The following is a 110,484-nucleotide window of genomic DNA, read 5'->3' on the forward strand; positions in this document are numbered from 1 at the left end:
CCTGAGTACTCGCCGCGACATTTCGCTTCTTTGCCTTTTTCACAAATACGTGTACAGCAACGTACCTTTCCCACTTAATCTTCATGTTCCTTCCATTCCTTCACGCAGAATGCATAAACACTTCAGTTTCACGCGGTTATATGGGTCAACTGATGCGTTCAACTCATCTGCTGTGCCTCGCGCTATACGTTTGTGGAGTGGTCTTCCAGATAACATCGCATCAGACAAAAATTTGTTCCGTCAATTGCTGCTTACTCTCTTTTCGCATGAGATCTTACCAATGTTTTGCACATTTTTTTTGCAATGTCCTGCACCCCTCGTATGTACCTCTAAAAATGTACTTGAAGACCACAGCAACCTGTCGTCTCTGTACCACAGGTCCACAGCACGTGCTTTGTTGTGTTTTTTTTTTAGTGGCGAACTTTGTGCCCGATTATGAATGTTGTATACTGAAAATGTTTTTTGCGTGTGCGCATAGGTTCTGCGTTATTTCGTATGATTTTTCGTTTGTGTATATTGCAGACTGTAGTAACTCATTGGTGCGCGTCGCGTACGTATAGTAGAGCTATCTTTGGTTGCTTTTTCCATCTACTACCCCAATTGTATTCGGTTCACTTTGCCATTCTTGTGCGTATATTTCGTGTTTGCACTATGCAATCGACTTTTCTTTTTTCTTGTTATCGTCTTTCGATTTAAACTTATATTGCCAACCTCGTCGCCATCAGTTCTGCTATATTATGTAAAGAGTGAAATAATTCTGTATGATCTGTTACTTCTCACCTTTGTACACCGCTTACTCACTGCCCTGTAAAGGGTCGTCTAAGGTATTTTGAATAAATAAATAAACATGAAAGCCATCCAAACCGCACTCTCCCACAATGAGAAAACGTTTGACAATTGTGACAAGTGTGTGGCGCCCCCCTTCCCTGATATTCGTTGGCCGCTAAGTTCAGTGGCCCCACCAGGCTCGGTGGGCAACATTGTGTGTGGCCGGGCAATAAACACCGCCGGGCTGGCCGGGCACGGCTGCTCGGGGGTCAGTCACCGTCACCACCAGCACGCTGCATGTCGTCTCTCGGCAGGAGGGTGCCCCTACCCTCCCAGGTTCACGAACGCGGGTCTAAATCGTGACAACAATATAAGCCAAAGGCTCGCTAAAGTAGAAAAAGATGGTGCCGCCGTAGGAACAATTAAACCAGACGTCCAGGTCATTCGTTCCATCGCTGTTTATAGGAACAAATAACGGAACTAACCTGCAGTCTTGACAATTCAAACTATACCTGCCGTGGTGGCTCAGTGGCTAAGGCGTTGCGCTGCTGAGCACGAGGTCGCGGGTTCGATTTCCGGCCGCGGCTGCCGCTTTTCTGATGGAGGAGAAAAGCAAAAACGCCCGTGTGTACGAGATTTCGGCGCACGTTAAAGATCCCCAGGTGGTCAAAATTAATCCGGAGCCCTCCGCTACGGCGCGCATCATCGCCTACGTTGTGTCGGCGCGTTAAACTCTAAAACGAATCAACCATTCAAACTAGCGCTGGGTGTCCATTAAAAATTTTAATCCGATTAATCGATAGGCTTTAATCGGTTAATCGGTTGCGTTAGTTGACAAAGAAAATGATACAAATAATATTTTACAATGATTACAAAAATATAATAATAAATATTGTCAATATGCCCCTAGGCCTGTTCGCAGCTTTTTGTAGTGGTTTGATGGAAGAGAAAAGGAAAGGAAGTGTGGTAGGGATATTATTGAGCTCGGCAGGGAGCTCAACTGCATACAACCCGGCGTGGGGGAAGGGGAGTAGAGGGGGTATGAAAGGATAGAACAGAAAGAGAGAAGAATAACAACAGGGCCAAGTCAGGCTAGCAAATCACAGACATCCCCGATGAGCTGAGCAGATCATCATCTTGGCGCTGATGCTGGCGGGACGCTTATCACCGCATTCATCACTCGCACTATTTATAGGATCAGGAACATTGGCACGCTTCGTAACTGCAGGGGGCTTCGATTAATCGTGGTTTACTTACGCCATTGTTGGTTCATTAAGGGTAAAAGGGTGGGAATGCCCGCTCGCCGTTTTTTGTACAGTGTATATTTGTATTCAGAATATCCATCTTCCCGTCTGTCTTAAATATCAGCTTGCGGTTTTAATCACTATTATCTCTGAGCAACGCCTCATGGCTCGCGCGCAAGCTGCTGCGCTAGCTCGCGGCTACCTGGACTAAGAAAGCCATCTACTTTTATGTCCAATAAACGTTTTCCGATCCAATAAAAAAAAAAAAAAACTCTGTCTCTGCTTGCATCGTTTTCTGTCGTGAAATAAGGCAGGTTATTCGAGCGCAAATATGAACCTCAACATGCTTGCGCACAATTTACCATGACACCCTTGTTTCATTTTGATCACGTAAACCGATTAAAAAAATTAATCGCGACTAAAGCATTAATCGATTAATCGGAAGGTTAATCGATCAATCGCCCACCCCTAATTCAAACTATCGAGCCCGACGAAACAACATTATACGTTATGAACACACCGATTCCGAACGCGAAAACTGGGCCTAGTCCGAGAGATAATCATAAATCACTGCAAGAATACCCTCAATATAATGCTCTACCCGCGCGAGTATCGAACGCGCGCACCGACTGGATCCCCTTCCAACCTAGCAACAACAGGCCGATCCCTGTAACGTTCACGCATTTTAAATGTAAAGACCGTATTCTTGCTATCGCAGATAAACTGAAAAATACTGCGTACAGCTTATCGCAAGATCACTCCCCCTCCACCCGTCTGATACACAAGCAGTTGATTGCACTTGGCAAAGCCCATTCCCGACCCTATAAGCTTTCATACAGAAGATTAATGATCGATGAGGTCCCCTACACTTTTCATCCGACTACGAAAACAGCGGTCCACGTTCCCCGTAGCTGTCTACTGAAACCCCTGCTCAGTCCAATGTTGACGCTCTTTCACTAATTTATACAAAAATTAAGCCTATTGCCCAAACCCGGTGCCCTGCACGGACTGATTCAAGCAAGTGACTGTATCTTACTCGTATTAACCGAAACTTGACTTAGTACATATATCTAGACTCTTAATTGCTTCCTCGGTTCAATGACTTCGATATTTTCCGTTGCGATAGCAAATACAAGGGGGAGGGGAGGGTGATGGAGAAATGTTAATTTCCGCTCACCACAGTTTACAATGCTGGGTTGTAGACATCCCTTCAAGTCTTGAAATAATCTTTATTCAATGCAAAGCTGCCATTTCACCCGTTACCATTGGCGTCTGCTACAGTCCCCCTGATTCCGACCCCTCTTTCGTTGGCGAGTTTCACGATGCTCTACAACTAGCAACTTTAGCCTCAGATTACGCCCCTCTCCTCCTTCTTAGTGATTCTAACTTTCCTGTGATAACTTGGGCTGACCTAGCATTACGATGTTGAAGCAGAACACTGAAAGCGACATTATAGATACTTCCCTTACTTTCTACTCATCCGAAATTAGCTGCCCCACACGAACGACTCCTGATTCTTGCAGCCCACAAGATTTATTTCTAACGCCCCAACCGAACAGGTAGGTGGTTTCTGTTTTTCGTTACGTTGACGATTTCCTGGCATTTTTTTTTAAAAAAGCGAGCCACCAACACATATGACGGACGACACCATTGCTGATGTATAAAGTGTTTTTAAGTGACATGGTAAATGATTAACCTTCACACACGAACTAACAAAAGATAACCGAATTCAGTGTTTAGACATTGTTATAACATTGTGTGACAACCATGCGTGCTGAAAATACAAGCCAAGGATCCAAAAAGAATTGGCGCCATACGATTCAGCACATTCAAAAACAATGAAGCGTGCTATAGCCACTCAGTGTATCATGTCGGATTTAAAGAAATTACGCCCACAGAAATTTCAAGAAAGCTTCCAAGTGCAGATTGCAAGGTTACAGCAAGCTGGATTCCCGTAGGCAGTATTAAACAAGATAAGAACTGAAAACGCCAGCATTTCCAACGGAAGAGAACGTAAAAAAAAAAAAAACAAGCAGTTGTGCCGTATGTCACAAGGCGTACCATAACATTAAGTATACCATAACATTATGTTATGTACCATAACATAACAGTTCATGAAAAGATAAAGCGTGGAAGTGGCGTTTTCGGCAGCCGTCAAGTTTGCAGGGATGTGTTCGCGCATTGAAAGGGGTAACAATAGGCGGCAAGGGTGCGGAAAGAAGCACAGAAATTTCTACGTTGATTGCTACGTCGGAAGAGCGTACCAGATTACACTTTCATGCGGCAAAGTCTACGTCGGGCAGACTGGTAGATGTGTGAATGTGAAATTGCGCGAACACGAACTTCTATTAGGAACCACGCAATCGGACATCTCCCTAATCACTGCTCGACGTGCACGTGTAAGCCACCCCGTAAGCCACTCTTCAAGCAAGTTAAGATATTGTGTAGGTGCAAGGGCAACAGAGCAAGAGAGATTCGCGAGGATTACCATTAGAGGAAAAGGGGGAATGACTGGGTCAGCGATGCGGCAGTTGCCCTCCACAACAGTGAGATTATGTTTATCGAAGAGGGCTTGGGAAAATTATCACTACAAGTTGTAGATTTGTTTTTGTTTTTTTTTTCGCGTGTGTACAATGACATGCCAATATTTTTTTATGTGCGTTTCTGCGTGAAACGACAGTTGCAAGTCTGCGCCTTTCCTTGTGTATATATCTCTGTGTGACGTCTTCCTGAGCGCTGTTTACACCTTTTGACCAACCAGTTAAGGTTTTCTTTGTCTCTAGTACAAGCAGCCTGAGTGAACATGCTACAGTTCACGCCACTTTCCAATGCGACTTGCCCAGCCCCCCAAAAAGTAAAGAAAACGATAGCCTTATATTACAAAGCAGATTATCAAGGTATGAAGGACGAACTAGCTTCTTTCTGCGATTGGTTTCTCGCGGATCTTTTCAAAAGTTCTGTTGACGAAAACTTAGATCTCTTCAAAAACAAAACGCATCAATTAATAAACACGTACATCCCTTTCAGAACGGCCTATCTCGCCATGGCACAATATTACTTTAAACCGGCTTAGAAACAAAAAGAAAAGACAATTCCGGTCAGCGAAAAAGTCAAACTCCAATTACGCTTGGCAACGGTACTGCGAGACAGGAAAAATTTACCAGTCCATGACCTCGGACGCTAAGCGGACCTTCTCGTCCACTCAACCAGACATGCCACGCACAAACACCCAAACGTTCCGAAACTCGGGCTAAACCTATGTCGTTATTAGATCAACAATTGCGTTTGAATTTCGGAGTTCAAGGCTGCTGGACAGTAGCTTTGATCAGTGTTTACCGATGAATCTGACGATGTACTTCCAAGTGTTCTCTGTGTATTTCGAAGTGCGCCTCCCCGCCCCTTAATCCCCCTGCTATGCCTAATGTCATCTTCGAATCAAATGGTATCACCCAAGTCATCGATGCCTTGAAAGTGACGCCATCTGCTGGTATTGACTATAAATTCGAATGTAAAAAAACGCCAAACATTTGTCTGCTGTCATATTGTCCACCATCTTCCAGAAATCGCTGTTATCTTTATTGGCGCCACGGGAATAGAAGGTTGGCAAGGCCATCCTAATAACCAAGAAAGGGTCCGCCATCCTCACCTGCAAACTACCGCCCAATATCACTAACGTGCGTGTGCTGTAAAATAATAGAATACATGACCTGTTCTCAAACAGCCAAATTTCTTATCTCTGTACAGTTTTTTTCCAGCCCAGTCAACCCGGATTTCAGAAAGGCCTCTCCTGTGACGCCAAACTAGCGCTCTTTATTTACATCAGCTCAACTATCGATCACAAAATTCCTGCAGATGCCCTTTTAATAGATTTTGAAAACGTTTTCGAGAAAGTACCCAAGAAACGCCTTTCTTTCAAACATTCGCGCTTAAACATTGATCCTGCACTTCTAGAATGGATAAAAAATTTCTTGTCAAACCGGGAACAGTTCGTTTACTTTAATAAAACGTCATCATGCCGGCGGCCTATCCTCTCAGATGTACCTCAGGGTACGGTTCTCGTCCTCCTCTTATTTTTAAGTTGTGTTAGCGAATTACCTGCCAATATATCGTCCAAAATCTCTTCATTCGCCGACTGCTGCGTCATTTACCGTCCCATTAACTGCCCTAATGACTCCCAGATCGAACAACTATTGAAACCTGGTGCAAAAATTGGCTCTGAACATAAGGAAAACACGCGTAGTTTCTTTTCATCGCACGAAATCCCATCCGGCTCCTACACAATTGTTTTCTGGTTCGAAAAGATTTCCCGTGACACACTTTCATTTCCACGTCATTGGGATCTTTCAACTTGTCGTCAATCGACCAAGGCACACTCAATGCCCCACTAAGTAGGCCCCCAAGCCATCCTCGTGATCCCCCGTGAATTCCTATAAATATTTAGGTGTAAACGTAACAACAGATCTTACTTGGTCATCCCACCAAACAAACATTTCTAACGAAGCCCGGTTCTTGGGTACCTCAGAAGAAACATACGACTCGCTCCTCCTTCTGTTAAACTTCTAGAATATCCAACATTAGTTCGTCCGAAACTTGAATACGCTTGCGCCGTCTGGAACCCAGACCAATCTAATCTATCCGAAACGTTAGAACCCCTCCAGAATAGAGCAGCTAGATTCATTAAGCACTATTCAAATTACTCGCGTCACTCAAGTGTTACTAAATTCAAGAACAAAGCCAATCTTTCTAACTTTGAATTGCGACGCAAAGTCACCAGACTAGTCAATTTTTCATAAATTACTTCATTCATTGTGCGACGCCACTGTTATCATGCCCGGGAATTGCATATCTTCCCGCACTAACCGCCACAACACAGTGTATCCTGCGCATGCTGCGTATGCCCGTACCACTCCAGCCCTATTACGTTCAAAACGTGCATCGGAGAAACGCTGTACAAACGAAGAAAAACAGCGCAAACGACAGGACGAAGGAAGGGATGACAAAACCACAGTCGCTGACGAACATCTGAGGGCTTTATTACAGCAGAAAACATATCTAGAAAAAATGAAAACAACCAAAGGACCGACAAAGAGCTAAGAGTTATCACATCGGAAAAAAAGAAACACGATGTCTCGTAAAAAGCATGATCTGCCACGTGCCGATACAAAGTCAAATGTTCAAGATAGGTACAGCATTTCCTTTTCTAAAAGTGAAGCTGACGGCTCACTAATACAAGCACCTCCTTTCTTCTTGATTTTGAACGCCTCAAAGATTTCCCGTTTTTTTCGACCAGGATACCCCGCGAGAATCACGCAGTTTTTCTTAGTCTAACAATGTACCAAGTACCAGCTGGCTCGTTAGCATACCGTCCTGTACAAACCCCACCCCAGGGGGCACAGGAAGTGTGTCCCAAGACCGGTCCGTCTATGGCCGCTTTCTGGCATGTGTGGCCAGCATCCAGGTTCTGGCAGCCACTGATCATACGATGAGCGGCCAACATTCGGCAGCCAGCGCTTCGGTATTTCTCCGGCCGCCCCTGTCCAGACGCACAACGGCAGCTGCCCGGCTGCCAGATATTCTTTTCACTTTCGGCTGCCGATGTTGAGAAAGAGAACGGCCGAAGTACGGCTTTAGGGCATCCGTTTTTCCTTCGGGAAGCGGTGTTCAGCCGAAGCACGGCAAGCGACCGGCCACAGATTATCCGTATTCTTGTGGCAGTTGGTGTTCGAAAGGAGACCGACCGGAGCGCGGCTGCCCATGGCATTCGCTCTTTCAACGGTGAACCACGCGTTCGGCGGCAGAATATTCGTTTTCTTCGGGCAACCGGTGTTATACAGGAGACCGGCCGACGCACGGCCCCAGAATGTACATTTTTCATTCGGTTAGCGGTCCTCGGCCAAACTACGGCAAGCGAACGGCCGCAGAATTTTCGGCAACCGGTGTTCAAGAGGAGACAAGCCGACGTAAGGTCTCAGGTTAGGCGTCATTCTTTCGGTAAGCGGCGTACAGCCGAGCAACAGCACGGGTCTGGGCGCCGAGAATTCATGCACAGACGTGCTTGGAAGGAGACACGCCGGTGTAGGACCAGTTTTTCCCTGGGTGAAGAAAGAGCCGTTAGGGATCCGAATGCCGCAGACGTGTTATTTATCCGCGCGGTGTTTCTACATTTTCAATGAACGAACTTCATTTGTCAAACAGTAATGAGTGTTCTAGGTGAACGGGCAAGGTGCGAGGACTCACTGGACATTACTAGGGAACCTTTTAGGCCATCGGAATGCCATTTATTGCAACAAGAAGACTGTGTTACACCGACGGGTGAGCTAAGCCTCGCCAGTCATTGCCGCTACCACGCCTCGCCCGCCGGCTTCGTCGACGCATTAGCTCGAGGGTAATGCTAATGCTGAGGCTAATGCTCTCCATTTCTTGAGGGGGCTATTCGCCCCCTCAAGAAATGAAGAGCATTGGAGAAATCGCCCCGGCAGAGATGTCCGACCCTACATGGCGGTGGTATCACCAAAATAACTAGCCTTAAAGGGCGTCGAGCAAGCGGCCACCACGCAGGAGCTCAACCGGCGCCATATCAAGGACTCCCCACCAAAGAAAGGCAAGGGCCCGCAATAGAGCAACTTTTGCGGCTATTCTTGTTACAATAATACTGCGAAAAACAATGTTGCACTATTTTGTTGGTGATAAACGTAGAAGAGGCTAAGCTCGTGCATTGGTAGGCTAACTTCGTGCCCTGCTTCATGGGATTTTATGACTGTTTATTTAGAAACACGCGTTATTTTAAATGTGCCATGACAACAAAGGCTTGTGAATGACGAAGCCTGGATGTTAATTTAGTTGCGGTGTTTGAAGGTGAACTTAGCTACACTTCGGAAATGAATCATTTGTTTAAACATAATCGCCAGAATCCTAGCAAACACGGAATACGTCGTGTTTTTCTTGCTCAATGCAGCTTGTGAATTCACGCACGATTTGGCTCTAGCAATAGATACGCTTAAAGTAGTTGACTGTATTTTCTTGTAGTGCAAAAAAGCATTTGGAGGTGTTCCATATCAGCTTCTTGTTAGTACATTGCGGGCTGTAAACTGAATGAATCGGTTATTGCATGGATAGCCGAGTATATCTCTTAAGACAGCATTCGGTCGCTCTCAATGGTTGTTCGTTCGGGTATGTTCCCGTGACCTCAGGAATTCCCCAAGGGTCAGTTGCGGGCCCTCTTTTGTTTCTGTTATATATAAATGTTATTACTATTGGCCTCAAATTTTTGTTCAAAATGTTCGCGAATAATTGTGTAGTGTACAGGACTATAGCGGACGAACGTGATTCCGAATACCTGCAGCATGATTCTAATTTATTAACATCCTGGTGTGCTGATTCAGAAAAGTCGTTAAATGTAAAAAAGTGTGTTAACGTCACCTTTACAAGGAAACCTTCATTCCAATGGAATACGTATACCGTAAATTACACTGCTTTAAGAACTGCCGCCAGGTAATATAAATAACTAGGAGTGTATTTAACGAGAGGTTAGAGGTTAAATAGGCACGTTCAAAACACAAAAATTACGGCTACACGTGTTTTTGGCTTTCCGAGATAAAATTTCAGCGAACCTCCATCTGCCTTAAAAGAACAATCGTATTTTACTCATGTGAGCTCAATGTTGGAGTACGCATGTGTTTTCTGGGATCCCTACACCAAAGAGCTGGTTGATACGCTCAAAAACATACAGAATATGGCTGTGCGATTCGTATTAGGTAATTGGCACTGTCAACTTAGCATGAGGGAAAGTAAAAGTAAACTTGAAAGGTAAGACGGGAAAGATGAGATGAAACCTCAGGTTGAACGTTTTCGTAATATCTATCATTCGAAAACTGAAATAGAAGGGGAGAAGTATATCCAAGCGCCATTCTACATATCTCAAAGTGGGACCGCTGGCTCAAAGCAAATTATTAGCTCTCCTTTAAAGGTGACGCCTTGCGCGATTCATTTTATCTTAGATTAATACGAGAGTGTAATTATCTTCCACGTATGATTTTACCAACTGTTTATGATGGTGATTTTCACCGCTCTTTACAGAAATGTTTTATGTGGTTTCATATTTGATGCTTAGTGTTATGTATCTCCCTTCTGTATTGCATGCAAACGCAAGCAGTCTTCAAATAAATAAATAAATAAATAAATAAATAAACTTTCGGAGCCGCAAGTTCGCCTCTGACGGGTTCAGAACCTTACGCCTTCAAACTTGACCAATGAAATATTTATTGTTTTATTCGTTGCAGTATGCAAGATTTGCTGTATCAATACTGCCATTGCTATGCTGTTGGTATTAAACAAATTATGAAACTAGTCTTACGCCTTTCCTTGCGTGAACACAGACGGATACAACTGCAGCCACCTGAAGCAAGGCGTCATTCGCAACGCGTCTAGAATTTTTTTACTGTAGTACGACCTTAGAAGAAAATTAAGTTCTTTTGGGCTATTAAGTGGTGTGCACGTAACTCATGAAAATTACATAAAAAATAGATCGAAAATGAAAGCACTGTTCGATCTCTCCTAGGATCAGCCCTGTGAAAGATCATCAGAAAAGTTGATCGAGTATAAAATTTCTTTGCAAGAAAAATGGGGAAATACTGGACATACTTTTGTGGGAAGGAAATTATATTGAATGCTCTTGAGTGTTTTGTGGTCTACCAAACGTAAAGGCATTCGCGTCGGTTTTATATACAACAAAAGTGGTCAAGCAACTGTTGTAAAAATAGTTGATTTAGTCAGAGCATGAACGTTCTCAGGAAGATTGTTCTAAATGAAATTGGCTAAAAGCGGCACTTTCATCTTTGTGAAATTCAACAGCCTCCCCCCTCCCTCGTTCCCCGTAAATTGGAGGTAAGCCGCCCCACAGAAGATATGAGGACACGGACAATGCATCTATTCCAGCTATACAAAGAACTGAATATTTTCTGTATTCGACAGTAAAAGAGGCACAGCAATTAAAGGAGCGACGATTTGTGAGCACTATTTAATAAATGAATTTTGGTGTCCACTGTCGCTGATAATTAAGCAAGGCTGCGCTGAAGGCTGGACGGCTGGGGGTTGCGCGCGGGCTGACTTTGATGTGGCTGCATTGGACCCAAAATCCTGCGTTTGTGCTGCTGCACAGCGCGACTGAGTCATCTGCTTGCGCGACACGCAGTGACTGGCCGCAGTACAGTTAACATACTGTGGCTGAACTTCAATGCTCGTAGCAGGGCCGTATTTCCGGCAGCTTTAGTCCGGTTGGAGTCCGAGGACCGCATCTCGGCTGTCCTCCGGTGGCCGTACTTCGGCCGTACACGGGCGGCTTTGGAATGGCCGGAGCCCTACGGCTAGAATCTGGCCGTATGAACGTAAGCAGGTCGACCGGCCGACGAACACTGGCCGTTGGACAGCCATGGGAGTTCGACTGTATACGGCCAGAAGGCCCACATTTGGACACGGGCCGGACATTACTGCCGGAAAAAGGCCGGACAGAAAATCACCGGCCAAAGTACACCGGCTTGATTGAGGCCGAACAGTCCTGTGCTGCCTGGGACCCCGCACGTAACACCCCGCACAGGGGTTTTGGGGGTATAATAAATAAATAAATAAATAAGGTGGTGCAGTTGTCGGGGGAATGGTCAAAGAGGCTAAGGAAAACCTGACAGACTGACGTCCCCTCACCCCTTCCCCTTCCGGGCACGGCGCTGCGGGCAATGGCATGTCCTTTAAAACCATACAAAAAGACAGAATCATGTACACAATTATACGAACAGAAAAATCAGCTTTCAGTTTTCAGAAAGAATGAATAATTAGAATGCGAAATTTCACAAAAAAAAATAAGCTTTCAGTTTTCAGGAAGAAAGAATAATTACAATGCAAGCTTTTACTGCAGTTCTAGGAAGTACATGTCTAATTTATGTTTCAATGCTTGTTCCGGTTTCACATCTTGTATGATGGTTAGGATTGGGGGGTTTTTGTTTAAGGAGTTGGGAATCTGGTAACTCAGTTTCTGGTGGCATAGTTCGCGAGTTTTCGGGTTTGTCTAAATGACACCTAAACTCGTATTTTTGTCTTTTTGATGGGTATTTATTGCAAAACACATTAGGCTTAGTCGTAATTTTGTGAAAAATAGTTTGTTTTTTACTAATATTGTTCATAATTGTCAATACCTGATGTTCTCCCACCCCCACACTAGCGCCTCTCCAGGGAGGAAGCTACAACTTGGCGGCACCAGACAAACACCTACCCACATCCAACCCGCCTCCACCTCATCTTCCCCACTCAACCACTTTCCCTCTGCGCTTACTGTCCCCAGCCTGGCACCCTCTACCACATCATATGGGAGTGCCAACGAACTCCAGACTTGCCCCCCCTTTCCAACCCAACCTTCGAGCAGTGGAGGGCTTCCCTGGCCAGCCCGGACCCGGATATCCAGCTTACGTTGGTGACCCGAGCACGGAGGGCCAGCCGAAGTCAAGGCATCCCGGACTAGGGACGCCTTCCACGGAACGAGGCCCGCAGATTAACCTCTGCTGGAGAAATAAAAAATATTTTTTCTCTCTCTCTCTCTCTTAAATGTTGTGTAACTGTTACTGATATAAGGTGCGATTTCAGTTCTGCGGAAAGATTTTTTGGAGCCGGTATATGTTTTCTATGTCGCGCGGAGAACGCCAGACGAAACTAAATATACGGCCCCCGGCTCTCAAGCGCGTGGCGTGTTTACGTTTCTCCTACGGCCCCCGGCTCTCAAACGCGCGGTGCGTTGACGTTTCCCGGGATGCGGCCTCTGGGATGCTCGCTGCGCGGCGGACTCTGAAGCACCTTATCTATTGTCGTTGAATTGACGCCGGAACAGCGATTCCGGTCTGAACTTGACTACCGCAACTTCACTACAGGCTGCAGCCAGCGATCGTTTCCGGTGGAAGAGAAATAAAAGGAGCTTTTATAATCGTTCCGTTTCAGTTGTTTTATACATGGAACTTCATACAGCTCTCCGTGCTTCGAACTTTCATTAATCAGTCGCAATAAGTCAATGTTCTCTCCTCACGCGCTCGGTGCTGAAAATTACTGCCCATTCAGTCCTGCCAGCTTTCCCTTTGAAGTGGTAGAAAGCAGCTAGAATTTGACGAATACAGACAGAAAGGAAAACGGGACACGCCACTGACTGTATTTCGCATACTCCCTTGGCATGCATTCTGGCACTCCCTTGGCCTGCGATTGACCGCGCTCTTTCGTTCCTGTGCTTCAAAGGGCCGTGACTCAGCGGTAATGTCAGCGTTGGCCCATGCGATAACGTTTTTTTTTTCGCAAATCGCGGCGACTCACCGGCAATCAGCGTTGACCCATGCGATAACGTTTTTGTGTGTGTGTCAATAAAGGTTTCACATTCAGCTAAAGCCACAGTTCACTTCACTATGTTTGAAAAGCATTGAGCGACTCGCAAAATGTCACAGAATGGCAAATAAAGCGGCACAGCGCAAAAATGCATGGAGATCATGACGGAGATTCATTTTTCTGTGCGCCCCAGTACGGATCAGCTGGTTCCTTGGCGTCCTCGCGCATGCGATCAGTCGCATTCGAGCTTGCGCGCAAGTGTTGTGTGAGCGTTGCCACATCTTGCTCAAATAGTGTTAGTACATATAAGTCACACGCTAAACCGAAAACACGTTGGTTACCTACCCACAGGAGATAAACAATGCAATGCTGTCGACGCCGCCTACACAAAATCCGCCTGGCCAGCGGGCCGCCATGTTACAATTTCTCCCGGCATGCTTGGCTAGCCGGACGCGGAAACACCACAGTAGCACGTTGCCAGATTACAATCATTTGCTGTCGCCGTATTTAGTAAGCAAAAGCTCAGCTGGCAACCTTCAAATCGTTGTATCATGTCTGCCACTGTGTCGTACGGTTCCAATGCATTGGCTCAGTGGCGAGCTTTCCCTCTAGAGTCAGTATATTATCTATGGTGCGGGGCCGACCTATTTTCTTGCGCGCATGTTTTTTTTATTTCTTTCGCGCATGTTCTTGGTGCGCGTCTAGTTGGTTACCCGCGTCTTAGTTCTTTTTTTTTGTTTTGAAGTCTCACGAGTCTAGAGTAGTGTAACTGCAATTTCTTGATGCCTGCAGCCGTTGTTTATTTTGTGTGTGTACGTTTTGTGAAACACTTGGTATGTTCGGCAAACAGTCACGTAAGACAATGTTGCTTATGCCAATCGGCCAGTGTCGTGGGTGGGAGGAACCCCCAAGGTGCGGGACTGCTGCGCAGCTATAACAGGTATAGTGCACGCAGTACCAACAGCAGTGCTCACGGGTACTTGTATGTTTACGTGTACTTTCGTAACTTCCATTGTTTACCCCAGCACTCTTACTGCTATATGCATCGAATTTAAAAGTGAAGATAGCTCGCTCCTTTCGTTTGCTTTTGCTGGCCTCAGCCAATCGCACGGCTGTGCATATGACGTCTAATGTTTTAGAGCGGGAAACGAGCTAGTGGGTCGCATGTCCATTCCCTTTTTTCCTACTTGTATAGCTTATCTGAGCAAAGTTTACGTTCACTATTATTCTAACGAGGCAATCTTTTGAATGCACCAAACTTGTGCTTTGTCTGCATGGCCCCTGTAAAACATGCAGCTGTACACCTGCTGCTGTTGTACTATTTGGCTTAACTGTGGGCTTAGCCATTGGCAGCAAGGGAGCATCTGCGATTTGAAACAAGCAGGCTGTGGTTCCAGCTTCGAAGCTCGTTTGTTGCTCTGAAGACGCACTAATTATTCTCCAACTTTCACTTGCTCACTGTGAAGGGATATTTGAAACAAGTGAAAAGTTTGGGGCTGTGAGCAGCGGAGCTGTTGAAGCTCGTGTTCCGGCTGTTACGGGTGTCGCTCAAAAATCGGCGAGGTGGAAAATGCTGGGTCAAAAAGTGAGGGGAAGCGGTGAGGAGGCAGGGAGCCGACGAGCAGGTGTGGGGAGTGTGTTTCGCGGCTCAGAAAGAAGAGCCGAGTTAAAGCTATAGAAAAAAATCAAAGTCTAAGCTAGTGAATACCACCAGCTCTCCTGTTTCTTCAGTCATTGTATCTCATTGTAAATAAACTGTACATAAGTTGGTATATAAACAAATATTTTTGAGATTGCAGTGTATATATAGGTACATGAGTGCAAATAAAGTGTATATAAGTTGGTAGTGTATGAGTGATCAGTTTTTGTTGCAGTAATTTCAAAGTAATTACATTACTTTTGAAAAGTAATGGTAACGTAATGTCATTACTTTCGGCCTACTGTAATTTCTAATGTAATTTAATTACATTTTGAAAAATTCTACAGAAGTAATGAGTAATGTAATTTTATTACTTTTTAGAATTTTGCCATCTCTGGATTAAGCTTCCTGTACTGCGGATTCTGCTACAACATACATTCAGATATAACAGACCAGTTAAAAGGTTAGCAAGCCCATCTTTGCACCTATACAGAGGACTTTTCAGGTGCATACAACCTTTCATTTTATGTTTGCAGTGTTTGTGTTTCTTCTTTACAGAGGTGACCAAACAAGAACAATTTGAAACAATTAAAAATAATTGTGAATTAGAAGAAATGAAACTTTGCATCCACCTGTAGTATATGTAACTGATATCTTGGCAGTCACGTGAAAGGATTTAAATTTTAAATGTTATAGTGCAACAGATCAGATGTTCTTATATGAACGATACCATAGCTGAAACATAAAAATGTAAGCCCCCATACAATATGGACGGCTAAATCACCAAGCTTAGCAACGAGACCCTTACTTGCCCTTCACTTGTATTAATGTTCGGACAATGAAAATGCAAGTGCAGCTTGAAGAAATGAAAGAGTAGTAATACTATATAGGTGACTGTAAACATGGAGAGGGCGCCATACCACAGGAGCAAAGAAAATGCAAGACCCATGCGTGTGATTTTGTGAAGTGCCCCATAGCATCATAGGAAGATAAAACAGCTGAAAAACCCGCCACACTGAAGGTTTGTTGGCGTTAAAAACCAATCTGTTTCAGCTGCAACTAGATTTTGAGAAATGACCAGCATACTTTCTTTTTTCCCTGTTTTGTTTTTAGTAGCCGAGAAGAATGAACTCTTGCTATAACGGACCCCATCCACGATTCCCTCAAAGTCTGTGGCAACCAGTATTTGGATAGTTCATACTTCTTTTACAGCAGACTGAAATCATTATCACTATGATGGTCTGTCGTAACGAGGTTATAGGCCTTATGCAAAAGTGCTGCCCTCTGTCGCAGCCGAATCGAACCCTCGCTTCGACGCCATGTTTAAGGATAGCGCCGGTCGGGAATACGTGTGCTACAAGGTGCTGCGCGTGCGTGTTATCGCTTCTTGGTGACTCGCTGCACGTCTCGTGCTGTGTTGTCGCACGTAATGACTGATGAATGGTGTGTGGACTTGTCTGCGTTGCCCCGGTTCCCGTCCGGCTTCGCGGATACATATTACGCGTCCAAAACGCAATCGCAACGGCACCAGGAGCGCAGTTACAAGTTCGCCACCGAATCGTGCGTTTGCCTGCCGACGATGAAGACGAAACGGTGCGCCGGGTACAAGTACTCTTGGTTTGTTGTTATTTGTATGTGCTTTTGAGTTTGCGCAGAAGTTCTTTAATGGTGCCTAGAATGAATTACATTCTGTAGCTTACCGAGCCATCAATGGTGCCGCACGCAAATCGAAGTTTTGAAAAATCAGTCGCTCGGGCAGCCGCAACACGCGTGTTCCGTTTCACTTCTTGTGCGTTTCTTGTTTTATGCAATAAATATTTGGCTCACGGCTTTTGTTTGTTCAAGTAGCGCCGGGGTATCGTGTTTTGCAACAAACAGTGCGGTAAATCGTCCTTATGAAAGCGAAAAAACATTGACGAATGCTCGCTCTTCCGCAATTCAACTTTGCGCTTGTTTTTGTAACAGCAATCCTGGGTCGCTCGCAAAAAAAAAATCCCGTTTTTAAGAAATCAAATAGCACTGCAATGCTGCAGCCCGGTGCAGAGTAAATTTTCGATTGATGGAAGCGTTTTGAATGAAAAATAAATACTAAGGAATTCTTGCCACGATAATGAATGTGCAGATTACAAACGATCGAACACAGTTGGTGATTAATTTTGGTGATTGTAATCGCAAGTACTATACGATAGGTTCACCTAAGGAAGGTAGCAAAGAAATACTTGCTAAAATGAGAGGGTACAACCGTGGTACACCCCAGAGAACAATGTCTACGAAACAGCTACCCCCTCCTCTCCTTCGTTCTACCTCCTCAATTATGCACTGAAAATGCTCAATAATCATTTATTGCGCTAATTGCAGAACTAAGGCATACAATAAATGTACCTAAACTGCGTCTTTTTCCATGTATCTTTTTTCATTAGAAGGGCATCTTTTTTTTGCGCAGCGGTTTTTTTTTTGCGTGTGCTTTTCGCCAGATAATCGTCATTCATGGCAAGAAAAATCGCGGATCAAGCGATGGTTCGTGTTCGGCACGGAGTTCGTTCACGCGACCACTCGAACTCATTTTGCAATGCATTTGGTGTGAACGCAGAATGCTTACATCGCGTGCAAACTTCTCTTCGTTGTGAGAATGTAAAGAACGGTATCTTTCAAACAGTACATAAAGTACGTCCGGACATGAACTGTAGCAGCGACGTTCGCCTTGAACTCGCAAAGCATGTAAACACAGCGGTTTCACCCTCTATGTTCAAGCCAGTTGACACTCCTGCCTTCCGAGGGATCAAATAATTTCAAACACCGGACCAGCAAGCACGAACGCTAATTTATCAGTATTACACGCACGAGCGCTGGCCGTTCCATTCAGCATTCGCTGTAATTCTTTTTATAGCTTCGATCGCGTTCGCGCCGATCACCGAAGTAGTAGTCCGCAATCGCCGCTGCGTTAGCGCGAGGTCGCGTTCGCGCCGATCACCGAAGTAGTATAGTCCGCAATCGCCGCTGCGTTAGCGCGAGATATTTCTGGCATATTGAGACAAGCAGGCAATTTCTTTGGTAACCCCTTTCATATCACACGGACACAATTTGTTGTTGTCATTGTTACATGAACGAATTTTACACGGATACGATTCGCCGCGCGCGCGACACGCACGCGCGGAACGCACACACGCGCGCGCGACACGCGATAAACATTAATACTTTGACTTCTAGCATTCTTACCTTTGCCCCTTGAGCATCCTTGTTCCCACTTTGTGTGCAACATGGCACACAACAGTATGTAGGCATCCTGGACGACAGGAAACGATAGATCGCCGGGAACTCGCTACAGTTCGATGCTCCGCTTTCCAGTTGAGCCCTTGAACATGGCGGTCGCGCTCGCGGTGGCCGCGAGAGGGCAGCAGATTTTGCATAAGGCCTATACTGTATATGGGTGAAACGTGTAGTCATGAACAAATGAAAAGAGAACATGAAAATATGAACAGAGCACAAAAAATCATAGATTATGGGCATTGGACAAAAGATAACAGCTGGCTAGTGGTATATTTGGGCACACATAATTTCAATCCTTGTTGCTGTAATAAAGCCACATGACAATTCCACTTCAACAGGAAGAAATCACGCTATTTGTAAGTTATGGTTCATATTTTCCTGTAAGCATTTCATTCGTTTGTTACTGTACATCTTTACTAGTTTTTTGTCGGCTAGTTTCTTTCCTGATAACAATTAACGTGCCTCGAGTGAAACTTTTGGGCACCACTGCATAGCTTAACTCATTTGAAATAAAGTGGTTAAGATGTTTCCTTGGGTGCCTGTAAAATGCCACTTTGTTGTGAGAAACTCGTTTTGAAGCCCCCCATCGAAATCTTGCCCGTCAAACTGGATAGTACAGAATAAATGTTTCCGTATCTTTGGTAAAATAATGCTTACGTTATGTAACCGAAACAGGTACATAAGCCCGACATGCTTCATAAGACGGACACGTATCACCATGATTGCCCGCTTAACGTAATCCAATTTTGTGCAGGCAACATGGCTGTAACCCACCAGAAATGTGCCGTCATTTTAAACCCTGGTGGAGCACATTTGGAAGCGATTTTAGCTGTGACGTAGTTGTTCCCAGCACCACCGCAACCAGACCACCCCTACTGAGCTTTGATGTTCAGACATCTGAGGCCGACCGTTCTCTTCCTGCGCTGCGGAATATGACCACCTCTGCAAGTGCGCATCAGGCCACGTTTCTTGCTACCTTGTCCACAGACCTTACCCTTCGCTGCTGGAACCTTCTTGTGTTTTCAAGCAACAGTCGACCAGCTACCGAAAAATCCCAGAAACGACCCTTGTCCTGTTCAAAATACTCGCAGTGATGCACTCTCTGCGTCATGCAGAGCAACAGCTGGCCGCTGTGACGAGGCGCACGGGCAACTTCTGCCATTGTCGGTCTTAAGTTGCATTCGAATGTCTGTTCCCTTAAAACAGGGGGAAAGGTACGTTGAGAGGACAAGTGAAAACTGCAGGATGCCTCACAGCCTCTGAACTTTATTACTCCAGCTCAATACCACTCCATCCTGTCAGCGCCGAGACTATACTGTCACGGCAGTTCTCCGGCCGACTCCTTGATATCATGCAGGTTCAGGTAGCGCCTTACTGCTCTCCAGCAGTCCTCGTTCAGGGCATCTAGTTGTGTGCTGCCATCTTCGCGCGCATGGCAGGAGACTCGTTCCTGCACGACTCTGGCGAGACGCATGAAGTCGTGCAGTCCCTCCGTGCACCGCAGTCCCTCCCGGACCATGGCAGCCGCCTGTGCCTGCCTCGTCCACCTCCTCCAGCCTGGCCACCTCTTCTACCAACTCGGGGTGGCTGTGCATTCGGTCCAGGGCCAGGGCACAGTGCCTGTGGCAGGGGCGGGGCAAATGGGGGAAGGTGCGTTCAGGGCCATGACAAAAATGCAAGACCGGACACAGGCAACGATGCACTGAGCAGTTCAGGTTATTTATATTTACACCCCTCTCACATGGCAAATGTCATTTGAATTATATTACATTAGCAATAAGTAACAATTAAAAGGGAATGAGGTGAGGTTTGATAATGATAGCAGAGACGATTGGGAAATTCTCAGAATTGTAAGATGATAATGTGCGTGCTTTTGTAATGTTTTTAAAGGTACAGAAAACCGATTTCTTTCGAGCATATTTTCTTTATCTGCAATCAAAGAGCATCACTTAGAAAGCCTTAATCTGCAACGGTTTTACTGATAGCATCCTGGAACATTTGAAATCAAAATTATTAGGTCTACTAGCCATACGTGTTCCGCCAAAAGTAATGCTGCCAACCATAGCCGTGAGCTGTGCGACAACATACTTTTAACTGCATGGGACATTAAAACGACCCTGCAAGACTTCAGTTAAAGTAAACCTGTGCGACGTTTCGATTACACTGCCAAGGATACCTGAGGTAAAAAATAAGCGTGCACGTGAAGCGGTAAGCGCGCAAATCGCTGTGACAGACGCGGAAAAACCACCCGCACTCTCAATTCTCATTATGCACCCCTAGCACGGCCTAGACGACGCCATTATGGCCATGACTATCCTATTGGCTGTCATTGGTCAACTTTGCAGCTCATTTCTGGCATTTCCTATGACGAGCTGCCGTCGTGTACGCATAGTTTTGGTGTTTATTTTATTTATTTAGAAATACTGCAGGCAGCATCACTGCCCAAGCAGGAGATGGTTACAAAAGGTGATTATACAATGCATGTTTAAATGCACCAACACTTGTACACTTTTGAAATATTTTAGTGCGAGTGAAGTACGGACATATGGCCTTGCTGTGATTGATCCTCAATGACCGTTGTGGTGGCCGGTTTTGTTGTCGTACAGTAGATACAAAAATTTGAGGCGGGCGACCTGGCGGCGAAGTTGAAGTGGTTTGAGTTTTGAGTGTACGCGGAGTTTGAGTGACGGACTCAATACTCCCCTTTCAACGAAATCGCTTGAAAACAAATGTTTATTGCTTCAAAAATGCCCACCAGCCTCAGCACGCGCTTGAGAAAAGCCAGCTATGCCTGCTTTTTTGTGGCATCGGACCCGAAATAGCCCCCTCCTTGTTGCGGAGAAAAGAAGAAAACTCCCTGGCATGTAATATATCGAAGGCCACGAGCCGCTTCTCTCGCCGAGAGAGCATACAGCTTTCACCGCGTTGTGCGCGGTCGAGATGAGAGGGAATAATTATTGGCGATTTCTCATCGCGCGTAGTTTCCGTGCGGAACGGATTTTCATAATTGTTACGGGAGGAGATTGCTGGGACCGTATGCTTTACCCCAAAAGTATTCCCAGTAGTAGACGGTAACTGTTACAGGGTTTCTTTAAAAGAGGGATTTAAAAACTTGTTATTGGGTAAAACAATTTGCTACCTTTCATAATATTTCACGGGTTTTCGGAATGACGCGCTGAAATTGACGATATTTGGATACGTAATGTAGTTTCACGTTTGCACGCCACATGGCGCTACCTTTGAGACTTCAGAAATTTTAGTGCAAACTTAAAATTTTGTTATCCGCCTGTTTGTCAAAAAAGTCATTCCGGTTACTTCAGTATATACAACGCTGGCTTTCATACGAGCTAGAGGACATGCACTCCACAAAAATAGGTGCCTGTCCCTTTAAGCATTTACATCTTTTCAAACTAGATAAATTACTTTGTAATTGAGAAAGTGGAGTTTCGTTCTAGGTGCCATTTGCAACACAATCCGAACCAAGTATGAAACAAATCCTCATTTAAGTAGCAGCAAACATGATGCAACTTTGCAAAGGTGTTGGCTTTTTAGACTTTCTCGGGGTACCTAAACACCAAAGTTTTGGTCTGTCTCTGTCTGTCTGTCTCTCAATTCAGTCACCTGGGAAGACGACAAAAGAATTCCCAAATGATAACTTTACATAGGCAAAGCCTTTCCAGACAGGCTGTGTCATGTGCATTCTTTTGGCTTGTTTTTTTTTCTTGCTCTTTGAAGACACGCGAGCAACAAAGTCGTGTTCATTCTCTTCGCTACCACCTCCTTCCTACACATGTACACCACAATAATTCCCAACTAACGAGAGACTAACAGCCTCGCTGCAAAAAGTGCAGCTCAATACGCCACCCAGGGCCACAACGTTTTATTTTGCATGCACCCTCAACAGCGCCATCCCAACATTCACCTGATGTTCCCTCTGCAGCGCAAAATCAGGCACGGATGACACCTCACGCAACTCATGCCTTTATTACACCACTATCTGCTCAGATGGGTTTTGCCGACTCAAGGACAATTGGCTGTGCAGCACACCTCTTGAAGCTCTGGAAAACGACGACGAAGTGAAGTGATGCTCGGCCCGCTCTGCGCTTTCTGGATTATTTGTGCTCTCTCAAGACTTATACCGACAACAGGTTATAATTGTGTTTTCCAACGTTCACGATGTTGCCCACGGGCTCCGCAGAGCCGCCGGAGCTTCCCCATTTGTTTGTTACACTCCTTGCCCAAGCAACCACGGACGTCCAAAAAAATTACGCCCACCTACCCTCGCGGGAACCCTGGTGTGATGCTACGCTGAGGGGGGTTCAAGCGCAAGCGGAGAGCAACCATCGACCGAAAGGCCGCCGAAGAGCGGCACACCGGTTATATGCCCAGCGCGCCCGAAGGAGAGGAGACGGCGGAGAGAGAGTGCCGCGGCTATGACGCAACACAATCCACTTTAATCCAATCCAAATCTAATCCAAGTCAGGCCAATCCAATTCAATGCCCCTCGCGAGAGAGTGTTCACTATCGGAGAGGAGAGGGGGAGAGTGACTGCGGACAACAACGGACGCACGCGGACAACGGACGCACGCAGGAAGGACAGGGCCGCCGACAAGAGATGCTCTGAGCGTCGCATCTAAAAACAGCCGAACATGCCATGCCAAATTTAGATGGCCACTGTACGTACACTGTTCAAAGGATATACGTTTTCGTGCATCCAAAGGACATCCTCCCGTGGACGTACAAAGTTACAACGAAGCATCAAATTATGGCAAAACTGATTCTGCACATGGCATAAATTTATTCTGAAATTGATGAAACATGCAAAAATGGAACAGGTCCTCTGCTTTTCCATTAAATAGATTTTGCACATCAACACTCTGAATAGTATATTGCAAGTTCCATCTGTGTGTACTGTTTCCTCTGTGTGTTACTGAAATTAAGCCTACTTTTTCTTTTTTGAAGCACCACACCGACTCCAACGATGATCTCTTTAGTGTAGGGTAAAACCCGGCTATAACGAACCCGGATAGACCGAATTAGGGTATATATCGAACAAAAATATTTCAGTTACGGAAATACATGGGAAACATATTCCTTATAACGAAGTTCACATCCGATATATCGAACTCTGCGCGCCTAGAATGGCCGCCAAAATTCATAATCTCGGAGCGGCGATTGAGATGTGGATTGGCCGCGACCACGAAGCTAGAGCCTTGACTGAGACATTGCGCCTCGCACGGCGTGACGTGACGCCCAATACTTTCCGTAACTGTTTCCGACGCGCGGGACTCACGACGGAACCCGCCCTGTCAGCGAGTTCGGACCAAGACAGCAGCATCGGTGAACTGTGGGAAGAGCTCGCCAGCGTTCCCGATGATGTCGCGAGTGAAATCCGTCCGACGCTTATAATGAAGTGCTTTCGGCAGTCGATGTGCCCCGCCAATGCATCTTAGATTTTTGAGGACGCGGACTCGAACTGGTGCAAACAATGTTTCGTGTAGAGAATGTTATGCTAGTTGAAGCCGCCAAAACGAAAGGGAAAACAAAAATCACGCTTTTTTTTGCAACTTGGGCAGTTAAGGCGGAAAGTAGCTTTATTACTTGCAATAAATGGATTATTTTGGTATGGTTAATGGCTACTTTACTGTGTTCGTTTCTGCATGCAGGGATGGTGGAGTTGAGGAGGGGGGACTACCGCGCAATGCGAACTCGTAACAATAAGCTCGTTATCGGCGGGTTCGGCTATATCGAACTATTGGATATATCGAACTAATCACGATGCATATTGCAGTTCGCTATAAGCGGGTTTGACTGTATATAATGTGAGAACCGCTGACATAAAGCGTGAAGCAAGTATACCATGTTTGTGTATACTTATCTGGTAGTGGGTGGTGTTGTGCAGTGTAGTATTCGTTATAGGAACATATGCTTCTCGTTAATGCACCATTAGTGGTTCTGTAAATTTTTACTGAAAGTCTGAAATACATTCAATTTCGGATGTCTGAATGGACGTTCAGAACTGTTACAGGGTTCGTACGGGCTTCAAAAGCAAAAATTCAAGGGTTTTCAAGGACTTTCAAGGACCAGAAAACACATTTTCAAGGCCCCCATGTAATGTTTTATCTGGGATTATTTATTTTCAACACTATGCAAAATTTTTCTATTGCCCAATACCTAAGTACATTAGTGCACATTTAGATATGCGCTAACGGGTTCGTGAATGCTCCCCCAGCTTTATTTTTTATTTTACAGTTGGTATTTAGAGGTCTTCCTTTTTTCTTGGTGTTTTGCTGAGGCTGCTTGATTTCAAAACTTAGTTACTGTTACCTGCATCTTCTGCTTTGTCAGCAAGAGTATGAGCTGAAATTAAAATAGGCAAGTGTTGCTGCAAGGCAGGATGAGCTATGTACACATCCACCATTTGCCCATAAAAGCAAACGCAGATGGAGCGTACGAGGCGCAGAAAACATGCAAGGAGCGGCCGTTCACAGACTAGATGGAACATGCAAGATAGAGAAGAGAAGCCGGCTTTCACTGGATTGTATCGTGACATAGATTCTATTGAGGAGTGCTGCTCCCAATGTTGCCGTGTAATAATGACAATCCACCAAACTCGTAATTTCACGCAATGCACTGAAACTTGATTTTTACAATGTTTCTTTACATTTTAAACACCTAAAATCCACAACAAACACTTCAAATTCTTGTGAAAAGACAGGGCCATTGGTTCTCTCCAGAAAAATCAAGGGTTTTCAAGGACCATTTAAAATTTCCAGGACTTTCCAGGCCTAGAAATTGACACTTCTAAATTCAAGGGTTTTCAAGGTTTCCAAGGACCTGCGCGAACGCTGTGTTAAATCCGGACGTCCCACGGACATAAATGGTAGGTCCCTCGGCTCTGAAATGGACGTCCAGTGGACGCCCGCTAGAGCCGGAATGGACATACATTGGTAGGCCGACAGACATCTGGTAGTTGCTTGAGTGGCTCGATGGCTGCAGCTGCTCCTTGGGCACTAGGACTACCGTCCACTCCTAATGCTCCGTAGAGTGTGCCTCTCCAACCTCCTGAACATTGCCCTCTACGAGGACTACACCACAAGACGCGATTGTGCCAAACGCACTGATATCACAACTGATGTTATTGATCACGAAATCAGCTCAATATCTTTCAAGTCTTCGACCACCATAACCCATGAGTACGCTAATGACGGCACTCTTCTCCAACAAGGAGAAGTTTCGACTTGTGCCTTTATAACGGTGTCGAGGATCTAAAAGATCTCTATCTGCCATGGCAAGCAGTGGCGCTCCAAGTGCCCAAAAGCATAGTATTACTGTGATCTGAAGGCCACTGGATTAAAAAGATTCTTACTCACTTCAATCCACTGTCGCTGAAAGAAAGCCTGAAAGGTAACGTACCGGACGGGGTAGGTGCAACCAAATTACAGGCTCAACCTTATGGATTGTGGGGATTCTCCCCTGTGGGCGCCCACGTTAGGCCGTTTCAAACTGCCGCGCGCCACCTCTCCTGCCATCTGGGAACACACGGCAGAAAGACTGTGCGATGGAGGGGGGGCGTGGCACATCTTTGGGCACGCTAGATAAGGGCAGCGGTGCTTGGTAGCGGGGGGAGTTGCCGGCCGGGAGCGCCGCCGGTCACAAGAGAGAAGCCACCGCCGTCAGCCACCTCGAAGAAGACGCACGTCAGCAAGGCCCGCCGTTCGTCCCGCCGTACCGTAAGCCCTGGGACCCTGAAGTGCTTTTGTTATGTGCTTGGTTGATTGTATCCCCTGTTCCATTTATATTTCATTTTCCACTGCTTGAGTAAAGCGCAATTGTTCCTCTTGCAATGTTCTGTGCGTGATGTTTTGACGAGGCCGTTGCCTGAACCCCCCTCGGTAGGCAGAACTACCTACAGTGGCGCCCAACGTACGAGGCCGTTGCCTGAACCCCCCTCGGTAGGCAGAACTACCTACAGTGGCGCCCCACGTTGGGCGCCACTGTAGGTAGTTCTGCCTACCGAGGGGGGTTCAGGCAACGGCCTCGTCAAAACATCACGCACAGAACATTGCAAGAGGAACAATTGCGCTTTACTCAAGCAGTGGAAAATGAAATATAAATGGAACAGGGGATACAATCAACCAAGCACATAACAAAAGCACTTCAGGGTCCCAGGGCTTACGGTACGGCGGGACGAACGGCGGGCCTTGCTGACGTGCGTCTTCTTCGAGGTGGCTGACGGCGGTGGCTTCTCTCTTGTGACCGGCGGCGCTCCCGGCTGGCAACTCCCCCCGCTACCAAGCACCGCTGCCCTTATCTAGCGTGCCCAAAGATGCGCCACGCCCCCCCTCCATCACACAGTCTTTCTGCCGTGTGTTCCCAGATGGCAGGAGAGGTGGCGCGCGGCAGTTTGAAACGGCCTAACGTGGGCGCTCACAGGGGAGAATCCCCACAGGATATAGACACACGGAATGCCGATCCTACCGAACGCCTCCTGCAAATAACAGCCATCAGGGGACATTACCGTGTGTGCCTATGAACCTCGCCCAGCAAGCTGTGCTGTTAGAGTTATCAGGGGAGTACTCCAGGGCATCTTCAACATCAAAATACACGACAGCATGTGGCAGAGAACACTAGCACGATCGATGTGATGCATGGGAACATCAGAGGTTATACAGATTATTTTCACCACTGACACGAGACCTGAATCTGTCACCCTGGGACACAGCCGACACCAGGTTTCCGACTACAAAGAAAAGCCGGTGCAGTGCACCCGATGTCAACGTTTTGGTCATATGGCCGGAACATGCAAGCGCAAGTTGTGCTGTCCACACTGTGGAGACGACCATAAGCTGAAGACCTGTACTTTAACTCAGAAGCGCTGTCCAAACTGTAGCAGGACTCATGAGCCTGACTTGGTCCAACGTTTCGACAAGAGCGAAGCATCTACAAGTACAAGAGCCAAAACAAAGTGGGTTACAAGGCAGCAAAGGTGGCGGTCTCATTCAAGAAACACTCCACGCATCAAGATACCAAAACACGACAGAAAAGAGGCAGAGTCAAAACACCGATTTGGCTTTTCTGAGTTCCCGCCGCTACCACCACCTGATCACCTTCCTCAAGCTCCAACTCCTCCCACTGCTCCTGCTGCCCCTTGGCAGCCCACCTGGACACGTTCTAGCCAAGACCGCATGAGCCGGTAGAATGCGCAACCATCTATGAACTCTGGCTCATCAATACTCTTCCTCAGTGATGCCGTACGGTCAGTCCTAGCACCTCTCCCATCTCCTGTGACTCGTGTTATTCTTACTTTACTTGACATCATTACCTATTCCGTCGAAACTGGCTGTAACTTCTACTGCGAGTGCTATGACGGTGCCGATGCAAACTCTTCGGAATCAGGCAAGAGTGTTGCAGTGGAATCCCTGCGGACTATCATCCTGGTTTTCTGACTTTAGGCAACTTATCAATAAGCACAGGTTCCCAGTCATCGCTATTTGAAAATCCAGGCTGCGTCGGGATGTCAGTCTTTCGGGATACTCGCTGTATCGGTCTTTGACAAGCTCAGAAAACAGCAGAGTGCTCCTTGCAATTCGTAATGACTTTTCTATAGCAGAATGAGGAGCCAGATGACTCGAATGAGTATATCGTTGCAACGGCGAAGTACAGTCAGGTGGCTTTCACTATAATCACTGCATACATTGCACCTAGGGTAAAGTTCAAAGTTAAGTGCCTGCAAGCCCTCTTGGACACTATACCGCCGCCGCACTTGCTTACAGTAGACTTCAACTCGCACTATCCACAGGGAACGTACAGGCTTGAAAAGCAAAAATTCAAGGGTTTTCAAGGACTTTCAAGGACCAGAAAACACATTTTCAAGGTCCCCATCTAACGTTTTATATGGGATTATTTATAACTTTTCCAACATAACGCAAAAGTTTTTTATTGCACAATACCTAAGCACATTAGTGCACATTTAGATAGTTGCTAATGGGTTCGTAAATGCTTCCCCAGCTTTATTTTTTATTTCATGGCTGGTATTTAGAGGTTTTTCTTTTTCCTTTGTGTTTGCTGAGGCTGTTTGATTTTAAAACTTAGTTAATGTTGCCTGCATCTCCTCCTTTGTCAGCAAGAGTATCAGCTAAAATTAAATCCGCAAGTGTTGCTGCAAGGCAGGATGAACAATGTACACGTCCACCATTTGCACGAAAAATCAAACGCAGATGGAGCGTATGAGGCACAGGAAACATGCAAGGAGCATGCGTCCACAGACTATATGGAAGATGCAAGATAGAGAACAGAAGCTGGCTTTCACTGGATTGTATCGTGACATGGATTGGATTGACATGTATCTGCTCCCACCAAACTTGTAATTTCAAGCATACACTGAAACTTGATTGTTACGATGTTTCTTTACATTTGTTAGCACCTAAACTCCACAACAAACACTTTGAATTATTGTGAAAAGACAGTGCCATTGATTCTCTCTGGAAAAATCAAGGGTTTTCAAGGACCATTTAAAAATTCCACGACTTTCCAGGCCTTGAAATTGACACTTCTAAATTCAAGGGTTTTCAAGGTTTTCAAGGACCTGTGCGAACCCTGTATAATCCAGCTTGGGGCAGTGTCAAGACGACACCAAGGAGAAGCCGTCTGATCGATGTGGCCAGCCAAGCAGGACTAGCAGTGCTCAATGTGTCGTCGCACGTTCCTTTGGAGGAGGGCTTCAAGTGTATTGGATATGACTATGGTGTCTACTTCTCTGCTGCTTTTCGCATACTGGTATCCAGACATTGAAAGCTTCGGAGCAACCACATCCCGACAAACACCATGATTGATGGAGTACGTAGCGGTACCATCAAGCAACTTCTCCCGACTAAACTGGACGACCTTGCAAGACATGCTGGAGTATTATGCTGATTCACTGTCTACGAATGAAGAGCTAGGGGAAGCTATTGCTAGGGCCTAGTCACAGTTAGTCAACACAGCGGAGCTTGGTGCCAAAGGTGGGGGCACCAGTGGACAGAGAATAAGAACGCCTTTGCGAGATTCGCAGGAGAGGAGAGCGCTGTGTGAAAAAAAATATAATCAGATGACATTCGAGCTTCAACGCATGCCCAGAAGCACATTGAGAACTTGAAAAAGTTGGCAAGACAGCGTTAGAGAGAATTTTGTTGGAAGCTTGATCCCCACAAACCGCTGACTCGCCTTCGGCAAATGTTCTGCAGCCTGAGAGCAACACCGAGTCAAGCTCACCAGTCTTTATCAATAGCTCTCCAGCATGGCGTCAGTGAACTGGATGTGGCTGATGAATTTAGCGCCAAGGTTACAGCTGCCCGGAGCTCTGCAATGATATCAAAGGTTTTGACTGATCGGCTGTCCACTATAAATGCTATGCTCATGGATGAATTATTCACGGAGCATGAGCTAATCGCAGCATTAGCGTCTGTTCACCTGCCTTCTCCGCCGGGTGCCGATGGTGTTACATACTCAGCTTTGTGTTTCCTTGTACAACAAGTCGTGGCACACAGGCCGTGTGGAAGCAAGCTGGAACGTTGCTCGCCTAGTAGTGGGCCTCAAACCCGGAAAAGTGTCGACTGACCAACTCTTACCGCCCTATTGCTCTACTAAGCTGCGTAGGGAAGGTAATGAAGAAAATGGCGCTGCAGCGAATCATCTGGCATGTTGAGGACCAAGAAGTGTGCCCCCCAAAGATGTCAAGGTTCAGAGAAGGAAGTAGCATCGGCAATGTAATTGCTTTGATGAGAAACATTCATCGGCAAAAGGCGGCAAAAAATATCTCAGTAGCTGTGTTCCTAGACATTAAGGCAGCTTTTGATAGCAAGCTCATGAAGCTATTCGAAGGGAAAAGACATTTGCAGGGCTACGAGGGTGGACGCACACTGGGCTCTGACTACTTGCAGAATCGGCATGTCTATATGACCACCAATGAAGGCAACACAAGGTGGCATGAGATTACACAGGGCATCCCTCAAGGCGGGGTTCTAAGTCCTGCCCTGTTTAGCATACGCATGATCCGCATCACGAAAGTACTACTCTAGAGTGTCAACATATCTCTCTATGCTGATGACATTTGTGTCTGGGCTTCTGGCAAAAAATGGAGACGTATACGATCCAAACTGCAAAAAGCTCTTCTTGAAATTCAAAAGTACCTCAGTACCTGCCGGGCTGCTCCTTTCACCCAAAAAAGTGTGCCGCAGTTGCCTTCACGAGGCGGGATGTATCCCGGTACCGTCTGGTCATAAATGACACAGAAATAGCGTACGTTCACAACCATAAATTTCTTGGAGTATCATTAGACCGATCATTACCTTGGGCCCCCCACATCTGTCACCTACAATAACGCATGCACTCATTTATGCCCATTTTCCTGATGTTGACAGGAAAACCATAGGGCGGCTCAGTGCCTTCACTATTGCGACTTCATAACGCACTATTTCTTCGCCTTCCGTGGTACAGCCTCCCAGCACTCATCGGTTTGTCGAAGACAAACTTCTCAGTGCTAGTGTGCACAGGCTCAAGTTCTGCACATCTACCTGGGCCTTCCAAGCTGCAAATCCATGAATGGAACTCTCTGCGAAGGTGCATGTCAGCTCAGACACTCCAAGCTCAAGAGTTCCTTCACCCCACCCTCTGTCCCGTAGCCTGGTGTGCTGACCACCCTCTAGGACATGTGTCTTCCCCTCGTGTATGGAGATTCCTACCAGCCAACTTCGAACGCCTAAGCAAGCCTGCCTTTCTGCCATGGAAATCTGCACTGTGGGATATATGCCTCACCAAATTAGGTGTAGACAAGGAATCACCTCTGCCCGAACAAGCCTTGCGATACTTGACGCTCAAGCACATCAGCTCACGTTACCTTGGCCACGTTCAGGTATACACAGACAGATCTGTGAAGTCTCACTCATCAGCTCTTGGGGTATGGATTCCGTCGGTGGAACTAACAGTGCAAGAGAAACTTCGTCACAAGACGTCGTCTACCTCCACTGAGTTAACTGCTGTTCAGGTGCAACTCCTTCACATCACCAACAGTTTCACTCGGCAATGGGTGATCTTTACCAACTTGCGGCCTGCCTTGCAAGCACTGATGAAGACACCTCACCGCTGCATTGTGCATGAGCTAAACGCATTGCACGCACTTGGACGGGCCTTGCATCTCGCTTCAATGGCTGCCAGGTCATTCCGGCATCTAGGGAAACGTCGTGTCTGACACACCAGCAAAAGAGGTGCACAATCTGCTTGTGTCTATTGGAATCCCACATTCCAGACCAGACGGAAGTACAGCCGTCATTGCACTGGAATTGGAACTGCAGCTGTCAGCTTGGCAGGACTCTCATAGGATACCCTTGCCTCTGCATGCGATTGACCCTCAGTGCAATTCCCAGTTTCCACAAGGCCTACAAAGCAAACTGGGTATGTCCTTTATCGACTACGCCTGAACGTTGCCTTCACCTGTAGTTTTCTTTGTAAGATAGGCTGGGCAGACTTGCCATTGCGCTCTGTGAAAAAAGACGTACGGCATGCTTTGTGTTACTGCCTGCAGCATACAACTCAACGCGAAACAGTGAAAAGAACTATAAGGCAACTGCTAAGTGAAAACTCTTTAGAACTGCGTGACTTTCTTGGTCTGTGGCAAAAGCACACTGACACCGCGTGTTGCACAAAGGCTGAACTTTTTTGTCTGACTCGGGATTATTCCAGGTTCTGTAACCTTGATTTCCTTAGACTTCTTTTCTCCTAGTGCAGTAAATTTTTCTGTGTTTCGAACTGATTTCATTTTCTTCTCCCTCTTATTCATCATACTTTTTCCGTTTTCTTTTTTGCCTCTATGTTCATTCCATCTGAAATAGCAAGCCCCGCCATTTGTGGGGCTAACCCCTTCAATGTTCATTAAAGCTTTCCTTCTCTGTCTTTAAACTCAACCTGAACCCTGAACGGTAGAGGCAGGAAATTTTGAGGGGGCTGTGAGTAGGGCGAGTTAATAAAGCACAATACTGACAATGCCAATTTAATACAAGGACAGCACGAAGTATTACTGACATCTGAATTTTTATTTTGAGATGCACCTTTTTATTTTGAGATGCAAAGCATATTTTTGCACTTTTACCCACAACCCCATGCTGTGCCATAAGGATAAATTAAAAAAACATTGCATGTTCCCAGCACAATTTACCAAGCAATTCGATCTTTCAGTTTTTGTAAAAAGCGCTACTGAGCAATGACACAGTGTTTAGCTGGATACTGAATGTACTTAGAAGCATAAGTACACAGCAAAGTCAACTCCTTTTACAAAAACGACTTGGCCATCCGCTGAAAAATGAGTGACTCTGGTTTCAAACAGAATGGCAAGTTAATACCCATGATACAACTCTAAGTGCTTTCCTTTTATGATTACCTGCTGACCGTAGCTGCCATACAAACAAATATGTCATGCGTCTCGAAATAAAAACTCCGTATAAGTAAAGCCAAGCATTGTCTTCCAATCATTACACCTCATTGCAAGATTGTACCTTTTATCAGTATCAAAAGATGCTGCACACAAAATGGTAGCAAGGGGCTGACTGACTAAAGCAAAACTGTTAATGCTGGCTTGCAGATCTGACCACATTTCATCCTTAGAGTGACCTCAAGTGACAGCAAAGTGGGTTTGCCCAGCTCTTCATTTTGCTGCAATGTGCAGTTTAACCCACCTAATTATTCCGTTACTTGGTTATTTAGTGAAAGGCTCGAGCCCTCTTTTTCGTCAGTAACATGCAGCTGCGAAGAACAGCAAGCACCAAGCGCAATTCATTGCCACCGCACCAGCCCACGCAAGCTCGACACATCGGAAGGCAGTGTTTCATACTACTCAGCCTTCAAAACTTCAATTCTTCACCCATTTCATGCTTAAAGGACCCATGAAGAGAAAATACAACTTCGTTTAATTTGAAAGAACTAGGATTCAGTGTCTCACTCAGTTCCATTAGAGCCACAAAAGATGTTTTTTTAACGAAAAAAAGCAAGAAGTATTTAAAACTTTCAAATTTTGCGCCACAGCGGCGTGTTATGAGCAAGAATGATGTCATAGGGGCCAACAATAAAATATAATTTTCAGTGCGTTAACTGCACGTTAGCATTCAAGTGATGCGGTCAAATGGAACTAGAGGCTCCATTACAGACGTCCAGTCATGTGTCGTCGCGACAGGTCAGTTAGGTGGCCGCCAATCGCACAAACAAGGTTCCATGACGTCACAGAAAAGTTGCGGGAAATTGGCTAGGCGGTCGCGACTGCTTCACATGTTTTCTTGAATATCTCTGTTATTTGTTCGAATATTGCGATGATATTGGTATCATTGTTATTTGGACTAAGCAGTCTTTCTAATAAACCCAACTGGTATTTTGTCTTCATGGCTCCTTTAAAGAGGCCATGAAGCCAACACAAATATGGTCCATTGAAGACTGCTATGGCCCATGAACAATGACACCAATGTTATTGTATATTTTAAACAAATCAGGGAGATATTAAAAAAAAAACATGCGACTCCCAAGTCACTTTTCGGCAACACTTCTGTCGTCACAAAATATCGTGGGAGACAGGCAGTTGCCCCCCAAAGCCGCCACAAAAAGCATGACTGGGCGACAGAGGTCAGAAAAACACAAAGAACTCACCTAAACTCAATCAGAATATTTTTTCCTTCACGGTGTACTCGTTCAGACTCAAGAAGCTCATCTCTACTGAAAATTATTCGTACTCACTCATCACATATTCATCGTAATCATACTGTATTCAAACTCTTTAGTCCTCACAAGTACTCATACTCAATCCATACTCCCTGGTACTCGATCTGTACTCACTTTACTCATATTTAAAAGTGCATCTACAAATTTGTTCTGGCAACCAACGATATTCATTTACACGATGAGCTTGGTCTGCTAACTCAAAATTGAATTGAGCAAGCGCAATGAAGCCACCATGCCTGTCCTTGCTTTTGCTAGGGCAACCCCGCGTCGAGAAATTGACGAAAAACACGCAGGAAAAGATAATAAAAAGAACCATACCTTTCCCTTATCATCTTGTTTTACCTTCCTTAGTTAATGGGCACTGTGGCACTGCAAAATGTGTGATTCGCGCATGCATGTCGCTGTGATTACGCTCACCAGTTTGTACTTGCAAGTACCATACTCATGAGTACAGTAATCGTGAGTAGCGTACCTACAAGTACATGTACTCGTGAGCAGTGTACTTGCAAATACTGTATTTATGAGTACGTGTACTCGCTCGTTCTGGTATATTTTTTGTCTGGGTCTGTACTCATCATCAAATTCACTCAATCATCAAGCTCATCTCTACTGAAAATTATTCGAACTCGCTCATCACATACTCATTTGTAATCATACTCACCTGTATTTAAACTCTTTAGTCCTCACAAGTACTCATACTCAGTCCATACTCACTTGTACTTGATCTGTACTCACTTTACTCATACTCAAAAGTGCATCTACAAATTTGTTCTGGCAACCAAACACTTTCATTTACACGCTGAGCTTGGTCTGCTAACTTAAAATTGAATGGAGCAAGCACAATGAAGCCACCATGCCAGTCCTTGCTTTTGCTAGGGAAACCCCGCGTCGAGAAACATGCCGGAAAAGATAATGGAAAGAAATGCACCTCTACCTTATCTTGGTTTACCTTCCGTAGTTAATGAGCACTGTGGCACTGCAAAATATGTGACTCGTGCATGCATGTCACTGTGATCAATGTCGCTGTGATTACACTCACCAGTTTGTACTTGCAAGTACCGTACTCATGAGTATGGTACTCGTGAGTGTGGTACTTGCGAGTAGTGACCTACAAGTACACGTACTCGTGAGCAGTGTACTTGCAAATACTGTATTCATGAGTACATGTACTCACTTGTTATGATACTTTTGGCTGGGTCTGTACTCACTCATCATCAAACTTACTCATTAGTGAGTAAAAATAAGTGTCTTACAAGTGGGTACGACCACTCATGCTGGGCGATTCTAACATTGCCTCTATCATACAGTCGAACACGGATATATCGAACACGGGTATATCGAATTATTGTCTATATCGAACTCATAAATTATCCCCTTGAAAATTCTATGTAAAAGTATAGGAATTCGTACGTTTATATCGAACGGTATTTTTGCCGACATTGGGTATATCGAACGCCGCGCGAGCTGGAAGGTGCCCTTTGGCGGTCGCTGCACCCCCGATTTCCGCGGTCGCTTAGCCTTCGCCGAAACCCGACAGGGACAGAAGCCGGGACGTCGGAGCGTCACACTTGCCTTCTCATGGATTACTGCTCGGCCAACCAAACCACCTGCGAGCTCGACCACATCGAGCTCAAGTTTCTGCCTCCGAACATAACAGCCAGGCTGCAGCCGCTCAACAATTCGACTAAGTCGTTCAAGGTGGGGTACAGGAGGCGACTCCTCGATAGGCTTTTGATGAACCTCCACGTGGGCACCGAGCTTAAAATTGGCCAGCTGGGGGGCATACACATGATGACGGGTGCCTGGATCAGCGTAAAGCAGAGCGTGGCCAACTGCTTCCGGAAGGCAGGCTTCGTGACGGCCGAACTTTCAGAAGCTTGCGAAGACGGCGACGACGACGAAGAGGGCATGGACGACACGTTTCGCGAGCTGTCGTCCCTTTACCCGGCTGCTGTTCCAGCCGCAGTGTCTGCCGGCGACTTCATCAACGCTGACAGCAATGTTTACGCTGTTGCGAGCGTCGGTGACGAGGATATCTAGGCTGCGGTTGCAGGAACCCAGGATGATAACTCGAGTGGCGGAGATCGTCCGGACGAGGATGCGGCTACACGATCGTACTCCGCCGGTGAACTGGCGGCTGTGTTCAGGTTATTTCGACGTAGTTGCGGCGACATGGTAGGAACTGGGCTGTCGCACCTGGATAGCCTCGAGAAGATTGAGACCAGCGTCTTTAATTCCATACACAGGACGAAGAAGCAGGCCAAGATCAGCGATTTCTTTTCACGCAAATAAAGCATCCTGTTGCGTAGTTAGTGCGGAATCAGTTGTCATTCTTGAATGCACCGATCGGTAAGTGGTCGTCCGCCACAGGTAAGGTCATATTGTTTATATAGCCCATATATATATATGGGCTATGTTTATATAGCCCATATGTTTATAAGCCCATATTGTTTATATCGAATTTTTCATATATCGAACTATTTCGCGATCCCCTTGGAGTTCGATATATCCGTGTTCGACTGTATTACTTCAATGCTGGTGTGCAATTATCTTACTGCAACTATACGTCAGCAAAAAGAAAAGGGTCACTCAAACTTGATCGCCATTTTTTTCTTTATTGTGTACTCACACTCAAAAAGCTGCCCTGTACGCAAATCACTCTTAAAATCCCTACATACTCATTCGTAATCGTACTCCCGTGTACTCAAGCACATTAGTTAGTCCTCATGAGTACTTGTATTCAATTTGTACTCAATCGTACTGTACTTACCTATACTAACGTGTACTTATAGTAGTCAATCTGTAATAGCTTGCACTGATACTCCCGTGCCCCTCCCTTCAAACAATCTGAACAAAGCAAGCAGGACTAGGGGTTCCTGTTTGTGCCCATTTTAACCCAGTGCGAAACGACCTTCCCGTTTCGCCGATGCTAATTTTGCCTGTACCCATTTGAACCCATTCCCATTTCAACCTGTTTGTGTGTTCCCTCCCGTTGTTTCAAACTGTAGAGGAAGATGTGGCTCCTGGAACATAGCACACCACCATCATCGTCATTGCACAATTTGCTTTCTTCACCATTAAAGCATTTTATCAAGGTGTCCGATGGCTCAGTTCCCCGGCGGCTCATCCACGAGGGAGTCGTTCTACGACACCCATTTCAACCCAGTACAAAACAACCTTTCCATTTCATATTTTCCCACTTCCATGTATCCAGTTCAATTCAGGTAGCTGCGACCAAGACATGGGATAAGTTAAGTTGGACTGTACTTTGATCCAATGTTTCAAGTTACATCCAGCGTAACCCAAAGCCTAAAATTACATTTGCGTTCGAGTAAACTAGAAAAAGCCACCCATGCATGCCCGTGCTTTAACTGCGGCTACCCCGTGACGCACGGTTGCCAAAAGTGGCAACACAGTGAAAGACGGAATGGAGAATGCAGCAGTTTTCCCCCTTATCACCTCACTTTACCTCATTTATTCGGGTGCCACAAATTGAGTGAAACTTCTTCACACACGCCGCGACTTGAGCACATGATCAAATTCACAAGTCCACACTGGTGAGTTCAGGACTTGAGTATAGTTCATTTAATGCTACTTGCGAGTGCGCATAATCACAAATTCAGTACTCATAAGTACTACTCCCGATGCACGTACTCGTGAGTACACGATCTCATGTTTGTAGTCACTCATCATCATATTCAATCTTTTTCTGTGTCTGTATGCACTTATCATCCCACTCACCTTTATTACCTGGGTCTACACTCGCTTATCGTACTCACTCGAGAGTTTGAGTACAAATGAGTGTTATCCCAAGTGAGCACTGACCTGTGCTCATAACATTGTTTTTAATGCTCGCTCATACTGTGATGTCACTCATGCGCACAGTAAATCCCTCTAGTGCGAAAATTGAGTTTTTATATTTCTTCCATTTTTCAGTAAAAAATCTTTTGTGGCTGGAATGAAGCTGACTGAATTACCAAAGGTTGTTCTTTAAAATTTAGGAAACCAGTATTTTGTCACATCATGGCCACTTTAATCTAAAATTTTTGTTCACGTGCAGGTTGAACCAATACAACAGTGTAAATTCCCTAAATTCAGCTCTACAGACTTGCAGTGTGTCGCCATGCTTACCTCAGCAAATTCCGAACAAAGAAATGTGAGGGAAGCTACACGTCCAACGCACACTATTTGCCAAAAATGCGCAAACATCAGCCGCAAATCTCGTGAAATGGCTTGTGCATGCTAACAGTGCTGAATATGAAAACTATTTTCCACAAGTTCAAATGCTGCACTGCAGGAATACTCTGGACTACGCTGTTAGTGCAAACCAGTCAAAATAAATTTAGTTCACTTGTTTTGAAAGTCCCGAGACTCTCTTCAGAGACGGGGGTACCTACCTGTCACGTCGGGCACCTCTGGCAAAGTCGGCGGCGTCGGTTAGCAAGTTGCAGTTGCGCCTCGTTGTGTCCCAAACCTTGAACCAGTGCCTCTTGAACTCGCTGCAGATGCAATCGGGTACGGCCACACTGAAGACAGTGTAGTTATCCGCAATGCCTGTCGACAGGCTTTGCAAGAAAGCACATCCTCCGCAGCAGGGAGTGTCAAGGTATACTCTGCTGACGTTCCTGCTTCCAATCACAATGTCGGCCAAACGCTCGGAAAATACGAAGAAATCGTTCCTGGCTTCTTCCACTTCGATTCGTACTTCCCTCAGGCTTGTATTATGAGCCAGGCCGTCCATCAAGCCTTCCTGGCAGTCAAACAACAGCATGTCCCAAGAAAACCTCAGTTTCAGAGTCTTGAGTGAGTGAGTAGCTCCAAGAAAAGTGGCGAAAACCGAAGACAGTAGTTCATCCGGTAAGTCTAGGATGTCAAGGTACAAGTCCAAGCACGTAATGTGGCCAAGGGACGGCACGTGTTCTAAAATCCCCACCACCGCTTCCCTGTTGTCGTCGTTAGCGCTTCCGAAAAGTGACGAGAATGCTTTGCATGCACACCATTCATTAAAATGTTCCCAATTGACAGACCTGCTGAAGCACACCTTCTCATCCATGCATGTTTCCTTAAGGGCAGCACAGAGTTTGCCCACAAGAAAAGGAGGTGCCCTGCCCATTGCTTGGATGCTTACCCGCCTAAGGTTCCTCTTAGTTGGCAGAGCCTCAAACAGCTCTTTCCACTGGCCATCATTCCAGATATCAAACGGCAATCGGACTTCCTCAAGGGTGTGATTTTCAATCAGTGCCTTGAGGCAGCGGTCGCCGTCAGCCTTTTCCGGGCACCCTTGCACAAAGGAAGGTGTCGTTGAAAATGAGTCAAGTTGATACAGTATTTTGAAGCAGCGCAGAACTTTGTTTTGCTCAAAGATTTTTGATACGAGCTCGACATCTGATTGGTCAATTTCCGGGCAATCCAAAACCAAAGTGACAACACTCGTGTTTGCCAGAATCGCTTCGACAATGCACTCCAGCGGCAGATACTCCCTGCCAAGTGAAGTCAAAGTCAAGCTCTTCAAGGAGACACTGTTTGTCAACCATTCTGTGAATGCTGCCTGCGCTCTGGGTGGGGCCTCGGCGATGAGGCGGCTAGGCAGCGCAAGTTCCTTCAAGGAACAGTTCTTCCCAAGGCCTTGAAAAAAGTCCTCACAACTCAGACCTTTGGGGCACCCTTTGGAAAGCTTGAGTGCAGTCAGAGACGTCGTGGTCAGAAGGAAAGTAGAGAGTCGAGCAACCATGGTTGGCGAATGCTCTGCGTAGGATGAGTAGTCGAGCTCTTGCAGATGTGGCAGCGAGAGAGCGGCCGTGGCAAGGTCTTCGCCACTGGTCCAACCACACGCCAACTTCACGCTCGTGATCAATGGGCTTGCTCGGAGGGCATCCGAGAGGATGTGAAGGTGTGGCTTGAAGACATAGATGTCCAACTCAACATGGGACACACAGCGGTGACTCCTCAGAAGCTCGCACGCCAGCAGGGTAGCCAGATGCCGCTCTTGTGATGAGCAGTATCTCCAATTCGCTTCGCGAAAAAACGCCAGGGAGAGCTTTGTGCTGGTTCCAGGCAACTCCTGCAGCTGCCAGGAGGCGGGGCAGAAGAACTCGTTCCAGGCAGACAGATGGTCGACAATCTGGCAAGGGGCGTCTTCGGTAGCTGTGCACGGCAGCCGGAAGTGGAGGGTTTGACCGGTACATTGTCCATTAAGGCTCTCCATGGTGGACAAGGCAATAGGGCCAGCGTCCCCCTCTTCGTTGTCACGTGACTTCCATGGAGTCGAGTCTTCTGTGGGCCCCTCGGAATCTAGAGAGTTGCAAGAAACAGAAGCTGAGAACCTGTACTTTTTAAAGAGGCCGTGAACACAAAATAATGCTGGTTCATTATAAAGACTGCTTTGTCCTGATAGCAAAGATACCAATTTTATTGAAAACTTCACATGAATAACAGATACTGAGGGAAATACACCAGTGGTGACTCCGCAGCCATTTCTCGGCAATTTCTCCATGACATCACAGAACCGTGCTTAAGCCACTGTTGGCCACCAACCTAGGCCACAAGTAAAAAAAAAACATGACTGCACTTAGTTGCATTCATTCACCCCACTCAAACGCTAATGTGCAGTTAACCCGCTGATAACTGTTTTCAGTGCCAACTCATATTACACGGAGCTGTTTACCACGGCCATAAGTTGTTCGATGGCAACAGGAAACCAATTGCAAAGAAAAAAATGCTTCCTGTAGGGGGAATCGAACCTGGGTCCCCCACATTATGACATGTGACTGATTTATTGGTTGAGCTAGCATTGCATCCCGGGTACACAGAATTTCTTTTGAATTCCTAGCGTGGCTGTTAGCTTTGGAATTGGCCGCGGGTTCTAGCACATGCTAATGCGGTCCACTTTGCGAGAGATGTGAAAGCGTCTGGACGAAACGATCTGGGCCAGCAACTCATGAAGAACTTTCAGTGGCAAGTTCAGAAATGCATATGTGGTGCAAAATCCGGGTGGGTCTCGGCCGAAGGAGAGGGTCCGCCAGCACTCCTTTTGACCCATCCTTGCACCAGTACAAGCTGGACCAATTCTTAAAATATTTCTCGCGATCTTTTACTAAAAAAAAACCTCCCCCGTGAATGGAGTGGAGCTGTCTGAGTTAGGAAAGGCCAGTTCTTACGCATTGAAAAAAGTTGTATTTTATTTCATGACACCTTTTAATAAGGGTTCCAAATATTGCCTCTCAAAGAACTACTCACAGTTGTTTTGGGACAAAGGCATGTATCTACCATTTTCAGTGAAAACACTATAAACCATCGCCTGGGAGGGGGTCAGAAACTCGCGCGTATACACCGCCTTGATTTACTGCAGGCTCCCATCTCCTGCATGGAAAGCATTCCAGGCTGGCACACACCCAATAAAAAACAGACTGGAACATTCGAAAGCGGTCGGAACATTCAACTGGACTATTGGTCTTGTGCTTTATCTGTGACATCCAGGCTTCTCTGCCAACTTTGTGATGTCAATAATTTTTTTCAAAACTCTTCCGACCGGCCGTCTCCAAGATGAGAAAAGATTTGGCAGGTAGCAAAAATGTTTTTTCAAATGAAATAAAATGTTTACAGAAAAAAAACTCTTAGGTATGGTCGTTTTTACAGCTTCCGCCAACAGTTTTTCCCCTCAAGAATGTGTTTGCTAGTGCATGGGAAAGACCATATTTTATATAGTCAAGAACGCGTAGGAACTTTATTGTGGCACTAAAAGTAGTAATAATTGCAAAGTACAGTTTGTTATTACAACCCGGAGGTGCATACGTGACCTTAAACATTTTGCTGTTTTCGCAGTTTCAAGTAATTAGTCGATGAGACCCCTTTGCTTTGGGCATGCCAGCAATGATTTACCGTATTTGTTCGCATAATGATCGCAGCTCTGAAGTTCGTCGTCAAAATACGAATTTTTTTATTTCCCGCGCAATGATCGCACACTGAACTTGCCGCAGCCGTATGTCATATGTGTGCCAAGTCTAGATGACGATGGTCGTGCTTACCTTAGTTTCCTTCCCTTTCAAAGCGGACCTGGCAACGTTATTGCTGCGGACTTGATGATATTAGCGGTATTGGCAAGCATGAGTTCATTATTGGTGCGGAAGAAACTCTTCCAAGACATAAAAAAACGCGCTCGGCTTACTGCGTCGGAAGCCGTGTCTTGATGTCCCACGCTGTGAAAGCAGCAGCCACTTATTCGTTGACGTGTTCTCACCTCGCAGCAAACTCGTTCCGGCACGTTCCGGAATTCCAACGCGTTCCGTAATGAAAACGCTGCATTTTGTGTCCCTCGGTGGTCTTTCAGTGGTCGTTAGAGTTTTATTATGTTTTTATTTGGTATGTTTATTATGTTCATGAGATTTATCGTAAACATTCTGACCTGCAACTTGCGTTTCCTGCACTGAATCTTTTTTTGCGAAAAATTTACCTCGCGTAATGAACGCACCCCTAAATTTGCATCATATTTTGAAAAAAAAAAGAAAGTGCGATCATTACGCGAGTAAATAAAGTATACCCAAACAATCTCTTGGGCCAAACTCTCACTCAAAGTCCAAGATATTCATCAAAGCAGAACACTTCAATAATGAAAACCAACCGACTGATAGAAGTCTGAGTGCTGGCCATTGACCCTCGAGCGGCCTCTTTCAAGTATTGTTCCTACGATGCACTCCAAAAATATGCTCCGCGCCAACAAAACTGCCGCCTTTGTCAACACGGTGTGTGCATTACAAAAGGAGTTGCCAGTCCTTCGTCACGTATATCCGCCGTCAGGGTGACACCGTACACCCGCACCGAATTCAAACCTCTCAGCGTACCTTGGACGGAACAACTTCTCCAGGCGATGTGGCGTGCATTTCCCTATTCTTGTCTGGTCTCCCAAATGATGCCGCATTGAGTGCAACCCCACCAACCAGGACACACACGCGCTTTGCACGCTCTATTACAGCAATTATCCAAGCAACTTGCGAGACCTTCTGCCGGCGTCACAAGGTACCCCCGGCGCCGCTTGGACCTAAGACAACAAAGGTTTGGCTCGCCGCAATAGGACATTGATAGCCTTTTCCTGTTTGGAATTATTTTGATCAGCTGCACGGGCATGCCGGCTTTCCCAGACAATCGATCAAAAGCAGAAAACGTTCCCACGGCTGCTCCTAGCATCCCTCAAACACTTGAGCGTGACTGGCACAACGTAGCCACACAGGCTATTATACAACAACGCAAGTGCCGACGGTCTTCATTGATTAACTGAGGTATTTGAACTCAACAGCCCATCTCCAGCTTTAAGCCGTTTTTCAAACGAATACAACGTGCCTCCCTCCCTAAGCGGGAACAGAGCAGACTGAACTGCGACTTCACGACACAACATCGAAGTGGTAGTGGGGTTTTCCCCAGAGGGTGGGACATTTCTGGGAGCGCAACGCATTCGGAAATAGACCCTTTGCAAAAAGGCGGGCAGCACTGAACACTTAGCGGTGGCAACACTGGTGGTTAACGCGACAACGCTATGATAAAGGAAGTGTTGCGCTGGAACAGCGTTGCAGTAACGCAATTTGGCCCACCGCTTCACCCTTCTGCAGCATCATAAAGTATTTTTCTGGGTTATTTTGAACGTGCTGCTCACCGCGAAGGAAAGAGCGAGAACAGGCGCTGGGGCCTTCCGGTTCCACCTGCCGAGAGGGGAGACTGAAAGGTCCTTTCAAAACCCCCTTCAGGGTGAGCTAGGCGCCCTCAGTGGACGCTCTATTGACAACAATGCAGCCTCCACAGTGCTGCATGCAGCGTATGGTATGAAGTAAAGTGGCGGCTTTTGTCCCTGTTTAAAACTGCGGCCGGAATGTCCCGACCAGAAAGAAAAGCATTGAGGGACTCCGCTTTTGGCAAGGCTGGTAGATTCAAGATTTCAAATGTTTTAGGGTGTTATGAGCAAAACCATTTATGTTCAACGCGTTTTTAAATGATGCACTTTTATTTGGGATAGAGAATATACGCCTAAAAAACTGGTTGGTAGCCCGTTTAGGAGAATTTGCCAGTGAAGGGGTTCATCCAAGAGAACTACAGTTACCCAAAATTGAATTCTGGTTCAGAAAAAATTCGACTTCCACTTAGGGTGAATTCTTTTGAAATGCGGCAGTAATCATGCTACGGTAGTGAAAAAACGTGCAGTTGCAGTAGAAACAGTTTCCTCCAACTTTCAATGCAGGAGGTATTTCTGGTAGGCTTGTGCGAATATTCGGGGGCTTCGAATATTCGAACGAATATTACTGTATTCGAATTCGCTTCGACTCGAATTTACAATTTGTAATATTTTGTAATATTTCGAAGTATTTCGGGTGAACGAATATAAAAACTGCTTAAAGTTTCGGTTTCGTTAGGCAAGTCGCAGTGCCATTGACATCAGTTCTAATCAAAAACCGCGCATAATCGTCGCGCCGTATTTCCTCCTCCTTTCAACTGTTTCTTCGCTGTTGGCCTCCCCTCCCATGATGCTCCGCTCCTCAGCGGTGACGTACTTCCTCTATTGCGCTCCCACAGACTGCCGTCTGCTACGCGCCAGCTCTTTCGGCTTTTTCATCTTTGTAGACACCATGGACACTCCTCTAAAGGCTGGAAAAGCGAACGAAAGACCTGGCTGCATGTGTGCGGCCTGGCCTTGCCCTTTCGCGGTGTACGTAGCTGCAGTTGGTATCGGCGGCGAACTCGCAGCCGCGCGGGGAGAATCGTGCGCTCGTTCCCTTTGGTGCACCGCGCACTGTTTATCCAAAAAGCGCGGTCTCAGATGTGGCCCCGCTGGTGCCGGGTGTTATTCTGCGGTGGTTGTAATTCCTACTACCGGCGGCATGTGAAAAAAGACATTTTCAACCGACACAGAACCCGTGCACAAAACGCGCCGGATCGGATCGCTTTATCAGCGGCGATGAACGGGAAGGCGCAGAGCAAACCAACGCCGCACTCGATCAGCGAGAACCCGTGTTCTGGCAAGCTGCACCCATGTGTTGCATTCAACACTGACGGGAAAGCGTTTGTTTGCACTTGTTGGATAGTCGTAAAATGTCCAAACACTCCGGCACTCCGCTAGCAGATCACCCGGCGAGACATTTCGGAAAACATTTGACAGATGGCGCCGTATGCATTAGTGTGTCGCTACGCAAAATTGATGAGACGCTCTACTATAACAAACTCCCCTCGCGGTTTTTACGTAGCGGGACGCAAAAATTTAGCGTTTAGCGTATGCAAAGGCCACAAACGCTGTACTAAAACTCTATTAGCAGCAAAATAGCGTGCGTATGTGAGACCGCTTGCGTTTACAAAGCTGCACGCCGAGCGCGTACGTTTCAAACCTAGTGACATCGTTTAAATACACTGGCAAGCACAGTGTAACGTAGTCAGATATCAACCGTATGCTCAGGCGACAAGCAAGAGCTTGTTTTATGTGGGGCGGAGATTGCGCATAAAGGCCCGTTCGCACTTGCGACGAAAGCGAGTGAAAGCGGCAGGAATTCCGTCGCTTTGTCGCGCGACGATCGTTTTTGTCGAATGGTCGGGACAAATTTTCGTCGCGCGACAGAATTCCCGTCGCTTTCGCTCGCTTTCGTCGCAAGCGGGAATGGGAAGTTCTGCCGCTGCCGTCTGCTACGCAGCTCGGAGGTAACCGCGCGATCTGCTCGGGCCGGACGAACGCGCACACTCCCGCACGGCAGCCGTCCGCGTACATCGCTCCCGGCGTCCGCCCGGAGCCCGCCCTCGGCACAGTAGCCAGTATATTTGAAAGGCACTATAATGGAGGAGATTTTTTGCTTCCGATAAACCTAGTTCTTTGCCCGTGTTTTTAAATACGTGAAGTGGTTAGCACGTCGTCCTCACGCAGCTCTGTATCGTCGTAGCATCGCTGATTGTCTGAACGAAGCTTGCAGCTAAGCCAATGCAGCGACCGAAGCTGTGTGTGTGTGTGTGTGCATCGCCTCCTGTGTGTTGTGGACGCCTTCGTTTGCCGATGAAATGCGACATTGTACTTCCGCTGGTGGATAGTGCTTCCCATGGTCTGGATTATCTTTCTCGAACGACGTACCACTCAACCTCGCATGGGGTATGTGTAGTGTGCCTGGCTAAAAGCCTTCTCGCTTGCGCGCCAGAGTTGTGACTTGCTGTTCGTCCCCGCAAACCGGGTGTAAGGTGAGTGCCGAATTTAAGACGGGCAGGAGGAGGCAACCCATCGTCTGTCAATCGCGGTTCAGACTTGAAAACGCATGTTGTGACGGTGCGTTCGTTCGAAACGCATCTCTGGTTTGTTTTGAAGTTGAATAAAATGTACGCGTCAAACCCGGGCATTCGGCTCAGGGCGTTCTCTGCGATTGCACCAAAGAAGTGCCGCGGGACTTTCTTTATGGTACGTACTCACGTAAGATAAAATCCACGTCGTCTTATGGCCGTGTTGCATTCAATACAAACGGTTAAGCGTTTGTTTACACTTGTTTCGTTTGTCGTCAAATGTCAAAGCACTCCGGCACTCCGCTGGCAGATCAGCCGGCGAGCCGACGCTGAGCAGACGACACATCTATTTGCCGAAAGTGCGTGAAAAAGCCGCCCAATAGCAGGATTTCTACCTCGTGACGAACATCAGGGAATCGATGATGTAGACATGTGAAGATGGCGGCGTCCAAAAACACGAAGGAAAGGGTGAGAAAAGGGCGACAAACTTTGCAACAAAAGTGTGAGCTTTCCGCTGCGCGTAAAAGAGTAATACTTGGCACAGGTGACGTTGACGACCCAATCTAACGATTGCGCTAGTTCATTTAGTGTGCTCAAAATGCCTTTCAGGGCCCCTTTAAGCGTGACCCGCATGGTGTGTTTTCGCACGCGATGTTTAGGCTTACCACCCCGGCAAATATTGCATGGGCGGTTTTACTAGCGGCGCAGATTATGTTTTATAGTACCGTTTTCACCTGCATTATCAGCTTCTTCACCACAGAAGCAACTTTGTGTCTTGAGCAGCATTTTAGAGAGCGCTTAGAAGCGGTTGCTCGAGCTCCTGACACCACTTCGCTGCGGCCGCCACCGCCATGTTGTCGCCGCCGGCCACGCCGCGCGCAGCGTGCGGGTGGTTCCGCGGCAGTTTCAGCGCGCCTGTGACGTGCGCGGCATGTTTTCGGGAGCAGAAAACAACAGCCCGGCCATTCCTGGAGAATTAGCGACAAAGAGGAGTGAGAGAGCCCGTACGTCGCCGTCGCTTGCTCGCCAGCTTGGTCGTATCATCCGCCAGGCAGCGCAGGTCCGTTCGTAAGAGCCGAAATTTTTCCCATTGCAAACCATCCAATTTCGTCGGCACTTATTCAAAATTTGTATCACCCAGAAACGTATCATCAAGATTTCACTGTATAGAAGTTTTTTATGAAGGTCCCGCCAGGCCCTGAAGCTCAGTGTCACAGTGACAGGAAGCTCAGTGACACCCGACAGCTATTGGAATTCGTTTCGAAAGTACCCAGGCGGCACAGAAAGTGTGCACTAAGACCGGCCCGTCTATGGCCGCTTTCTGGCATGTCCGGCCAGCATCCAGGTTCTGGCAGCCACTGATCATACGACGAACGGCCCAAATTCGGCAACCAGCGCTTCGGTATTTCTCCGACCGCCTGTGTTCAGACGCACAGTGGCACCTACCCGGCTGCCAGATATTCAGTTCCCTTTCGGCTGCCCATGTTGAGAAATAAAATGGTCGAAGTACGGCTTTAGGACATCCATTTTTCCTTCGGGAAGCGGTGTTGAGCCGAAGCACGGCAAGCGACCGGCCACAGAATATCCGTATTCTTGTGGCAGTTGGTGTTCGAAAGGAGACCGACCGGAGCCTGGCTGCCGCGCATTCACTCTTTCAACGGTGAACCGCGCGTCCGGCGGCAGAATATTGTAGCCTCCTCGATTAACCGCACGGGGGCACACCGGTGCGCCTTTTCATCCTCGATAAACCGCACCAGTGTGCACCGTCCGTCCTCGATAAACCGGGGCGCACCGTCGCGGGGCAATTTTTGGTTGCACCGCCGCGCACCGAGAGTCGATGGTGCGCCGGGGTGCAATCCCGAGATTCATCGCGGACGATGCCGGCGAAGGGGCTTCCTCCGCCGTCTGCTGCAGCGACGGCGCATCGCCACACTCATGTCAAGGCGGAAGGAGCTGTGTATTGTTGCTGACAAGGAGGGCGTGCTTGTGAATTCATCGGGCAGCGATGCGACAGGCTCCTAACGGGCAGTAACAACGGCTAGAGACAATAGAAAAGACAATTCCGGTCAGCCAAAAAGTCAAACTGCAATTACGCTTGGCAAAGGTACTGCGAGACGGAAAAAATTTACCAGTCCATGACCTCGGACGCTAAGCGGACCTTCTCGTCCACTCAAACAGACATGCCACGCACAGACACCCAAAGGTTCCGGAACTTCTGCTAAACCCATGTCGTTATTAGATCAACAAAGCGTTTGAATCTCGGAGTTCAAGGCTGCTGGACACTAGCTTTGCTCAGTGTTTAGCGATGAACCTGACGATGTACATACTTCCAAGTGTGCCCGGTGTATTTCAAAGTGCGCCTCCCCGCCCCTTCATCCCCGTGCTATGCGTAATGTCATCTTTGAATCAAATGGTATCATCCAAGTAATCGATGCCTTGAAAGTGACGTCATCTGCTGGTATTGACTATAAATTCTAATGTAAAAAAACGCCAAACATTTCTCTGCTGTCAAATTGTCCCACATCTTCGAGAAATCGCTGTTATCTGGATTGGCGCCACGGGAATAGAAGGTTGGCAAGGTCATCCCAATAACCAAGAAAGGGTCCATCATCCTCACCTGCAAACTATACCGCCCAATATCACTAACATGCGTGTGCTGTAAAATAATAGAACACATGATCTATTCTCAAACAGTCAAATTTCTTATCTCGGTATAGTTTTTTTCCAGCTTAGTACACCCGGATTTCAGAAAGGTCTCTCCTGTGACGCCAAACTAGCGCTCTTTATTTACAATATCTGCTCAACTATCGATCACAATATTCCTACAGATGCCCTTTTCATAGATTTTGAAAAAGTTTTCGAGAAAGTTCCCAAGAAACGCCTTTCTTTCAAACCTTCGCGTTTAAACATTGATCCTGCACTTCTATAATGGATAAAAAATTTCTCGTCAAACCGAGAGCAGTTCGTTTACTCTAATCAAACGTCATCATGCCGGCGGCCTATCCTCTCAGATGTACCTCAGGGTACGGTTCTCGTCATCCTATTTTTAAATTGTTTTAGCGAATTACCTACCAATATATCGTCCAAAATAAGTTATTCACTGATGGCTGCGTCATTAACCGTTTTATTAACTGCCCTAATGACTCCAAGATCTAACAACTATTGAAACCTGGTGCGAAAATTGGCTTATGACTCTGAACATCAGGAAAACACGCGTAGTTTCTTTTCATCGCACGAAATCCCATCCGGCTCCTACATAATTGTTTTCTGGTTCCAAAAGATTTTCCGTGACACACTTTCATTTCCACTTCATTGGGATCTTTCAACTTGTCGTCAATCGACCAAGACACACTCAATGCCCCACTAAGTAGGCCCCAAAGCCATCCTCGTGATCCCCCGTGAATTCCTAGAAATATTTAGGTGTAAATATAACAACAGATCTTACTTGGTCGTCCCACAAAACAAACATTTCTAACGACGCCCGGTTCTTGGGTACCTCAGAAGAAACATACGACTCACTCCTCCTTCTGTTAAACTTCTAGAATATCCAACATTAGTTCGTCCGAAACTTGAATACGCTTGCGCCGTCTGGAACCCAGACCAATCTAATCTATCCGAAACGTTAGAACCCCTCCAGAATAGAGCAGCTAGATTCATTAAGTACTATTCAGATTACTCGCGTCACTCAAGTGTTACTAACTTCAAGAACAAAGCCAATCTTTTTAACTTTGAATTGCTACGCAAAGTCACCAGACTAGTCATTTTTTCATAAATTCCTTCATTCATTGTGATGCCACTGTTATCATGCCCGGGAATCGCATATCTTCCCGCACTAACCACCACAACATAGTGTATCCTGCGCATGCTGCGTATGCCCGTACCACTCCAGCCCCATTACGTTCAAAACGCGCATCGAAGAAACCCTGTACAAACGAAGAAAAACAGCGCAAACGACAGGACGAAGGAAGGGATGACAAAACCACAGTCGCTGACGAACATCTGAGGGCTTTATTACAGCAGAAAACATATCTAGAAAAAATGAAAGCAACCAAAGGACCGATAAAGAGCTAAGAGTTATCACATCGGAAAAAAAGAAACACGATGTCTCGTAAAAAGCATGATCTGCCACGTGCCGATACAAAGTCAAATGTTCAAGATAGGTACAGCATTTCCTTTTCTAAAAGTGAAGCTGACGGCTCACTAATACAAGCACCTCCTTTCTTCTTGATTTTAAACGCCTCAAAGATTTCCCGTTTTCTTCGTCCAGGATACCCCGCGAGAATCACGCAGTTTTTCTTAGTCTAACAATGTACCAAGTACCAGCTGGCTCGTCAGCATACCGTCCTGTACAAACCCACCCCAGGGGGCACAGGAAGTGTGTCCCAAGGCTTTCTGACATGTCTGGCCAGCATCCAGGTTCTGGCAGCCACTGATCATACGATGAGCGGCCAACATTCGGCAGCCAGCGCTTCGGTATTTCTCCGGCCGCCCCTGTCCAGACGCACAACGGCAGCTGCCCGGCTGCCAGATATTCAGTTCACTTTCGGCTGCCGATGTTGAGAAAGAGAACGGCCGAAGTACGGCTTTAGGGCATCCGTTTTTCCTTTGGGAAGTGGTGTTCAGCCGAAGCACGGCAAGCGACCGGCCACAGATTATCCGTATTCTTGTGGCAGTTGGTGTTCGAAAGGAGACCGACCGGAGCGCGGCTGCCCATGGCATTCGCTGAACCGCGCGTTCGGCGGCAGAATATTCGTTTTCTTCAGGCAACCGGTGTTATACAGGAGAACGGCTGACGCACGGCCCCAGAATGTACATTTTTCATTCGGTTAGCGGTTCTCGGCCAAATTACGGCAAGCGAATGGCTGCAGAATTTTCGGCAACCGGTGTTCAAGAGGAGACCAGCCTTCGTAAGGTATCAGGTTAACGTCATTATGCGAACAATTAACGGCGGGCGTCTGGGCACCGAGAATTCATGCACAGACGTGTTTGTAAGAAGACCCGCTGACGTAGCTCCGGTTTTTCCCTGGGTGAAGAAAGAGCCGTTAGGGAGTCGAATGGCGCAGACACGTTTTTCATCCGCTCGGTGTTTCTACGTTTTAAATGAACGAACTACGTTTGTCAAACAGTTGTGAGTGTTCTAGGTGAACGGGCAAGGTGCAAGGACTCACTGTACATTACCAGGGAAAGTTTTAGGTCATCGAAATGCCATTTATTGCCACAAGAAGACTGTGCCACGCCGATGGGTGAGCTAAGCATCGCCAGTCATAGCCGCTACAACGCCTCGCCCGTCAGCTTCGTCGACGCATCAGCTCGAGGCTATTCGCCCTCTCAAGAAATGGATATCATTGGAGACATCGTCCCGGCAGAGATGTCCGACCCTACATGGCGGTGGTTCACCAAAATAACTAGCCTTAAAGGGCGTCGAGGAAGCGGCCACCACGCAGGAGCTCAACCGGCGCCATGTCAAGGACTCCCCACCAAAGAAAGGCAAGGGCGCGCAAAAGCGCAAGTTTCCGGCTATTCCTTTTACAATAATTCTGCGAAAAACAATGTTGCACTATATTGCTGGTGATAAACGTAGAAGAGGCTTAGCTCGTGAATTGGTAGGCTCAACTTCGTGCCCTGCACTGTGTTACTTCATGGGATTTTATGACTGCCTATTTAGAAACAAGTGTTATTTTGACTTTGCCATAACAGAGCCTTGTGAATGACGAAGCCTGGATATTAATTTAGTTGCGGTGTTTGAAACTGAGATTAGCTACACTTGGGATATGACTCATTTGGTTAAACATATTCACCAGCATGCTAGCAAACCCGGTTTTCGTCAGGTTTTTCTATCTCATCGCAGCTTGTTCAGTTCACGCACGATTTGGCTTTAGCAATAGATAAGCTTAAAGTAGCTGACTATTTTCTTGTGCGGCTAAAATGCATTTGACGGTGTTTCATATCCCCTTCTTGTTAGTACAATGCGGGCAATAAACTGAATGAATCGGTTATTGCATGGATAGCCGAGTATATCTCTTTAAGATAGCAGTCGGTCGCTCTCAATGGTTGTTCGTCCGGATATGTTCCCGCGACCTCAGGAATTCCGCAACGCTCAGTTGCGGGCCCTCTTTAGTTTGTGTGGCCTCAAATCTTTGTTAAAAATGTTCGCGAATGACTGTGTAATTTACAGGACTATAGCGCATGAACGTGATTCTGAATACTTGCAGCCTGATTCAAATTAATAACATCCTGGTGTGCCGATTCAAAAAAGTCGTTGAATCTTAAAAAGTGTGTTTACGTCAATTTTACAAGAAAACCTTCATTCCAATTGAATACATATACAGTAAATTACACTGCTTTAAGAATGGGCGGGAATATAAATAACTAGGAGTTTATTTAACGAGTTTTTTAGAGAAATAAGCACGTTCACAACATAAAAGTTATGGATGCACGTGTTTTTGGCTTTCCTAGATAAAATTTCAGCGAACCCCCACTTAACTTAAAAGTACAACCGTATTTCACTCATGTGCGCTTAATGTTGGAGTCAACATGTTTTTTCTGGGATCCCTACAGCAAAGAGCTGGTTGATACACTCGAAGACATACCGAATAGGGCAGCGCGATTCGTATTACGTATTGGCACTGTCAGCTTAGGATGAGGGAAAGTAAAAGTAAACTTAAATGGTAAGACGGGAAAGATCACAGACTAAACATGAGGTTGAAATATTTTCGTAATATCTATCATTCGAAAACTGGAATAGAAGGGGAGAAGTATATCCGAGCGCCATTCTACATATCCCAAAGTGGGACCGCTAGCTTGAAGCAAATTATTAACTTTCCTTTAAAGGTGACGCTTCGCGCGATTCATTTTTATTTTAGATAAATGTGAGAGTGTAATTATCTTCCACGTATGATTGTATCTACTGTGTATAATGATTATTTTCACCACGCTTTGTAGAATTATTTTGTTATTTGGTCTCATATTTGATGCTTAGTGTTATGTATCTCCCTGCTGTAACGTATGCAAAGGCAAGAAGGTATCAAAATAAGTAAATAAAAATAAATAAATAAATAAAAATAAATAAATAAATAAGCTTGCACAGCAGCAAGCTCGCCTCCAACGGATTGAGCACCCTACGCATTCAAACTTGACCAATAAATTATTTATTTCTTTATTCGTTGCAGTATGCAAGGTTTGCTGAATGAATACTACCATTGCTAAGTTATTTGTTTGAAACAAAATATGAAACTAGTCTCACGCCTTTCCTTGCGTGAACACAGAGCGATACAACTGCAGCCTCCTGAAGCAGGGCGTCATTCGGAACATGTCTAGAATTTTGTTAACGTAGTAGGACTTTAGAGGAAAATTAAGTTCTTTTGGACTATTAAGGGGTGTGCACGTAACTCGTGAAAACAACATAAAAATATATTGAAAATGAAAGTACTTCTTTAATCTCTCCTAGGATGGAGCCCTGTGAAAGATCATCAGAAAAGTTGATGGAGTAGAAAATTTCTTTGCAAGAAAAATGGGAAAATACTGGACATACTTTTTGTGTGAAGGAACTTATATTGAATGCTGCTGAGTGTTTTGTGGAGCACCGAACTGCTTCGTAAAGGCATTCGCACCGGTTTTATATACAAAAAAACTGGTCAAGCAGCTGTTGTAAAATTAGTTGATATAGTAAGAGCATGAAAGTATTGTCTTAAAAGAAATTGCCTTAAAGCGGCACTTTCATCTTTGTGAAATTCAACCCACTAAATAATGCGCCTTCTGCTCCCCCCCCCCCTCCTTCCTTGTTTATTACAGGTAAGCCGCCCCACAGAAGATATCAGGACCTGGACGATACATCTATTCCAGCTCTGCTAAGAAATGAATATTTGCTTATTCGACAGTAAAAGAGGCACAGTAATTAAAGGACCCACTATTTGTGAGCACTGTTGAATAAATTAATTTTGGTGTAAACTGACGCTGATAATTAAGCAAGGCTGCGCTGAAGGCTGGACGGCTAGTGGTTGCGCGCGGGCTCACTTTGATGTGGGTGCAGTGGACCCAAAATGGTGGGTTTGTGCTGCTGCACAGCGGGATTGCGTGATCTGCTTGCGCTGCATGCAGTGGTCGTCCACCGGCCTCAGTACAGTTAACGTACTGTGGCTGAACTCCAATGCCCGTAGCACGCCCGAATTTCCGGCAGCTTTATTTCGGCTGGAGTCCGACGACCGCATCTCGGCTGTCCTCCGGTGGCCGTATTTCGGCCGCACACGGGTGGCTTTGGGATGGCTGGAGCCCTACGGCTGGAATCTGGCCATATGAACGTTAGCCGCTCGACTGACCGACGGACACTGGTCGTTGGACAGTAATAAGAATACGACCGTATACGGCCAAAAGGCCCACATTTGGACACGGGCCGAACATGGTTGCCGAAGAAAGGCCGGGCAGAAAATCACCGGCCAAAGTAGACCGGCTTGAGTTAGGCCGAACAGTACTGTGCTGCCTGGGTATCCGACCCCAAGGACTATTGGCTTCGAATTCGCTTCAAACTAAAATATTAATATTCGTACAAGCCTAATTTCTGGCCCCAAACTGCTCAAGCAGCATGTAGCATGACACTTCGTTTCTAGAATATCCTCGAAGAATAAAACGTGCAATTTCCTCCATACCTGATGCCAAAGAAATGTTGACTGAGCTCTTGGATTCTGTACCACTTCCTGCAAGTAACAGAAAGAAGCGCAATGCATGTCTCTGGCGGCAAGAAAATTATTTTTGAGACTCGACAAAGCCCACACATCATTAATTTACCTTGCCCTTCGCAAAGACGTTCTTGTTGACAAATGTAACATGCCTTATCACTGTTCACACCCAGAGCCAACACAATGCACTTTGCAGCAATTGCTTAGTCAGAAAGATAAACAGGTCCCTAATTGATGAAAGATTGGGTTTGTAAGAAGTGTTTTCCATTATTAAAACCCCCTGATCAAGATGATTGTGGTTCTCATGGTGGAGGGCGGACTAAGGGAAATTAAATGACCTGAAATCCCGGGTAATGACAGTTTCACTCATTTTGGTTCAGCACTGTTTACCTTGAACATCCTGATGGCACCCAATACACCTCATTATAGCAGCTAATGAACCTTGGACAAAAGCTTTGGTTGCAGTGGACTGAATTTTGAAAAGCTAGGCTTTTCCCTTGTATTTGAGGGAAAATACACCTATAACGTGAAGCACCTGCACTCAACACATCGGATATGCTAAAAAATCTGCCACAAATCATCACCACAGAATCATTACAATTGAATTGCAACAATCCACGCAATCAAGCCAATTCTAAAAAGTGTGCGTCATAGGTAACATCATTGGAAATCAGAAATGGAGGATGCAAAAAGGGCAACAGCCCTTTCGAATCAATTTTCTTACAAAATGAATTCATGTACGCATGCACAGAAAGGCCAAAACATGGCCTACGATCTGCAGACTTTAAAGGAGCACTGACACCGATTTTCGGCGTTAATATTATTTCACAGTACGCTTCCTTCACTCAACAGAATACCCTGGCTGAAATATGAGCGGCCTGCGACGCAAAGAACATAGTTCAACTGGATCTCATTTATTGCACCGACAGAGCAGTGCGCGGAGTGGCACTCAGCAAATGGACATCAGCGTGACATCACCCCGTGAAGCCAAAAGAAGTGACGCGACAGCGCTCATCAAAAACTCGTGACGTCACTTCACGCGAGCGGCCCCACGAGCGGCGAGTTGGAGCAACAACCTCTCAAGCGGGCGCCGGTGACGTCCGCACAAAGCGGTGAGGTCAGGCGGGGATCCTGTCATAAGCGCCGTTCGGGATGAAAGCGCGGGAATTTTAAACAAACGATTTTCAGGCCGTTCAATGTAATTAACTATCGCACGCTGAAGTATTTGAAGTGCTGTTTCAGGTTTGTCAGACCATTAAACATCGATAAAAGCAATACAAGTGTAACATAAAATCTTCGTGTTAGTACTCCTTTAATATGCACAAGTAATCAATCTTTCAATGTTTACAAATCCGTTCAACATCTCTTTAGGTGACTGAGGCCTTTGAGAGGCCATTCTTGTCACCCAATTTCAATACCATGCCATGACATCGTCTACAATGGAAGAATGAAGGCTGGAATGGAACACTGGCTCTCTTTCACGAATAAAAAGAACACAATGCCAACTTTAGAAGATGCCATTACAAAGGAGTTTACAGGAACAGCATCTAATGCTTTTGTAGGGTGAAGTATAGCTAGGCTTCATACCTGCAGACGTAGGATCCTCATCAGAGATCTCGTAATCAGTGCAATCATCTGTGAGCAAAAAAAAAAGTGAAGCACATGTTTATGGCAAGAAGAGACCAGGTGTAAGCTTTCGTTAAATTTCAGGGGGGAGGGCAAAAAAACAATGTTTTCTTGTTTCCTTATAAACATTACAAAAAAAGTCAAAGGCAATTGTGCACGATGCTATAAAAAACCGACACTTTATTTTGACACCAATCTGTGTCAGAGTAATTTTCCATTGACGTGTCAATGTGTCAATGCTTAACTGTGCATAAGACAAAGCCTTGCAGAGATTGAGGTCGGATTACACGTACACAAGTTTTGGGATGTGATTCCCTGCAAGCCCAGCGCGTAGCAAGGTATGCACGTTTCGAGAGTGAGACCAGTTTCTTTCACATGTAGCAAAAAAAAAGCGAGTGGTCCCATTGAAAGGGAAGTATTGAGCTCATCACTCGAACTCCGCGCGCACTCAAAACACAAAAGAAACGGCAAAACTGTTCCTAGAGGTTCAGGCATAAAAGAGGTTCGTACACAGCGATGACGACGACGGAAATGGGAGAATCTAGCCGCGAAGTTGACCAGTGACCATAGGTCGGCAAAACAGAAAGAACTCACTCAAACTCAACCACATTTTTTTTAATTTACGCTGTACTCAATCAAACTCAGACTCAAAAAGTTCGTCTGGTCACAAAATCACTCGTACTCACTCATCAAATACTCATTTGTACTCAAACTCATTTGTCCTCACGAATATTCGTACTCAATCTGTACTCATGAGTACTGAATCTGTACTCATGAGTACTCACTTGTACTCACTCATTTGTCCTCACGAATATTCGTACTCAATCTGTACTCATGAGTACTGAATCTGTATTCATGAGTACTCACTCTGTACTCATGAGTACTCAATGAGTACTACTCATTCTGCACTCGCGAGTACTACTCATTCTACACTCACGAGTACTACTCATTCTGCACTCATGAGTACTCTCATTCTGCACTCATGAGTACTCAATCAGTACTCATGAGTACTCAATTTGTATTACTCACGAATAATCAACTTATCTGCACTGTTAGCTAGGTCGTAGCTCGAATGAAAGACTAAGTAGAAAAAATGAATTGTCTAATTGATTAGAAAAACACAGGTTACATATAAATCAGGACAGAGGAAGAAAACGTCTGATGCGGTGCACTGTCGTTGGGCGACTTACTGTGCGAAGGCAAGTACACTGTACATGTGAGAAAGCGAAACGGAACGTAAGCACTCGCGTTGCGCCTGGCGTCTCGTCTTGTTCTCAGGCCGGGTCGGGCTCAGGGGAGCTCGGGGCTTGTCGGTGCGGCCGTGGCCGTAAACTGCGTTTTTCTGCGTGTCTTCGGGTGGCAGCTTTTGTAGTCCGTTTTCGTTTCCGGGCGCGCTGATACGTATCCTAATCGTGCTCTGAATCCGAAATGCGCCTGCCCCCAGGCACAATGAAGCGTTCGCGTAGATTGACGTCGTTCGTATCCAGATCACTGTCCGCTTGTTCACAGGTGCTCGATGCTGGCGTTTGTTTTTTGTTGTTCCAGATACTAGAAACTTCGTTAAGAGGGTGTTCGTCTCGTTGAGTTTCGGTGAATTTCAAATCTGCTTGATTTTATTGTGTGTGTGCCGTGGAATTCACTTCGTCAGACCTGAACTTGACAGTGTTTACGGCGTTGCGTTGGTTGCGCCGCTTCCGTCGGCGATTGTGTTCGTGTAGCTCGTCGCGTGCTTGATGCATGTGGGGGCGTAGACGTCTGGTTTGTCCGGTGGCGAGCTGCGCTGTGTAGGGATGGCATAGTTCGGCGCGTTGAGGACGTTGCTTGAATTGACGCGTGCGTTGTGTATGGTGCGGGAGCCGTTTGGCTTTTCGTTTAGTGTGCGGTAGCGGGGCGTTTTCGTAGGGTGGCATGGCTGATCGGTCAAAGTCGTTGCGGCTCCGTGCTCGCAGTCGCCGTGGTTGTTTCGGAAGTGAAACCGTTGTGGTGGGGAAGCGGGCGTAGTTCGTGCCGTCCGTTCGGTCCAACATTCCTCGGCGTCGCAAGCGTGACTTCATCGTCAGGGCATTCGATGCTTCGTCTGGATGGGGTTCATTCGTTGCCGTTCTTGCCGTGTCCATGTCGTCGCTCAAGACCTCGTCTTTTGCCCGTTGTTTCGAGAATGCTATAATCGCTGTCTCCCATACAAGCAGGATCCGTTTATCGCGAGTCCGCTTGCTCGCGGTTGCGTCCTCTTGTACGAAATGGTGTTTGTCGTCTGAGTCTCGATCGGAGCGCGGGTGCCGGTGATCTTGTTAATTCTGGCTCGGACATGCCGCATGCGCTGGCCGTGTCGTTGCTCGTTGACGGACGTACTTGCACGAGTGTTATGTCGTTCGTCCGCTGGACTCGGGCGGGAGTAGCCGGTGTCGGAGAGCTCGTACTTTCCGGTAGGGTTGAACCGCGTGTGCTGGGTCTTTGGTTGCTTGTGGCCAGGTGATTTCTGCGGTTGTAACATTCGCTGGCCAGTCCGGATAGCACCTGCAGTGGGAGCGGAGGATGTCGCGAACAGCAGTTTCCTCCGTGTGTGCTGCGGCTTGGTGGCGTTCCGTGCGTTGTGCATTTCGTTCTCCGTGGTCAGCTCCACTGGTTCAAGTTGGATGTCTTTCGTCACTTCTGGTGCGTTTCGTGCACTGTGCGTCTCGTTTTATCTAGGAAACTCCCCTATAATTGTGGTGCGGTCGTTCGCCACGTATAGTGCATTTCGGGCGGCGTGCGTCTTGCTCGCTTGTCGTGGCCATATCTACCAATCCGGATGCGATGTCGTTGGTTGCGTGGACCCGCGCCGGGACAGCACGTGCGGAAAATGTACGTACCGGCTCCGTTGCGTTCCGTGCTCTCAGCGTTCCGTTCGTATACGTCTGTAGCGGAAGAACGGGTGCCAGGAACGTGGTGCCTTCTGGCTCGTGCGCGCTGCGTACGTTGCGAGTCTCGTTGCTCGTTGCTGGAATGACCTGCGCGTGGGCGATGTAGCTGGTGGGCGATGTAGCAGAGCAACGTGTGTTCGTGATCTCGCCAGAAATGCACTGACCTTCGATGCGTCTCCGTAATCGTGGCGATTACCTGGGAAAGGTCCGGTGAGCACGCAATCCCAATTTTGCATGCGTCGTCTCGTTCATGTGCGTGCCGTCGTGCATTCTGCCTGTGCTCGGATCTCGTGCAGTCCAGGCACCGTGGAAAACAGGCGGCCGACTCTCGCCAGTTATCTCAGAAAACTTTCTCGTTCATCACGCAGCCTTCTGCTCTCAAACAGCGCCGCTTGCAGGGTCCTCTGCCATTTGTTGTCGGAGGCAGCCTGAAGTAGCGTTGGCACATTCGCTCGTTTAAGGAGATGGCGACGTTCTTCGTTGTCCTCTAGAAGACGCAAGATGATGTCGTCCTCACGGCCAGAGCAGGGTAGCCCTCGTAATCGTAGTGCGCTCACGAACTGCTGTTTCTTCGTAGAGCATAGGACGTAGCGTTCCGTTGAAGTCAGCACTGTGTCGACCACCGCTGGCGTATAGTGCGTCGGTGCCCCATGTCTGCGTGCTGCACTCTCGTAGTCGTGGTGCGGTCCGTCCAGGTTGTTCGTCCGTTCGTCCTCCCGTGGCCTTAAATCATGATCCTGTCGACTGCAACATCTTAGCTAGGTCGTGGCTCGAATGAAAGGCTAAACAGAAAAAAATAAAATGCCTAACTAATTAGAAATACTGAGATTACATATACATCAGGACAGAGGAGCCCGAGAAGAAAACGTCTTACACGGTGCATTGTCGTAGGGCTTCCCACTGCGCGAAGGCACGTACACGGGAGAGAAACGGGACGTACGCACTCGCGTTTTGAATCGCGGGCTGAATCGCGGGGCAGTTGGCCAGTTGTAGAGAGGGCGCATTATGTACATGAAGCTACTTAACGGCGACCCCAGTAGCTCCCATGTGTACAGCGGGGCGTGATATTAGGTTGCAATCATGAATTATTTTTATGACGGACACAGACAGACAGACTGACAGGCCAACACTGTCGCGCTCAAGTGGCCAAAGAAAGACTATCGTCTTTAAAACCATCTGGAAAGAGACGCTGCCGCCGCTGTTACGAATTCTGCGAACATTGCGCAACCGTACCCCTCGCAACCGCCGCCAGTCCGCAAAGTAAGAGATAAACAGAAAGACGAAAACCGGCTAGCGCGCGAAAAGCCAAAGAGGGAGGTCCCGCCGCGAAAAAGGGACAGGACGGGCGCTACGCGTCGTTGTGTCTATTTCCGTTAACAGCTAGGCCAAAACCCACACGGGTCTGCTCTTACTAATTTTTCTATGCGTGTGTGTGCGGTTACCCAAAGCACCCGACACAAATTTGCTGCACCTGGTGACGCGCCGACAGTGGGCCCGATTCGCGCCTCGGTCAGCCAGACCGCGGCAGACGTGCCGCAACTGGCGGCACACGGCGCCGCCGAGTCTACTCTCCTTTTCCCATCGAGACGGCTGCACCAAATCATGCTTGGGACGACCGGCCCGCAAAAGACACGCAGCGACGAGTAGACTCTGGAGACGGCGCCGCTGAGTCGCCTCCGCTTTCCCATTCGTGGCTCGGCTGACGCAATCACTTCGCCTGCATTCGCCGGATTCAAACTGCGGCCAGTGATAGTCCTGATTGGAAATATTCGAACTGCACGCGGCTGCGGCGGAACCCCGGGGGTATAAAACCAGCCCTGAAGCAGCGGCTGTGCCGCGGCATTTCATCGGAGGCACTGAGTTGAGAAGTGCCTTTGTGCGAGCCATGTAACGCTCTTGCTACCTTTGTATATATTGTATATGAATGCAGCTTAAAATCACCGTCGGCTCGACAACTTCATCGCTCTCCTCTGCGCCGCGTCGATGGCAGACTGAGCAGGGCAACGTCGCAACATCTATGCATCTGTATTGTTAACCTGTGGCTTTTGTATCTATGTTGTACAACGCGCCCCTTATGTAACACCCCCCAGTGGGGTCTTTAAGGAAATAAAGTGAAGTGAATCGAACAGTGGTGACTGAGCTAGAATGGCCCAGTTCCAACAGTGTGTGTGTGTGTGTGTTCGGGGGGGGGGGGGGGGCGCAGGGCACCCAGTTGGTGCCGGTACTTGGCAGCCGTTACAGCAGCGTAGAACTGCTCTGCCGTGCTTTGTGTACTCGAGAACAAAGTTTGTAGACGCGTTTTTCGGAGGCGTGATAGCTTGCACTGACGTCACTGTACTGCCGTGTTGGTGGGTTGTTTGCACAGTGGAAATCTGCAGCTCTTATCTCGAGCAACGCGGATGAAGCTGACAGCGATCAATCAAAAAGTGCGGTGACGTCGTTATGTGCAATCCACATGTTTTACCAGACGTTCCAAGATGCGAGCTTAAGCGACAATCCCGGCGTCTGGCGTTGGCGTTCATCAATTCAAAACAATTCCTTCACGAGGCCTCGCACAGTGCGAGCTTAAACTCGGCGGTATAGTTGCAAGCGAGGGGTGGTCGCCCCGCCAGTAAACAGTAGTGAAGGTAGGGGAATAACAACCACCGAAATTCACCATCATCGTCAGCGCCCTCATTACACAGTGGCATAAACGAGAAGCGGCGAATCGGGTTGCCACTCGAAAGTAAAGCCATTCGAAAGCAAAACACTCCTCCAGCGGCAAGAGGACAGAGCTCTTCGACGAAATATGCGAAGCTAAACAAGGAGCCGCACGCGTTGAACTGGATATTATGATGTCCGATTCACAACTCACAAACGTGCTTAGGTGTACTCGGATATTTTATTTCCATTGCTGTGGCAAATCCCACCGCCGCGCCTGCACGCCGTAGTGCACGGTGGGGCTATATGCTCACTTGTAAATGGAACTACACGAGATCACATTACTAGCGAACCTGAGCAAAATGTTTCAAAACGGGAACCTAATAAAACCATATGGGCGCACGTACATCAGCCAAACTGTCGCTTGAATACGCACAGCGAACGTTACAAACCACGCAGTCGGTTTGACGCGACTTACGTAAATTAACTGCGACTGTTGAAATGAGCGGTTCGGCTCACGAAACGACTACACAGCGTGACATGCGTCTACGGAAACTTCTGAAGACCGAAAAAGAGGGACTTCAGTACACCTAGTTTGTGCGTTGTTAGCAGCCTCCACCGCCTCTCCCCTAAAACAATTGGAAGGGAGCAAGCGCAATGAAGCCGCCACGCGTTCACAGGCCGCGGCAACAAAAATAACTGCGGCAGTCAACAAGTCCCATCAGAGAAGAGCAACTGCGGCCGCGTTTCCCACCGGGCCCTCACCCCCTCCGCCGGGCCCTCACCCCCTCCTTTTTCCCTCTTCACCGTGACCCCTTTGCGAGCGACCGCCGAAAAACGCTTACAGCAACCAAACAGGGACCGGGAAAGGAGGGAGGTGCAGTTTTCGTTGCCTAATTTTACCATCCTTGACAGTTAAGCTGCACAGTGGCACCGCTAAATGTTTGCGACTCGTACACGCGCGTCCGGACTCGAGCTCGTGATAAAACTTGTTTGCACCACTGTACTCAGGAGTGCATATACTCATGAATACACAGTACTCATAATTACACAGTATTCATGAGTATTGTACTCATGAGTGCTGTGTACTCATGAGTACTGTGTACTCTTGAGTACTGATACTCATTAGTACTCAAACTCATGAGTACTCATACTCATGATTACTGTACTCATGAGTACTCATACTCATGAGTAGTGTACTCATGAGTACAGTACTCACGAGTAGTGGACTTACCCCTGTACTCACTCGTCATCGTACTCACTGTTTTTTTCTGGGTGTGATCACTCATCATCGTACTCACTCGTGAGTTTGAGTACAAATGAGTGTACTCACGAGTGAGTACGCCGACCTATGCCAGTGACTGCCGATCGGGCAGCCATGGCCTATGTGACGTCCATTAGGCCATGCCAGGGGTTGCATAATGAGGTCAACTGAAGAGAGAGCGGTTGGTTTTTCCGCGTCTTTCACATCGATTTGCACGCTCACCGCTTCACGTGCACGTGTAATATTTGGCTCAGGTATTCCTGGTAGTGTACGGTATTTTCCGGTCTATAAGTCGCACCTTTGTATAAGTCACACCCCCCTCAAAATGACAGTTTTTTCGAAAAAAACGTATATAAGTCGGACCGGTGTATCAGACGCACCGGTGTACAAGACGCACTTGTTAATTAGGTGAACTCACAGTGAATCAGATCGTTAGAAAGAGCGGCGAAAGTACATGGTTGCGACAGCCGCCGCCTATCAACGCATCGCCCAGTGAGGAGGGCTAGACACGTGTATCTCCCGTCCAAAGTCTTGACAGAACAAAGTTCTCAAAAATGGTTTATTGATACACACAGATTGCATGTACTTACAAACGGCGTTAGATAAAACCATCGAAGTCTTCTTCCTCCGACTAGCCAGCAAACAATTCAGCAGCTTCAAGTGGGAGTTCCGCCAGCACATCGCTATCACCCTCCGACTCACTGATATCTTCTTCGCCAACATCGTCACCACTCGCGGAACGGATCATTTATGAACCCGGCTACAACTGGAAGAAATGGAATCCCAAGAGTAGGAGACCCATTTGGCCACCTCTCCAAACGTTGCGCGTCTCTTGCATGCAGTCGTAAATCAGAGCAGTAAAGGTGTCATGGTTGACGAAAGTGACGCGACCGGAAGCGGCCTGAAAATCGAAACTTATCAGCAAGCTGTCATTTTAAAAATTAGCAGCACATTTACCTCTTTCAGAGTACAGGGGTGAGACAGCTGAACCAGATTTGGGAGCAGCTTTTGGAGCAGCGAAATTTCGATTTTGGAGAAGAACCTTGATTTGGAGCAGAAGAACGACATTTATTGTCACCTTAAGAGCCTAAAAAATCAAATGGGGGAGTGCGCTTTTTAATCGGTTTTGAACGTACATAACACTGAAACAGCCTTTCAATAAAGTTTTTTCTATCTGAGTATCACAAGGAACGAACTACACTACCTTTTTCAAACCATTTTTACATTAATTGGGCTCTATGCATAGATAACGCGGAATTCCGTTGAAAATATCGAATTGAAAAACTAAGCAATTTTAAGGAATTTTTATTATCCCGTGAATGCCGAAGTTGTTATTTTTGTAATCCCAGACTCGGCGTTACGCACAACTGAGAGCCACGGCAAAAGTTGCGCAAAACTAGGTGACAGTCGTCACACCCCACCAGCCCTCCCATTTCAAGCCCCAAGGTGGGCGTTCACTACGATCGTAATTAGACTATTGGTATGTTTTGGCATGAAATTTCTTTTGGCATTAAATTTCAATTCAGATAGATGAACCGTTATTACTAGTGTGCGATAATAGCCCGTCCCGCTATCGGACACTGCTTGAACATTTGGCGGTGATGCAACCCGCGCGCCGCCACTTCTGCAGTGTCCATCGTCCCACTCCCGCCGCTCGCAAACTCACTGTCAATAGCAGCAACTCGGCGTTTTATAACGCCGCAATGAGTCCCAAATTTCACTTCAAGCACGCACCGCGCCTCGCACTCAGGCCGAAACACGGCGATATCGCGGGTACCCCGTTTTTGATGAACCCCCGTCTTTCGAGTCGCGTAACTTCCCGCAATAGGTCAAACGACTACATGTAAACCCGGCCACCCCCATAACTAAAACCGCGGCAGAAATCGGCGAAGAGCACTCTGCCTGAACCACGAGAAACTGCTTCGCCCAGCGGCCATGTTTTCCAATCTTCACCGCACCAAGATGGCGGCGCCCAGTAATGTCGTTCTGGAGATGCGGCGCTCCCAAAATTGCTGTTTTAAAATCGACTTGCACAAGTAGTTTGTGAAAACTTTATATGGGAAAACTTTAAAAATTAGCATAATATAACATGTGCAGCCCGACATTGCGACTTTCGAAAAAACTATTCCGCGGACAATTTTATGCGGGTTTTTTATTGAATGATCGATCAATTAAACCTTTACAAACAGCATCACTTTGAAGGTGCTGGAAAATTATGCCGTCAGTAAGCATTTTCCCCCACTGAAATTGACGGGAGCGTTAAAATCCTTGGCTTTCATACTCTTTCGGAGCAGTTTGGCGCAATTTTTGCAATTTTCAAGCTTTTGGAGCAGCCTGGCGCAGGTAAACGAAATTGTATCAAAACTGCGCAATATGCGCAGCTGTCTCACCCCTGAGAGTAACTCTCTGGGATAATTTATAAGCTGCATTTTATGTTTGCTACCCAGTTTGATATTACTTTGAATTTATTCTGAACTGTAGTTACTGCGCACGGCAGAAAGTGGCGCGCGGTGGTTGCGGGCCATTATCATTGTTTTCGACTGGAATTAACTGCTAATTCTTTGCTTTAAGGTCCTGAAGCGACATTTGGCTATGAGAAACACAGCAGCGGTAGGCTTCGGATTCATTTTGACCATAGAGCTGTGTCTCCTAACGTGTGCTGCCCACGCGCGGCCGCCACGAACCGGATATCTTCCATACATAAGTCGCACTGGTGGATAAGACGCACCAACGAAAATTTCAAAAAAAAACTGCGACCTTTACACCGGAAAATACGGTAATCTAAGCGTCGCACAGGTTTACTTGCACTGCTCAAAGAGTGTTGCAGGGTCCCTTTGAGTGGGTATGCTTGTCTTGACGAACGTGCGCTTGAGGCACGTGGTGAACGCTGGAGATTTCTTTTCTTCGCCAATATTGGGCAATCGCAGGCTTAGCTTGACAAACGTACAATCGAGGCAGGCGTGCACGAGCGCTCGGCCTTTTCTTGGTATTTATAACTGCGAACACGATACACAAATGACTTGCTCAACAGCTCCGCTGTGAAAATCCAGTACATCTTTTCTTCATTCACAGTAGTCCTTTCTCATAATAAAAGTGGTGCCATTTTAAGGTTAACTTTAAACGATTAGGCCAATATCAGAGAAAACGGACTACAGTCTAATCCCGCTACAATGAAGTCCGCTTCAACGAAATTTCCGCTTCAACAAAATATTTCCAATTCCCCGTCAGCCAGCCATAGACCGTTTCTCTGGCTTGGTTTCGCTTCAACAAAATTTTCGCTGATGCTTCTCTGGTCATGAAACTCCCCGCCAAGTTTTGTACGGGGACAAAGGCGACCGCGAGGGGTGCCACCCTAGATCGGAGGAGGGCATCGGGCGCGGCCGCCGCAGCTCTGTAGCCAGGCCAGAAGGGCAGTCAGGAACGCAGTAGCAGCATGCCCGTTCGCACCAAAGTTTTTCGCCACTCACAAAATGATAAGTCGATTTGAGCGGCCCAGGATACGTAAAGCGAAAAGCGCACTGCTGATAAGGTGGTGAGCGTCTGTTTTATCTTACTCCGTGGCCCGTTCCCTGCCAAACGCGCTCTGACCACGTCCCCGGCTGCCCTCCGATCAACACAACCGCCGCAGCGCGGCCTCCCTGGGCAGCGTACGAAGCTCTCCCATAGCGTGACGGCGAAGTTTCATGACCACAAAGGCATTGAAGGACTCTGGTTTCGCCTAAAATGTGCGCTGTGCGCCCACGCTACCGCACATAATTGAAAACAAATAGATGGATGCCACTGTTTGCTGGTGATAACGATGTGGCTGGCCGTCTTTACATGAGGCGCAGCCCCGGTTAGTTAAGCCGGAGCTGCAGCCAATCCGTATCCTATTGAAATCACGTGAATGTGCTCTGCTGCTGGTGCGGGGCCGTCATTTATGCATTGTGAGCAGCTGTCAGTGCAGTTTTCCTTACAGCTCTTCAAAGTCAAAAAACAAAAAATAATGGTTTCGTGTTTAGTCTTAAACCCGCGTCATCCCATCTTAGTCACGAGCGCGCGCGGCCTGCCTGCCAGGGTCAGTTGCAACCGCACCTAGTCAAAAGATAAGATAACGGCACCTTTCCTGCCTGCCACAAGCGCGGTGGGAGGGCTTCTGACTGTTGAGCAGCTATCTGCAAGCAATCAGCTCGATAGATATGCCTTGTTATGCAGCAATATGCTTTGCGACTGCATTTCTTCAACCCCCCACCTGTAAAGGCCCAACCACATGCACGCGTAAAAACGGCGTACTCGCGCAACGACGTAAACCGGCGTAAGCGCGTAAAGAACCGGCGTACTCTGGCGTAGGCCGAATGCATTGCTACGCACTTGTTACGCCCAAGTCAGAGCCCGCCAGACATCGACGCAAACTTTCGGGCGCACGGTGTTGACGTAAACCTCTGGCGGTGATGTTATCGGCTGTCAGGTCACATAACAAGTCAGTGAATTGATAATTAAGCTAACTTCACTATTAATTATGCAATAAAATGAAGTTATTTGTAAAATAAGGAGACCAATCAACCGGACAAAACACGCGAAGCAACGAGCAATTATGGAAGCAAGCAGCTTACGCCAAATGTAGCGGAGGGTTTTGTGCCTGACAAGTATGCATACGAATTCTTAACGTTTTTTAATCTCCCAAGAACTGTTTTAGTTGTTTCTGCATTAAATATACGTAATTTTGTAAGAATAGGCATTATTTGTTCCATTTGAGTTAAAATGCAGTTGAACTGGTCACCACAAAGCTGAGTACAGAGTAGTCAAGCCACACAGCGCGGCGCATTGGTTTACGCGCGCGTTGCGGCGATATGAGGTTTCTCGCCCTCTCCGACGCCGTCGGTCGGCGTAAAGGCAGCGGCGTATGTTGGCGCAGGCGTACGTCGTTGCGCGAGTACGTCGATTTTACGCGTGCATGTGGTTGGGCCTTAACTGCTCTTTACGTGCAGGTAAATATATGTTTGTTATCCGAATAAACATGGCACAATTGCGCATCAATCGTTTTTCTAAAAACTGCATTATGCTGCCAATGATGCGGAAATAAACGAGGCTATTTTTTTCCCCTCCATGATGTGTTGGGGCAGATTTCGCCTCAGCGAATTTCCACAACGAATTTTTCGCCCGTCCCATCAATTTCGTTGTAGTGGGATTGGACTGCATCCATTTTTCCCCCAGCCCTTACGTCGGCCTAGGGACTATATAAAGCCACCACCAAGAGACATGACTGGGATTTATTGGTGCATCTTCTTCTGCTTTATTGCACCTCTTCAATGCTAACAAGGAGGTAGGACACTGCTAAATCTGTTTTGGATATTTCTCCTATTATGTCACTGCAGACGTTTGTCCCATAGTCAGAAAATTTCAAAATTTATTTATGCTTCTTATCTTTTCTTGTAAAAACAATGTCTTTGAGGCCAAAACGAAGTTGTGCGAATTAACAAAGGCTAGTTTTTTTTACAAAGTTATGCAAGGTTTGGCTTTGTCTTTAAAGTCCACTTAGCGTCCCAAGCCAATCGCTTCCATGTAAAGCACACGTACACACCCACGCACCCACATGCAAAACAACACAACCACCTGTGAAAAGCAGTATTTCCTGCACAACGAGACCATTATGCAAAAGACTCTAGTGATAATCAGTGAACTCCAAAGTCTGGGCCCACGTCTAATTTTTCAATATATGTACAACCTCTCGAACTTCCAATTGACAGTCGAAATTTTGCATTGACTAGCATCATAGAAATTCACTCCTGCCGCCCCCGTTTGGCAACTCGCTTGTACAATGTTGATGCCCAGAACAAATAAAAACACACGGTTGCTCCTCAGCGCAATTATGTGCCTCTTTCCTCCTGTTTGCGCTGTTGTGTTCATTGCCACAAATGCTACCAGTGAAACATTTACGGTTTAAGCCTTGTCCTGGTCGCAGAGCCTTCAACAACCTTGCGACCTGATCGCACCTGCACAGTTCCAGCGACAAAGTCCGTTTTTGATATCTCCTGCAGGCTGGGAGGTGCGACATTTCTTTTGCCCACCCTTTCACCCTTCTTGCACGACCAGCAGCCACACAAATTCAATTATGGAGTGCCATCCCCGCACATATGTGACCAAGAAGAGAGTGTTTAGAGTGTTTTGAAAGACCTGAAGGGGAAAAGTGTGCAAGAGATTGCGAAGTTGGTGGTACGTGAAAGAAGAAAAGCCCCCAATGACACTACCCACATGTTATCAACATCAGATGGTCGAACCATTTTGTCTTGGATCGGTAACCTTTATTTCTTTTTTCAGTCAAGTTCCGGTTCAGGTTAAGCGGGCCCAAAAATAACGGTTCAGGTTCGGGTTCAGTCCCGGCAAAAAATACCGGTTCGATTCCGGTTCGACACCCTCACTTTTTGCAACTGCTTACATATCAGAGAAGAGATTACTTTCATGTCACCTAATGCCAAATTTAAAAGGGATGTTGAGAAAACAAATCATGTGTTTTTGTTCATACCTGGTGATGTAGAATCCTCATCGGAGCTCTCAGAATCTCTAGAATCATCTGCAGGCAAAAGAGACAAGTGCAACGGATGTCTACGGCAAGAAAGATCATCTTAATGTCATGAACCGTTGAACCTCATTCTAACGAGCACTGATGTAGGGAATTATCGGTTATAGCAAACTAAATACAAACTTTGGTTCGTCACGCTTTACTTCAATGGCACTTATTCTTTTATAACGAAACAAACCGTGAGAGCCACCCGCAATATTGGATATAACGAAGAAATATTTGAGCAGGAGGCTGAAAGCTACTTGAAAAAGCCCCCGTAGTCTGAACTTCGTGGACACTGTGGAAAACTACAATATGCTCAGTGCTTTGAGTAGCGACGAGATGAAGATAACAGCCTTCATCAAATAAATAAGGATGCACGCCTGTTTTCTCCAGTGAACTTTATTCTGTTGTAATTTCATGCACTCACGTTCTGGTTCATTGAGCTTGAGAAGCAACAAGGCGAAAGGTAAGGGCTACAATGTTTATAGTGGGTTCGAAGCTTTAAAATGCATTTTTGTATCAAATATTTTTGCCCGAGCCAGATTGTCGGTTCATTATAGCAGATTTTTACCTCTACTATTATAACAAATATCGGTTGTAACGAAATATTTTGCTGTCCCAATACTAATTCACTATAACGAGGTTCGAATGTTAATGCTATATTTAAAATAAAACCAATTTTGCGGTGCTTTTGTTTGTACCTGCAGGTGAAGAATGCTCTTCGGAACCTTCGAAATCTGTACATTCATCTGTAAGGAAAAGAAATAAGTGTAACAGATGCTCACGGCGAAAAGCGATCATCTTCTTACTATCTAGTGCCAAATTTGCAAGGAATGTTGAAGAAATCAATCATGTGGTGCTTTTATTCGTACCTGCAATTGAAGAATCCTTAACGATGCTATCGGAATCCGTACAATCACCTGCGAGAAAGAGAAACAGCTGAAGAATATGTTTATGGGAAGAGATCATCTTCATGCAATCTAGGGGCCACATTTCCAAAACAATGTCGAGGAAACCCATCTTGCGGTTTTTTTTCCTACCTGCTGACACAGAATCCTCAACGGAGCTCTGGGAATCTGCACAACCACCTGCAGGCAAAAGATATGGGCAAAGCTTATTTTGATTTAAATGAGAGAATGACTTGGTAACCATGGCCTTCAGCAACGCTATCCTTGCAAGCAAGTTTCATCACTGTGCCTTTCAAATCTGTTACATGGTGCAAGAAAAAGACCGCATACATTTTGCATCTTCTTGAAGTAAAATAATGTAATGGTCTCCTCAATTCTAAGCCCTGGACCAACCATAAACAAAAGCCCAATTTATAATTACGGTGAATATTTCACTTTTACCTATTGTTTTTGCACTTTTAAGTGCTTTGAAACTTTTATTCACATTTTTCTTGAAACAAGATTTCACCACACCTCCTGTTATACAAACATCGATAACTCTTCTGAATTATTAATTTGAAATTAAACTTGGTGTAATTATTTGACGCAGAAGTGTCCAATGAACCACGATAAAAGAAATTGATGCAAAATATATTTCTTTATTTTGCAGCTCATATTGCGAAAACAATACCGTCAAAACAGGCATTTCTTTGCTTTAGTATCACTGCTTTCTTAATATTCATCACATTAAATTTACCCTCGTTCATTGCACAGGGCGTACCTTTGGCAGAATGTCTTTTTTCAGCATTTTATTATTTCCTCATCATTGCTGGCATGACTAGCAATATTAACGCATATTTCTACATATACTAACCACCAAAAATAAACAATAACTCTTTTCTGTACTTTAAATGGATGTTAGGGCTAAAAAAGAATGCTTATTCACGATAAAAAGAATCAAAATCCTAGTTTGTGATTTAAGAAATTTTACCTCCCATCTTTAAATGATGATTATAAGCTTTTCAGCCATACTATCAGACCATTGCAATTCAGGTTCAATGTGGCACAAAATACGTAATACTGCGTCCACCAGACAAACACAAGCACTCAAACAATTATTTTGATTCTTGAACCCGCCGCGGTGGCTCAGTGGCTAAGGCATTGCGCTGCTGAGAACGAGGTCGCGGGTTCAATACCCGGCTGCGGCGGCTGCTTTCCTGATGGAGGCGAAAAGCAAGAACGCCCGTGTGTACGAGATTTCGGCATACGTTAAAGATCCTCAGGTGGTCAAAATTAATCCGGAGCCCTTCACTACGGAGCACCTCATCACCTGCGTTGCGTCGGCGCGCTAAACCCTACACTCACTCAATCATTCAATCAATTATTTTGACTTTGCACTGTTTTCATTTCCTGTAACTCGAATGGATATCTCAAAATATCGGTTTAAGTTGAAATTTTTCTTTCCTGTGCCTCCCATAGGTGCCATGTATTTGCCCCCCCCCCCTTAATTGAAACTCCGCTTATCTCAAAACTTTGGCAGATTACTTTGAGTTAACAAGAAATTACCCTAAAAACCCACGTATATAATGAGGTTTTTTTCCAAATTTTACTATGTAAAATTTGTGCCTCGTATTGTATATGTGGATCCCAAAGTTTTCAACCGAAAATTTGACTTTCGGTTTCAGTGGAGGGTGCGCCATCTTGCGGTGGCGTTAGCTGGCTGCTGCTTCTCTCAGCCGGCGCCATTTTAATTGTTTTGACCACGCGAAGGATCTCCGCACGTTCACCGCAAGTCTATCACGATGTCGGGTGCACGAAAACAGTATTCGGCTGCAATTAAAAGAAAAGTTATTTGTGCACCGCAGGACGGCAGTTCGGCGTCACCGAAGACAGCATTTGTGGGTGGAGAAAGCAACTGGTGCTTGACTGGATAAAGTCTGTGTGGTGTCGGCAGCCTCGAGCACTGTTGTGGATTCCCGCCAGTGCTCGTGTTGGACGCCTTTCGCTGGCACCTGGCCGATTCTGTGAAGAAGTTGTTGCGCGAACCCCGCACCCAACTCATTGTCATTCCAGGAGGAATGACATCCCAGCTGCAACCACTAGACGTTTGCATCAACAAGCCTTTCAAAGACTGCATCAGGTCCTGCTACCAAGAGTGGATGAGGTCAGGAGACCCGTAAGTGACAGCTACCGAATGGCTGACGCGGGTTTGTCCAGCGGTGCTTTGTGGCTGGATCGCGGATGCGTGGGCCAGCATCCCAAAGGAGCTCGTCGGTAGCTCTTTTAAGAAATGCGGCATCTCGAACGCCCTTGACGGCACTGAGGACCACTTTCTGTGGGAAGAGATTTCCGACAAGGCAACTTCAGGAGACAGCAGCAGCGAACCTGATGATGACTGAACGGACATCGGAAGACAGTGCCAGTGAAAACTGACAATGACTGAATGGTAACTGCAGTGCAAATAAATGTTTTCTGTGCTCTTTACCTCACATTATATGCGGATGAAAACTTTTTTTCTGATTTTGCTGTTCCCGAATTACAACTCGTATTATATGCGGGTCCGTATTATACGCGGGTTTTTACGGTACTGTATATATACATTAATATATATAGCAAAAATGGGTGCAATAACAACATGACTTTAATTAGATGTTTACGACAGGGACCGTCCTTCATTCTTGAAAGCGGTCCCTGTTATCAATTTTACTGCACCCATTTTTCCTTTTTAACTGAACTGAACTAGTATTTTTGCCGGAACTAAACCCGAACCCGGACCATTATTTTTTGAGCACGCTGAACTGAAACCGGAACTGGACCGAAAAAAGAAATAACGGTTACCGGTTCATGCCGAAACGGTTCGACCCTCCGTTGTTGATATTGCACAGTCAATGCAATTCAGGCCTTTTTTTCTTTCACGTACCATCAACTTTGTACCTGCTCACGCACTTTCCCCTCCAGACAATTGAACACTATCACGCTCTATGTAACAATAGGGGAAATGAATGAGCACCAATGTAGCAATGGTCTGTTGCTGCTGGAAGCGCGAGTGTAGTGCAAGCTGACCAAATGAAATGTCATTCTTGGCAGCTTGCAGGGGATATAAAACGACTTTACCCTTCCCTAGCTGCGACTTTATTGGAGCAATCAGGCTGCAGGAGTGCTCCACTGCGCAACAGCGAAAGCCCACACCCGATGTGTGCAAACTTTTTGCATTTCGTAATTTTTTTAAAAGGTCCGACACCTGCAAATTGTTAATACTTGATAAGCGTGACCGCAGGAGCTGCTCAGTGGCTAAGCCGTTTGCTGCTGACCACAGGTGGCCTTATCTCCCTTCCCCATGACCGTTTTTTTGAAGTAAATGGAAACCGAGAACGTCCGTGTATCGAGATTTTGATCCACGTTTAATATCACCAGCTGGTTAAAATAAGTCGGCCGGCCTGCAAGATAAGCTGCGCCTGGGAGCAGGGATATAGCACGGGACATCAAATGCACCAGTTTTTTTCTAAATGTGTTTAAACCGAAAACAACAAAAAAGAAAAGGCGAATCACTTTGTTTTAAAATATTACACAAAAAGTAATTAGAACGGAATAAGTAAAAAAAAAAGAACCAAAACGTGGATATTGCTCTACACTTTTTTTCCCTGCCTTTCACAACCAAACGTGTCATCAATGCAGAGGAAGTGAGTTCCGTGGTCAGTTTTTGAGGACAGTACAGTGGACAAGTTCCATTTTTTACAGATACAAATAACAACAGATATGTCAGGGAAAACTGTTAAGGTGCGCTCTTAAACCCTTGGCAAGAAACTGCAGCCCTCGACCTTGTCTTGGAAGCAGAAACAGTAATAAAGCAGATGACACGTGCAGGAAGGCAGGCCGGTACGTCACACTGTCCCATTCGCCCAGCGATCATCTTTTCTGCTTGTTTTGCAGTTTTGTCTATTTCACATCTGCTTTTTTTCGAAGGTGCACTTGTACTGACTGCCCAACTCGCTAAATTACTTCTACTGCTACTCGTTCTGGAGGGGAGTACTGCTGTGGACGAATTAAAGAGCGTCTACCCAAAAAAGTACCATCTCATGCTCCGCGCGTCCAATTTCTCTTTCATTTTGTAGCAGCATAATCTGTTATAAAATTCCGCAATGTAGCACACTGAACGATGGCCGGGGGTCAGGCGGTACAATGACATACTGATTGTAATGAACACACCCGGTAAAGCTATCTCAAAAGGAATTGCAGTAGTGAGAGCAATAATGCAGTGACTGAGCGTAAACTAAAGCTTACTTTTAACAAAAGTGCGGCTAACAAATTCGATAAGGTGACAGCTAAAACTTATTCAGGGTGAACAAATAATCTAATTCATTGGTAGTATTTATGTGCCTGTTGTAGGATTTTTCCGTTTTGTTACAAATATAAAAAATGTGCGCCATTGGTATTAAGCACTGGTATTTGAACGCGTCAGTACGCCGGCCTAAATTTAAGGCTTCAAGGTTATCGTGATGGGCGATTACATAGCGACGATTGTGATTTCAACAAAAAAAGGAAAGGGCAGAAAATATATCCCGCCGTCATATCTCTTGTCGGTGGCTTTATGAATAGTCGCTGGACAACACAAAGTCTGGGCGAGAAAGTAGGTGGTAAGTCGTCGCCACTTCATCTGTTTTTCTGATATCTCGTAATTGTTTAAAGTTTGCTTTGCAATTGTACCACTGCCCTTGGGGAACAGCAGCATTTTGAATTTTTGTTTGTATTTTGATTTGACTGCCGTATTAAACTATGAAATTTTTTTTTCTAATTTCAGTGATAATTCAACTCATCGAACCGGTTCGCGAACCAGTTCAATCTCCTGAACCGGTTCGCGAACCGGTTCAGTGCGTGATTTTGTCGAACTGGAACGGAATGATTTCGTGTGAACCAGAACCGTAACTGAACCGGTATTTTTTTTCCGGTTTGACACAGATATATATATATGCTGGCACATCGCACAATGTGCATGTGTCAGATTGCTCTCAAGAGTTGGGATAAAATTTAAGGGGAACTGAAGTACGAAACAGCGAAGTCAGCCAGTTATTTTGCACTGGTCTGCGTCAATCTGCACGACTGAAAGGCATGACTCAGAAGAAAACTCTCTTTGTATGTTCCGCTTTTCTGTTGCGTGGCATTGCCTTACACGAATGCTATAGTACACGCATCCAACTTCTGCATTTGCACAGACTGCCCGGAAAAATTAAATGCAACAGACTTAATTTTTCTAATAAAACTGTGCCAGACTTGCACCCCGGCATAACTAAAACACACTTCTCAGTCTAATGTCTTGTTGATGCAACGTAAAACGACGCCGTGCACTCCCCTATCAGACCTGAGAAAATGTGAGCCGTAATCCTAAACTATAAGAAAATACTATGTCGCAACCAAACTGGGGCCCCTTGATTAAGATGGTAGCGCTGAGACTGAGCGGGGACTGAGCCTAACCAACATATGCCTCCAAAGTGGCGGATTCGAAGTAAAGGGGTAGGGGAGATCTGCCTCGTACACACCCATGCCTGGGAGGCTCTCATAGCAGCGTGAACCAATGAATCGCAGACTAAAGCTGAGGTGAAAAAATAGGCCGCGTATCTGCTCGCCAGGCTGCCAGTGTCATCGAAAGACGAGTCTGCTTTCTCTCCGCCCGCATCTCCCACTATTCCTTTTTAGTCTCGCTCCTCCCACGACAAACACAACGAAGGTTTGCTCAAATCAATTCAATTTTCCCGCATTACAACGGGAGTGCTCCTCAGGACCTTCAATAAAGTTCATTGTCTATCTGTCTGACACTGCTTGTGCGCCATCCACTGGAACTTTTTAGGATGGGTGAGCGCCTTTTGTACTTTTAAGTCAGGAGCACATGTATTTTCAATTAAAAGAACACTGCCTGGTGCCAGTTGTGCACAGATGTTTTGCCTCAAGTGTGCCTACCTTTGCTCAGCAATGTTGATAAGTATAAAAAATGGTACCAGACTTAGCGGTTTCGAAATGATTTGCCCTTAGAAGCACGTCGTTCACGAAATTTTTTTTCCTTTTGACAGGGCGGCTAATTACAGGTCAAAAATTTGTAGGTTTAAGGGGGAATCACCCGATCACATTGCTATGGGACTTATTAATTCACGACTCACACGTTTAAAAGGCACCGTGTACCAATACAAGAAGTTTAACAAATCCACAGAAACAAACCTAGCCGCCTAGTTTGCTTTTAGATATATATTACTTCTTTTGTGAAATAAAAAATGAACAAGAAACACATTTTGGTTTATCTAGTGTTCACTAGATGGCACTGAGCATGAAACAAGTTTTATTCCTTTATTTCAGTCCAAAAGTGACTTACTTCTAAAATAAGCAAACTAGGCCGTTGTGAACATTGATATGCCTTTGTAAAACTTTTCGTACTGGTGCACGATTTAAGTCCGTGGGTCACGAAGTGGTAAATCCTGTCGGAATGTTAAGAGTGCCACCTGTACACAAATTTTCGACAACGTAAAAATGATTTCATCTAACAGTATACATACAAAAAGAATGCGAAATGCAAAATACTGCGTTTCAAACGCGAACGCCCCTGACACAAACAGCTCATGAAGATCGGCATATTCGGAACCAAAAGGCAGCCATTACCAGCGGCCGGTCGTAACGTAGGTGATGGAATGGAAACGGGTGCACCATTGCCAGTGGTCACTCACAGCAGCCTCGAAACGCGCGTGGTAGTGTTGCATTTCGCGATGTTACTTCCACAGAATTTTTTACTAACATTTGTACCCAGGGTAAGAGGGCTGGGCGCAATTCCGACATCGCGTTGCTATTATTCCAGATAAAGCAGACTGCTCAACAGTTATTTTTGCGTCAGTTTAACTGCCGGAGTAGCCATTCTTGGCCTTACGAGTAAAAAATCGGGTCCAGAGTTACAAAGCTACTAGCTCGTATGATATCGAAAAGCAGCTTTAGTTAGGCGGCGCCTTGGGTATCATATCCCTCTTTATGAAGGGAACAAACCGTTCACGAATGGAGGTCGATTACTAACTATTTTTACTATGTCATTACGCACAAACATGCAGCTTTGTGAATATCGGCCAAGTATTTTCCCTGTCACTGCTCATTGAGGAGCAAATTGTAAAATTGGTATGAAACCATATGCCATCTTCCACAGCTAGATGATAGAGTTTATAAAATACGAAAAAAGTTACCAACTAGCGCTGTTTTCTACTTTCAGCAGCTACATGTGCAGTTGATAACATTTTACTTTCAAGTAAACCGAATCTGACGCCCTACAAAAGTAAATACTTTATTTCGGAATTAGAAAAAAAGTATTTTATTGTTTAGAAGAGGAGCAGTTTCATTAGCTTTCGCACTTTGCGAAGACGACGGCTGATGTTTGTGCGGACATGTATTTTTTACCACAAACAAGGCTGATTTTGGTTGACTGAGCGAGTGAGGCAAAAGTTGCAGAAATGTTCATCCCCACGCATAGAACAACTCTGGTTAGGTCGTCAAACTTTTGGAGAGGTTTAAGGGGTGTTGGGCCAGCCTAAAAACGGCATATATTGGATGCGGATGTGCAAGTGATCAAGAACTTACAAAAGATCCTTTTTTTTCTCTGAAGGATGCAACAGGAATGACAAATGTACAGGCAAGTGTGCGTTTAACACTAGTTTTTGGAGTAACAATGTTATTTCAAGTTTAAAAAGTTTTGCCAATTCCAGAACCATCGCAAGCGCACGTATAGTTTGCAGGCTTCCAATCTCCTTTGCTGCGTTGAAAAAATGCCGGCTATTGCTATGTGGCTACTTTTAAATATTTGATACCGACGGTGGTATGGTACGGTGGTGTAGCCGAGAAACCGCCGACAAACGAATCCCTTTGCCTAGCAGAGCGCCGTGCAAGTCGCCGGAGATGCGCGAGCTCCACTGGACTGGTTCCTATTCTCCATCACAGGCCACTCAGACGTTGTTTCGGCGACTCTCCGCCAGGGCCAAATGCCGCCTGCTCGAAGCTACTTTGAACAACGGTCCCTAGAAAGCTCTGTGCTTACGAGGCTTAGGATTTCGCCACAGTGATTGCAAGAGCATAAACTACTTATTTAGATCAAACACGAGCAAAGAAAAATTTGACTGCAGTTGGCCTTTAAGGAACACTGAAGTGAATTTGTCAACCTCTCGTTTTTGCTTGCACTGCGTAGACTGGCTCAAATTAACACACTTTTGATCATTTATCCGGTTGATAGGTGGGTAATTATTTTATAAAGCCTGAAAGAAGAAAAACTACCATGCGTAGTCTGCGGAGGCCGCACCAATGAAAGGCTGTGACGTCAGGAGGAGGTGCCCCGTGATTGGGCGATGTCCAAGATTAGCATTCAAACAAGTTTCCGTTTCAGTTTTGTAAAGCAACGTGCTTGACATCCGGCGTTATCGATGGACGGGCATTCTCGATATGTCGATACCTGTCATATCGCACTTCTGCCATGTTGTCGGCTCTAAAATGCCTAAGGTAAGCCTCCCAGGACGGCTTGGAATCGTAGCTATCACTAGTTGAGGCCTACGCGGTGGATGAACGCCCTCCGCATCAGCGCAGACACTCAAATGCCATGCGCTCTTCCCCTATATTTGGAGCTTGCCTCACTCATGCTTGTATCGTAAAAAGCGTGTTCGCACCAGGCCAAGGGTCTGTTGATTCTGGCCTGTGCCCACAGCCCGCAAGCAGTCGGTGCTTATGGCAACAGCATGTCAACGAGAACTCTCTAGCGTGTCTCAGTCTATGCGCGTTCTGCGAACTCACTCGCGGAGCAGTGTGCGTTACGGCCCAAAAATGGTGAATTCAGTATAGAAAACATCGACTGAAAACGAAAAAAAATCAACTCACACACAAAAAAAGACCCTCGGGGATTCGAATTTGCGACTTGCAAAGCAAAATGCCTAGCGCTCCAGACCACTCGGCCATGGGCGAACGCTGCCGCTGCTGAAATATATAAGGTATATAATGTATAACCAGTTTGCACTTTTATTTATTTGTAGCATTTCAAGCAGCTTAGGTGACTATTTGTTGTTAGAATTTGTGCTGTAAGCGTCCCCCAAACTTCCACAATATCTCACGTCTAGCAATCGCATTTCTTAGACGGAAAAGCATTTGCAGATATGGGGTCGTGCTGCTGACCACTGTGCCTGCTCACCCAGCGCAAAAAAGTGCTTCCTGCTCCCTAATTTTACGCTGTACGGTAAAAGTTTCAGCTGATTTTATTTCCTTAGTACCTATATTGACTTCGCTGACTCTTCTCCCGCCTTCAAGTGGCCTTAGATTTTCCTACTAGCGTACCAGTCAGCAAAGCATCGCATGTGCGCTTGTGCAGCGCTTGTGTGGAGCGACCTGGACTTGGAGCTTGATGGTGTGCAAACTAACAAAGTAAAGAAAGGCACATTCTTCCATTCACAAACGTGTCATGGTTTCGTTTCAACTGAGCGAACGAATTGCAACAACCCGTCGGCAGCCGGTGGACGAAATGCTGGGCCGTCGACAGACTGTCGGAAGGTCGGCGAGCCGTGCATTAGTGCAGTCAAGCCAAGCCATTTCTTCCTGACGTCACACGAAAACACCACAGAAAATGGGCGAGGGTGCAGAGAGGAGGACAGCATTTTCGAATTGATTTCTCTACTAAATAAAGTCGCGTAAACGCACTCAGAGTGGTCGAAACATGGCCTACGGACTTCGGACTACAATTTGCACTAGTAATCCCGCAATATTTACAAATCACTTCAGTGTCCCTTTAAATAGCCCGAGAAAGACTAGTGTCTTTAAAAAAGGACCCACCTTTCTCCAGAGTTTTGTAAAACTCCTCTAGCAATGAAAGAACTCTGCTGCTGGTGGCACTTTCCACATCCGACCCTGCTAACGGGGAGTCCGGTTGAGTCGGCAAGTGTGAAGATGTCTCCGATGACTCCAGGCTGCGAAGACGCATGAAGCAAACACTTGAGGCCAACCTTCTCGTGGCAGCGGTGAATGTGGTTGCACGGTAACAGTAAAGAACAAGGTGGACAGCATCCCTGTGTTGTGACTGTATGCAGTAAAATCTTGTTCATTTGAGCCTCAAACTTCAAAGGCATGAAAGTGAAGAATGACAGTGCGCTGTGATTAAGAAACATTAGGGCATGCTGGCAATTTGATGCTTAAAAAAGTGAAGGATTGCAGCCAGCCTTTTGTCCATGAAGGCGACAGCCAGAATTTTGCTTTAACGTTATTTTTGCCTTCTTAAAATTTGAGGGATGGCTGCGGCATTTAACCCGACCATGCGTTCCGCAGTGGAGGACCGAACTAGAGCTTCGTTTCGTGGCTCCTCGTAGTCAGTGGTGGTGAACGGCTCTGCGCTGCTTATGTGAGAAGTGATGTCGGCCACGATTTGCCTCGCATTCGTGAACGTGGGAGGATTGCGGTGCCCTCCAGCCGTGTCACACCCCGCAGCCTCCTGGTGGTGATGGTGACTGGCCGCAAGCTGTTGTACTCGTCGGTGTTTATTGGGCAGCCAAACACAGTGTTGCTTACCGAGCCTTACGGGGCCACCGAATTTAGCAGCCATCGAAGATTAAGGTCGGGGGAGCGGCACATACTTGTCACACCCCTTAACCCCTAGTTTGTTTTTAGAACACAAACACATAAAACTACGCCTGTTACCCCGGTAACAATCCGGCGGTCTTCGCGGTCGCGCACACTTTTTGAGCACACGTGGCGATCAGGGTGGGGCAGCATCGGGTGCTGCCTGTGCCACTCTCGCGCCGTCCGAAGAGACTGCAGTGGTCGGCCCTGCAGGTGGCGCCGGACTTGCGAGTGGCTCCACAGCGGCGCGAGTAGCACTATACTCTGTTACAACTCAAGAACGGCACCACCTCATGTAGTGTATCACTCTGCCAAAGCGCCGGGCCCGTGACGCCAGTGCGTGCGTGTTTTGAAAGGGGTTTGCTATGAGTGCGTGATATCGTCTGCCTTGTCTCACGCAGTTTGTTTGTCGTCACTGGAGTCGTTTATAAGCATATTAAGTCCAAAAAACCATGGGAACGGCTCACGCCATATTCAAAATATTCCCAGTAACGCCCTACTTGCGCCGTGGGGAGAAACATCCGGCTACGGTGATAAGGCACAGCGGCAACTTCCGGTGCCGTTCTTAAGTTGTCACCGAGTATAGCCCCTGGTGCTTCGCTGGCAGCGGCCGGTGAGCCTGTTAGCTCTCCTGCGGGTTGGCTTCCTGAAGGGGCAGCTGAGGTAGCCAGGCATGGTCTGCGTACTGGCGCGCGCACAAGTAACGATGACGCACTGGCTGGAGAGACCACACGCCCGGCGAACCAGGGTGGACGAGGCCGGAAGTTCCTGGCAAAGACCAGAGCCCCAGACTCCAGTAAAGGCCCTGGACAGCAACCTCGGTCAGTAGCCAGTCGCTGCTTCAGCTGCTTCGGAAGCGCTGTGGACTGGAGGTCCAGATGTAACACGTCCAACGGTGTCTTCACCATCTGGCCCAACAGGAGCTCGCACGGGGCACGGCCCGTGACGTCGTGGAGTGTGGTCCGGTACTGGAAGAGGATCCGGGCAACCTGCGTCCGGCAATCCCCAGCTTTGCTCATCTTGCGCTTGTCCTTTACCGTTTGCACCACCCGCTCGGCAGCACCATTTGATGCAGGGTGGTATGGCGGAACCATCAACTAGCGGATTCCGTTCGTCAGCCAAGCCAGATACTCCGCACTGGCAAAAGCAGGACCGTTGTCGGACACGATGATGTCTGGCAATCCCTGGGCTGCAAAGACTTGCCGCAGCGCCGCAATGGTTGCTCCTTCCGAGAGAGTGCTGACTGGCAGTACCTCCACTCACTTCGAGAAGGCCACCACCACCACCAGCAAGTAGTGGCCCTTGAAGGTCCCCCCGAAATCCACGTGTTGGAGGGACCAGGGTCTCTCCGGGAACGGCCAGGGGGTGACCTCCACATGACACGAGGCCCGCTGGTTCTCACGGCAGGCTTGGAAGCTCTGCACCATGTGAGCAATGTCATGGTCCAGGCCAGGCCACCAAACGTGGGACCGGGTCACCATCTTGGTCTTCTCCATGCCTGGATAACCCTGGACTACAAGCTCTACGGAATCGTCGCACTGAAACCCCACAGCAGGCAGCCCCGCTGCAGGCTGAGCTCAGCAGCCTTGTGGCTGTACATCCGCTCCACCAACTCCTCCCTTTGGGACACCGCCTTGACCACCTATGACAGGACTGGGTCTTGGCTGGTCGCCTGCGACACCCCCGATTTGGACAGCACCTCTGGGTATGTGTGCTCCAGCATGAACACTTTGGCAGGCTCAGGAACCGCAGCAGGCGCCTCCGACAGGCGCAGTCGGCTCAGGGCATCAGCAGGTGCCAGGTTCCTCCCCGGGCGGTAGACCAGCTGGTAGCTGTAAGCCGCGAGCCTCAAGGCCCTGTGCTCTACTCGAGGTGATGCCTGCACTGGAGCCGCCTTGCCAGGCCCCAGCAGTCCCAGCAGCGGCTTGTGGTCCGGGACTGCCTCGAACTTTCGGCCCCACAGGTACTGGTGAAAGCGCTCTACCCCAAACATGAGGGCCAGGCCTTTCTTGTCCAGCTGGCTGCACCGTTGCTCTGTAGCATGAAGTCGACGAGATGCAAACGACACAGGGTGTTCCTGGCAATTCTTCTCCAGGTGGGCCAGGACGGCTCCCACACCGTACGGCGATGCATCTACGGTCAGGACGACAGGTTTGGCCAGGTCAAAGTGCACCAGCACCGAAGCCTTGATGATGAGCTCCTGGTTGCACTGGGAGGCCACGTCTTGTTCCTTCTTCCAGGCCCACTGATGTCCATCTCGAAGCAGAAGATGGAGCGGCTGTAGATGCAATGAGAGGTTCGGCAGGAAGGTCCTGTACAAGTTGATGAGGCTGAGGTATCTTTGCAGCTGGGCCTTGAGCACAGCTTCAAGTTTGCGGGGTACCGGGGCCAGGCCGGCCTGGGAAATGACGTGTCCCAGGTACTCAACACTGGGCGCCAACAAAATGCACTTCTCCAGCTTGAGCTTCAGCCCGGTATCCTGCAATCATGCCAAGATGTTGTGCAGGATCTGCAGGTGGTCCTCATCGTCTGTGCCGGTCACTAGAATGTCGTCCAAGTACACCGCCAGGTGCCTCATGCCCCTGAACAGGTTGTCCATCTACCTCTTGAATATGGCAGGTGCTGAGGCCACGCCGAACGGTAAGCGCATGTACTGGAAGAATCCCAGCATTGTTGATGTGGTGACATACTTCCGGGACGACTCTGGAGCACCAGCTGTTGGTAAGCATTTCCAAGGTCAAGCTTGCTGAACTTCTGTCCCCCGGGCAAAACTGACCAGAGATGTTCAATTCGGGGCAGCGGGTACTTTTCGACCATACCGACGGGGTTGATGGTGATCTTGAAGTCCCCGAGATCCTAACATTGCCGTATTGCTTTAGACATGGCACGATGGCAGCAGCCCACTCCGATGACTTGACTGGCAGCAGGATGTCATCTCGCTGCAACCGTTGCAGCTCCTGGCTGACCCGACCCCATCCTTCAGAGCGATCGGCAGCAGGCGCGGCTTGGAAAACCGAGGCCGGGCTCCCTCCGGGACATGGATGCTCGGCGCTGTGCTGGTGAATGTGCCCACCCCGGGCTGGAAAAGGGCCTTGAACTTGGTCAGGAGGCTCAGAATGTCTGCCACCAGATGTACTGCTTCCTGGTATTCCGGCAGCCGCACGCTCAAAGCCTGGATCCAGTTCCAACCCAGCAGCGTCGGTGACGACCCCCTGGTCAAGTACAGGGGCAGGGTTGCCTCCCTGTCGCCAAGGCGAACGCTAACCTGGGCTTGACCCTCGACCTGGGCAAGCTGTCCAGAATAACTGCGCAGCATGACGCTTGACGTCTTGATGGACACGCCAGGGAAGGTGCGCTTCAAGAGTTTCCCGGCCATGACCGACACTCTGGCCCCTGTGTCCAGCTCCATGGAAATGGGTTGCATGCAGACTTCGACGGTCCGCATGTACGGTGGCACAAACGACTGAACTATGCCCATGTGCCACATATCAAAAATCTGCGAGTCTTCGGTCACGACGTGAAGCCTAGCCGTAGGTGGCGGGACGTGCTGCTGCACGTCCCGCCACCTACCCTTGCACTGGCTCCCTTGGCCATGCGCTTGCGTGGAACATATGCTCGACCCAGGCTGCTGCTTCTGCCTGTCCGCCATCCCCCCTCAGCACGCCTGAGCAATGCGCCCAGTTCTCCCACACGCGAAGCACTCCGCTTGCACGAACTGGCACTGTGAGGGGGGGGGGGGGGGAGGGTCACCACCACAACGACAGCACCTGCCATGCCGTGTCACCATCTTGTTCACTGCCGCTTTCATCCGTAGCATCCATCAACAGTGCTGCCATAACGGCGTCGTCCAGTGAGGGGTGAGGAAGCCCCAGGAGTCCTGCTTGCATGGAGGGGTCGTTTATGCCGCACATGAAACGGTCTGGAGCAGCAAGTTGAGCTGGTCCCCTAAGGCGCAGCCACGCACTAACCCTTGCAGCGCTGCGATGAACTGCTCGAGAGTCTCTCCCTCTCGGCAGCTCCGGTTGTTGAAGCGGAAGCGCTCGATTAACGTGGACGAGGACGGGCTGAAGTGCACGCGTAGCATCGCGAGCAGCTCACCCAACGATTTGTCATGTGGCGTGGCCGGCTTGAGGAGGTCGAACACAAGACCGAAGATGCTGGTCCCGCAGCTGGCCAGGAAAATGTTGCGTTGTTTTGCCTCGTGTGTGTCGTTCGCCCGGAAAAACATGCCGACTTGTTCCTCGTAGGCCAGGTGGACCCTTCACCTCGAACGGCTCAAGCCTCCCGTACAGCGGCATGGTGGTAATTGCGAAAGGCGGGGGGGGGTTTGGCACTCTCGGTCGGTCTGCGGGCTTTTTCGTCGCCAGCGCCGCGATTTGCCCCGCATTCGTGAACGTGGGAGGATCGCGGTACCCTGCAGCTGAGTGACAACCCACAGCCTGCTGGTGGTGACGGTGACAGACTGCGAGTTTTTGTGTTTGTGGGTGTTTATTGGCCAGCCAAGCAGTGTTGTTTACCAAGCCTTGCGTGGCCATCGTACTTAGTGGCCGACGAAGATTAGGGTCGGGGAGTGGGGGCGCCACATACTGGTCACAATGTCCTCATCTGTCGGCGCAACCCCCCACCATTGCAATTGCGTCCACACTGCTTAGCAGGTGCTGCCTAGAATGTCTTCCATGGGGGCAATGACACTATCTTCGAGCGCAGGTGGCTGGCTTTTTTCCAGAGCACTGAGCCAAAGCTGCAGTACCGACAGCGATTGGCTATCGTAACCGCTGTCACTCACACCCAAGCATGTAGTGTAGGCACCAATTCTGTTTCTCTGACCATGCGCCAGGTGCCCCGCCAGCAGGAGGGTGGTGGGCAGTTTGAATTATCCATGGCAGAACCTACTCAGATTCGAATTTGTTAAATTGTGGCTCCTGATCTGGAACACTCTACCAAATTAACTGGGCTCATTATAATGCAGGAAGAGATAGCGAATACAGGCGACTACATGGCTGAAGCAGAGAAGAGAAAGTGAAGTGGCCGACAGGGTGCGGACGTAACTTGATGCCGTCGTCTGCTGAAGGTTCCCCGCACTCCACCGCAGGGAATTAAACTCGTGGAACCACGTGCTGGCGCTATTCCCACTGGCAGCTCTCATAAACCGTGGGTTGTTGGGTCCTGCCATCTACACACACGGCTTGACTGCGCTGCGCCACTTTTAGTTCCTCGTAACAGAACTATCAGGCGTTTTTAATACATACGCTTCTACAAAGCTTAGCCAGATGAAATCGTTCCTAAATTCAAATTTCTAAAGTTCAAATTATTGTGCCTTAACTGCAGTACTCGCACATGTAGGATTAGCCCAGGTCTAAATTGGGCCATTAACTTCGCAGTCTGGCCACGAGATGATCACCACAAAAACAGCACCATGACTGGACGCGAGCGGTGTGGACGCAGCAGCAGTGTCGTGACCAATCGCTAAGGTCGATATCAGAATTTGTAGTAGTCAAGTGGGGAAGAGTCAACATCACAGCTGCTTGGTAGCTCACTATTCGCCATAAAAACAGCACAAAAGCCAGAAGGAGGTGAACAGGACCCCACACAGGCCTGGCAAAGGAGGTGGAGGGATGACCTACCTAGGCAGGTTCTCATCCGAGTCGTCCCACGGCCGCTTGCGTGCCCTGCGCTGGCTGTCCGATGAGGGCGATGGCGACCCTTCTGCACAGACACCACGAGGGTTTGGGAAGAACACGCCTGTGTCATCAGAAAGGAACCACGCAAATCAATCAGAGCTGCCCAAGACAACGTAAAAAACAGTACGTGCAACCTCAATCAATTGCAGTTCATTCACGAAATTTTTTAGTTCACGGCAAAGCTTTGTAGGAACTTGGACTGGGTGAAGAGAAAAAATCTTGCACCCCTCTATTTAACGGTGATGATGGCTGAACGCGAAGCTTTTTCGTCAGGGATTCTCGAGTTGTCATCTCAGTTTGTACATTGACTTTCAGACAGCTTGGACTTTCAATCGCAAAGGCTTTGACTTCGGCTACTCGCCATTTCATTTTCAAAAAGAAAGCTTCGCAGTCAACCATCGTTGTTAAACAATAAGGTAGACAAATTTTTTGTCTAATCTGGCAAGTCTATGCACCCCTCTCCAAATTCAAACAGTTTCGGACGTCTCAGATGGAGCAACTGAATAGGTGTCGGCTTCATTACACGAGTGACCCAGGTTCGATTCCGGCCACGGCAAGCGTTTGTTCTTTCACTTGGCCCACGATTATCATCATCATCAGAGAAATTTGGTCTTCCTGCAGTGAGTTTTCAATGCGACATACGCCATCAGTGAGACATCGCATAAAAATTTGTGTTGACTTCCTGCTTCTCTTCACACCCTTCACTCAACCCTCCCCAGACCTACGACGTCCTGCTCAGTTCGGAGAATGAATTTCCCTCCTTACTACAGCCTCTCCCACAACCTCCACAGTTTGAAGGTCAAGTTGGAATCCTACGGTGGGAAAGAGTGAAAGTTTTTGATTAAACCACACAACCCACCAAAGCAGATGTTACCATCACCTCACTTTAGAAACCACAGAAGAATACATTACAACCCCAAGATTCCTAATCAACCTCCCGCCATGTTCCCTATGAAATACACAGCCACATGTCAGTATTGTCCAAACAAACACTACCACATCATTGCAGAAAGCCCCAACACACCTACACACGCAAAGCTCCCCAACATTACCACATAGCAGTGGGTGGACTTGCTGACCAGCTCCAACCCCGTCTACTCAGCGAATGTTCACCGAGACAGCAGCACGGGCAGGCCACCTCTAAGGCATCTCAGACAGAGAACGCCTCTCTAGCATCGCGCTTGCTGTTTGGAATCAATCAGTCAAGAGCTTTATTAGGACAAGGATGACAGAGAGACCTGCGTGGGAAAACGTAAGAGGGGGAGGAGAAGGGGGTGAGTTACATGTGACGGTAAACGACTGTGTAGCAAGCACACTCCCACAGAGAGAGCAGCCTCCGCCATGCATCAACGACCTGCATCGCGCTCGTCCAGTCGGAAAGATGCCAAAAATCTGGTGGAAGGTACTTGAACCATTGCATTTGAACGGCCCGGCATTCCCACAGCATATGATGCACCGTGAGTTTGGCCCCTGTGGAGCAGAAGGTGCAGCTAACGGCAGTTGCAGGCGGTGCATCCTGGTCAGGGGCTGATGGCGCTTCAGCACGTAGGCCCACCACTTTTGCCAGCGCATCCACAGTGAGTGTGGCTCCAGCTCCCGCTTGGACCTTGGGCAGGAGCACTTCCGTGCCTTGAGGCAGTCCTGCCAGCAAGGGAGCTGGATCACGCAGAATCAGACTCCCCAGTACTTGACTGCGGCTTCTACCTCTACTTGCCCGGGATTGCAACTTACGAATGGGACGGGGTAGCCGAGGTTGGAGTGGAGTTCTACACGCTCATTCGCCCCTGCGTAAGCAGTCTCGTTACCAATTCTGCCTTCGTGGCCAGGTACGCAGTCCACCCATATTATATCCCTAGTGTCCTTCAATCGAGGGCAGATGGTCAGGATTTCGGCACAAGTAGTTCTCACGTGTGGGGTCTGACCAAGTCGAGCCAAAGCCTGGCAGCTGTCCGTAAATTTTGTAAACCTTAGTGTTTCAAACAAAGCTTTACTTAATCGAACCGAACACAAGGAGCATCTAGGGCCAGAATGGGGAGACGGGATAAAAAGGAAGGGATGACCGGTGGCCAGGCGGCAATGTTCAGTTGCAAATCCTAGTGAGGAAGATTCATTTGATGAATGCACACGTAGAAGTGATAGACCCCGGTTAGACTACCTTTGCGAGACCACTCTGTACGTCAAAGACTGTCAGGGGAAAAAGAAAATTGTGGTTGTCGTGTGTAATGGGGGTATCGCGGTCGGATATGGCAGACATTCAGAACAAGGCACAGGAATAGGTGAGCAAAACCGTGCCAAATAACGCGTGTCAGATTCGCTAGAATAGCAGTGTTACAATACACGCAGTAGGGTGGAAAATTGCCAGTTGGATGATGCCTTTGCATTTGACGTGGGAGGCCAATGCAGCGTGGGCGTGAACTTCATCAAGAAAAATTTCGGTAAGACAAATTGGTAACAGGGTGTTAAGTACAGAGGTACTGAAACAAGTCCAAGTCCATGGAACAAGTACAGAGATACCATCGCTAGCAAGCTGAAAAATCGTGTTGAACATGATGAATCAAAGGGTACAATTTCTATAGCTCACATGGCGCCAATCGGGACACTGGTTAGCAGGGTTCGTACGGGCTTCAAAAGCAAAAATTCAAGGGTTTTCAAGGACCAGAAAACACATTTTCAAGGTCCCCTTCTTATGTTTTATCTGGGATTATTTATAACTTTTTCAACACAATGCAAAATTTTGATATTGCCTATTACCTAAGAGCATTAATGCACATTTAGATAGGCGTTGTGGGTTCATGAATGCTCCCCCAGCTTTATTTTTTATTTCATAGTTTATATTTAGAGGGTTTTCTTTTTTCTTGGTGTTTTGCTGAGGCTGTTTGATTTCAAAACTTAGTTAATGTTGCCTGCATCTCCTGCTTTGTCAGCAAGAGCATCAGCTGAAATTAACTCAGCAAGTGTTGCTGCAAGGCAGTATGAGCTATGTACACGTCCACCATTTGCACGTTAAAGCAAACGCAGATGGAGCGTATGAGGCGCAGCAAACATGCAATGAAAGGCCGTCCAGAGACTAGGTGGAACATGCAAAATAGAGAACAGAAGACGGCTTTCACGGGATTGTATCATGACATGAATTCTATTGAGGAGTGCTGCTCACAATGTTGCCTCGTAATAATGAGAATCCACAACTGGTAATTTCACGCAATACACTGAAACTTGATTGTTACAATGTTTCTTTACATTTTTAACACCTAAAATTCACGACAAACACTTTAAATTCTTGTGAAAAGATAGGGATATTAATTGGTTCTCTCCAGAAAAATCAAGGGTTTTCAAGGACCATTTAAAAATTCCAGGACTTTCCAGGCCTTGAAATTTACACTTCTAAATCCAAGGGTTTTCAAGGTTTTTAAGGACCTGTGCGAACCTTGGGTTAGAGAGATACCAAACCCACAAAAATAGAGAGATACCAACACACGTTTAGACTAGGTGGAGAGCCCTAGATTACTACTTGCATTAAAATTCTGTCTTTCCTGCATGAAAAAAGGTTGCTGCGATGACAGACCATGAGTGATATGAACCCCAAGTGTCTTGAGGTAAACAATATTGAAAAGTGGGCAAGGCATATTTATGGGTTTGAGCTTCTCCTGTAAAGCTCTCTGTTCATTCTCTTTAGCCCAGCTCATACCGATACCCTACTTGCACATACGTAGCTCACTTCTAAGGTTTTGAAAGCAATGCTTTCCCATTAATTTATTTGTCTCAGCTGAAGACCAAGTTCCCCAGTGCAGCCTTCAGTGCAACCCAATGCTGTTTAAAGCCAAAAACCAGAAGTAACTGGTGCTTGGTGCTGTGCCTGTGACACCCCACAGGTAGCCAAGACCACACCTTCCTTTGATTGACCTTCTTTTTCAAGCCAAACAATGTGAAAACAACCATGCTGGCTAACCGTCATGACAACAGATCCAGAGCTATGCTGTGCAGCTTCCCAACAGGGTAACCGCACTGTGACAGTGCCACCTCACCGGCGGGTTCACGATCCATGATGTGGCAGGTGGCCGCCCAGTCGACCTATTCCGGGTTTCTCTTCAGATGTGAGCCCTGCTTCCCCAGAACATCATCTGCACGCTGCTAGGGAGAGGGAGGAAACACGACACAGGGAGATAAAACACTCGCCGTGCAACGAAGACAAGGTAAAGAAGACAATGGGGCTCATCAAACCTGCAGAACAGGCTGGAAAATACTTGGAAGTGAATTATTCAGGCGAGCAGCAGACAGCAATGCAAAAAGACACAAAATGAAAGATCATATGCACCGAAAGTATTCAGTTTCCTTGAGAGCAGAAAACGCTGTAATTCGGCTTAGAGATCTCTTTTAAACCAATATCTGATAGTTCAGTAAAAGATTCCCAATCAGGCCAAGCCAGCCAGGTTGCCACAGGTCTATTTCATATTCCCTTTAGGAAACGCATAGCAAGACTCCTGCACCAGAGGACGTTCCCATTTTTAGTGACAGTTGAGGCAGCGTATTTTTGTGTGCAATATATGGCCCTTTCGTTTTGTCCTTCCTTGCTTTTTGTTCCCATTTCTCCAATCTCCTCATGCTGAACTGCACATTCCTGTGATTTACTTCGGCGTGTAAACCATTAGCCTTGCGGTGTTAGGAAGGCAGATATTTGCTTTACATGAAATCAGACAGGGGCTACCAGATTCTAACACCGTGCGCTCAACTAGTTCTGTCTCATTTCTATCATTTCTACCGAATACACAAGTACCACCACATGGGGAAGAGGCCTTTCTCAAACAACTTGCTCCCCATTCAAACAGCAGGGTGCTACCATTAGAATTGATGCACAAGTTCATTTTTCCACTGTATGGACGTTCTTAACACTACACAGTTCCAATGGTCCTTTCGATTCCACTTTTTTTACATGTCACTTTAATTCCCCCATGACTTTTTGCCTGTCTGATAGTTGTCTTTACACATTCACTGAGCTTCACTTATTTCATTGTGAGTCTCTTCTCTTCTATCACTGCGTGCACGTGGTTTCTACAGAGTTGCCCACTAAACGTAATTAAAGGAGCCATGAAGAGAAAATACAAGTTTAATTCATTAAAAAGACTGCCGTGTCCCAAAACCAGTGATACAAATTTCATTGCAAGCTTCCAAAAATAATGGAGATACGAAACTATGAAGCTGTAGCAACTACCCAGCCCCTTTTCAGCGATTTCTCTACAACATCACAGAACTTTGCTTGCAAGCCGTCAATGTAAGCCATTTCCAAGAGACATGACTGGGCAACTGTACTGGGGCCTCTAGTTCCCTTCGATCATAGCAGTTGAGTGCTAACCCGCAGTTCCCACATTACAACTACGTTTCCAGTGTTGGACCATGTTGTGTCACTCTGGCCCACATTACGTCACTGTAGTGCGAAACTTGGAAGTTTTTCAATATTTCTAGTTTTCCAGCTAAAACATATTTCGTAGCTAGAATGGAGCAAAGTGAGCTACTAAAAGTTAGTTCCTTCAAATTGAACAAGTTGTATTTTGTATTCCTGGCCCCTCTAATTGTTCTCTAACTTTCCTCGATGCCCATGGCACCATGATGCCATGCGCTTTAGCCTCCACCCAATGAACATACACCTACATACGCAATATCCTCACTGATCGCACCGCCACTCTCCGACTGGGCACCGTCAAATCAAACATTTTCGACATGCCCAACAGAGGCACCCCCCAAGGGGCCATTCTTTCACCTCTACTATTCAATCTCGCCATGCTCCCTCTCGCGAATGCTCTAGAAAATATACCATCCCTGCACTCGACAATATACGCGGACGACTTTACACTTTGGGTCACCCAAGGCAGCGACGCCCACATAGAGGCCACACTCTCAGCAGGGGCTGCCACAGTCTCCCGTCTTGCTGCACAAGCAGGTTTGACTAGCTCCGCCTCTAAATCAGCACTCCTACTCCTTCCTCCACCTAGAATTAGACCCACTCCCCTGACCACCATTCAGGTAATGCTGGACGGTCAACCAATCCCCTGGGTCTCCCAGCTTCGCCTTCTCGGCATGCATCTCCAAGCCAACAGGAGCAGCACAGACACCATACACCTCTTGCACACTCACACCATCCAGACTATTGGTCTCATTAAACGTATCGCGTCTAGGAAACATGGGCTAACGGAATTAGAACGGCTGCAAATTGTGCAGTGCTTCCTGGTGAGCCGTTTTTGCTATCAACTCCCATACGCACAGCTCACCCCCTCTCAACGTACCTCCCTCGATGCCTTACTTCGAAGAGCCTATCGCTCCGTGCTGCTACTGCTCCCCCACGCACCCACCCAACGACTCCTCGCGCTTGCTATACATAATTGGCGGTGAGATCTTTGAGTGGCGCCCCCTGGCTCTGACGTCGGCTTAGGGATTCGCGCCGCTGTCATCTCCTACACTCCGCTTGTGAGGGGCAACAGTGCCTGGGCTAGAAATCACCCGCTTCGTTGCTGTAGTGCGTTAAAAAGCGTATTTCTGGCGACTCAGTTATTTTTCCAGCTTCTGACGCATCTGAATAATTTGAAGCTGTATCCCCCACAAGTTTGCAACACACGAAGAGATAGAGAACAACTTTCTTCGGAGTATCGGTCAGAAGATCGTGTGTAACTCGTCCTTTCTTGCTTATTCGCGAGGATCAGCAATCAGAGCTTCTCGATAAGTATTCAAAATGCGTAGGCTTCCCTGCAGTATTTTTGAGATGCTCAACAGTCTAATGCTACGTATCAAGCAGTGGCCTCTACACACTCATCGCACAGCAGGAAATAAAGCGGCTTTCTTCTGTTTCTTTCGTTGTTGTCTTGTATCGGATTAATGTTTCTTGCTTTTTTTTCTGCCCAACGCATTAATTTTTCTGCGCCATCACCAACTTCTTATTAGGAGGTTTCGGGATGTTTGGGAGCCTCACAAAGGTCGTGTGGATATTTCCTTCATTTTGTATGGCATACATTCCCTTCTTCACAAATTGGCTTTCATTACGGCTGCGTGCAAGAAGGTGCATATCCGCAGCGTGCTTTGTTTATTCACATGCAAATACAATGAGAAGGTTTGTGCTACGCCACCGCGATCGCGCCCTAAACAACATGGTCCACAGTACTCGAAGGCAGCTTTTGTGCTGCGAATTTCTATCGTAATTATATCGTTATCATAACAAACTGACTCTCAACTCGAACAATGATGACATGATTACGGTGTTAAAGGCATGATATACTCGCTAACTCACGTAATAAACAGTATACCTGCATATATTACAAGACTCGAAACCGAAGAAGAATTCCAAGTAGCTCTTTATTGCTTTTCAACCCTTCCAGGCGCGAAGAACAAATCCTATTCTACTCGGGATGGCGTTCTATGATTTGAAGAAAATTACTTTTACTCTCTTGTCTTGGACTGAGTACCCGGCCCACTAACCAGATCGATTTAATTGTTAAAAAAGTTTTCCCCTCCTCCCCTTACTCCTCCTGCTCCTCTTGAGTGCAGTTTTCCTATAACGCATATCCGAATATCGGAAAGATATGGCTGTGCAAAATGTTCCAAAATATCCCTCCAGGTCTTAACAAACATATACGGGTTACTATAAATTTAACGAAGACGTGACTCGTTTTGCTCAATAAACCTCCATACTGGTTAGATGCCTCGTATAGAATCAGCACGCGCGTATATACACACTGGGTTATTTGGAACTCAACCTACAGTTTTTGCAGTCTATAGTGCATGTCGGCAAATTTTCATGCCTTGACAACGTAAAGTGATGTGACAAAACGCGTTCGAGCATTCGGCAAGGTTGCAAAAACTGTTTTACCTTACATATGATTACAGGGAATCGTGATGCCTTCTGCCAAAGCCGACAGCCCTGAAGGCCTAGAATTTGTTTTGGTCTTCCATTTTCGCTGTTGTCGGTTATTAGCAGCTGACTGCTCCTTTTGTTCGAATGCTTACATGAGAAGCTGACGCCTAGCTCCGACTCTTCGCGCTCTGCACAGGACCGGCTTCGCAAGGAATGGGGTGGCGCCGGCAATGTTTCTCCCGTAGTGGTACCCAAAACTATACTTTAATTGACACCATGAGCTAGTGTATGCGATTTTAAGCCTATTATTATGATAAAAAGTTACCCACACGCCAAGTCTGGTGCGGACAAGCACCAGACGTTGACCGAGCACAAAGAAACAGCAGGGAGAGCGATCCTGAGTGAAGCAGACGACAAATACGAGAATCCCTAAGCTGACGTCACGAAGGCGCACTTCGCAGCGCCGCCTGTGTTCGCGCTCACCGCCAATACCATAGACGAACTAATCGAAGCCCATCACTTGGCCCAGCTTACGCACCTTTCCCAGACCCCGGCTGGTCGGCAGATCCTCGATCGAATTCATGCCAACCCCCCGCTTATACTAGATCCTCCAGCTCACATCCCCCGGCTTCTCCGCGGGCGTCTCCACATTAAGCCGATCCCGCGAAATATGCATCCAGCTTACCGTCTAGCCCGAGCCCAAGCACACCTCTCCCGCTACCCTCCCTTTGAGCAACTCTCTACGTAGACGCAGCGGCCTACCCCACCTGTCCTGCCTTCACACTCGCTGTAGTAGGCACTCCTCCAACAGTCCCTCAGGTTTCAGCTACAGTTGCCACCACCTCCTCAGTAACTGCGGAAGAGGCAGCCATTGCCCTTGCCCTAACTCAATTACCTACCCCCCAGATCATTTTATCTGACTCCCAAACTGCCATACGAAATTACACAAAGGGCATCCTTTCCACAGCTGCCCTCAAAATTCTTCTTCAGAATCCCCCTGCCCACCCCGTGATGTTGCTGTGGACTCTGGCCCACACCGGCGTAGGTTGTAATGAGACGGCACACCAACACGCCCGAGCTTTGATATCCCGGGCTCCCGTTTCTTTTACGCCTACACACGGCATCCCCGAAATGTCCCACGCGTACCTACTTACGTACAGGGACCTAACTAAACATTACCGCCTCCTCCGCAGGAACCTACCTCCCCCGCACCCTTCACTTACTCCGCCGGCAGCGCACATGTGGCGGCTCTTACAAACCCACACTTTCCCACACCGCACTCTCCTTGTGCACACTCATTCATACCAATTCACCTCCCCACACTGCCCCTCATGTGGCGCGCTGGACACTCTTCCACTCGCTCTGTGAGTGTCCGCGCGACCCCATCCCCCCTTTCCCCTCCTCTTCTCACTGGGAGCAGGCTCTGGGGAGCTCCGACCTCACAACGCAAGAAGACGTCACGGACAGAGCCCTGGACGTCGCGGGGGCCCTTTGGGCCTCCGCCACCCCCCTACCCTGAACCCAATGTAAAATAAAGTGGCACTACTACTACTACTACTATTCTTCGAAGACCCAACCACTGAGTAAGGCAACTTGTATTATGCCTATTCGTCAATCTGAACATATGTTTAATGTACTCCTGTGTTGCATTGAAATTAAGCACAACACTGTCCGGCTGGCTTCAAAGGAATTGTTGGGACAGAGTAATTCGACAAAAATAAAGCATTACCACATGTTCAAAGTTGAATTCATTCCCCCCCTATACTTTACGTATGCAATGTTCAACTGTAGAGAGTTTTTTAGAAGTGTTGCAGAAGTTATGTGCAGCTTAGAGCCATACAGGCATGACACATTTTATACCATTCGATGTGATCAATCGGCATGTAAATTGAAACAGCAGAACTGTGGGAAATTATGTGATAGCTTGCCTGTGGTTACGAAAGCATGAGAGGCAGGTTTCACAGAATTCATTCCGCGGACTTCCACCAGGAATCTTGATGGAATGAGGTCCTGATCTCACAATTAACACGTTTAGCCACACACAGTTGAAACGCCGACGCCAAAACATGAAGTGGATTGCAAACAGTGTGCGATGTCTTCCTACAGCGATCGAACCCCCGCGTCCCTAGTTCACTATCACAATGGACTACTTTGATGACACTGCCTTCTAAATATAACTGAACGGGAACATACGACTTGCATGATCCGCAATTTTTAATTTCCCTGGTTCTCAATATTTGGCATTTCGTTCATCCATGGCAATACCTGTGACAGGTCACCCGAGTACACTAAAACGGATGAGTTGTACTGAAGTTTGTGCTTACCACTTAACACTTGGAAACATTCAGTTATAGTAGAATGACTGAAAGGCGTGTATTTTTAAACATTTACACTGCTCTGAACGGTAGATCTTTGACATAGTTTTACTGCAGCTGCAGCAAGGTTCAGCAACAACCCTGCCCTACGTGCGAACCCTGCTAGGAAGAAATCGATGGTTTCCCTGCACCCACCGCCAGTGCAGGCAGGCTTTCAATCCTATGACAGGCTTTCAATCCTGAAAGCATACAAAATAAACGTAGATTGGTGTATCTATGTACACCCGCCCTATTTTTGTCAATATCACAGGAGCGCCGACAGTTCGGTTGATCAACGCCGTATGATGGAGTGACAGGGCAAAAACGTTGAGAGTGGCCGCTTACGCACTAAGCACTGGCTGCAGTGGCCATCGTCAGCTAGGCTCTTCCTGGAGCTGAGCGCAGCCCCGAATCGTTTCCTTCGCCTATCACACTTCTTTGCATACTCACAGCGCCTTTGCTCACGAGAGGGCCCATTGAGCCAACGCTTCACAAAGCGCTGAAAAACGCACTTTACGAGATTTGCTCGTGGAATGCTTATGTTGTGGCCATTATACACTTTCACTTGCCCTCTTTGCACCGTTAGCAGGCAGTGTGATAAGCGGAGGAAAACAAGGGGGGCGCTATTTCGCTCTTAGAATACTCCCTCTGGAAATGGAAATCCAGTGCAATGGAGAAAAGCCTCTCATGTGATTTACACCGGATTACATCACTGTAACGCAAGGATGCATAATGGAGAGTATATTCCCATGGGGATACTGGGCGCAAGGCGATGGTCGCACGATTGCTCAACTAGCTGATCGCGTGTCCGACAAAAAAAAAAGAAAGAAAGCATGACGAGGTGCCGCCACGAGCTTGTGAACGGAAATCCTCGGTTCGAATCCCTACGCCCCCGGTGCTTTTTTTTTTTTTTTTTTTTGAGACTAGCAACATTACTATGCATTTTCGCCATATTTCTAGAAGATCAACCTTTCCGAGGTGCCAGCCGCAAGTCGTAAATTCTTCCCCACTCGCGGCGAGAGGAGGACCCATCAGTAGCTTGCGAGCTACGCTTGTGTTGCTTCCATGAAGTCTACACTTCCTTCACCAGTTGAAACAGGGAAGGTTCTCGATTTTTGCAAAAGTGTGTCGCAGCGGCACAACCCACAACTGTGAAACATCCACTCTGGGTGCACTGTAGTAATTTAAATTTCCTCCCTTTTTCCTACTGAGTTCATCACGAGTCTGCTGTAAGATAAACTGCCTCGCTGAATGGCTGGTTGTGTTCCCAAAATTTAAGGGGGGACATGGCTCTTACAACAATTCCTTTTAATTCTCAAGTGAACTCTGTGAAATTTGTCAGTCTTGCTGCTTTTTCGCCACTGATCTCAGATATGCCATTAGTCTTAAAGTCAGTCAATTAGTTACCAAGATTAGAGATAACTAGCCCTTTTTGGAGGAACAATGGAGAAAACTGTGTTAGTCATAAAACTGAAATCCTTCTGCTTTTCAATACTACGAACCCTGGTGAGTGCAGTAACAGAATCGGTTTCTTGATGCACCACTTGGAACTAACTTTACAGCTCAATAAACTTCGGTGTTCGAAATGCGCATTAGAAATGGTTCCTTGCCACTGGTGCCACCAAGATTTAATTAGCTGCAAAATTAGTTCCAAGCGGTGCATCAAAAAAAAAAACAATTCTTTTATTGCATTCACCAGGGTTCATAGTATTGGAAAATACAAGTATTACAGTTTATGACCAACACTGTTCTGTCTATAGCACCGTCCAAAAATGGCTTATTATCTCTAATTATCTTGGCAATTAATTGACCAACTGAAAAAATAATGGCGTATTTGAAGTCAGTGGCACAAAAACAGCAAGACTGGCAAGTTTTACAGAGCTTACTTAAAAATTGAAGCTGTTTTAAGAGCAGTGTCCCATCTTAAACCATGCTTTTGTTCATGCTGTGTGTACCGTAAGCTAAATGGTACCACTCCCTATCAGCCTCCAGAAATCGATTGACTGTTGCAGCGCTTCGTGTAATGAAACCGGCGTAACACATACTATGCCACGGCCGCTGGATGCAAGGCGCACGTCAGTGCGCTCTCATTTAGCGGCCGTGCCACTGCAGTCCATCTTCTAAAAACAATGGGAATATGCATAGTCATGTTGGTTTCCTCAAAACAAAGAAAAAGAAAAAATGGGGGCAAGTTGATTTGAAGCTTGGACTTCCGTTCACGTGCTCGAGGCGGTACCGCGTCGCAAGCCACGCAGAATCGCGCTTTTAAAACAGACGTCCAACAAAATCAACAATCGGTCAACCATCGCATCCCACTAATGTCCCAATGGGAATATAGTCTACATTAGGCACCCCTGCATTACGGTAATCTTGTACGCTGTAAATCGCATAAGATCACACGGAGGCTTTTCCTCCGTGGCACCGGATTTGCATTTCCAGAGGGAACCACAAAGCTGTCCCGCAGTGCGTGCTCGCTCCATGTCGGCCTGTTTAGCAGACGCATGTTGTACGATGCAACGGCGCCGTTGCAATAATAGGTACGCATGGCCCAGGACACGCCTGCGGGAGCATCCGACGGGTCTGTACTGGTATTCACCAGCCAAGTACCTTTCTTTGGCCTCAAGGTACCAGGTGCGTCCGACGTATAGGCGGCGCCTTAATATTCCGGACAATGCGAGCGCGTGGCAAAAGCCACCGATGCGCACTCTGGAGGCCTGGCGCCTGTTGTCGCGACCGGCGCGGCACACATGCGTGCCCTTTTTTACTTGCAGGCACGCTGATTTTCCCACTTCCTGCAGCGGTACTGTGATGTTGACTAAAGCCCCGACGCCTTTGTACCATTTCCTTTATCACGATGACACGTTTCCGGCCTAATGTGACAATGGCGCCAGCTTTGGCGCATACGCTCCTCGCATCCTCATTGATACTTACGCCGAATGGTTTGTTTGGTTATTTTTGTTGTTGTCGTTTATGCACGATGAGACTAGTGGCTTCGGAACGGCCCTGCCGCCGAAGACGTGTATTAAGCGCAATCGCAGGGTGCCGTGCCAACAACAACGATATGCCGGCGAGATGAATCGCGAGCCTTTATTCATCGTCTTTATTTCGTATGCTGCTTGAGCACTGAACTTATCTTTCAGCACGTTTTCCGCTGCAGCTAAAGTAGGCATTTTGCGCAGTTTTTTAAATAAATTATCTCGTTTTTCTTGCTTTATACTTCCTTAAAATTTTTGGTTCGCTCATCACGTCGGAATTTGTCAAAACGGCACCTCGGGTTCCCATCCAAGAACGCCATCAGATTATTCGCTACTTTTTCCAGAAGATTATAAGCTTAGGGCCTCCCGAATTCCTTTGGCACCAAGGAGCAGGTATTCAACCACTGCAGTAACAATCAGCTTGTCCTTCCCTTCTGTTTTAGACCTTGTCCTTCCGTTCCGCTGGCCATCTGCAAGCCGACCTTCTTAATCACTGGAGGCATGACTTGATCGGCTAGCAGCATCCCTCTACCGATTAACAATAGCCCGCAAATTTATCTTTGAAGTAGCCTTCTAGAAGTAGCAAATAATCTTTGGTTGTTCTGCGATTGGAACCCGCGACGCCATTTTAACGAATGCCGACGTGCAGAGCGAACAGACAATTTCCTTGGATCATTTTTAAGTAAGGAAGTAGACAGAAAACAACGAAAGAGGGATAATGCTTTGTCATCATCATCATCATCATCACCAGCCTGTCTACGCCCACTGCAGGGCAAAGGCCTCTCCCATTATTCTCCAATTACCTCGGTCCTGTGCCAACTGTGACCAATTTATCCCCGCGAACTTCTTGATCTCATCTGCCCATCTAACTTTCTGCCGCCCCCTGCAGTGCTTGCCTTCTCTAGGGATCCACTCTGTTACCCTTAATGACCAGCGGTTATCTTGCCTTCGCATTACATGCCCTGCCCACGTCCATTTCTTCTTCTTAATTTCTACTAATATGTCTTTAACACCAGTTTGCTCCCTGACCCACTCCGCTCTCTTCTTGTCCCTTAATGTTACACCTATCATTTTCCGCTCCATTGCCCGCTGAGTCGTTCTCAATTTAAGTTGAACCCTCTTAGTGAGCCTCCAAGTTTCTGCCCCGTAGGTGAGTACCGGTAAGATGCAGCTGTCATACACTTTCTTCTTCAACGACAATGGTAGGCTGCTATTCATTATCTGAGAATGTCTGCCATATGCACCCCACCCCATTCTGATCCTTCTAATTATCTCTGCCTCATGGTTGGGATCTGGGGTCACAACTTGGCCTAAGTATATATATTCGCTTACCACTTCCACTGCCTCGCCATCTATCTCAAACTGCTGTGCTGTCCCGAGGTTATTGATCATTACTTTAGTTTTCTGCATATTAATTTTCAGGCCCACGGTTCTACTCTGTTCGCCCAGTGCGGAAAGCATGCTTTGAAATTCGTCCCCCGAGTTACTTAGCAAGGCAACGTCATCAGCAAATCTGAGGTTGCTGAGGTATTCTCCATTAACCCTTACTCCCACCTGTTCCCAATCCAACGTTCTGAATACTTCTTGTAAGCATGCTGTGAATAACATTGGAGAGATTGTGTCTCCTTGTCTGACACCCTTCCTTATTGGTATTTTACTGCTCTCCTTATGGAGGATGATGGTAGCTGTAGACCCATTATAGATATCCTCTAGTATTCTTACATAATGCTCATCTACCCCCTGGTTTCGTAATGCCTGAATGACTGCTAGGGTTTCGATCGAGTCAAATGCTTTCTCATAATCTATGAAGGCTATATATAGGGGTTGAGTATACTCAGCGCACTTCTCTATCACCTGATTGATCGTGTGAATATGGTCCATTGTTGAATAACCTTTACGGAACCCTGCTTGTTCTTTAGGTTGAATGAAATCTAAGGTTGCAGAGATTCGGTTAGCGATTACCTTGGTAAATACCTTGTAGACGACTGACAGTAAGCTGATCGGCCTGTAATTTTTCAAGTCCTTCATGTCGCCTTTCTTATGGATTAGGATGATGTTCGCGTTCTTCCAAGATTCCGGTACCATTGCGGTCATTAGGCATTGCGTATACAGGTTTGCCAGTTTTTCAAGTACAATTTCTCCTCCATCCTTCAAGAGGTCTGCTGTTATCTGATCCTCACCAGGTGCTTTGCCCCCTTTCATTTCTTTCAAAGCCTTCCTTACTTCTTCGGTCGTTACTGGTGGGATGTCTATCTCCTCTGAACTACTGTCTCGTTCGGCATTATCCTGTATGTCCCGGCTACTGTACAGATCCCTATAGAACTCCTCGGCCACTGTGACTATTTTATCCCTATTTGTGATGACATTGCCTTGCTTATCCTTAAGTGCATACATCTGATTTTTCCCCACGCCAAGACGTCTCTTTACTGCTTTCAGGCTACCTCCGTTCTTTACAGCGTATTCGATCCTCTCCATATTATACTTCCGTATGTCAGCTGTCTTGCGCTTATTGATTAACTTCGAGAGCTCTGCTAGTTCTATTCTGTCAGCTGCGGTGGAGATTCTCATGGTTTGCCGTTTCCTCATTAGATCTTTCGTCTCCTGTGAAAGTTTACCAGTATCCTGTCTAGTCATAGTGCCCCCGACTTCTACTGCACACTCCGTGAGAATGCGTGTAAGGTTGTCGCTGGCTTCCTGTGTCGTAAGCTCGGCTTCCTCGTTAAGGGCGGAATATCGGTTCTGCAGCGCGATCCTGAGTTCTTCTACTTTACGTCTTACTGTTTGCTCATTTATCGGCTTCTTTCGTACTAGCTTGTTGCGGTCCCTCCTCAACTCTAGCCTAATTCGAGATCTTACTATGCGGTGGTCACTACACCTTACCCTTCCGAGCACTTCCACATCCTGCACGACGCCAGGGTTATCGCATAATATGAAGTCTATTTCATTTTTGTGCTCCCCATTCGGGCTCTTCCAGGTCCACTTCCGACTCTCCCGTTTACAGAAGAAGGTATTCATTATTAGAAGGTTATTCCGTTCTGCAAACTCAACTAGTAGGTCCCCCCTGCTATTTCTACAGCCCAGACCATAGTTCCCAACTGCCTTGTCTCCAGCCTGATTCTTGCCTACTTTAGCATTGAGGTCCCCCATAACTACAGTATACTGCGTTTTTACTTAAGCCATTGCCGATTCCACATCTTCATAGAGGCGTTCCACTACTTGGTCGTCGTGGCTGGATGTGGGCGCGTAGCCCTGCACCACCTTGAGCTTGTACCTCTTATTGAGCCTAATTACAAGACCTGCTGCCCTTTCGTTAATGCTATAGTATTCGTCTATGTTGCCAGCTATGCTTTTATTGACTAGAAATCCCACTCCCAGTTCTCTTCTGCCCTCTAGACCACGGTAACATAGGACGTGTCCATTTTTCAGCACCGTAAGGGCTCTTCGCCTGCCCTCCTAACCTCGCTAAGCCCTATTACTTCCCATTTAATGCCCTCTAATTCCTCGACCAACACCTCGAGACTTGCTTCGCTAGATAAGGTTCGCATGTTAAACTTTGCCAGGTTCAGATTCCATTGGCGGCCTGTCCGGATCCAGGGATTCTTAGCACCCTCTGCTGCGTCACAGGTCTGACCGCCGCCGTGGTCAGTTGCTTCGCAGCCGCTGGGGACTGAGGGCCGAGGGTTAGTTGGCGTATTCATGGGAGGTTGTGGCCGTTACTACACCAGGGTGGCCAATCCTGCTCTGGTGAGGGAGTGCATTACCGGCAATGGTCGCCGGGATCAGGCCGCACCCCAAGCCCCTTTGTGCAATTCCATCAATACGCGGATTTCTCCTTTTTTTTTTTTTTTAATCCGGTGGGAATTGTCAAGCATGGATTCGAACCACGGTCCTTCTGCACGCGAGGCGGGTGTTCTACCTCTACGCCATCGCTGCAATGTTTTGTAATAAACTTTAAAATTGCCTACTTTATCGGCAGCGAAAAGCAAGCTGAAAGGTAAGTTCACTGGTCGAGTAGTATACAAAATAAATAATATGAATAAAGGTTCGCGACTCATCTCCCTGGCATTTCGTTCTCAATAGCGCGGCACCCTAATTGTACTACACACACACTTGATTCGACGACGGCGTTCGCAAGCCGCTAGTCTCAACCTGTATACACGATAAAGCAGAAAACGTAAAAACACCAAACAAAACAAAACATTCCCTGTAAACATTCATCAGTGACTAGCGCGCCAAAGCCGGCGCAATCGTCACGTAAACCGCAAATATTCCATCGTGATGAAAAGAATGCTACAAAGGCGTCGCTCTGCGATGCTTCAGTGACGGTCACAGCACCGTGCAGGGGCGGTATTCTCGTAACTGTCCCTTTTGAAAACGTCCCTTTTGCGTCCCTTTCATCGTGACGTACTTCCGGTTAAGCAGTGGGCCTTTGATTCAAATACCGTAACTGTTCTTGCAAACGCATTTTAAAGAACTGAAACCGTATCAGACTATCTTTTATGTGTTTATTGTTCCGCGAGCGAACCAACAATAAGGCGACAAAAAATCGTCTGCTCGAAATCGTCTGCTCCGAGTAGCCACGGCTCATAGCTCCGCCGTGCTTGCATGGCGTCACATCCGGGTGTTCGCTTTTAGCCAATCAGGGATTTCTCAAAAGGGACACTTTTGAAAGGGACACAAAAGGGACAAAACACGGGAATACCGCCCCAGGAAGCGAGATAATCAGCGTGCCAAATAAAAAGGACGCGCATGCGCGCCGGTCTCGACAACAGGCGCCAGGCCTCCACAGTGCGCACCGGTGCGGTGACTTTTGCCACGCGCTAGCGCGGACCGGATCCCCGCTTGTACTTTAGTGGCTGGCGTACGTCCGACGTATCTTTAACCGACGTATCTTTAGGGTACGTACGACCGACGTACCCTGGCTGTGAATCAGTTGACAAACGGCTTTCCTGGGTGCGTGGATACCCAAACTCAGTTCAAAGTACCCAAAGCTATGCGCGACTCGAATGTTTCTTTTCAGACGCATGTTTTTGGATAAAACAGCTACTGCGTAAGACTGCAACGACCGCAAGAACATTGGACAATGACGTGCTGTCCCAAACACGTGTGAGCCCAAGTAAACATGCAGACTCCTTCGATTGCCTAATGTCCTGTCCAGAACACAAGCACGGGAATTTGCAGAATCAAAATCGGACTCACTGAAGTCGGTTTCTTTTTAAATACACGGGATCAGGAACGCCCAAGTGGCGACTGACTGTGACGGCGTAGTTCACTTTAACACGAACCCACGGACCAAAACAACCATGTCAACAACTGACGAACAACCCGCGCGCCCGTGCTAGAGTGTACTAGAAGTTTTAAGAGTGGCCCGAGCGGCGGCCTCTCCCATTGCTCCGCCGGGTCGACTTTCGCGCAGAAAATAAAACCGCTATAGCGGCGGCGCTGCTGTCGCCGACAACTGAACAGCCGACGCTCCCCGGCGCCTGCGCGCGGCAAGATTTGCTTTGCTCGCTGCGGTGTTTTGCGCTTGCTCAGCTGATTTAGTTTGGATTATGAGGTTTAACGCGCCCGTGCTACACAGGCGATGAGGCCAGCGGTAGTGGAGGGCTCCGGATTAATTTTATGCGCCGAAATCTCGAAGACACGGGCGTTTTTCGCTTTTATCCTCCATCACAAGAGCGGCTGCCGCGGCCGGGAATCAAACCCGCACCTTTGGTCAGTTAAATCTACTTTGGTGATTTAGAAATAGACGCAGACCGTTATGACTCCGCTTGATCAAACTTTAAACTAGTACGACCCAACATTTATCTACCCCCCCCCCCCCCCCCAAATACTTTCTCATGTTTTGATGCGTATTCTGAGAACTCGTTAACTCAAAGTCGTAAAATTAGCTTAAAATTTCGAGATAAGCGCGGAGTTTCGAGTTAAGTCAAATGCAGGAAATTTGTGGCTATAGGTCCCTGAAATAGCAACTAGTGCTTCTAACAAAAGCACTATTGCACAGGGGAGATTTCGTTATAAAGAAAAAATAATTCGCAGGAAAAAGAAACTTTTATTATTGCAGAAGAAAGAACTGTGTTGTGCTCGGCTGTGTCGCGTTCGCATCTGCATACCAGAAAAGCCTACTCGAGCTTCTCAATGCATCGTATGAATTGGTGGTCGCCACCGCTACATTCTACCTTGCTACGAAGCAGACGCAGCATCTATGTTGTATCGGCCGTTGTTGTATGTTGTATCTGCCGTCGTAGTCACTTCTGGGGCCCCTCCTCCTCCGCATGATCAGCTGCGTCGTCCACAGCTATCTCAATGATGTACCCGCCCGACAGCATTCGGGTAACGGGGACGCGTATAGTCCGCGTAATTAAACTTGCACTTCACGGCCGCGTTTGGTGCGTAGTGGGAGTAAGCATTCGAACGGGGACCTTATCAGCTGCCTGTAGCGGACTTTGCCATGTGTCCCCTCTGCCAGTATTTCAATATATCCATGGTCCCCCGAAAAAAAAAAACGTTTCGAGATAAAGCGGGCAAATGCGTATGGCCTATGGGAGGTAAACACACGAAAAAGTTTCGAGAAGATATTCTAAGATAGCATGAGTTCGAGTCAACGAGGGATTAATTTGACGGACAGGCACCAGGAATGTTTTCCTTTGCCCTTCTTGACTCTGCGCATGAAGCAAAAGCGGCGGGGCGCACATTCTATAGGCTGAAAAAAGTTTGCTGTTTTTTTACGTTCCTATTTGGAACGAAAATATTAAGAGCCTTCTTCTGAGATACCCCTAACGTTGGTGCTTGTACTGTCGTTAGTGGGCTTTCTTATTTTATTAATGTACTATGCCGCACACTTGGTCAGTAAGTGTGTACTGAGAACGAAGTGCCAAAATAAGTCTGCAGGACCAATACTGCTTCCTGCATGCCAGGGGAAGATGCCGCTGTATTTACTACCTCTTGTTTTTTGGGGGACTTCTCAATCCTTCCGTGCATCTCTAAAGTTTATTAGCGATCTCTAGGACGTTTTTACCGGTTGCTTCAGAGACAAGGAGCTCCACCTTGACAGCGTTATGGATGTGCTGCAGCCCTTATTCACAACAAACACCTTAACGGCGTTGGTTGCGACCAGCACAGTGAGACCTTGACAGCAAATTTGGTTGGTTCTGTATACATTGTGACACGGATTCATTTCTATATAAAAGGTTTAAACAAGTTTCGTGATTACATGCGAAGGCGGGAGCAACACCTTAAACTTAGCCGTCGCTAATGATTGCAGGCGAGTTATGAAAATGCGATGGCCAAAAATGTAAATTTAAAGCTCCCTGTTAGCATCATTCCTAAACCGTTACCTGTGTAGACTTTGTGCATGGTTTCCCGAGTAACATTTTATATGCTGGCCTATTGAAAATGAAAACACAATGTGTATTTTGTCCTAGTTCCGTTTATTTGAACCACTAGGTTAGCTTTCTTCACATTCTGTATGATTTCCCGTGTTATATTTCATTTTTGTCACGGTCAATATATTTTCTGATCTATGCTTTGCTTTGGTTTTATGTGTGTCTAATTATACTCTCAGCATACTTGTGAATTAAATTTGAGTTAATTTGATTGAATGAATCAGGTGAAAGGTGGTGCGATTAATAGAATGCAGTGGGCATAGTTCTGTGAAAGACGGTGATTGGAACAACTGAGCTAACCGCTGGCTATCCCCTTTTTATTTAAAAAGATATCTCCCTTGCGCGTGTAATTTTCTGTTCGTACAGGCGACAGCATTAACACCAAGGTGACCCCTAATTATCACAAGCGGGCCACTGCCTAAATAACAACTTACACAATAAAAAAACAAACACAACCTATGATATTAACCCACATAACTGCAGTCGGAGCGTAAACTGCGAGACAATAAATAAGAAATTCTTCTGAAAAGCCATCATCCCAGTCCTCATATTTTTTCATGTCATTTGTGTCGACCAATTATGTCCATCAAGCAGCACAATAAGGACACACTCATCAAGCAATCATGAACTTGTTCATATCAGGCAATTTCGCGCAAAATAAATTTTGATGGGAGGTTGGAATAGCCAAAATGTCGATGCAAATACTTTATTTACTAAGAATGTTGCACTCAATTAAGAAAAATCCGTAATTTTTTCGTTGTTGTCGAGCGGGAAAGGCAAAACTAACTCAAAATGAGCTGCAGCGTTTATTATTCCTTTCGTTACCCATAGTTCACTGTACCTATATACAGTATATTGAAGCAATTGGACTTCCCGCAGAACAAATTTCGAGCGCTCCGCGCGTGAAGAAGCAGCGTTTCCTGGCCCGACTGGGCGCGCGGCCGTACGCTCGGCCAGCCGCCGCTTTCAGTTGTTGTTGACTACAGCGCCGCCGCTATTTTCTGCGCGAAACGAGCACCTCTCCGGGCGGCCGGTCGGGCCACTCTAAACTTCTAGTACACTCTACCCGTGCTGCGCATTTATCGCATACAGATAGCTAGAGGGCGTTAGTAGAAATAGACATTTCAAAACCACCTTTTAAAAGTAAGGCAGCGTCTTCTGCCACGCGCGTGGCACCAGCCACGCCCCCCCGGCAACGGCTGCTGCCACGCGTGACGTCATAATGACGTCATAGCATTTATAATTGTCATTATTTTGTGTAGTGTAGTCCGAAATACATATTTTTTTATATTTGCAGTACAAAATAACGCACCATTGAACTGCTAAAACTTTTCTAAACAAACAATTTTTGTTCTTGCGGAAGCAGCCGGCGATGCTGCTGCTGCTGCTGCTGCCAGCTGCGGCTGCCGTATCGCGTACATGGAGTCGCGTATCCGAAAGCGTGACGAAACTCCGATTTTCTCGGGCCGACAACGTAGATAAACCGGAGTTCATACTGTTAGAAGCACTATCTGAAAATGTGAGAAAGTTGCTTGTGATTATGTATTGCGTGGGGACCCAGCCAGCCTTTCCAGACCGCAGCAAAATAGCCGCTCTCGAGTAATGTTGACCTGTGACCGCTTGGTTATGCTTGGTGTACGCCGATGGTACCTGCGTACAGTTTCAGCGTACGTGAGACGACATCGCACAGCCGACTGGCCCCGTTCGAACAAGCTACGTGCCACACAAGAAAAGACACCGTCCGAGCGTAATTCTGTGAACCTTCCGACGCATGTCGGCGCGGCGGCATCTGCTAACAACATTTTGCACCACGGCAAGTCCAGAATGCTTAAATGGGCGACCTGAAATCGCGGTGTGTGTTCTCGAAATGAAGACAACTTAGCAGCGCCAAAAGATAATCAGAATGTACAGTGCCGAGGACGAAGGGTAGTGGCGGCAACCGTTTTTTACTAGGCACATGTGCGCATTACAATTACAGACAATTGCGCCAAGAATAGGAAAGGTAATCTTTGGTGTCCCCTCACATGTACCACGTACGTACCATTACGGTGTCCCCACACATGTACCACGTACGTACATACCATTACAGTAGATCTCCTCTTCTGAAATATTAGCAAGGAAAACTTCCGAAAATAGGGAAGTTCTTATTTTCTAGTGAGCGAAATTGTAGCTTAAAATTTGTTTTACACCCAGGATACGTTTTATGAGCAGAAAAGTCTTGTAAGCATGCGCCACAAGGATCATAATTACGTGATATTCTGCGCTTAAAAAGATTTTCTAGTAGAAACCAAAGATTTCGTAGTAGAATACATGATTCTATGACAGTTTAGGACCTGCGACCTTCAAAAGGTAGACTAGCTAGACACTTCATCTCATAGCCACTGCACTGGTATAACTTTCACGTCTCACTGTACCATGGTGTACGCTATGTTGGCCAGACTTGACTGAGTCCCTCATGCAAAGGAAGTTAATTCAGGGCACACACCCAGACGATAGGGTCAGAGAAGAGGCTGTACAGACGGTAATAGGAAGGGTGTACGCTTGGCCGGCCATCATGTCTGATACACCTACATGCACTCCAGCATATGAAAACCTATGGGTTCTGCACAGGCTCAATAAGCAACGTCAAAGAGAATCTTAAGATGTGCCTGGAACGTGAAAGCATCTACGGATTGTTTGTGTAAACAGGTATAAGCAGCGAGCATGGTGCAAATGTAATTGATAGGCAAACGTCAAGGCTGTCATGGGGCGAATTTAACAAAAAGAAATGGTGAAAAAGATCCCAATTTCAAACTACATTGATGTTATATGTGCATGCACTATAAACACAGTCATCAGTATGTTAACTGTACGTGAACACTCAAGTGATATGATCAAACGGAACTAG

The 110,484-nt window shown here is 47.0% G+C and overlaps 1 protein-coding gene across 7 annotated transcripts; it reads right to left on the minus strand.

The window, feature by feature from the left end:
• Positions 1–19,513: 19,513 nt before the first annotated feature.
• LOC144149999 (uncharacterized) lies at positions 19,514–105,551 on the minus strand. 7 transcript variants are annotated; one of them, XM_077681767.1, is made up of 12 exons: positions 105,412–105,551; positions 91,072–91,174; positions 86,993–87,074; positions 80,589–80,722; positions 70,920–70,967; positions 70,752–70,799; positions 70,581–70,628; positions 69,841–69,888; positions 56,493–56,540; positions 54,876–54,923; positions 38,403–40,296; positions 19,514–19,887 (listed from the first exon to the last, which is right to left on the minus strand). In XM_077681767.1, the coding sequence occupies exons 2-12, from the start codon at positions 91,088–91,090 to the stop codon at positions 19,617–19,619; spliced, it is 2,688 nt and encodes an 895-aa protein (XP_077537893.1). In that variant the 5' UTR covers positions 91,091–91,174; positions 105,412–105,551; the 3' UTR covers positions 19,514–19,616. The 7 variants fall into 7 exon arrangements, with proteins under 7 accessions (XP_077537893.1, XP_077537891.1, XP_077537894.1 ...); XM_077681765.1 differs by having other exon boundaries at positions 86,993–87,110; XM_077681768.1 differs by having other exon boundaries at positions 91,072–91,177.
• Between the last annotated feature and the right edge of the window lie 4,933 nt (positions 105,552–110,484).

This window comes from Haemaphysalis longicornis, unplaced genomic scaffold (assembly GCF_048455015.1).
Source record: "Haemaphysalis longicornis isolate Haplotype H1 unplaced genomic scaffold, Haemaphysalis longicornis Haplotype H1 scaffold_8, whole genome shotgun sequence".
Taxonomy (NCBI): Eukaryota; Metazoa; Arthropoda; class Arachnida; order Ixodida; family Ixodidae; genus Haemaphysalis; species Haemaphysalis longicornis.

Bases quoted from the DNA above. Each gene is read 5' to 3' on its own strand.
- LOC144149999 (XM_077681765.1), bottom strand. The intron at 69,889-70,580 runs GTACAAACAAAA...TTTTGCCTGCAG, and splicing joins AGAGCATTCTTCACCTGCAG to ATGATTCTAGAGATTCTGAG. The intron at 54,924-56,492 runs GTATGAAGCCTA...TGTTACTTGCAG, and splicing joins TGAGGATCCTACGTCTGCAG to GAAGTGGTACAGAATCCAAG.